General features: G+C 34.8%; 7 protein-coding genes across 24 annotated transcripts; 3 read left to right on the top strand and 4 right to left on the bottom strand.

The window, feature by feature from the left end:
* Positions 1-3,013: 3,013 nt before the first annotated feature.
* siz (Brefeldin-resistant Arf-GEF family protein schizo) lies at positions 3,014-13,695 on the bottom strand. The gene is made up of 12 exons (XM_074138375.1): positions 13,041-13,695; positions 12,164-12,247; positions 11,937-12,071; positions 11,338-11,643; positions 11,036-11,228; positions 9,717-9,938; positions 8,353-8,570; positions 6,144-6,433; positions 5,041-5,180; positions 4,726-4,951; positions 4,432-4,621; positions 3,014-3,712 (listed from the first exon to the last, which is right to left on the bottom strand). The coding sequence occupies exons 1-12, from the start codon at positions 13,274-13,276 to the stop codon at positions 3,475-3,477; spliced, it is 2,478 nt and encodes an 825-aa protein (XP_073994476.1). The 5' UTR covers positions 13,277-13,695; the 3' UTR covers positions 3,014-3,474.
* Positions 13,696-18,383: 4,688 nt separating this feature from the next.
* Positions 18,384-26,456, top strand: Vha44 (V-type proton ATPase subunit Vha44). Its single transcript, XM_074138713.1, has 10 exons — positions 18,384-18,524; positions 18,612-18,767; positions 20,395-20,548; positions 22,544-22,730; positions 22,835-22,933; positions 24,376-24,537; positions 24,669-24,762; positions 25,133-25,230; positions 25,311-25,458; positions 25,582-26,456. The coding sequence occupies exons 2-10, from the start codon at positions 18,636-18,638 to the stop codon at positions 25,675-25,677; spliced, it is 1,170 nt and encodes a 389-aa protein (XP_073994814.1). The 5' UTR covers positions 18,384-18,524; positions 18,612-18,635; the 3' UTR covers positions 25,678-26,456.
* Positions 26,457-39,203: 12,747 nt separating this feature from the next.
* zye lies at positions 39,204-73,307 on the top strand. Its single transcript, XM_074138581.1, has 9 exons — positions 39,204-39,250; positions 45,436-45,494; positions 58,168-58,409; positions 58,524-58,671; positions 58,829-58,996; positions 59,069-59,247; positions 66,022-66,157; positions 66,226-72,943; positions 73,113-73,307. Exons 2-9 carry the CDS (start codon positions 45,438-45,440, stop codon positions 73,304-73,306), a joined length of 7,842 nt encoding a protein of 2,613 aa, XP_073994682.1. The 5' UTR covers positions 39,204-39,250; positions 45,436-45,437; the 3' UTR covers position 73,307.
* Positions 73,308-73,834: 527 nt separating this feature from the next.
* LOC141459562 (dihydrolipoyllysine-residue succinyltransferase component of 2-oxoglutarate dehydrogenase complex, mitochondrial) lies at positions 73,835-87,992 on the bottom strand. 3 transcript variants are annotated; one of them, XM_074138782.1, is made up of 13 exons: positions 87,850-87,992; positions 87,641-87,755; positions 84,832-84,859; positions 84,690-84,747; positions 82,067-82,125; positions 81,919-81,990; positions 81,012-81,067; positions 80,747-80,852; positions 79,439-79,859; positions 78,842-79,040; positions 76,288-76,539; positions 74,147-74,306; positions 73,835-73,991 (listed from the first exon to the last, which is right to left on the bottom strand). In XM_074138782.1, the coding sequence occupies exons 2-12, from the start codon at positions 87,725-87,727 to the stop codon at positions 74,172-74,174; spliced, it is 1,473 nt and encodes a 490-aa protein (XP_073994883.1). In that variant the 5' UTR covers positions 87,728-87,755; positions 87,850-87,992; the 3' UTR covers positions 73,835-73,991; positions 74,147-74,171. The 3 variants fall into 3 exon arrangements, with proteins under 3 accessions (XP_073994883.1, XP_073994884.1, XP_073994882.1); XM_074138783.1 differs by having other exon boundaries at positions 74,157-74,306; XM_074138781.1 differs by having other exon boundaries at positions 73,979-74,306.
* A 458-nt stretch (positions 87,993-88,450) lies between these two features.
* LOC141459536 (uncharacterized) lies at positions 88,451-96,550 on the top strand. Its single transcript, XM_074138730.1, has 11 exons — positions 88,451-88,575; positions 89,678-89,740; positions 90,789-90,960; positions 91,072-91,231; positions 91,303-91,458; positions 93,070-93,474; positions 93,543-93,728; positions 93,973-94,090; positions 95,101-95,328; positions 96,089-96,197; positions 96,353-96,550. Exons 2-11 carry the CDS (start codon positions 89,686-89,688, stop codon positions 96,543-96,545), a joined length of 1,782 nt encoding a protein of 593 aa, XP_073994831.1. The 5' UTR covers positions 88,451-88,575; positions 89,678-89,685; the 3' UTR covers positions 96,546-96,550.
* Positions 96,551-97,496: 946 nt separating this feature from the next.
* Positions 97,497-115,310, bottom strand: LOC141459535 (uncharacterized). Of its 15 annotated transcripts, XM_074138714.1 has the most exons (18): positions 115,158-115,309; positions 106,468-106,634; positions 105,988-106,058; positions 105,646-105,822; positions 105,430-105,534; positions 105,248-105,352; positions 105,065-105,169; positions 104,886-104,990; positions 104,704-104,808; positions 104,523-104,627; positions 104,338-104,442; positions 104,159-104,263; positions 103,978-104,082; positions 103,794-103,898; positions 103,610-103,714; positions 103,429-103,533; positions 99,322-99,578; positions 97,497-97,817 (listed from the first exon to the last, which is right to left on the bottom strand). In XM_074138714.1, the coding sequence occupies exons 2-18, from the start codon at positions 106,632-106,634 to the stop codon at positions 97,737-97,739; spliced, it is 2,013 nt and encodes a 670-aa protein (XP_073994815.1). In that variant the 5' UTR covers positions 115,158-115,309; the 3' UTR covers positions 97,497-97,736. The 15 variants fall into 15 exon arrangements, with proteins under 15 accessions (XP_073994815.1, XP_073994822.1, XP_073994821.1 ...); XM_074138721.1 differs by lacking the exon at positions 103,429-103,533 and having other exon boundaries at positions 115,158-115,310; XM_074138720.1 differs by lacking the exon at positions 103,794-103,898.
* A 7,861-nt stretch (positions 115,311-123,171) lies between these two features.
* Positions 123,172-135,258, bottom strand: SREBP (Sterol regulatory element binding protein). Of its 2 annotated transcripts, XM_074138580.1 has the most exons (16): positions 135,027-135,258; positions 132,091-132,365; positions 130,604-130,894; positions 130,350-130,500; positions 129,769-130,205; positions 128,696-128,897; positions 128,433-128,605; positions 127,934-128,115; positions 127,573-127,818; positions 125,782-125,965; positions 125,057-125,216; positions 124,818-124,990; positions 124,539-124,652; positions 124,302-124,445; positions 124,075-124,210; positions 123,172-123,935 (listed from the first exon to the last, which is right to left on the bottom strand). In XM_074138580.1, exons 1-16 carry the CDS (start codon positions 135,091-135,093, stop codon positions 123,715-123,717), a joined length of 3,156 nt encoding a protein of 1,051 aa, XP_073994681.1. In that variant the 5' UTR covers positions 135,094-135,258; the 3' UTR covers positions 123,172-123,714. The 2 variants fall into 2 exon arrangements, 1 of the variants encoding a protein (XP_073994681.1); XR_012461484.1 differs by lacking the exon at positions 123,172-123,935 and having other exon boundaries at positions 124,070-124,210; positions 124,539-124,735.
* Between the last annotated feature and the right edge of the window lie 871 nt (positions 135,259-136,129).

The following is a 136,129-nucleotide window of genomic DNA, read 5'->3' as shown; positions in this document are numbered from 1 at the left end:
AAACACCACTTACTGGTGATATACTGGCAACTAAAAGAATCTTTTATTCAGTTATTTATTTATTTATATATATATTAATATATATATTAACATATATATATATGTTGTGACTAGACATACTTTCAAAAAAATAAAATTACAATTTCTTGTAGAATTAGTTAAATATGCTAATAGCAGGTACATTTAGAAATTAAATACTTCAAATATATATGTACAAGAGATTTAATACATACTGGTAGAAGTTTTGGTTAGCCAATTCATCAAATTAAATAAAAAATGTGACATACATTCAAATTAATTATATTAATTTTTTCAATTAAATTTCTTAATTTTAATTAATTAAATAAAGACAAAGACAAGAATTAATGATTAGAAAATAGTCTTTTTTATGTTTAATTCTTAAGAACGTGAAACTAAAATTTAAGAACTATCAAAAGTTATGAACACTATTAAAGTGTTACCAACTTTTTTTAACTTTACATTGGAGATATTTAACTTTTTTTTTTTTTTACTATATTGAAAAAATGTTCACTAGGGTTCCTCTTTAAATTTTAAATATTTGTAATGAGTGGCATAAGAAGAAGATTGGAATTAACGTTTTCAGATTTGTTTTTTTATTTTTTCTTCATTTTAATACAGGTAGTAATCCTAAAATAAATAGGCTGTAAGAAACGCCTGTGCGGAAAGAAAGTTGCCAACTACTCTTTATTACCTGATTAAGAATAATAAAAACCTAGCGATTGTGATATGAATGTGCAAAGCTTAGAGCAAGGCACCTTCTATTCTTAAAGAGGGATGACACTGCATAGGGACTAATGTAAACCCGTCTTTTGATTCAGCACTTCTGATGCCAAGTTCTGAATGAGACACTCCACCACCAGAAAACTTTCAGATGAATGATGCAGGTCCATTCAACGAAAGGTGGGCAAAGTGGCTCCCTTAAAAATAACCAAAAAAAGCACTGATGGAAGAGGGTTTGGCAGTAAGGAGCGGTTATCTCTAAACACCTGTCCCTCTCAAGAACTTCTCTGGCATGATGCAGCAATAAAATTTCATCAAGAACTTTTTCCGAAGTATAGCAGGAAATCCGTTTTTTCCGGCAATTAAATACATTCGATTTTAAGGTTCACGGATGGGCCTAAAGCTCTCGAAGGAACTGGGTTAAGAGAGTTTGGGGCAACTCGGACTCCATGTCAAGATTTTCCAACATCTTCCTGGCGATAGCAGAAAGAAGCGTTTAGTTTAACTTCTACAGGAAGTATCGGAATCAGAAATGTTTATCCTCTTCGATAGTTAGGCTGCCAGTGAAGGCTGAGCTCTAACCTCATCAGTTAGAGCTCAAGAAACACCTGACAATACCTCGGCAAATTCAATGACTTGGACCAATAAAACGAAGTCACCTCATAATGAGTGCTTGGCATGTTGGTATAGAAGGAAATAAAATGGCTGGCTCCCTTGCAGGCTTTGCTTTAGACCAACTTCCCGGGGCTGAGGCAAGCGAAGATGGCAAGTTTAAGGATTTCTTCACGGGCCTTCTGAAGCGTGAGGACACTTGGTGATTCACTTCTGCACTTTTGTGAAAAGATGCAAAGAAACTGACTAACTGATTGCGATGTCATCATTCAAGAAAGATTTGGATGCCTTGGTGTTACCAGGTGTTGGAGAACAAACCCTTCAGATACTGAGACTTCTCAGGAATCTTGAAATGGAGGAGGTGTTTGCGGGGTCTTTAATATAGTACAAGTACTGCAGATCTTTGTAGGTCATAGTGCGTTGCATTTACGCAAAATTGTTTACCAACGTCCAGAATGAACTGCACATAAAGAAGAAGGTGAAAACGCACAGACTTTTCTTACTCCTCAGTGATATCACCCAGCTCTGCCAGGCCGCAGTGTGTTTTGAGTGTCCCACAGGTGTTAGATGTGGGTTAGTAGTAGTAAGTGGTCATAACGCTAGCTCCTGAAAATTATTAATTGTGGATTTTCTTTTAAAGGTTTAAAACTAACGCTAAAAAAAATAGCGACAAGTTAAACACAGAAAGATCCCTTTTAAGTGAAATACTTGTAACCATCATTACACTTCTTCGATTTGAGTGCAATAATTTATTCAGGACATTGTTTCTCTTTCACGCCTACAAAAACAAAACAAAAATAATAATGATAATAATTAAAAAGTGGTAGCAAAGCTCAATAATTTGATTTAGTTCTTTCCGAAAATTGGTAACACTAAAAAAAAAAAAAAAAACAATATTGCTGAGTGGGGGACTAAGGGAAACATAGTTTTAATACACTTGAATATCATTTAAATAGACTGAATCACTCAAAATTATCTTTAAAATAGAGACTTTATTTTACGGAAAAATCTTCAATTTTTTTTAATTGGAATTTTTATTGTCAAGCAAACAAATTTATTTATTAATAATCCCAGAAAAAGTTTTTCTATTTTTGGAATAAAATTTATTTGAAGAATATATGTGGGTTGTAAGTATACATTTAAAATTGTTCAATAAATTTCTGTTCATCTACGAGTAAATACATTTTCTGTATGCATTCTATCTGAAGGCTTTTGAAATTTGGAACCAAAAATTTTACAAGACAGCTTATGTTTAGAGAAAAGTTTAAACTCAGTTAAAAAAAAAAAAAAACTAACAAAAAACTCCGTACTAAGACCAAGATTTTGTAAAAGTGTTTTTTAATATACACAAAAGCTCAGAACTTTAACCAAGCTTAAATTCAGCTTGGGCTAAAGACCTCTTTTTACACACAACGCGCAAGAAAGCTTAATGGCCAAAAATTTTAAGCTAAGCTAGGATAATAATTCATAAGATAGCGTGTCAAGCCAAGATTTCAACACATCAGGAACAAAGGACCTCTATTACATACAAATCACCAATTAAGCTCTGTTTAAACCATAGAACGTTCAAACTTAATACGGGGCTTTATATTTGAATTCAATATGACAATTTAATGGCTGCATTACAATACAGCGCTAAATGCAAAATTTTGGACGGATGTTTGGATCTGAATCTCGGCTTTGTTTAGGACGTTTGACTAAATGTTAAAACAAATAAAAAGTGATTTAGCAAAAGAATGGATGCATTTAGAATATTTAGTTTTTCTCATGAAAACAACAAAAATTTGAAGCAGTGGGAAAGTGTCCTAAAGTAAAAAAAAAAATTAAAAATTTTTGGTTCCAAACAATTTGAGAGGCCATCTTATTCTTGAAATCTGCAAACATGTTAGAATCTGACTGCAGAGTTCATCTAAACAGGAGATTAAGATAAGATTGACTAATTTAAAGATGCGGGATTTGGAGCGAGGAAGTACATCTGAGAGAGTCAATCAGCCTGATTTAGTGCCGTCACATGCTCTACCAGAATCCACCATCTTTAATTTTGTACATGTTCAATCATAACCACCTGCTCTTTTAAACCACCTGATTTATTTTTTTTAATTTTTACTCATCAACCCTTGATCATAAAGAGTCTGTATGATCAAGAGACGTTGAGTAAATCTGTTGACTGGGCGGTTGTTGACATTTTGACTGGTCATGAATGTCCAACAGTGAATTGGACAGTGCAGAACGTTTGAGATTTAGTCCACTAGTTTCGGAGACATCGAAACTCTGTGACGTTTCAGTCGGTAAACATGGACACACTTCGACATCAGCTACGCCACTGTCACGATTTTCATTTGTACTACTATTCACAGACCTGGAACATCAATTAACATTAGATTAAAACTGCACTAACGTGATAGAGGTTGAAGCTGTGCGCTATTCTGAGTCCGACTTAGTGTTACGAATAGATCAGCGTGTACACACTACAGTGTCTGTAATTTTTCTATTACTAATAATTCGTATTTGACTCTGTGTTACTTTGGTGCAGTCTGTGCCCTAGACTAATTTTTAATAGTCAGATGGCATTATTTTGTCTGTGTTGTTGTCAACTGCGTGGCTCAGTGTTGCTATAAGAAAACCACTGTGTAGGCTATTGGCCTCAACAACTGCTAAAATGAGTCTATTGAGTCAGGTTGCAATTCCATTGTACCACAGACTAACCTATTGTGTAGAGAGTAATTTGAATATTGTGTTACCATATTTCATTCTCCTTAACTTTATTAAGTTTAAATACTCCATTTTAGGGAGGGGATTAGCTGAGTGGTTCGTGAATACTGGATTCCAACGCGGAGATCCCGGGTTCGAATCCAGCTGCTGGCCCCTAGGATTTTTCTTCCTAGGAGCTTCTTACAGCTCACTGTCCACGGGTGAACAGTGTTGTAAGCAACGAGAGAACACTATCCGGGGGTCGACAGTGCATTAAAAGAAGCTTCGAACGCCAATAATTTCAGACGTTGATGCGCCTTAAATTAGGGGGGGACTCCGTTTGTTAAACTGAGTCCCTACTACTGTACTGATTCTAATTTGCCTCACCTGCCATTTCTATTTGATTTCTGTTTCTCCAGTTCGGCTTCAATCCTAAGATTCTCCATTTCATCCATCTCAGATATGGATTCCCGCATATCTTCAACGAATTTACACCGATCATGATCATTTCTTGCATTGAATGTTATCAAGACTTGTGAATCTACACGCTGACTTAGACGTATACCATACGGATAATCTGGAATGGGAAGAACATATCGAAAAAATTTCACAGAATTTAGGATATTCACGAGCAGTCGAGAATGACATTGAAAAAAAAACTGTAGGAAGTTTTGAACTCACATGGAACTTCAAACAATGATACAGCCAATCCGGACAAAGAGTAACTTTGGCGAAACGTGTACGTAACTGAGGATTTCTTCTTTGATAGTATCTTTGTGATGACTAGGAGGTCGTTAAATAGGAATACCTCACGTTGATGCACTCCAGGACGTTCTTTTTTGTGCATATCATGGACTTCATAAAGACGGCAATAGCATACTAAACGTCTATGTGGTAGTGCTAGGTTCTGTAATTAAATGCATAATGTGGGCTAAAGCAAGTTGGCTTGGGTATCACAGAGGCCATTTTCTTACAAGACTACTTTACAATACTCACCGGTTTCTTGCCCACAATAGTCGACTGAACCTTGAACACTTGGGTTACATGGTCTGAACCAGTTTTGAACTCATTCGCTTTGACTCGCTCGTAGATGCCTATTAGCATATTCCGGTCGATATCGCAGCAGTCGTCCACTCCTAGACACCAACAGAGCAAGCAACATTAGAAACCCTGAAGGTGCATTCAAACTATCACATGACTTTCTCTTACTGTTACTTAAAATGGCTTCAAAATTACAGATCAGTTATGTCATCTGTCGCAGCATAGAATGCCTTCCATTATAATTTTGACTGGTTTCCAACTTTCATTCATCTTCAGAGATTGTAATATCGCGTTATATGTAGAGGAATTTAACTCCAACTTATAAATATTCTGAGTCAGATAGAGTGGGAACAACGGATATGTTGTCTGAACACTTTTTAGAAGTCAGCAGTGTACTGGAAAAGGATCTGGGCGCAAATATCCTAAGATGACGCGCCTAAAATGAATAATTCAGAAAAAAAAGTCATGCTTTGCATAATATCAGTGATTTCATCCAGCCTTGCAGACCCAAACATATATACAACTAGTACAAGAAGTAAATCTGAACAAGACATTTTATAAGACTGGGACAGTTTCGAAGCATGTTTTAGTTCCCCTAAACATAATGATCGTAAATGTAACATAATGGATCTGTAAATTACCATTGTTAGGAGGCTTAGAACCATGATGTAACTTTCTCACACACTCAATTAATGTAGTGGCCAGTCATTCTGCCCTCAATGCCCTTCAGTGTACTGAAGGAAAGAAATACAGTTTTTTCAGGTGGGCTTTAAATTCAACTATCGATTAGGTGTCGGTGGTATGAGGCGGATAACTAACATAAATTTTGCATATTATCACATTAAATGAAATCAGAAAAGACCAAGACCGAAACATCACCTAGCACTGGTGAGGTAAGTGGAACTTATCACATCTTGTTGTTTGCATTAACGGAAAACGGGTTTTGTATTAAACCAGCTTACACTGAATTCAGTTTTTAGAATCACAATAAACCTATAAATGTAAGCAAAATGAACTGCCAGAACTTAAAAATATTAAGTTAGGAGAAATCGGCGTACCTCTTAAATTTTTAATAAAATCCTCCTGAGTCATACGACGATCTGCTTTTAAATTTGGCGTGTGTAGATCTGTGTTCAACATGATAATAGCAAAGGCCAGTACAAAGACTGTGTCTAAATTTCTCAGCCTCGCTACCATATCACGATTACACTGACAATACCTTTGAGAGAATACTTCGATAATACGCTCGACTTTTTGTGCTTCGCCGGGCATCCTAAAATAAGTTTGAAATTTGCGCAAAGCTACATCCACTTGCATACCAGACAGATCCATTTCTTGCGCAAAAAGCCTGCAAAAAAAAAAAGGTACGTGTTTAAAAACTAAAGTGAGGTCCCCTATCGTAATAGAAGACCTCACAGTTCCCAGCTACGAACTTTAAGCGACTTACTAACTTAAAAGTCTTTCAATACTAATAGAACTTTAGTGGCTCACTTGAGGTTATCTCAATAAAATTAAAATTAAATTTCAGAAGTACTTTGTGTGAAATATTTTGAAGCAGAAAATTTCTGGAACCTTTTTAGCTAAATTCTTAATTAAGAGAAAAATCCAATCAATTCAGAGGTTCTTCTTTTTGAGGGATTTTTTAAAATAAATCCTCCTTAATAATTTATAAAAGTTAGAAATTTCATTCCACTGAAACCACTCTTCCTAGAAATGCTCTCATTTGAATTTGCCTCTGAAAATGTTTCCAATAAAAGTTACAGGCCTGAATTTTTACAATACCTATGGTAGAAATGGTTGGCGCTATGTTCGAAAAAACTAAATGATAATTTAGAAAATCTATTTGGTAAAGTACTACTTCCAATTAAAATTTTTTAGTCGGAAATAGTAGATATGAAACAAAATATGAAATTAAGCAACATGGAATTATTCGTATTTGAGATATATTGTTCATTCACACTTATACCGTGTACTGAAAACTACTTTTTCTGCTTCTCGGGCCCTTAAAACGAATATTTCTAGTGAAAACTCAATTAAAAATTTGGCTTAATTGAAATACTTAAAAGCAATAAATAATAAAATGTAAATAACATAAGATTTCTTGGGGATCTGGAAACGAAATATTAATGTTGAGCTTACTGCGATTGTGGTAATGCTCACATTCATGCATAGTCCATTATCTAAAAAACAGAAGAACTTAATACAGAAGTGAAACTCAAAACCTAAAATTCGACTCGAGATACTTCCTGTTCTAAAACGAACTGAAAAAAATAGTTATACATGCGTTCATGGTATCACTTTCGATCAAAACCTATCCTGGAAAAACCATGTTTCCCAAATCTCTCGCCGTTCCATCCATATCCTTAAGCAGTTTAATAGTTCCCGTCACCTTTTTCCAATTAAGACCCGGCAACTCCTAGTTTCCTCTCTTATATTCCCCCATTTCGACTATGGTTGTTTAGTGTATGGCGGTCTATCTGGTGATATTGAAGCTAAGCTTAAGCGCCTCATGAACTGCTTCATAAGATTTATTTTCAGCATTTCCAGAGACTCTCGCATTTCGCACTGCTACGATGAGTTGAAGTGGCTTTTTCCTGTCTATCGCCGCCAATATTTTTTGGCTTCTTTCCTTTTTCAAGTCATCCAGTCTCAAAGGCCTTCCTATATTTTTCAACTCCTTAAGTTTAAATCCTCCATCCATTCCCGTAACACTAGATCTCGCTCATCTGATCTTTATATTCCCTCTCACCGTACCTCATCCTTTGACAAGTCCTTCCTCATACGTGCTACCTCTCTATGGAACTCCTTGCCTTCATCTGTCCGCCATGCTCCTACCCTATCCATCTTTAAATCCCGTCTATTCAGTTATCTCCTTTCTATTCAGCTTCCTCCGAAATTCTAATTGTTTTAATTCATTTCCTTAATTTCTGCTGTTTTATTATTTTATTTTTACTTTCATTTTCACTTTTGTAAATATTTATTTATTTATTTAATTTCTGTATAATCACAGGCCAAACTATTAAGGCCTCTATTTGTACCTGTATTTATTCTTAGGGGACAATTGTCCCAGAATAATAAATTTCTTTTCTATTCTTTCTATTCTATTCTTTCATACCGGAATAAGCATTGCCAGGCGTAAATCACATATTTAGCAGCCGATGAGGATTAATACTCATTAATATAAGAAATTGTATAGAAGATAAAATCATTAATGAAGCTAATATTATCCAATACTAATGTTAAGTTTTGTTGTTTAATTCTACTTACTCGAGTGTAGCTCCATTAAATGGATCTTGTAAATTGCCAAGATATTCGCCAATCATTTGCTTTGACAATCCTTTTCGAGTTATTAAGAAATGTGCAATACTAGCCGGTGAATTGTCGAGAAAACCTCGTTTCACAAGATATGATACACCTCGTTCCGGTTTCTTATTAAACAGATTTAAGCCGACTCGATATTGTCTTTTGCGTACAGTTTCAGAAACCTGTTTACAGAACACAGATTATTTATTTAAATAAAAAGGTTTAAAAAACTGGAGGGTAGATGGATTTAATTGGGGTGGGATATTTTAGTCATAATTGTTTTAATAATTATTTGTTTTACCGCCAAGATTTCGATCTAGGGACTAGGACATTTTCAGAGCTGTGGAACGAACATATTTTACAGAAACATATTACAATATACATTGATTTGAAGTACACATTTTTTTTTTCAAATTATTTACCTTATCTAATAAACAATTGCAATATGTTTTTACATTGTGGGTGTTCCCTTTAAAGGTACTAACCAAGGTCTTCTGTCCTGACTGTTTAAGTATTGAGTGTGGTCAGGTTTAAAATGTTCTTGTGTGTCAGTGTAGTCAATCGTCAAAAATATTTTTTTTTTAAAGTGTTTTGTAGTACTTGGCTCAATAAATCTCAAAATACGTTGTCCCCGATTGTTCGTATCTGTCTATGTTATGTAAATCATTTTTAGATTTCGCTGAACCTTTAATATATGTTAATTGTGGACAAAGAAATTAGAATTGAAGAGTTGAATGAAATAACAACGGAAACTAGATTAAACAAAGCTTCCGAGAGAGACAGAATTACATTTGAATTCTACCTGTACGCTCCGAACAATTTTCTATAAAAGCATTGAATGTTTTTAATTCTACATACGAGAGAGGAGTAGTCCTAAATAGTTTTACAAAAGCCGTAAATTCCTTATATATAAATAAGGCGATTTTCATTCACTGCAAAATTATACAGGAATTTCCTTTATGGATAGAATAGCTAAATTCTGGCATACTCTAAAACAGAATTGTAGATTGGATTAATTCTACAAATATATTACATGAGTTCCTAGCAAAATTTTCGATTCGGGTACTCGGCAGATCAGATTTTCTCGAACAATATAACGTGTATGAGATTACAAGTCCTACCAGGCTTCTTTAACTGGCAAAACGGTCATTACTTTGTAAAGTTGTGAGAAGGAGCGCCTCGTTAGATGAGCGATTGGCGAGCTAAGAGTTTCGAAGTGCTGGGTTCATTAAATTCCTGGGAGTTGAACGATAGTTAGACATAAAGTTTATCTGAAAAAATAGGCATTAGTTGACTTACGTTTTACTTTCGAGTAAAATCGCTCTTACCTGTGCATTCTTGATAGAACTCTGTGAAGGAATGACTGAAGAATCACTACCAGACGATTGCACGGAAGATATGCTGCCGCTATCAGAATTCTTGTTAAGACCACTGATCGCTCCAGTAATCGGTGGATGTTCCATCGTTTTGGTCGTTATTGATGATGTCCTCTTTGGTACTTCTGGTGGTACCCGCCCCACACGGCTACGATTAATTCCATTTAAATCGTCCTGCAAAAATGTGGTACTGTAGTTAACAGCATTCTCTTTTTAATTCACGCACTAGAACTCACTAGCAATTTGTAGGTTAGAATCTACTCAAATTAGAGCAAAATACTCGAAAATTCCCATTTCAGAGAATCTGAGTTTCTTCAAACTTGGAATTGTAAACACGTGTTACATCAGAGCATTACATGATAGGACTTCATCTTGAAATATCTCTTAACGTAGGTGGCAAAATTATACACTGTACCGACCGTATCAGTTTAGAATCATACTTTCAGTCCCCTCAATTTTCGAAAAGCAAAAATACCGGACTTTGAAGAAGCAAGCATATTAAGAACCATGAATTTCCCTTTGTTCCGTAAATATAATAAAATTTAAAAGAAATTTTAAAAAGGAGTGGGAGAGAGCACGCGCAAAAAAAGGGTGAACGGAGATAAGGAAACCTAAAAATAGTATGAGGTTTTTTGATAGTTAAGTTTGTTCAAACTTTACAATGAAATAATTAAATTTGGTTCATGTATTTAAGCTGTAGTTGTTTAGTTTGTACATATCGACTTTTATAGTTAATAGTTTGAATATATATTTTTGTATAAAATTAAATACAAAATTGAAGAGGTAATTTTAGTTTACTATATCCTAAAGGAACTAATAAAATAAATTTGTTACACCTTAATATTAGATAGATTGTAATAACAGTGCACTATACAGACTTGGGGCACCTAGTAGGCACGAACTGTTATTTACATGAATAGAAGTTATACACATATATTGTACTGCGGAACACATGAGAAGTGAGGTTTCAATCTTAATTTTAAACAAGTATAAGACCGTAAACTTCTTACACATAAACGAGTATATAGTCTCTTTCTGCCCCGAAAGTGTAGTCTGCAACATGGTTTAAAGAAACACATCGAACAATGCATTATACCAAAATTGACTTTAGAGAAGTGACCTAACTTCAACACTGCTTCCCCTTCCGAGTTCAATCAATCTAAAATCAATGTTTTCTGAACAAAAAATCAGACAACAGTGATAGATCTATATGTGAATAGTTGGAGAAGTGAATGAAGGGCATAAGAAAAATCCTCATAAAAAATTTGTACCTCGTAGCAATATGATTGGGCTTGTTGGGCATTATCAACGCCCGGCTTGACGTCACCCTGACTCTCTTTCAAAGCAAAGTAAGTTTGAGCTTGGTTGCTATCCGTGTAACACGCCAGTTCGCATCTTCCTGAGTAACTGCGAGGCAACGAAGGCGCCAATGAAGCGCTACGCTTTTCTCGCATTGAGAGCGACCTAAAACAGCAATCAAAGCTTTAGGGCTAGTAGTGCTTAGTAGCAACAGACTCCCCTTAAAGCAGCAATTGAGCCTGTTGTGTGAAAACTAAAAATGCCCAGATTTTACCTTAATGGAATTCCTGGTTGCATAAGAGGAGATGGAGCTGGCGACTGAGTCGTTAAATCCACAACCTGACGATTGCTTGTGGCAGCACTCCCATTGCTGGTACCCTCTTCGGACAATCCTACCAATCGACGACTTGAACGTTTCTCAGCTTTCGCCATTGCAGTGATAGTGGCGAATTTTTTAACAAGAGTATAATGTCTGAACGCACGTTGGATGGTCAATGCTGCACTTCTAGCACGATCTCCGCCATATTTACGCTCAAGCATTTCAATCTGCTTATCCAAAAGATCTTGCGATAGTTCGTACCTGTAATGGGGAGAGGATTGAGAAAAAAAATTTCTGTTAGAATTTAGGGTGGGTTAGAAGCTTAAATTCCTAGACTTAAGAGGCAATTGGTCCTAGGAAGTAGATTCCCTCATCGCAACCCCTGGAATCTTTTCCTAGGAGTTACAGATTAAAACCCCAGGAGAAACAATCAGGCTGTAAAGGCCTAAATGAGTTCTAAAACAAAGCTTAGGATATTCGAAAATTCGAAAAATGCAAATAGCCGATGTAAGATGGAAATACGTTTTAAAAAAATCTATTTCTAAGCAACTCACACATGCTGCACTCTGGATCTCTGTAAAGTATCACTGTTGTTGCGAAACGATCCTTTTTTGATGATGCCCTGGGACCAAGTATGATTCGAATAGCCAGCTGAGGTTGTCTGATTTTCATTTTTGAAATTATCCGAACTGCAACCCCCCCCCCAAAAAAAACATAAAAATTTATCTGAAAACACTATGACCACAAAATGCTGATCCGAAAAGTAGTCTATTACACTTACCTGTCGTTCTCACCATTTAAAGACCCGTTTAGAGCATGCGCATGTGAACTTCCGGCGACTGAATCTGTTTTAGTTGTCTCAGGCCTGTAATCAAAGAGGCAACCAACAAGCATAAACTGCAGTTTAGAGCAGTACCAGCTCATTAACTTAATCTTCACACTTTTTTATTGTTAATATATTTTTAAAGTTCGTCAATATCTGATATTTCTGGCATTTGGAGTCTTACTCAGTATACGGCCAGTCTCAATAGTGCCCTCTATTTGCAGAAAACACTGACCAATGACCTGTCAACGTCTCCTAACAAAAACAAAAACTATCGGCGGACAGCTGGCTCGAACCCAGTGATCACTGAGCTAATATCTACACTAACTACTAAACTACTGTCTAATGCTGTTTTAAGGGTGTCACTAATTGAGTAAATGCAGTTTCCATTCTCTCATAAAACAACTGACCACTCACCAGAGTGTGAGCAGTAACTAATAAAATCATCTAGTTTGAGGAACATTGCCTCAGATGACCTTAACACTTAATAGCAGTTACAGAAATCAAAACAATACTCACTAAGTTAATTTTTACTTACTTAAAACTACGCCAGTTATAATCTGAACTAATTGATCTTATGTAGGCTGTTCAAAGAATGTGGTCTAATTCTCGCATAAAACATAAACTCAATCTATAGTCCAAAAACCTTGAACCAATCAAGAAGTGATTTTGGTTCAGTTTGTCAAATTCAATTAGAAGCAAAACGCTCGCCATATTTTGAAACAAACGCACTCCACGTTAATGAAAGGAGTTAAGAAATTGGGTAATGACTAAATTTGAAGCTGGTAAAAAAAAAAAAATGAAAAATTGCAGGCAAACTTAAACAGTATCTTACCTTTCATCATTAATCCTTTTCAGATCAGCAATTTCCAATTCGAATTTCAACCGGCTGACTTCACACAGCAATAAGTCCCTTTCGGCCATCATAGAGCTCAACTGTTGTCTCAAATCTTCAATATATCGAGCTTGTTGATCCAATAGATAAATATGTTCACATTCTGTATTAAACGGGCATTTCAATTCTTCGACATTCCTTTGTGTTAAAGGATTTGTTAGATTTTCATCTGTCATTGCTTTGAGTAGATTCCTTCCGAAACAAATTTTGTTCTCTTTGATTAAAGCAGATATACAAATTCTTCCATTTCATTAAAAACTAATCGAAAAAGCAAACTCTGAGAGAAACTCAATTTTTTTTTCTAAATTCCATGTTTAAAGCAACAGACTCAAAATCTGAACTATAGAAACAAAAATCTAAATCTTTTAACTTCACCCATATTTTATTTGGTATCTCCTTTTTAAAATAATGATTTCAATAAATATTTTCATATTTCATCTCTCAAAACAATTTTTTTAAAATTTGACTCTATGCACTAAATTATTTTAAATAATTGTTTAGAAAAAACAAAATTGAATAACATTTTTAACACAAAAGTCAAATCAAATCATTTCCAAAATTTATAGAAACTAAAAATGTTTAAGACATCGATCTACTACTATTATTTTTGCAACCCAATATGATCTGAGTTAAAATCAGGTTCACCAATACTTTAACTTTCTATCAAAATATTAATCTATTTTACATATAATTTTAGATTAAAAAATAAAAATTGTTAATTTTTTGTAATATAGAATTCAATAATAAAAAATTTCAAATAGATCTATCGAAAGCAGTTTTAGGCAGAGTGGCGGTCTATCCTTGGTTCAAATTTTATGGGGAGGAGAACAGTGCATTGCTGGTGAAGCTATACGGTGGTCTAGTGAAATAAAAAAGTAAGATATTTAATATCTGGGCGCTGCTGGTATTAGTTCTTAAAATAATTAATTCTCATAGAACATCAGCTGGGCAACTGCAGACTAAAAAATGTATAAAGAAGATGTGGTTAGCTGCCATGAACTTACACCTCAACAGCCCACTAGTACAGTGCATACTTGCTGGCTTCTTTAGGCAAAACTGGTATTATCTCGAAACACGGTTAACTGCCCAACTTCGTGAAAAGAAGGTATAGGATATAAACTTAATGAATTTGTTCACAAAAGTTTTTATAGAAATCATGTTTAACGGAAGGAAGGAATTTTAGCAGGTCCATCATGTCTCTCCTTTTTCCCTTGCCACAGTTCTACCTTTAGGATATACCTAATAAGTGGTCTACCTGCTACAGATATGCTTACATATGTTAATGACATTAAATTCTGAATCTTCATTATAGCCACATTTGAATTGTATGAGGTGGGGTTTGGAACTTTTTAACTTTATCCAGTGCATTTTAAGCCAATTTACTGAAAACCTTTTAACGGTTACTTTTCTGTTAACAACTAATTTTCTAAAGGTTTGGTTCAACAAAAATCGTATGGATTACTTTATATGGCGCATTCTTTTTACATGTTTTGATATATTACCAGTAATCTAGTGAAAAAATGTTATGAATTTTTTTTTCATGTGACTCAATAACGGTAAAATCTGAATTATTGTGCAAATAGCTGTGTCCTCTTTTCAAAAATTTCATTTGAATTGACTCAGCTCTTATTTCCGTACTTTGAACAAGTTTCAGTAAACTTAAGGCAGTTTTGAATTTATATTTTGTCCGGTACAAGAATCTGAATATATTATTTTATCAAAATTTTTAGCATGTCTTTATGTCCTTTATTAGGCATGATGAAATTTCTTGAGTCCCAGAGATCCGTCAATTTCTTGCCAAACAAACATGTAGTTTGTATTTTGATTGCAATCATGACAACTGACAATATAAACATATAAAGGCTGACTTTCAGTTTAATTATTGCAACAAATTACAGTAAAGCATGGAGTTAATCAAAATGGCTTCTGAAATCAATTATTTGATATTCAATGGACAAAAAATTTAGGTCGTTTAATGGTGTTAATCTTAATTATTTGGAAAGTTTATTATAAACATAAATAGTTATGACTAACCAAGTGCTTTGAAACTAAATTTTAGGATATTTCAAAAAAAGGAGTTAATCGATTTGTGTGGTGAACGGCTCATACAGCTTAGTTTCAATTTATACATATAATCTCCTTAACAAAAACTTACAGTTAAGTATAAGGGTTGATTAAACGCCAAAAGGTACACAAATCAGCAAGTAACATGTCGTTAATACTTCATTCATATTATTTAAGTAATTTTACTGCATTAAATTTCATTAATATTTTTTTGAATTTATTAGAGGTCACAGACCCTTATGCTGGCCATTTTAATCTACAAAATATTTGTTCAAATAGAACACCATTTCTTAGATTGACAGTAATATCTAATCAACCAACTATTAATCACAGGTTAAAAAAAAAAACTTTATAAAAAAAAATATGAGGCTAAAAACACTTTTTTCAAAAATGCTTGCACCAACATTCATCAATGATTTTGTTTATTTTATTTATTTATTTTTATTTTTAAATAAAAATCTTCGGTTTAAGTTCTCAATTCGATTAAAGCAATTGTTACTTTATTTAGTAGTCAAGCGTTTTTAATAATAGGTAATAATTAATCTGGCTTTATAGTAAATAATAGTTTTCTTCAATTCTCAATCTAGGTATTCTCACCACAGTGTTATATATTTGGAATATAAGATATGCATATTTTTATGACAGCTAATTATTCCAGTATTTTACCTACTATAAGTAAAATTAGAGGGACTACATTAAATTACAATTGAGAAATGAATAATTATCGTTGAATAATTTACTGGATATTACCTATGCGTGTGTTATGTGAGTACAAATAACGCATAGGTAAGAAGAATTCTATACTGAAATATTGTTTTAAATCCGTGATTCAAATTTAAACAGTAGCCGACTCTAACTTTGTCTTTTTCTATTTTAACATGCATGTATATGTGACTATTCAGAATAAAGGGCCTAATAAAGATAAATCAGAAGAATAATTTGGAATAAAGCTATAATAAAGTACCTATTTAATTACGAAGATATAATATACATTTTATCATAATTATAACAAAAAATAAAATATGAATGAACTAAGGGAAGGGATTAGCTATGCGGTTAGCGTATTGGATTCTCACGTGGAGGTTCCGGGTTCGAATCCAGCTGCTGACCCTTAGAGCTTCTTCCTAAGAGCTTCTTACAGCTCACTGGCCGGTGATGGACAGTGTTGTCTGTAACGAGAGAACACTGTCCGGAGGCCGGCAGTGCACTGAAAAAAGCTCCGGGCGCCAATAACCTCAGATGTTGACGCGATTTAAATCAATAAAAAAAAAATTATGAATGAACTGGCCAGGATAAGGGTCTGTGACCTCTAATAAATTCAAAAAAATAATAAAATTTAATGCAGTAAAATTACTTAAATAATATGAATGAAGTATTAACGACATGTTACTTGCTGATTTGTGTACCTTTTGGCGTTTAATCAACCCTTATACTTAACATTTTAAACTGTAAGTTTTTGTTAAGGAGATTTTTGAACCTTTTGGATAGATTTTCCTTTTTGTCTGTTTTGCAAAGTTACATATCTGCTTTACAGATTTTATTAAAATTTGGAATAATAAATTCTATCATTATAACCTAAAAAGGTGTTAAGTCGGAACCGTAACTACCACTGGAGAGATCTTTTTAAAGAATGATTGTAGTTGCGGTCCCCCAAACCATCCTCAATAACAATTTTTTAGAGAAAGCGTTTTGAATAAAATAGGAAGGTATTTATTTGTACGTAAATAGCAAAATTAAAAAGCGATTTCAGTTCTTCCTTTTAAGAGGAGTAAGAAAAATAAACTGCGATTACAGTACTTCTTCCTAAAAGGCAAATATTTTGAATCGAATTCATTGATGTAAATAGGTTCACTAATTGATAATTTTAACGATTGCAGTACTTCCTCTTAGTAGGTGTAAGAGCATGATGGCACTTCACAGCCACGTAGAGGAGCTTTAACCACTTCTTCGTGGTAAATTTTATCCAAATCAAACTAAGCGTAATAGAAATATTGGTAATAATAGTTTTAGAAAAGGCTTTACTTGGGTGGGGCAAACTCCTCTCCTTATGAGTCATAGCGACGAGACTTTTAAAGTGCAAATCTGTACAAAATTTCGATTCGAATGACACTTCATTCATAAAAATCGGTTCACGTTTCGATAATTTGAAACGATTGCTGTACTTCCCCTTAACAAGTGTAAGAGCAGATCATCGCTTTAATGTTACGTAGGGGAGCCCTAACCCTATCATCCTACCAAATTTTATCTAAATCGGGCTAAGATTTATAGAGTAATTAGCGATAATAATTTTGGAGGGGGCCTTACATAAAGGGGGCTAACTCCTCTCCCATTCGATGTACAGCGTCGAGACCCCCAAAAGGCACATCTACATAAAATTCCGAATCGAATGACACCTCATTCATGAAAATCGGTTTGCGCGTTTAGGCGCTACGCAGTTTACAAAAAAGGTAACAACAACAACAAGAAGAAGAACAACAAGAACAAGAACATTTTTTGAAAAAGCCGTTTTTGATCATTTTCAGCATTTTTTTTCTCAAAATCTATCAGATCTAGGTTGGTGTAAAAAAATTGAAGTTATAAAGGAGGGTTTGCCCTATATTATAAAGAAAATTTGAGAATTTTATCTTTTATAGAAAAAGAGAAAAAAATTGTCAAAGTTGGATGTTTTTCAACGTTACGCTTTTTCGTACAGTTTTTGACGATCAACCCTTATACAACTGTCCTACCGGACAGTTTTAATGAGTAGTGATGGTGCAAGTTCATAAATGTAGTAATTAGATCTTTGTTAAACTATTTATTAGGATGAGTGTGTTTATTAGCAAGATTTTGGTCAAAGTACGACTTTTCAGTTTCGGACTCTTTCGAGTTCCGAAAGTATGATATGGTACTTTCATGGTACTTTTAGTGGGTGTATTTGTGTAACTTTGTATGCATGCATGTTACTGCTGCAAGCAAAGTTCTCTGATTTGAGTACATAGTTATGTGACTTTCCCGGATCAGATCGCAGCAATAGTAAAATTCGCAGCATAGTAGAATTGCAGTTCTCCCACCAATAATGAAATCCAATAACGAAAATTGTTTCAAATAAAAGTGAAAAACACTTAAAATAAAAATATAGAAATCGATTTTACAATAATGTATCGATAAAATTGCCTGTATTAGAGACTGGATTTTCGATTAATTAACATTTGAAGCATTTTTAGTGGCACGCCCATTTCTGTTGGAAAGACTTCAGCTGTGCCAGGAAATTATCGTTGTGAATATAGGAATATTTTGAAGTTTTAAGCAGTTGATTTTTGGATTTTTTTTAAGGGATCTGTTTTATACTTCTTTATAAGCTTAGTACTTTTAATATAGAAGGTTGACAACTTTTGTTTTTAGATTAACATACATCGGTGTTTAGTGATTTCATTACTGCTTTAAATTGTCTGTCCCCATTATTTTTAGAGAAGGTGATTGTACTGACAGAAGATGAGCGAATATTGGTTGATATCAGCCCCAGGTGATAAAACTTGCCAACAGACTTGGGAAGCGATGAACAATTTGACTAACAAACAACAGAATCTGTCCGAGAACTATAAATTTCATATACCCGATTTAAAGGTAAATTTGTTTTTATTAATTTTTGTAGTTTTTTTTTTAGGTTTTCTGCAAGTTTCATAAATACTGGTTATATCTATTTCTATTAGGCACTTTTATTGAATGCCCATTTTCTCCCCTATGGAGAAAAACATTTAACATCTAGATCAGCTGAATAGCATTAGGGAAATACTTGAGTGTAAGAAAGTTTGTGCTCAAATCAAGAAATTAGAGAGGGAGAGAGATAGTGGGCTTTGAAATTAAGCTTCCAGAGTGTCGTTCATCTCTAGTTTTAGCACTTCTGATGCTAAGAAGTCTATCCGCACAACAGAAAGAATAAAGCGTTTCACATCAATTTACTAGTGGATTTATTTTGACAGACCGAAAAAACATCACTGAAATAGGTCTCTCACACAGAGTTCTCAAATTCTAATTCAAGTGCCTACTCTTAGACCCTTTGTTGACATATAGTTATAGAGAGATGTGCTGTTATATGTATAGAGAAGAATATAATATTATAGGTGAGGACGATGCTCGTTAATGGATCTAATTTCAAAAACCAAGAGAAGTAAATATTAACAAATTATATTGTCTATTATTTTAAATAAATTTTCTTTTGATAAAGGAGTTGTTAATTTTTATAGCTGATGGGTGAGTGATTGTATCGAAAAAGGAGTCTCAGTGGCACTACGCATATTTTCGTAGTAGCAGACTTTCCTGACTAGCGCGGGCTTGGAAGAGTTGTGATCTTCTCCAAAAAACCTGAGTAGTAACCAGGAGAATATATAGTTGTGTCATTTGGGATGAAAATGATCATAGGCATCAAAAAGTGATTACCCAATCTGCTGGCTCCTCTCTCTTCCTGAGGCTTCCACCAGAGCCCGGGTAGCTACCAGATGTTAAAACGGGATATATTCCTCATGAGGAAAGGGTTGTTGGCACCTGCCAGAGTGTGTTATTCCTTGTTTCCGGCTACCTCTTCCGTATGAAAACCCTGAAAAGTAAGGGAGATTACCAGTGTTAGATGGATGTATGCCCTCGTTAGAATATTTCCAATTTTTAAATTTCAGGCGACATCTTTGGAATATCTGGGGTTGGCGTCGGGAGGGGGCATTGGACATTAGGGACGGGTCATCCTTAACTATACTTTTCCTCTACCTGGAGCTTTTCTGGAGATCCTGGGTAGTTAACAGGTGTCTGCTAGGATTATTTCATTTCTAGAACCCTCATGGAGGAACCTACTTCAGAATATCTATGGAGAGCTTTACAATATTGGTGGGGAGGGGTGAATTGTCACCATGGGAAGTTATCCGTAACTTTCGGCCTCCATTGCTCTTCCGAGAACTGTCTACCTGGATTTTGGGGACCTGGCATATTGGGGCCTCTCTAGGTACCTCGAAAATAATCTATACGTTTGATTAACTGTTTCTTATGAATGTCTTAGGGATGCTTACATCGCCCAGTCATATTTGGAGTTTAGTTGGCTTTTTCCTGGATTTCGTTGCCACTATTTCCTTAGTCTTCCTATTCCACAGTTTTAGAACTTAGAATAAAGCAATGTTTTTTGAGTAAGGAAATCATTTTTGGATGAAAAAAAAACCGCCGGAAAAACTGGGTTCTTTCCATTGTCTGACTTTTTTTTCTGTTTTAGGTTGGTACACTTGATCAGTTGGTAGGACTGTCTGATGATTTAGGCAAGCTAGACAATTTTGTGGATCAAGTAACCCATAAAGTAGCGCAATATTTGGGTGAAGTACTGGAAGATCACAAGGATAAATTACATGAAAATTTAATGGCTAACAACAGTAAGTATACTTAGGAGCCTGCCTTATATGTGGTTATTCTTCTTGATTGCAAGAGAGGCATGCCTTAATGTCTTGTCGGCAATGGTGTGTGTAAAACAATTGTCTGTTATCAATTTTTATGTTTAAAAATAAACAATTTTTATTGCTTTGTACAGTGATAGAAAGTTAATGGTAATGGAAATGTAACTCTCAGTTCTGTAGTAGTTTATTTACATCAACAAACAGCTACAAAGCTAAAATTGTGAAAGTCATGCTAGAGATTAATCGAGTCAATAATAAGTACACAAAAAAGAGAATTATATAGTCACAAGTAAAGAATTGTTCAGCAACATACAAGAAGATTTTTGCCTGTGTTATAAAAATACTAATCTTTTTATCTGATGCAAATACGTCAAGCTCTTCGGGCCCTGTATTGTTCCAGCTCATATAGCACATGTCTATCACTTTTCTATTCGCGGAATGTGCGCTGGAGAAATGAAGAATTAAGGAACGGGTGCGACTGAGTCTGACAAACGGAATTCGGAATCATGATCTGGATAAGATTTCAGGACATCAACCTTGTCATTTAGAATCTTGTAAAAAAAAAAAAACAGTAACGCAGATCTTAACTTAGTCATTCATCATCAAGAGAAAAGAAATTTACAAGAGGAAGCGGAAAAATTTCTTTTGTAGCTTTTCTAACCACTTTATTTCGCCTGCCGTGTTGGGACTTCAAATTGTAAGGATTACTCATGTTTAGACCTTATAAGCAATAATATATGGATTTTAGGGTTATGGAATCCTGGGTATCCCTACAATGCTTAAACATAAATTCCCAACTTAGTTCCTTAGTGATTCCCGACGAAACACCTATCCCAGCTGAATAAATAGCTCCATTCCAATTAACGAATTGTTCCCCCCTTGAATTGTGATGAAACCTTAGAGAGTGGCAGATAAAGAATCCTCAACAGTGCTAGTTTCTTAAGCAGCAAGCCATGGGAGATTACATCAATTGCCTTGTGAAATCAAGGTATATGATGTCAACCTGCGACCCCTATTTATAATGTAGTTTGTGAAGCAAACCAAGTTAGTCTCAGTTGAATGAAAAGATGAACCCGTTTTACTTTTCAGTATCGTGAGAGGTATTGTCGAAGGGACTCCTGTCTAGAAAGACACAAATGGCTGTTTTCTTGAATCTAGTATCCTTTGGATTAAGTCCTTCAACTGATTTAGAGCAATATCTGTTGATATTTTGTTTAGGCGTCGGTACAGAGGTACCTTCCCAAGTATCACCATTTCAATGTAGTTGTGTACATGATCTCCTTATTGCTCTAAGTTAAATGATTTAAGGCAGATATATTTTGAACGACGTCGGTAGAGTGACTTTTCTCTTCCACTCTTTCGGGATAAAGGCCCCTCTAGACCTTCTCCATGGGCTCTGCATGTATCCCAAAGCCTAGCTACAATTTAAATGTTGTTTTAGAACGATTTATAAAGATCTGATGAGTACATTCAGCGTTGTTTCAGTTTCAGTTCAGGTGTATAAAAAAAAATACAGCACCTTTTTCACCCATTTTGTTAGAATGTATTCACTTTGCTGACCCAATTAAGATACTTCGCAATATTCAACATTGCTAAATTTTCTTGGCTATCACTTTTGGTTGCTGAAGTTTTCTGGAATTCTAAGTTTTATAAACTCTGTAGTTCTAATTTGACTTCGTCCGACTACTGGTGGATTTCGGTCAATGTTACCATTTCTTTCCGCGTAAAAATGTTATAACTTCATTGAAGTTGAAATAAGAGTGCAGTTTTTTAATTAATTTTTTGTTGGAAAGCTAAGGAATGGCATAAGTGAGGGATCCAACAACTGGGTGGCTTCCACATTATAAGTGTTTGAATGTTACTGTGACACCCAAGAAGCCAAGAAGATAGTTCTATATTATAAATTATTAGGCTCTTGTGTGTAGTTTTATTAGCTACTGTTAACTCTACACCTGCCGACTTAATTTTTTTTAGCCGATCTGTCCACATATATCACGAAATTCGTGTGGGATGTGGCCAAATATCCAATCAAGCAATCACTGCGGAATATTGCAGATATTATCAGCAAGCAAGTCAGTCAAATTGATGTCGACCTGAAGACGAAGTCAACTTCATACAATAATTTGAAAAGTAGCTTACAGAATATGGAGAAGAAACAAAGGTAAGTCTAAATGATTTACCTATATCAAGCATACCCCTTAGAAAAAAGAAATGCGGATGAGGGCCCATACCGATTGTAACCCACACAATTTTTTGTTTTTTCAGTGGAAGCTTACTGACTAGAAATTTGGCCGATCTTGTGAGAAAAGAACATTTCGTTTTGGATTCAGAATATTTGACCACTTTATTAGTGGTGGTACCTAAGTAAGTCATCGTCAGTTTAGTTTACTTTAATACAATATTAAGGAGAACTACAAGCCCTGCTCCAATTAACAATTATTGCAAGTTATTTACATGGACAGATCTATCACTTATGTTAAAGGTAACCTATTTATAGGGTGTTGTGCGAAACATTGAATGTCAAATCGTTCAGATAGTTGTTCGCTGTTTCTTCTGACAGACTCGCAAAACTGGTTGTACGAACCATTGGATGTCCAATCGTTTAGATAAGCGCTCGCTGTTTTTTTCTACGTTTCGAAAAGAAGTAGATTAATATGTATCTGAAAATCTGAACGTAAATATTTCTATTCTTGTTCAAATCTCATGCGCATATTGAAGTTCGAACCCGGTCAGGGATACAATAAGCATGCTTGCTAAGACGGATAAAAGCAGTGATATTATCCAGCACTGTTGACTCATTCACATTTTCAATAATTAAATTAATAAAGCAGTTAAAGGAAGGAATTAGCTGAGTTTTAGCGTCCTGGATTCCCTTGCGGAGTTCATGTGTTCGAATCTAGCTGCTGGCTCTAAAAGTTTCAACTTGCAATTGTTACTAACTGATAATTAGCTTCAATTTAAACAGGTTCTCTGTAATAAAATTCAACTTATGAGAGAAACGAGGCCCCTCTATAATTTATTTGTTTTATTTGTACAGGCTTACAAATAATATTAATTTTGGCCAGGATTTCGGCTTAAAATTATTGAGCCAAGATACGTTTGATAAACATATTAAAAAAAAAAAACTTTAAAAGATTGTAAAAGAAGGCGGTCGTCAAGTTCTTCTAAGTTATCTGATAAGAAGCTTAGCGAGTGGCTTACATTGTTAAACAAATACAAGTATTTGGATTGAGGTGACGAACCATAGGCGATGCCACCACTTTATTAAAAACTGTTATTGATAATGAGAATAGTAGACCGCTAGAAATGGCTAAAAATAGTTCCTCCATGGGAATATACCCTTCCATAAAATTTTCGTTGACCGATCATTATTTGTTTTCACAGAAATTTCATATCTGCAAACTAATTATAAAAGTAAGATCTGATATGCTAAATTGATAAATAAATATATGATAATATAAACTAGCTGAAGGTGGGCTCTACTTCCCGCTCACTGGAACTTACAACAAACTTGCCTCCAAACTCTATGTTCCGACGTATAACTGGTCATACGACAGATTTGATAGCAGTTTCGTTTGGCAGGACGACTCTATTGCAGACATAAAACTCATTTAGCTGTACAACTGTGCTACTCACTTTGTGATTATCGCTGTGACGTCACACTGACCGAAGTTGTGCAATACTTCGTACGGTAAATTGTAACAAGAAGTGCGTGCCTTGAATGGGATACTTCAAGTATGTCACTGTAGCCCCATAAATCAATAATAATGTTCAGAACTCCCTGAACCTTCGAATTTGTGTTGCAGATCTAATTTTAATGATTGGAATGGTAATTACGAGAAATTGACGGACATGATTGTGCCAAGGTCCTCTCAGATGGTCTATCAAGACCAGGATTATGGTCTGTTCACGGTGACGCTGTTTAAGAAGGTGGCTGACTCATTTAAGACAACCGCCAGGAATAAGAAGTAAGTACTAAACACTTTTAAAGGCTAATAAGAGTTATGTGTGTGTGAAGCCGCAAATCATTTGACCATTTTACTGTAGTCTAAAACAGTGTTAGCTAATTAAATCTCTAGGCTCTATTGTTGTTTTTCAGATTTGTTGTGCGAGAGTTCACCTACAATGAGGAAGAATTAGCTGCTGGAAAGAATGAGATTACAAAATTAGTCACGGATAAGAAAAAGCAGTTTGTAAGTTAATATTTTGTGAACTAGGTAAGCTATTTGGTTGAATGGACCTACTAGGGTTTAGCCAGTCTATTTTTTGTGTGGCGTAGAACTCTCAGCACACTGAGCCTTTTTTATAGGCCACAATACTGTATTACTGTATGCTCTGGCATGCTAGGCACAAAACTAGAGCTGACCAGATTTTTGCTAAGTTTGCAGTGCGAATTAGTAAGTGTGTTACGCTGAAGAGAGGCTTAGAATTCTCAGAAACACTGAGCCTTTGCAATGACTACAGTGCTTTGTAGGTCAACTTAAGTTTGCCGGCCCTTACTAAGGGGCCCTATAAGGCAGTAAGCTACAGACCTGTAACGCCAAACTTCTTTTAATGTTTCAGGGACCCCTAGTACGCTGGCTTAAGGTCAACTTTAGTGAATGTTTTTGTGCGTGGATCCATGTGAAAGCTTTACGTGTATTTGTCGAATCAGTGCTTAGGTAAATTTGTGATGTGTTAAATGCAATTTCAGTTTAATCTACCGTGATTAGAAGCTTATTTGTTCTAAATTCTATTCTAGGTATGGACTGCCTGTAAATTTTCAAGCAATATTGATCCATCCACATAAGAAATCTGTAAAAAGATTGCGAGACGTGTTGAACCAACTTTATGGACACTTGGACAGCAGTGCACAGCAACATGGGGGTCACTCTAATACAAACAATGACGTGAGTATTTTTAACACCCACAGGAATACAAGTGAAGGCTCCCCTCTTTATTTCATTCATTAGACTTTGATTTAAATGAATACCTCATTGAAGCTTTCTATTAATAAATTGTCGCATTTTCAGAGCGTGGACATTCCTGGTCTTGGATTTGGCCAAGCAGACTACTATCCTTACGTTTATTATAAAATCAATATTGATATGTTAGACATTAAGATGTAACCTGGATAATTGAAGTTTTTGTTATCGTTAGGTCGTTAGTAATCATTTCGGGTTACATTAAAAGGTTTTAAGATCCTATTGTTCTGGATAAGTTTAGTCTTATCGGTAGCCATATTGTTTTTCATTATTTCAGATTCAGTTTTTTGTGGATTTGGTATGGAGTAACCGGGGTAATTTTTGGTAATTAATTTTTAAATATTTTAATTCATTCCAAGCTAAGGATTTAAAATACCTAAAGCTTGGCACTGTGGCCCCTTTGGGGATAATTTCTCACTCTCAAGTTCTGTTACCTTGTAAGGCGACTGTGAATTTACTTCCTGGTAACCTACTAAGACATATTCTAGGGCAGTGGTCGGCAACGTTTCTTACAAGAGGTTAATTTTTCATTTTTTTTTTTTTTTTTACAAAAATTGTTGCTGGTGGGTCACATCACTTCTGTTTTAGATTACATATTATCTCTGAGTATAGAAAATTTTTAAAAAAATTACGGATGGGATAATCCAATATATCTTAAATAGTTAAATACAAATTGTTGTTATTATTAATTTGGCAAATTATTAATTTTTATTAATACAAATTTATTATCATCAAATCCTTACTTAAAGCTTGAAAGAAATCATAAAATGTTAACTGAAAAGTTCATGTTTTAAACATGTACTCTCTGCATAATAATAGAATTTCATCACATTTTGCAATACATCTCAATACAACCATACGTTGGCAAGGATACCTTCCGATCGTCGTAATTAAGAATTGTTTACTGGATCACTAAAATTTTCCCAGTAAGTCACTAGGTGATCCGCGGGTCATAGATTGCCGTCCACTGTTCTAGGGTCTATGCATTTTTAATTAAAATTTTAAAAAAATTTGTATATTTTTACTCAATTATAAACCAACTGCTCCAAATAAAACCATCATTTTCTGTAACTTAAATGTGAACCAACAATCCACGCCCTTCCCAAAAAAAGTAAAACGGGGAAGTGGAGCGGAAGAGTCGGTAATTTGAGGGTGCCACATCTAATCTATAAGCTTATATAAGCATAGAGCAGCTTAAAGTAAAATTGTTTCATTACTAAGCGTGATAGATGTGATGTTTACGGCCTTGAATTGTCTTGAAACTTTTTTATTTTTTGTTAACTACAGCATATTTATCAGTAAAAACGGAATGCGTTCTAGCTCAGTATAGTTCGGTCGAAATCTCACAATCTTGAAGCACACCTCGTGATGGATGACACTGTCATGGTTTTACCCCAACTCGTACAGAATCACTTTTTTATTTTGTAAATATTTCTCTTGTGAGGAAAGTAAAACTGGTTGGTATAATATAATCTAAATTTATTGATTGTTCAGATTGTCGTTATTCTCCCAGAGGTAGAGGTTTACAATTGAGTGATTCCCTATTTCTAGAGATTTTTTTTAGTGCTGATTGTACATGACTGCTTCTACATTTGGACCAAAATATTATATATAGTGGTACAGGACGCCCTGTATCAGCTTACTTATCACTCACTTCTGAATCGTTTGTACCTGACCTAAGCATCCTGTCTAGAAATAGAGCATTATTTTTTATTTGGGAAGCGGTGTCAATTAACACTCTGACAAGCTAGAATTACTTTACCTTCTCTCCAATATGTGGGAGTACAGCAGAAAGGAACAATTGTTCTATCAGTTATATCAAGCTTAAGCTTAAATTTTCAAATCTCAAAATTTGATGTTACAATCTTCTAAAAACAAGAACACGTACCCTGATTACTCCATGTCAGAGGCCGGTTATTTTATTTTGGGAATGGTTGCATTTACTGTTCTTTTACGCGTATTTTTTTTTATAGCATCATTCCACCATTTTGTTTTTTGAAGGGAGAGAGTCTATAACAAATTAGCGTTTGTTTTTGCGTGAGGAAGTAGGAAAAATGAGTTGTGGTTAAAAAACACTCAAGTGAGTAAAAAAACCCCTAACTAATCGGTTGATTAGTTTTAAAAAAAATCTAGTTTTGTGTGTGTTTGTGTGTATATATATATATATGATTATGATGGCTGTTTGGGTGACACCTCATCTTTGACATACTATTGTGAGGTGAGGCACTGAATAGCCACATATTGGTGGATTTGCTGATAAATTTTCCTACCTTCGTAAGTGTCAATGGGCATATTTTCCCATATATGTGGCATGGTACATGGGGGCAATTGGGTAGCGCCTTAACTTTGAGGTATTTCGTACTGTACGATCTTTTTTTGACTCAGAACCTTCTAATCATACAATTAAGTTTTAGATAATTGTTTAACAATAATTTTGTAGCTAATAAATACGGTGTTGGGTTGACTAGTCGGCAATCAACTTCAATTCCTACTACGGTTCTGGATTTTCTGTGAAGTTACTGAAAAATGCCTCATAGAAAATTGTGGCCGTTATGTAAAGGAAACAAATATTCGCGAGACCAAGTGATTCTGATTTCTTGTCCTTTTGATGTACTAGTGTAAGTATTGCTTATCGCAAGTATCTCTGATTTGTCATTTTTCCTGGTATAGAACTGTGCAAGATTGTGACAGTCTGTAACATGATCAATTGTGAGCTTCTCTGTTTTGGCTCACAGAGCCTTTAGGCGTACTTTCATCCAAACTTTTTTTTTGAAGTGTTAAATCTTATTATTTCAAACTTGTTAACCTTTTTTTTCTATTTGCTAAGCAGTTTCCTTCAAACTTTTTGAACATGGTTAGGTTTAATCGGTTTTATTTCAACCAATTTCAACCTTTTTCACCTAGTTAATCACGGCAATTCTTTTTTCTGTTATGAAGTGTTTCTTTAACCAATTGAACCCTTTTCCGGCATAATTAAACGGTTTTATTTCGATGAATTAAACCTTCTTTCAACAAATGACACCTTTTTTACCAAGTTTAACCCGTTAAAACAATTGATTTTCAGTTAATTAAGAGGTTTCAATTAATTTGAACCATTGTCTGTCTAATTAAACCGTTTTACTTTCAACTAAACTTAGTTTCTTTTCAGTCTTATTAAACCTTTTTAAAAGTTTATCTTTGTAAATCTTTTTTCGTTCATCCAAATGTAAGTTACTGTTTTGAAAGGTAAACAACTTTTTTCGTACCATATTAAACCATTTTAAACACAAGTTTTTGCTTTTTTTTTTTTTAATAAAAATTATATTTCACTACAAAATACTGTTTATAAATTTATTTCTGTTTTTCAAGGCAAGAAATTGTAAACTTTTAATGTTATTATTATTAATGCTATTTTTTTGCTATTATTTCTAAATTTTAGTTGGTTAAATTCTGGAGGCCATTTTTGTCTGCTTCTGACTAAATTTTTTTTTTTAAATATTTAATTGTGCAGAATATATTTTTAAAAAAGAATTTAAATTTTGTCTGTAGATATTGTTAAAATTTATTGTATAATTTGTTGTAAATTTAAATATTTAAATATATATTGATAGGGGTTGTTTCGAGATTAAGAAATTTTTGAACCTCGAGAAAAACTTCAGTTGTTACCCATTTTGAAAAAGATATATATATACATCATGTTTCGTTTTCAGAATTTCAGAATAATTTAATGTGTATATATGCTTAAAGAATGTTTAGAGAACATTACATTCCAGTAAATTTGTTAATAAAATGAGTATTGTTTAAACTAAAAGTCGTTCTTAATTTTTACCAAGTTTACAGTCAATATTACTTGAGAAAGGTGCTGTAATTGTACTAGTATAGGTATGTGTAAACAAATATGGGATGAACTTACGTTACTTTCTCGTGCTTAATTTCTCAAAGTAAATTTGAAAGTAAATTTTCTTAAAAATAAATGTAAGTAGGCTGTAATGCACAATACAGTACTTTTACAATAAATTTCAGCCATTAAAAAAGTTTTTACAAATTAATTTCATGAAAAGAACTTTAAACAAAGAAAACATACAAAGAACAAAGAAAGTAGAATGGACTTCAGGGTAGTATCTCCATGATTGTTAGATTACTGTGCATGACTTTAAATAATTTTGTATTTTATTTATTTTGACGAAAGCTATTGGCTGGAACAAATTAAAACTGTCCGGTAGGACGGTTGTACGTATGAAGGTTGAGCAACAAAAAGTGCACGGGAAACACCCAATTTGACCATCTTTTTCTCTTTTTATATAAAAGATAAAATTCCCAAATTTTCTTCAAAATAAAGGCAAATCCTCGTTTAGAATAGTATTTTTTTTTTTTCAAACTAAGTAGAAGATTAAATAGATTTCGAGAAAAAGTTGCCCAAAAATGTGCAAAAACGGCATTTTCATAAATTCTTGTTATCTGTTTTGTTAACGACTTCGCGCCTAATCCCGCGAACTAAATTTTACGAATGACGTACCATTCGATTTGGAATTTCAAGTAGATGTGCCTTTTGGTGATGTCAAAGCTGTGCATTCAACGGTAGGGGAGTTAGCCCCTTATATGTAAATCTTCCTCTAAACTTATTACTAATAACTAATAACTCTGTTAGTCCGATTTTGGTTAAATTTGGCAGGATGAAGGGGTTAGTGCTTCCCTACATAACATTATGTGCTGTCTTGCTCTTACATCTACTAAGGGAAAGTATTGCAATCGTTTCAAAGTGTCGAAACATCAACCGATTTTCACGAATTGTCATTCGAATTGAAATTTTGTGTAGATATAAAAAATAACAATTTAGATATGGCTTTTGGGGCTCTCGACGATGATTATTTTATGAGATGAGTATGCCTTATGCAAGTGTGGCCCCCCCTATAATTATTACCTATAATAACTCTGTAAATCTTCCTTGAATTTGATCAAGTTTTGGAGGAATAAATGGTTACAGCTAAACCTATGTGACAATAATGTGACATCCTTCTCCAACATCTAGAAAGGGGAAGAATGTAATCGTTCAAATTATTGAAGCGTGAACCGATTTTCATGAATGAATTGTCGATCGATTCAAAATTTGATATAGATAAGGCTTTTGAGAGTCTCGATGCATACATACTTTTGGAGGAAAGTTTGCCCTCACTTAAGAAGGTTTCCTCTTAAACCTAATAACTCTATCAATCTTCAACCGATTTTAATAAAATTTGGCAGAAAGAAGTAGCAGTGAAAGTATTGTAATCGTACCGTATTTGCAGTCTGATTTCTCTTTATCCTTTTAGGTAGAAGTGGTGTAAACGCAGTTTAATTTGTATTACTTTTCTTAAGAGGAAGTAAGGTATTCGCGGTTTAATTTCTCATGCGGAATTGCGATTTACCTACAAATAAATAAATAAATACTTTCCACTTACAATCGAAACGTTTCCCCAAGTTTTTTTTTTTTTTTTTGGTGGAGCTCTTTGGAGACCGCAACATTAAGAATCCTTTTAAAACATCTCTCAAAATGGTAGAAAAAGTTCTGCCACTGCCCAATATCAAGTTAAATTTAAAATTGCTTATTCCAAATGTTAAGAAAATCTATAACCCAGTTAAACAACTTTACAGAATAGACTTTCAACCTCATAATTTTCCGAAAAACGGAAATTTCGATTATTTTAAAAGTTAGAATGATAATTAAATAAATACTTATCAATTAATTTTATTCAGAAGTATAAAAAAAATGAATTGATGTTGCTGGGAAATCTATGACAATGTCAAATGCGGGAGCATCTAAGCATTAATAAAAACTTTTTATCCCCTATACCCGGCGTGAATCAGCCTCATTTTTCTTGATGTAAGAATTTTTATTTATCATTAGATGTATATATATAAATTTGTTCAAATCAAGGAACAAAAAATCTAGCCAAAAGATATAAACTTCTTCTTCTTAACCAAAACTTACAGTTTAAAGAGTATTAAGGTTGATTAAATGATATAAGGTACACAAATCAGCATTACCCAACATTTCATTGCTTAGTGCGTGTTTATGCGTTAAAAATTATAGGTAATTTGTCTCATTACTCTTTTAACGTCTTTTCTGCTATAGTTTGGTTAGCACTTCTTATTTTTTTACCTTGTCAACTTGATTTTTTTTGTTCTAACGTTTCTTCTGGCTTGGCCAAAAAACCTCTCTTGTTTCTGAAAACTTCAATTTTTTTACATCTACATAAATAACTTTTTGTCCAAATTTTCGCCCCCTAATACACCTCTAATAGCAAACCCTAAAAACTAACTTTATTCATACTACAATCAAGTTAATAAATTCACTGATTCTCATTCACACTTCATTATCAGTTCATTAAAATTCTATTGTGTCAGTAAACGCAGTTTAAACTGTAAAATATAATTTAGAATTGAGCTTCTAAATGCTATTAATTCAGTAAAAATGGTGCCTATTTACCAAACCAAAAATAGCATTTTTAGGTAACGCATTTAATTAAAATTTAATCTTTTTAAATATTCGAAAGTTTTGATTTGCTGTTATAATAATATATATATTATTATTATTATTATTATACATAATATTATTAGTAAACAAAAAAAGAGTTCTGGACAATATTTGTTTTCGTGTCTTGTGATGATCTTATGGAAAATGTTTTTTGCGCTTAGTGGTGTGTGTGTCGGTGGACAGAAATCTCAAAAACAAAAAGCCGCGAAAAGCTCCATTTTGGAATATCATATTGGTACTCCAGCTTTCCGAGATTTCAATAATAATTTCTTCTACGGTTTTCTTCAAAATGCTTATACCACTATCCTGCCTAAATGACTATTACTTTGATTTGGAGTATTTTCTCAGGAAAATTGATTTTTGTAGAGGTTTTCAGGGAACTGTGAATTTCCACACCTCTGAAGTGCCACTTCAGAATAATTTATTGACTTTACTACATATGAAAGGCCGTTAAAAACATTAGTAGCATTTCAAATTCAAATACAAGTTTGGTCGGAGTAGAGGTACTGAACAAAAAAAAAAGACAAACTATTTTTATAATTACCTACGCACTTTTATTTGATGAGTATATTTATTTAAGTGGTTAGAATGCTACATTTCAAGAAGTCAACTCGAGCGGTTTTTTTGTTGAAATAATGTTTGCTAATTATGCTATTTTCAAGTCAATTTCTTCAATTCCAAAACGAAAATGTTTAACAACAAATTAGATCTTCGTTAATATTACAAGATAATAGCGTTGTAGACAACAAATAAGCCGATTGAAACACCGCTGTCATCCGGTTTGTGGAACACTCACCGGAATCCGGGAGTTCGCCTCAGTTCACGCTGTGCTTTAATTATTAAATTGTTCATGTCGTACTTAGTGCCCCTACGGCTAGAAACCTCGCTGCTGTTCCATACCAACGGCGGCAAGATGGCAATTGTGGATTGTGGTGGCGGTGTTTAGATGTAAGTTCTTGTACCAATATTTGTCTAAACAGACTGTAGTTGGACATTGTCTATAGACAAACTATAGACTGACAAGAAATGATCGAGCCCCAGAGTAATAGGTATCTTGGTTCATATTAGTTTAACAAGCCGACAATTGATATTTCGCTAAGACCGTTTCCAGCTGAAAGTCGTGTCCAATCCAACCTTGACATAGCTGTAACTAACTTCTCAATTAAGTTCCGTTTGGAGATACTGATATATTCTTATTAACTTCAGTAATTTTAATAGTTTACCATGTTTCAGTCATGCACAAACTTGTTAAATATTGGTCAAAAACAGATCCAACCGGAAGTGTCAACTTCTTTGAAACAATGGTCCAAGTTCATTAAGAAAATAATTATGTACTGATTATAAACAACTTGTTAATAAAATAATACTCGAAAATTATGATAATATTATGAAATATTCCTGGTTTTCAATCATCAGAGAAATCTGTCTTACCAAAAAGAAACGAAAAGATTAGATTTTAACGTTAGATATAAAAGTAAGTATACGTATATACTAACTTTACAAAATAAATACAGATTAGTTAATAATTTTACCTAAAAAGATAATTGTGGTAGATAAGTTAGTGCAAACCGTAGTGGCATTTTAGATTATGTGAAAATAAGTTAATGCATTAAAAATTATATGCACCACCAAGCTGACCAACAGTAATTTATTAAGTTCAAAATCTGAACCGATCAAACATTTAATAAAACGAAGAATATCTTCAGTAGTAAAAAGTGAACAAAGAGCAGTAGAGTTAGCTGTTTCTAATAAAAGGATATATTAATCTCCTTGTTTTTATTAACTAGCTTATATCATTTATTGAGCGCTAATCATTAATGTAGCTTACTTTAAATTTTAAGTATTTGTAGATTTCAAACACACTTCAGATTTCTGACAGATAGCAGCATGTTCATAAAATTTCATAATTTGTTTTTTAATATTGTCAAACTATTTCCCTGAAGTAGGGAATATTTTATTGCAATTTGCAATAAACTGAATTACATAAGATTGAAACATTTCCTGACATCCTGATATTTTGTACATAGATCAACAGAACTCGTAAAAGCTATTATTGTACGGATTGTCAGTTGTTTAAAGAAAGAAAAATGCTTACCTAAATTTTTATTTTAACGTTCTAATGATGATCTTCGTGATAATAATGTCTCATTAACTTCTCTTACCCAGTGAGAGTGAGGAAATCTTACATTGGTGCAGATTTTCGATTTTGAAATTTCACCAAATATCAGTTTTGAGGTATTCTGAATTGTGAAAAATGTTTTTCACAAATTGGTCAATATGTGTGTGCTTTCAATACACATACATATCTATTTGTCTGCCTAGTTAATGCGTCGTGATCCGCATAATTCAAAAAAATATTATTTTAGGAGATTTATTTTGGGGAGGGTGGTGGATTCACTTCCTTTGAAGCAGCTAATATCTATCTTTTTAGAATTGCAGAACACATTCATCAATATTTTTCTTTCAGAATACTAATTTATCGTAGCTACTTCCACTGTTCTACCATTCAACACAGTTATCTATAAAATTGACTACAATTATCAGAAGTTTCTAAAAACGTTTTATCATTATTGTATACGATGAAATCTTTTGAATTCCAATGTACATTCACATTATATCTATCTTCCATGCACTCAGCTGGTATAGACTATCGATTACCTATTCTCACATTTAACGCTCCCATTACAATAAATTTAAAGATGAATTTTGCAATAAATTATTTACGACATTAAATTCATTTATCCAATTACTGCAATTTATATAGGCCGGCAGGATATAAAAATATTCTTGATTAATTTTACCATGAACTTAAGTAATCACATATGTATATGTCAACAAATTTGAATATATTTGTTATTAATTTACGTGATTTTATTGCTACAAATAACCCGCCTTCGCCCTACCAAACACACTTTCCCTTGTAGCTCCTATCCAATGCAAATTAAATCCACTGAAATACTTTTCCCACAAAACAAAATCTTATCCTTTCACAAATATCTCAAAAATGGAAAAAATATCAAAATTTTTAGCAATATTAAAAAAAAGGTAAATTTTAAAGTTAAATTAATATATATTCAACTAACTTATTTGTTACTTATTCAAGCCACATTGTTACTTCAAATAGAGCAACTATTTTCATAATTTACGCATTCATTATTCCCATTGACACTCACCTCACTTCGTAATTGTACTTTTTGAACCCATAGTCTCTTTTCTCTTTTCCAAAAAATGTTTTAGAACTTTAAGATCCTCTTCCTCGGCTGCAAGGCCCTCCTCATTACCCCAAAAGCACTTCCTGTTGTTATAAAGCAAATAATTTCTCCTTAGTGATACACTAGCTTCCTTATCCTTATTTAATATTTTTTATTGAACTACCTCGCAACTTTCTTCTTTTTTATTTGTCCTGAATTGACATGTCTCTGTCAAACCAGATTTCAATACCCTTAAGTTTCCATGGATTACTTAAGACCATCTGTACTTCTGCCAATTTCAGAAATTCCACTAGCAGCATTTGACCCTGTCCAATAGAGAATACTCTATCTATCAACAATTCAACGATACCACGTACTTTCTCAAAAACTTCTTTAACTACAAATACCAAAATATCACCTTCTTTGTACCCAGACAGGCCTCCAATCATTAAATTCTTACCTTTCGACTTTCTATGACTCCGTTCTATGCTTTCTTAAGGAGGTATAAAACTTCAAATTTTCATTTTCAGTTATAATATGGTCTAATTTGTTTTCAAGTGCTATAAATTGTTTTTTCGTCGGAAATATTGCTACCTTAGCATCTAGCATATCATTTATTATTAAAACTGTCAGGTAGGACAGTTGTAAAGGGTTGATCGTCAAAAAGTGCACGAAAAAGCGTAACGTTGAAAAGCATCCAACTTTAACCATTTTATTCTCTGTTTACTCAGTAAGATATCATCTCTATCACTTCATTCTCCTTGACCCTTTTTACCATTAATTTTCTCAGTGAAGAAGAATCTATCTGAACTAAGAATATCTGTTCTCAATTCCGTAATTTTTATTACTTATCGCATGAAGAAACGATTGCAGTACTTCTTCTATAAGAGTAGGATGGCGCAGGGAAGCTCTAGTGCCTTCATCCTTCCAAATTTTAACATAATCGGGCTATTTTTAATAATAGTTTAAAAGGGGGCCTTACATACATGGGGCTAATTCTTCTCCAACAGGATGTACAGTATCGAGGCTCCAGACGAGGCACATCTGTATAAAATGCCGAATCGAATAACACCTCATTCATAAAAATCGGTTCACGCGTTCTGGCGCTATATTGTTTAAGAAAAAGGCAACAAGAATAATTCATGAAAATACTGTTGTATTCCACATTTAGCAAAGTTTTCATGGAATTCATTTGAAAGTGTTACTACAAAAAATAACACGTATAAAAGAGGATATGCCTTATAATTAAAAAACAAAAAACAAAATGTGGTCTCATCTTTTAAAGAAAAAAAGAAAAAACACACTTGCCTTACCAGACAAAGTCAATAATTGTGCTAAAATACATGGGATTCCATACAAATATTAGGAGATAAAATTTTGTTAATGTAAAAGATTAGTGAAATTCATCTTCCAATATCTCCTTTAGTATTGCTTCTATAATGTTCATATTTCTCTCAACTGTGGAGATATTTCTATCCTATAATTGTGGCAAAATACATTTTATCTTTGATTTTATCTGTCGTAGCGCGCAAGTATCCTTGACTGGTTTCGGACTTCCATACATCAGCAGATGTACATTAGTTGGTTGGTGTAAAGATTTCGACTTCACTTAGATTACCGTCTAGCACTACACTTATGTTAGACACCATTGTAAATTTTACATTCATTTTATTTGTCTGCACCTTCTTCCTATCGATTTGATACCACACTCCTATAACTTGTTTTAAAGTGTCTGTGACCTTTAATTAATTGATAAATGATATCAATTGCTATAAAATTTCCAAAAGAACCTTGATTTTTATGTGTTTTTTAATAATTATTCTACAAGTATTTTTGAAAAGATGGTTCAAAAACGAAGTTTATATAGTTAGAAAGCCCCCAATAATAGTAATATTTGATAGTAATATTAATAGTCAATTTGAAATAATGGGTAAAAAATTAAAAAAATTAAATAAAATACATAAGCTTTTTCGAATATTTCTAACTGAAATTACGAACTGGGTACTGGGAAAACTTGATACTTGCTGGTTTGCGCATCTTTTTGGTTTAATCAATTCTTATACTTAACTAGATGAGTGTAAGTTTTTGTTAAGAAGTGCAATTGTTGTCCATAGTGAATAGGGTTCCAAGGTACTTAAAATTCTTCACGACCAAAAATTTGTAACCCAATATTTGTTTCCTGATTTCTTAACTCTGTTTCGTTGTTCTTATCACGTTGGTTATCTTGCCTTTGTTAGCATTGAGGTCACTTGTTCGTTTGGTACATCTTCTATAGCTCCTAGAAATGCGGTTGGTGTCTTTCTGAGAGGTTGCAGAAAGCTTGATATTCCGTTTTGGTTCTATTGTCACTTCCAGTGCTAAAATTTTAGCTGAAATCCATTAAATGGAAGTGGGACTTTAAAAGAACTGAAAGGATTTTGCGTTTACATGATTTTCTTTAAAATATTGATTGATTTCTCAATTGTATTTGTAGCATTTATCTAGAATAAATGATTTTTTGTGAGGTTCGCAATTTTAGCTCCCGTTTATATTTGCGATTTTCGTACTGTTTTACTAACTTTACAGCATAGATGTTTGAGTTTTTTTATATTTTCTTGAATTCAACAATTTTCACTTGCTCACTTCAGAGTGATGACTGCATGTATAAGCAATCACATTTATACGAATTTTTTTTATGAAAAAATATTTTTTTGGTTTTGAGAGCGATTGACATAAATTAAAAACCAAGTTCTGAATTTGAAGATGGCACTTATTTGTTCAAGTCAAAATCTTGTCCAGTAAAATTCAGTGATTGCAGACAATTTTTCAATTTGAATTCTGATTACGGAACAGAGAAAAGAGTGTGCACGCCAGGTTTTAATACCATTAAGAGCAATTATTGGGATCGCTTCAAATTTTCTTAAATCAAGTTTCTCAGGAAATATCTGTTGTGAGGTGTCCCCCGTATATGTAAATGATTTTTGGAAACTGGTCTGGGTAACTATGGTTGTGTGGATCTGAACACCCTAATTAAAAATAATAATTTAAAAAAATTGGTTTGCTTGGGTTGCGCCGATTGGGCTCTCCCATGGGATATGCCAGTAAGTTGGCGATCAAAGTCATTCAACCGGATAATTTCTCCATCATATTTTTTGTAATTTTCTCGATAACAGTTCCAACTCTTTTTTCAATGACATACTCATAGCACTCAGTAGATCTAAAACTTTTATTTGAAGCATTTTCCAGGCCAACTCGATTAAGGGTATTTTGGAAGAGAGGAGTATATAGGTTTCCCTTATAGGACATATATATCATTTCAGTATTAAAATATAATGTTAGTAAGATTTAAATATTATTCAAATATTCAAAGTTTGAAGAATATGTCTGAACTCCTAACTACGAGGTTAATAGCTGTGGTAAAAATGGTGAGGGTGATCAAAATGGATATTTTGGTAAAGGTGCCGACTCCAACGAGTTTCTTCAAAGTTCATGTGCGCATTAAATACATGTATGTCTGAAATTTTATTTAAGCTATCCCCAAAAGAGTATTCTGAAGTAGTTGACCATGTCACTCGCCTCGCTTAAGCATGATTCATGAAGTCATAAGAGTGTCACTCCAGATTTTCGCTTTCTCATACTCCTCCTAATAAGTATCGTTATTTTTGCTGACAATTTTTGAAATTTTGTTTCCATCGGAAATTTTTGTTGAGATGTTCTAAATTAGCAATAATCATGTTTAAAGCACATAATCAATTCTGAAACAGAGTTTCAGATCGTCTGAGCTGGTTTTTTGCAAAGATATGGACAATCTTCTGATGACAACGTCACGTCCTGTTCTAATCTAGGTCCGGAATAATGATCCTACAGAAGATCCGACTCGCTTGGTTGAATTAAAATACTTCCCTATAACAATTTATTAGAAATAAAGATATTCGGCTGTGTAAAGGTTGAGGAGTTGCTTGGAGGGGTCAGGGTAAAGTATATAAGTACTTTCACAAGTGACATCCATGTATTTAACACTCGAACAAGGCACGTAAACCACACCTTCTCCCAGGTAAGTCTCTTTTTGGATATTCAAATCTATATTAAAAATTCACTTGCAAGCCCTCTGAATTCGAAAAAAAACAAACAAAAACATAACGAAAATCAAGAACAGGCGAAAAGTGGCAAATTTACTGGATCAGTTTTTCCTATGTTTCACGAACCTTTTTTTCTGGATAAAGACAACCAAACGGGTTATCTATCCAACTCTGTGCAACTAAATGCCATAGGCTTATTATTTTCTTCTTGGAAATAGAAAGCTGTGAAATCACCGTGCCTCAGTGTAGTGTTCGTTTAGTTTATAGTCAACCGGAGCCATATTCTGGCCCTAAATAAAACATTGTAGAAAGAAAAAGATAGAGACAACAGTCGCTATTTTACATTCTTCACCTGTTTTGGATTTTCATCAACAGAGGTTCATTAATCAATTTGGTCTAGGGAAGTGGACTTCAACTAAGTTTTCATCGGATATTAAGACATTCTGACTGATTTTACAGCATGCGGACCTAAGTACTTTTTTAACAACAAAAGTGATAGGACTATTTTTGTGTGTATTTGCTGTTGCTTGTGGATTTTAACAATGGTAAGATAAAAAAAAAAATCTGAATGAGCTTGCTCAATTTTTTTTTTGAAGTGCTAATTTCTAAGCTGAACTGAAGTATTGAACAAGATTTTACATATAGACACCAGTGAATTGATTTACTTATAGGCTTTCTGTTTTTAAAAATTGCCATTAGATCTGAAAAGTCTTATTATTACTCTGTCAATTCTTATCAATTCACAATTCGCCCGACCGGCTTCAGCACTGCTTAGTGCAATTGTCTCGTTTTTTTTTGTTTTTTTTATTCTATTGAAAAATTCAGCATCTAATTTTCCTTCTAAATTCATTTTTTATTAGTTTCATATTTCAGAAAAAAAATTGAAGTCTGCATTTTGTTCTCTCCTTTTGGCCATGGAGAAAATAACGTTCTCCATAACCCATGCTTCAGCATTAATAATCACAATACTTTATTGGCGCTAATAAGCCAATGGCCCTCCCGAAAAAAATTCTTCAGTTCTAAATATGTTTGATCATTTTCAATTTTTATTTTAAAATTATTTTGCAGTGAAAATCAGTCTTTTAAGGTTGGAGCGATCGCACAGTCCTTCCGCGGTGTAATTTCTTGAATCTAATTTTATTTGCAAACTCAATCCTTTCAAATCCGCAGGCTAATAGATAGAATTTCACTTACATTTATTTTACCTCACTATTTCAATTATTTACATACCAAAGAAGTTACTTGTATAAGTACATTAACGTTACTACGCCAACAATAGGATGAGGTTACATCCGCAATAAAAACGTAGAATCATTAAAAGTTGACTACATAAAATAAAAAAAATACAAAGAAATTAATATGTTAAAAAGTATATATATAAACATTATTTTTTTAATTCCATGGCATCGACTATTTATAGATAAATATAAATAATGTCATTTTATATTATTAGTCAAATTTTACAAATCCCTAATTAATTTTGCTTTAATTAAATCTAGTATGACACTCACATTACTTTCTCTTACTAATATTCTCGAGTTGTTGACTTATAGAAACCTTTAAACTCATCTCAAAATGCCTAATACGAATTTTCACAGAAAATTTATTCAAATAAAAACTTTTAATATAAATAGGAAGTTTAGAGTAAAGTTAGAAGAAATTATCTTAGAAACGTGAAAATCCATTCAACAATGGGGTACTTCTCCGGCAGTTTTGAATTTTTTAACAAACTCGAAGTTTTGAAGAAAATATACTAGTTGTATTAATTTAAATTCGTGTGAGTGTTTACACCAAAACAAACAAAACAATGATTTTATTAATGGTCCATGTCTGCTGCGATTTCGCAATCCTATTGAAGAAAGTTTAGTTTTATTAATTTTTTTTTTTTCATACGGGAAATACAAACGCATTGCACTGCATATAGTCAAAAATTATTTGCATAGAGAATGTAAACAGAATAAAATTAAAATCTGTGCAATGATGAAAGCAACTAAACTTTTCTAGATTTAAGCGAATTTCTAGATTCAAGAATTTGTAATAGAAGAAAGTGGTGAAAAACACTAAAGAGTAATTTAGCGATGTCTGAGTAGCGTAGATATGTATTTGTGATAGGACACTTACCTGTCTATATTTATTTGCCAATGAATCAGTAGATAGTTATCACAAATATGTAATCCTAGATCTTCAACATTCTTCTGTAACTGTTCTGGGTCAATGCCACATCATAGAATTTAGTAACAAAATTTAAAAAATACATGCTGTGAACAAGAAAACACTGACCGGAGGCCGGCAGTATGCTAGAAAAAGCTCCGGGTGCCAGCAACTTCAGATGTTGACGCCCATTTAAATTAACAAAGAAATTCAATACATGTTGAATATAAACATAAATAATATGCAAAACACAGTAGATAAAGATAGATAACATGTAATTTTAACAAAAGTAACTGTTTAACAATAATTTCTTCTTAAAATTACTAATATTTCAGAGAAACAAAACATACTCAGGATTCATTTTTTATGATTGTTCTTAAACCGTGACAGAGTACGAAAATTGGCATATTTTGTGTCTGTTAAGATTTTTAAAAATACATTTTGACGAGTATTTTTAAAGATACTTGAATATTAAATTAACTGAGTAAATCACGGCAGTTAAAATCATTTTAGAGCTTAAAAACATATTTTTTTTTATATTATACTATACAATCATTTGTTAAATCTCCTAGTTTCTGGAGGTTGCAGAGCCTTCTTTCCACAATGATATCAACTTTTCTGTTGTCAAACAAGACAAAAAAAAAAAAAAATCTGGTTTTGGACAATAGGCACAATGTGCTTTCTTACATGGTGTGCAAATTTTTCTGAAAGAATATTGATTTTACTAGGATTTGGGGGACTTGTTAGGTCATGCTTCCTTCAGTACAACAATTTTATTACATTGAAGCAAGTGAACATGAATAGCTCTAATTTTGAAGTTAAATATCTATTTAGTACAAATACTAAATTTACAAAACATTCGATTACATATATTGCTTTAAGAGAGAATCGTGTAAGTTTTGAGATCAGATTTATTTTGTGTTCAGGGTTACTAAAAATTCGGAGGACTGATCGATTGTGATTGGTAAGAAGAGGTAGAAATATATGTCATATCTATTTATGTATTGTAACTCTGTCCGATGTATTCAAATGTACTTGTCCTTGAAAGTGGAATACAGTCAGGGCTTAATTAATGTTATTGGAATTAATGTTGTTTATCTCTGTTGATTTATTAAGTGGTTGGACCGCCTGGCTGCAGGCTGAGAGACCTGCGTTGATGGTATTTTTGGCGTAAACGCAAAGACAGAAAATATCGAAAAGTTCAAAGTTGATATTTGGTGTAAACAGGACAACTATTTTACTTTTAGCTATTTTCCCGAAAACGAATCTAAATATTTACTTTAAGCTCCTTACAATTACTACAATCCTCCGCCTCATATTAAGAAAGTTCGTCTAAAGCTAAAAGCCCCCCCCATTAACTGAGCTTCATCTCTCAAAATGAGGTTTTCAGTGCCAACATACAGCTTTTCTGCCTTGCCTCAGGGAAAAAGTTCGCTTAATTATTCTTTGCATAATTTCTTGGTTTCCTTTACTAATTCGTATCGATTTGTTTGACGATATTTCTTTTTATCTCTGAATCTAACAAAACTCACCCATTTGACCTGCAGTCCGATCATTTTTAATTTAACTAGGTAACGAATATGGCTTTTAAAATATTCATGTTTTTTGTCACACTAGTAAATTGAAATACATCAGTAGAGTCAATCTTTGATTATTGATTACTATCTAAAGAAGTAAAAGACAATTTATTTAAAATGGACAGTTAGTCAGAAATAAAATGTTTACTTATCGAAAGAGAAACAGCTGTACAATTTTTATAATTACTTCAATTTTTGATAGAAAATTTAGACTCATAACAAGTTACCGGTTGCTAGAGGAGGATAGAAAGGAGAAAACGAGGGTTAAAAAAAGTTAAATTGAAGAGTACTTTATCAAAGTGCAGCTTATTTCAAAGCAGCAACAGAGAATAGAAGATACGAAGATCTATCACTTCATCGTATTAAGGACCACTGCAAACATGGCTGTAAGGTGCCTTCAGGCAAAACAATGCCTGGATACAACCTCTACATTATTTAGGGGAATTTAAGTATCCCTATAAGTGCCCCTATTAGTACAACGTACAGGTAGATATATGCCAGCTTTCGTCGTTAATTGATTCCGGAAGAAGTAAGGAAGTAGATTTTCTTCGACATATTCGACGCAGCCTCTTTACAAACCGCAAATATCCACTTTATTATAATGTTACGAAAGTTAAGTATTAAATGACTTGCTGGAGACCTTTATTTGGGAAAGAAACTTCAGAATTCCTAGAGGTTGCCTCCAGCAATCTTTAATAAATAGTTGTATCGTAAATTAGTTTTAAGACTCTCTGCCTCCTCATCAGTATGTAAATTGTACACAATTTAAGGGAAACTGTAAGCATATCTACGGCCCCAAGACGGCATAAAGTACTGATACACATTTATTATAAAACTAACCCTTTCAAGTAGTGGGCAGCCATATCACCTTTCTTTTAACAGACAGTTTTTTCAAGCTTTCATAATACAGCTACCAGATTTATCTAAGTGAGGTGTACAGGTTTCACACACGAACTTAGTCAGCACAGTTATTAAATAGAGATTCATTAAAAGGAGTGTCTGGTAGAAATTTTAAGAACAAATACATATATTGTTACCCAGTATGGTTATATGGTTGCACACTGTGTATTCTTATGATGTACATTCAACCTGCCTCTTTGTGTGTGTTTAATTACATAAGATGGCCGTATGACCTCTGAATACATCCTTCGCCACTGGCAAAATATTTAACTTTATCGCATTCTATACTTTTAGGAAAGGCCTAGAGATTTTTAAATAATATTACGCGACTAACAACTACAGAGTGCGGATTTCTGATCTGTAGACTTTTAATCTAAGCTTAGATAAATGCTTTATTAAATAAAGGTGCACAAATCAGCAAGTACCCAACATTTCATTTATAGATCAGCTCCTAATTTCAGCTATTTAGAAATAGTCGAAAAAGCTTATGTATTTTATTCAAATTTTCATAGCAATTGATATCATTTAAATAATTTTTCGGAATTGAATTTTCATTAATATTGGTTAGAATTTATTAGATGTCACAGACCCTTATGCTGTCAATTTTCATTTGCAAAATATTCGTTCAGTAAAGAGTATCATTCCATTGAACTTTGATTGTAGTAATGCTGTATTGTACGGGCAGTAGTACCGTATATTGTACTGCAATTATGAGTTTAGTGGTTTGCTAAAGATTATACTTTTCCTGACTTAGCGCCCTTCAAAGATATACTTGCAGTTTTGTCAATATTCTCTAAGTGGTAGATTTTTATATTGTAAGACCTAGTGCACATTAGAGCAAGCTTTAGTTCCTCTTAAAATTACGCAGGAGGTAGAATTGTACTTTGTGATGACATGGGGGAGTTCTAGAGACCAGATTTAATTCCTCTTAATATTATGTAGGTGGTAGATTTCTGTCATTAAACCAATGAGTCACATTATAGGAATGCTTTATTTATCCTCATTAATATTTTAGAAGCTGGAGACCTGTACTATGCACTGATTCGATTTCTATGTAGGCAAGCTTCCGATTCCCTTTACCATGATGTAGGAGTTAGATCTGCTCATTGTACTGCCCATAGCGCGTTAGCGGTACAATGATTATAGGCTTATTAGTGTGCTTAGTTCAATTTAATGTTGTATACGATGTACTGATGGATTGGAGGAATGCTCAGGAATGCATTCAGTCTCCTAAGAACTTAGTGAGAGTAAGTGTAACACGTTCAAGTTCAAGTTCGCTGGAAGTTAAGTTTGATATTTGGTAGGGTACCGCTTAGAAGGCCTGATAAATAAGGACGCCCTAAAGAAGTAATAAGGGATCAGCAAAAAAATGAGTGCCCAATCTTTTTGGAAATCTGGGTCAATTTCCTTGATAAAGATACCAAGACTGTTTTCTCTGTAAGTTGTGCAGTAACTGATGTGCCTGACGTCTATCACTTTTTTTCAATGATTTTTCGCTTAATTAATTCTTTCGTCTTTTTTTTTTGTTTCAGGTATGAGAAGAAATGCTGTTCGCTTGGAGTCCATTTTTTGGATCATTATTATGTGTCAGGTAAGCTATTTCACTGGCATTGCAGTTAAAAGTGACAGAAACATGTGCATGTAGTAAATATACTACGTTCAATAAGAACGTATTTTCTAAACATAAAACCTGAAAAATCGTTGAATAAAAGTGGCAGGAATTCTTGTGCTTTCTTTTCTTCTTTTGCTAACGGGGTATTCTGCATTGCGACCAAACATTGCTACCAATTGTGACCCTACTATGCCAGGTGCCTTCAGATGATGATACACTTTTCTTTAGGGAATTTTTGGAAAGAAAAGTGGTAGTAGATGGTTAGAGGTAACTCCTTTCTTATTCCTAACTAACCCTCTCCAATGTCCTCCTATATATATATATATTGAAGAAGACACCCCTAAGGAATTCTGGTAAGTGCTCAGGCTCTCCAAGTCCAGATAGAGAGAGTAGACATCAATTAGCAATAGCCTCTCCCTAGTCAACTCACGTCATCTCCTAAGCTCTTCAAATACCCAAATATTCTGAAGTTGGCTGCCTTAAATTAAATTCTTCAAGCAAGGGTAGCCAGTAGTCGGAGATAACCAACCCTCCTTGGCGTCCAATGCACTCATCTTATATTAAAATACTCCAAATTAAGAAGTTGGAAGGATATACGAGTATAAATTTCCTCTAACCCTGGTAGCCAACCGCAATCCGAGGAATCTCAGAATGGGCAGATTCGAATAACTATTATTATTGTTATTCTAGACCTACCATTCTCACACTTAAATCCTTCAGAACAAGTTTATAAACTTGTCCCTCTAAGTTACATCCATTCCAAAGATCTTGTGTCTGAATCGCACAAAGCGCGGGCATTAACCAAGGAAGTGCGCCACTGACTTTGCCATTCCATACTGTTGGCCCTACGCGTGTCGTATTACCTTCAAGTTGAACAAGAGATTCATGTCCAATGTTCAGCGAGTGGTGCATTTCCAATAATCAGCTCTCTAAGTTTCTTAAGTTCTTCATAAATTGAATAATTTTGGAGGACTCCATAGGCTCTCTTAGCTCTGTTCGACAGAGCAAAAATTACGTTTGTGCCAGCTCATTGCCACATCTTCGAATACCTAATAGTTGCCAGTGACCGGGACAATGTTGGTTCTAGGCCTACGAAACACTGTTCGTGCCTTTGCCAACCCATCAGCTTTTTCGTTATCCTGGATTTTTTTTTATATACCGGAACCCAGAGAAGCTTCATTGTTTTCTTTCTTCCTAATTCATAAAGTATTCTTCACATTCGCGCACCAACTTTTCTAAGGCTTTCAAAACAGCCTGATTATCTGAGAAGATTCTAACTGAAGTAACCTGACGTTTTTTGGTTATTCCCAGCCAACTACACACTAAGGTCGCTATGACTTCAAGTTGAGAAACAGTCATCTGATGCCTACCTTTATCAGATGGCCACCTTCCGCATCCTTTTCCTTTTATCCACAGGTCAGTTGCTTTCAGTCCCGTACATTCTTGTTTAGATCCGTGTATAAAAAGAAATCACGTCTGCTGATCTGCACCTGTTAAATATACAATCTCCTATCTGTTGACACAGTCTCGTAAGTCAATCTCCTGATAATTCTTTATGAAATTCCCCTTTCTATTCTCTAGGTCTGTTCTTGTTAAGATACAGTGATTACCTTCGTAATTTCCTGATGCTAGCTTCTAAAACGTTTTGATATTTCTACTCGTATGGTTTTCGTAACTTCTTGAATGACAACATCTAAATGTGCCAAGTTTAGCAGAATCTCTTAGAACTGTAGCTGTGGTTTTTATAGTTTCTTAAACTATCTGTATCTATCTAAATATATAAATATATGTATCTACCTCGAAATTTCTTGTTTCTCTTCACTAAAACTTCAGACCCCAAAATAGTAGCTTCATAGATGTTCCTTGGCCTCATTACTCGGACTGAATAACCATTGATGTCTAAACTTTAATCTGAAACATATTGCTAGAAAAGTAGATTTCAGTAGAGATACCTGTTCTCAGAAGCTTGCCAGTCTTGCAGCTTCAGACTAAAACTCAACGTACAACGTACATTGCAGTAAGAGAAAATTGCACGCGAGGGTGAATGTGCGCGTGTGTCTATTTAAGTAAGGTTACTTATACTTATATTATTAAATAACAGCGCGCGGGGCTTCGATAAAAAGTGATGAGCACAGTCAGTGGGCCGGGTTCAAGGTAAAAGCAAAAAATTACACAATAGCTCAGTCTAACTGTAAAATATATTTGCTGCAATATAAGAATATTATATTATACTATATGAATTCCAGAATAGGTGAGATAATTTGACGGGGACATTACACGCATTAGCGGACTAAGGGGATAAGTCCCAAACATAGCATGCTTAGTTTTATTTTTTATTAAGACATCATTGTTTTTCTCACATAAATAAGCTCATTAGTCGATAAATAAAAGCAGAGAACAATTAAAACAAATTAAACGCTTCATTTTTGTATTCATACTTGGAAATAAAAATCAAACGTTGCATGAGGTAAAAATTATTACACATATCACTGACATTACCATGTTTAATTAGTATAAAATTCAAATGTTTATTCTTCTTTCGGTTAGTTTATCCTTTTAAGTCCTTTCCGTAGTTCATTCGCAACGTATCTCGGATACTGACCTCTTAAAAACAGTAAAACTTAAATTCGACTAGGTAGTTTCCACTCCCTGATCTCTTCCCCTTTACTTTCTTCAGTTAGTAAATCCTCTTCCACAGATATTGTTTTATTTTGATTAACTTCTCCTCTGACGTGATACCTAATCTAAATTACATATACAGAATTTATACATTTATTTTTCTCAATAATCTTCCTTTGACTCTGTCAATATCGTCTACAGATTCTTTTCCAATAAAATCAACATCTCAAGATTTGATTACTAAGCGGGCAACTAATTTATTTAAGCAATGAGAGAGAAGAAAAAAGCGCAGAGCGGGTTTTTGAGCCATAAAACAGCGAATTCGCGGGTCTTACAGTCAGCCACACAATAAATACTATTAAATTTGGAAAGTTATTGTCTAGAAAGATATTTATTTGATATAATACTATTTTAATAATATATTATGACAGCAACAAATCTTTATTTGCTTTTATCTCGATACTTGTTATCATAATATTATTATATGTGAATAACCTTTTCTCTGTTAGTAATTTAAGTTTTTGGTATTCATCCAATTCGTTAATGGACGTCAAAGTACAATATATTTGAGTAGAAAACAGTACAGTGTTATTAGCTTATTAGTAAGCTTCAATTTGTCAGTGGATTTCATAAAAAGTTCAACGTTCAACTACCATATAAGGGGTCGCAGACGTAGGTGATTAGCAAACATATTTTGTCATAATTTTCTTTTATTAACCATTAAATAAAAACCGAACTCTAGACCGAGAATAGTATAATTCGATTGTCTGATCGTTCCTTCATTTTGTCTTAAAAAATAATATAATAATAATCAATAAAACAATAATGTAATATAATATTTTGAAATAATATTATTTGTGGTTAAAAAAAAAATTATATTATATAATACAAAATGTTATAAAACAGCTAAAACAGTGATTTAAAACTATCTGGTTGAACAGTTGTATAAGTGCTAATCGTCAAAAAGTGCAAGAAAAAGCGTAAAACGTTTTTTACGAAAAAAAAACCAACTCTTTCCCCTCTTTTTCTTTAAAAAATAAAATTCCCAAATTTCTTTTTAATATAGGACACATTTTTCTTTTACTCCCAAGGTTTCAACACAAAATTTCTTTAAACAACAAATAAACATTGAATCCTTGATAATATGAAAGTTTGTAAAATATTATAATGAAACAATATTGAGAACCTACCCAAAGTGCAACTTAAAAGTAAGTTCACGTGTATGTTTTCTATGTGTACGCAAGATTCGCAGAAAATTATGGGAGCCATTTTCGAGAAAATCTCGAAAAAAAAAATCCACTGAGTATGCTCTTCCAAATGAGGGATTTCCTTCAAACTCAGAATTTTTACAACAAATATAATCCTAATTATCAGTGCACTACATTTAAGACCTAAATTACCCAAAAATCTATTTATCCCCCCTGCTGGAAATGACCAAGTCAAATTTTTCGGGAAAACGTTTCAAATAAAAGTTAAAGAGATGTATACGTGCTACTAGTTTACGAGTTTACTATTACTACGAGTTTGAAGAATAATGCTGAACAGTTGATTCAGTAAATTAGTACTTTCGGTAAACTGCTTTTAATCAAAACCTTATTTTGGAGTTTATAAAGGCACCTAGCAGAAATATCAAATTTGTATTTTCTGCGATTTTTCGTTTTTGAGTTACCATTTACACACACCACACACACACACATTTATATCTTTATATATGTATATATTGTATAAACAAACTTATAAGCAATAATTTCTTTCCTTTTTTCAAGAAATTTAATTTAAATGCTTTTCAAGTTATGGATAATTCATTACTTTTCTATAACGAAATCTAAATCTGGTTCTATTGTATTCCTATGTACAGTCTTAAATGTAATATTCAGTTTTCAGTAATTATTTTTATATTGCAATTATTATTTAATTCTTACATTAATATTATTGAATATTTAATATTAATAATAAAATTAGTTGTATAACTAACTTCACTATTAGTTTTCTCTACCAAATTGTATAAAGCAGTAAAATTTTATGTACCCGTTAATATTTAAGGTGATTTAACAACATGATTTAGCAACATGTAATAATACTATTTATGGAACATGTTGAAAATAATTAGTTCCTCTAATTAGAGTTATTATGGTGAGAAAAAACAAAAACAAACAAAAACCAACTCAAAGTGACCTCAGTGACAAAAACTATTGTAGATTCACTAAGTTTGATGAGAAAAGAATGATGCTTGATACGCAACCTGTAAGGATTAGTTTCAAAAAGCAGTCCTCACTACAAATGTTTTTTTTATGTTTCGTAAAAACCTCAAATGTCCAACTCAAGGTGCTTTATGACATATGAGATAAATAACGAAGCATGCCCAGTATTCATTTGTATATTTTCGTAACTATCGTCCATTTAAAGACGTATTGAAGCACATAACAGTATTGATACAATACAACTGTACAAAACGCACTTTTGCCACAACTGGAATTCTGCAAGTCTGTGCAATGAGTGTCTGAACTTCATTATGTAGTACAGCTTAATTCTGATTAGGTAATACATATTATATGGGTGGTAGAACCGTATATTGTGCTGCAATCATCACTGTAGTGGTTTGCTAAAGACTTTTACTGACTTTGCGCCCTTTAAAGTTATATTACTTGCAGTTTCCACAATATTGTATATTGTATAAGTGGAGATCTTTACACTGTAAGACTTAGGGCACATTAGAGCAAGCTTTAGTTCCTTTTAACATTACGCTTTAAGACATTATTAAGAATGTACTTTGTGAGGACATGGCGAGTTTTAGAAACCAGTTTTAACAGGAAGTAGATAGAGATGTACATTGAACTACCTTTAGGACGTTAGTGGCATTCTTAAATTCTCAAGTTTATTAAAACTGTCCGGTAGGACAGTTGTATAAGGGTTGATCGTCAAAAACTGCACGAAAAAGCGTAACGTTGAAAAACACCCAACTTTGACAATTTGTTTCTCTTTTTCTATAAAAGATAAAATTCCCAAATTTTCTTTAAAATAAAGGGCAAACCCTCCTTTATAGATGTAATTTTTTTGCAACAACCCAGATCTAATAGGTTTTGAGAAAAAAGTTGCCGAAAATGAGCAAAAACGGCTTTTTCAAAAAATGTTGTTCTTTTTCTTCTTCTTCTTGTTGTTGTTGTTACCTTTTTTGTAAACAACGTAGCGCCTAAACCTAATGAGGTGTCATTCGATTCGGAATTTTATGTAGATGTGCCTATTGGGGGTCTCCACGCTGTACATCGAATGGGACAGGAGTAAGCCCCCTTTATGTAAGGCCCCCTCCAAAATTATTATTACTAATTACTCTGTAAATCTTGGCCCGATTTTGATAAAATTTGGTAGGATGATAGGGATAAGGCTCCCCTACGTAACAATAAAGCGGCGACCAGCTCTTACACTAGTATAGCAATCGTTTCAAATTATCGAGACGTGAACCGATTTTCATGAATGAAGTGTCATTCGAATCGAAATTTTGTGCAGATTTGTACTTTAAAAGTCTCGACGCCATGCCTCATAAGGAGGGGAGTTGGCCCTACCTAAATAAGGCCCTTTCTAAAACTATTATTACCAATATTTCTATAAAGCTTAGTCCGATTTTGATAAAATTTAGCACGAAGTGATTAAAGCTCCTCTACGTGGCTGTGAAGTGCCATCATGCTCTTACGCCTACTAAGAGGAAGTACTGCACTCGTTAAAATTATCAATGAGTGAACCGATTTTCATCAATGAATTGTCGTTCGATTCAAAATCTTTGCCTTTTAGGGAGAAGTACTGCAATCGCAGTTTATTTTTCTTGCTCCTCTTAAAAGGAAGTACTGAAATCGCAGTTTAATTTTGCTATTTACGCACAAATACCTTCCTATTTTATTAAAAACGCTTTCTCAAAAAAATTGTTATTGAAGATGGGACCGCAATTATAATCATTCTTTAAAAAGATCTCCAGTAGTTACGGTTCCGACTTAACGGCTTATCAGGTTATAATGATAGAATGGCCTATTCCAAATTTAAAAAAAATCTGTAAAGCAGATATGTAACTTTGCAAAATACACAAAAAGAAAAATCTATCCAAAAGGTACAAAAATCTCCTTAACAAAAACTTACAGTTTAAAATGTTAAGTATAAGGGTTGATTAAATGCCAAAAGGTACACAAATCAGCAAGTACCCATCATTTCATTTACACTTCATTGATATTATTTAAGTAATTTTACTGCATTAACTTTTCCTTCACATTTTTAGAATTTATTAGATGTCACAGACCCTTATGCTGGCCACTTCATTTATAACATTTTTTTGTTATAATTATGATAAATCACTTTTATAACATATGTACATGCATGTTAAAGTAGAAAAAGACAAAGTTAGAGTCGGCTACTGTCTTGAATTCGTCTTACCGAAATATTCGTGAGCACAAATAACACACAGTTATAACAAGTAGATTATTCAACAACAATTATTGATTTTTCAATTGTAATTTAATTTAGTCCCCCTAATTTTACTTGTAGTAAAATACTGGAATAATTAGCTGTCCTAAAAATATGCATATCTTATTTATTTTATATTACACATATTACAACATTTAAGGATGAATACCTAGATTGAGAATGTAATTGAAACTATATTATTTGCGATAAAGCCAGATAATTATTACCTATTATTATAAACGTTTGACTACTACATAAAATAACAATTACTTTGATCGAAGAATGAACTTAAACCGACGATTTTTATTTAAAAATAAAAATAAATAAATAAAATAAACAAAATCATTGATGTATGTTGGTGTAAGCATTTTTTAAAAAAGGTTTTGAATTTTTTAGCCTCATAATTTTTTTTTATTTTTTATAACGTTTTTCTTTTTAACCTGTATTTAACAGTTTGATTATTATAAATAACTAGATATTACAGTCAATCTACAGTGCTACTTGAACATATATTTTGTAGACGAAAATGGCCAGCATGAGGGTCTGTGACATCTAATAAATTCTAAAAATGTGAAGGAAAAGTTAATGCAGTAAAATTACTTAAATAATATCAATGAAGTATAAATGAAATGATGGGTACTTGCTGATTTGTGTACCTTTTGGCGTTTAATCAACCCGTATACTTAACATTTTAAACTGTAAGTGTTTGTTAAGGAGATATTATATATGAGTTAAATCAAATTGACCAATTATGCTGGACACCCGACTTTAGCAGTAGCGTCACAAATGAAGAGATGTAGCAATTTTATCAGAATCGAGGAAGTGACAACTAAGACTAGAAGAAGCAAAATATAACAATTATATTTATTGTGTTTTCACACATTTCAAATAGCCTTATACAGTTTGTAAGAACCAGGTTGAACTGTTCTACTTAAGGTGGCGATTTTGCACAAATCCATTCACCACAAAAAAACATAAAAAAAGGTGTCAAACACTTATATTCACGGGCAATTTAGCAATGCTAGTAGCTCATGGGCTGCAAAGAACTTTAATTTAATATAAAGTTTTTTTTTAGAAATATTAATTTGTTTATTGTGGAGTTAGAAGTAGTATTGGCCGTAGGTTTTAGTGATCACTCTCTAGCGAAAAAAATCATATCTCTAAAGTACCCTAATTCCAATGTTCCTTTTGATCAAAACTATGAATGTATTAATTGAAGATTTGTGATAAAACAGATTTGGAATAGCGTAGTAGCAGTTATTCAGTCGCCAATGTTATTAATATTACATAGTTGGAGATTGAATAATTAGCATTTAAGAAGAAGCTGTGTTATGCAATCAGAGCCAGCCTTGGATCTTTGCCCTTTAAACCTCATTCTGATAGAATGCTATGAAAGACTTTTTCAATTATACGTTTTTATTTTGTTTTTTAAAAACGATTTTAGTATTTTCAACCTCTTGCCTATTTACCTATGAATACTAAAGGTGTAATAACCGTAAAGTATATTGAAATGTGACATCTTAGAGGTGTGGTCTAACTTTAACTCACCTAAAATGAACGTTTTCTCCCAATTAAAAATAAATAAATAAAAGTGATAGACCTACTAAGCATTTTCCTCTGAATTCTCAAGTGTACTTTGTAATAGTTTCTTTTTGGCTACTCATTTTCTATTCCAGTTCACCTCTGGCCTAGCTTATGAAAAGAACTTCGCAAGTGTTTTGATGATTCAGTAACAAAAAAGAAAAAGTAATATTATAAATAAATAAAATATCATTTAATATTAATAATAATATTCAAAGACGGTAGCCGAGAGGTTAGAAGCTAGAAGTATTTTGTGAGAGCGGGTTCGATTCCTTGGCCTAGGCCTCGGCTTTAATTTAATTGGTTAATAAACGAATTTATATTAAAGTAAGTTTGCCAGTCGCCTCCGTCCGCCACATTTGGTAGTTAGACTAAAGCCAGCCTGGAAAAATTGGCATTACTAACAATTTTCAAAGGAAAAATTGTAAATTATCAAACAATGAAACAAAAATTTATTAAATTAAAAAAAAAAAAATGCCTACTTTTCAGGCGGGCTTTACGCCCAACTACCAATTAGGTGTCGTGGACGGAGGCGACTAGCAAACATACTTTACTAATAAATAGAGTATTTTCCATTTACTCTTGTAGTCTTAGATAAACACAAACTGAAAAAGTTGACGTCAAGAAGATGAGCTTTGCGTATCACTGTATAAACATATATGTTCAGGATACAGATGGATCTCGAATTGGGCGAGTGTAAAAGAGAGACATTTCTAATGTTAGAAGGGACACTGAAAGAAATAAACACTATCGATCGATGGGAGTTTAGGAGTCTGACGAGAAAAAATACGATCTAGATCTAGAATTAGTGGGGATCAGTTTTAGTTATCACCTAACTTGGAAGCAGTGGCGACAATACTCAATATTATTTTTTATCTTCACTTATCCGTTATTATAGGAAGTATTTCAATGTACAGATTTTCGATTTTGACTTATTTAATTAAAGAAAAATTCAGATAATTTGGAGGCAGTAGGCCTGAGTGGTTGAAGATGGATGGAAAACGACCATCATTGCCATTGTAGTGGTATAGGCGTCGTCAGTAGATGCAGGTTGGGGCAACTGCCCTAAAAGTACAAGGAAAATATAGAGAAAAGAAATTGTTAATGCCTGAATATGGAAATATAATACTTCTGGACAAGGCCCAAATAATAACCCACACTCCAATCTCAATCTCATACCAACTCTAATGCAATCCCTCTTGAACATTCATCTCTTCTCCCCACATCCTTTCACCAAATCTCTTTTGCAGGAACCAATTCGGCTGAAGATAAAGGACATTAAGATTTCGGACACTACCACAACGACTAAACAGTTCGCATCCACAATGGAACAGTTTGCGCCACTCTTTGCTTTGCGGAAGATAGTCAGGGGCAACAAAAGTTCAATAAAGAATAACAGATTATTCTTCGATTTGTAAGAAGATAATTGGGCAAGTTTTTTTTGTGATCAGAAAGAAGGAGAATAACTTCATCACCATCTGCTCCTTTAAGCTTAGTAAATGCATCAGAAATATCATGGGTAAAACTAGAAGTATTTAAAAAATGGTATATGGATCGATTTGCGAACAGGTAGAAACACGCTTTCGGGCGGAGATAATAAAAAGTTTAAAAACACTTGATGGGAAAGAAATAGAAGTTACACTACATAAATGTCTTAATAGCTCCTAAGATGTAATAACATGCAAAGACTTCTTAAATAGCATTTTAGAGGATATTAAGGAAGGACTGGCCGAACAAGGAGTCATAGAAATAAGTAGAATTAAAAGACGGCAGGGAGAGACCGAGACCTCCATCATACCTAGAAGCAGCTTTCTACAACTTGAAAGTCCCTACATCCCATCACCGATGCGATATTTCAACTGCCAAAGATATGGACCCACTTCTCAGAATGTAAGTTAATAAAACCAGTCTGAGCCCGCGGTCAAAAGTCTCTCGAAGGAGAGGTATGCCACCGATCAGATGTCCAAGCTGTGGTGGGGAACACAATGCAAAAGCAGTCGAATGTCCTACCCTTTTATAGAGACATATATAAAAGAAATTCAACAACTAAAAACATTACAACAGCTGCCTTACATAGTAGCCAGAAAGATCGTAGTGTCTAAAGCTTCGGTCATGTCATGTCATCATGCAGAAGAAGCGAAAGCCCATACTTTTACTTTTAAAGCTGAAAAAGATAAACAGACCCTAGAAAAAGCCATCCAACCTCAAGGCCAAGGTTTAAAAAAAACAAATTACGAAGGTGGCGGAAATCCTATCTCCTAAAACAAGCGCTCACCTTAGAGCGCAGGTTGCTTCACGACTGCCAAAATCCACGACCTCCATACAAGTGCAGGGAGTGACACAGATGAAACCTTAATAGTTTAAGAATTTGAATTTTGCTCTTTTTTCTGAATCTCCAACTAAAACTGGCCAACCTAGTGTGTATAAATATAGGCTTGGCATAAAAATACAATGTTAGAAACAGAAAATATGGAAATTCCAACAAAACTAAGAAAGATTTTGTATTTTTCCCTTTTTTCTAAATTTCTACATCCAAAACCAGCCGACCTAATGTGTGTAATATACGCTCGTCATAAAAATACAATGTTCGAATCCGAAATTGAGGAAATTGCATCAAAATTAATGATGATTTTATATTTTCCTTTTTTTTTTTTAAACCTCTACTTGCGAGACTAGCCAGCCTATTGTGTATAAATTGTATACATTGACCTAGGGCCTGTTTCCAACGTAGTATTATTTTTTCATAATACAAGCTTGCCCAAACTCTCACTTGCTGGAAGAGTTGGGCCAGGCTTATTTAAGGATGCACGGTGTACAGTCTGACTAATCTTAGTTTCTTTAAATATGCCAGTTTGTCCTTCGAAATTCGCTCTCTTCGTTTGTGTCGTTCAAATGATTTTCTACTCGCGTTCCATGTGTAATACGTAGGCACTTCCGAATACAGCAGTGTTTTCGTAAAAGCGTCATTTTGGACATAACGTGAAAAAAGCAGTTAACATTGTAGACGGCGGATTCAGAGCACTTTGAAATCTGTGAGCATTCAATTTAACAATGCAATCGGAAACATTGAAATGGAATCGTAAAATATTTAGTATAGCGTATGATGTTTGTACGTCCAACGCTGTTTATAAAAAAAACATGCTTTTACCTGTAACTGGTGCAACATTTATATAATAGGTATATAAAAACACGCTCGTATTCCAATGCAGCGTGTGTCCAAATTTCAATGCAATGGCTGAAGAACTTTCGAAGATTTAAGATTTTGAACAAACAAATATTTACATTTTTCTTTATATATGTAGATACATTAATTAGTTAATAACTAAGGTTTCTTAATAATAGTATTTTGTAACTTTATAAAGCTACTGTGTACTGAATTACACAGTTGACCTATTACTATACATACGGCTAAGCGCCTCCCGCTCTTCGCGCTCTGTCTCAAGAACGGTTGATGGTATGAAAAATTGAGTTCAACCAAATTGTAGAGATTTTATAGATTTATATAAGTTTAAAGCTTATTATCTTCCATTCCGAGATTAAATCCTAATTTGATAGGGCTAATAGATTAGTGTAGTAAATATAAATGTTATTTTTTATTTGTTAATTACTTACCCTTGTGTATAAATAAATAAATAGTAATGTATTTATCGGCAATGGCAGGAACGTAATTCCTATTCTAAAAGAACGATCCAACGACTTCCTGCCTGAGTAAAGCCCTCGAATCCATTGTAAACTACCGGACAGTTTTAATACAAAATTTGAGTAAAATCTTAGTCATTAAGAAAAACCCTTCGTTAGGGAATAATTAAATCTTTAAAAAAAATTATCATTTTGCTGCAGCTTGCGATTTTAATCTGCCACGCTGTACTTGATGTAAAGGTAAAACACATGGGCTTCAGAGGATTGAAGAGAGATTCTTGGAATTAATGTGTGACGTTAGGCGGTTCTTTCAAATTGCCCCATTTCAGTACATCATCCGCTTTTAGCACATTAATCTTGTTTGTAGATTGCACACTGCAGTGAGCTTATCCAGCTGGAAGGTAGTGGTGAGGCTCGCGATCTAGTGGCCATGCCAAGAAGAGGTCCACGCCAAATCTCCGCCAATCACTTAGCTGAGGATTTGAAACTTGTAGTGGACGTTACTGGAGTGTCATGCGATGCCAAAGGAATTTCCGTGAATATCAAATTCCACAGACCGTTCTATGGATTAGTCTACAGTAAAGGTCACTTCCATAAACCAAATTGTAGGTAAGTTGGTTTGGATTTAAGATCTTTAAGAGGTAAAAATCGTTCCTTGCACCTCCCAAAATAGGGCACTACTGAGAACAAGCCTAAAACAAGTAATTTGGATTAAAATTCCAGATTCATCAAATCCGGCAGTGGTAAGACGGAGTTTAGTTTCCTGATTCCAACTAAGGAATGTGGAAACAAAATGGCACCCTGCACCAAAGGTGTCTGCGTATCACCCTCAGAGAATATCATAATTATTCAGGCAGATGAACAGATACAGGTGAACCACTCATGTGATAATATTCAACTAGTTTGTGTAACAATGCCTAAGCTGGTCTAAACACTAATTTAATGACTGTAAATGTAGTCTTAATCCTTTCTATTAAATGAATACACACTGTACTAATACAAAAAAGTATTTAAGGATCTATTTGCAGGGTGAATGGGATATTGCGCGCAAGATCAGTTGTGGTGGTGTGGAGTTGACTCAGAAGAGTGTTCACTTCAAGCCCATTCTTATTGACATGTTGGATGTTGTCTCTGTCAATGCAGATGGCACATCCATTGAGTGCTGGATGGACATTCAGCGAGGCAGTTATCCGACAGTAAGTTGCCCGCTCTGTTTTCTGTTTGAGATAATCCGGTCTCAATCTGCTGATCTCAGGGTTTGTTTTCAGACTTCACCAATAAGTGGCATGATCAAGGTGGGCGAAAAGCTGTCCGTAGTTATCTACATTAAGGAGCAAGAGCGTCGCTATGATTTGCAAGTGCAGGACTGCTATGCCTACGACAATGAGGACTACGAGGCTCCGGACACCACCAAGCTTCAGCTGTCCGACCAAAACGGATGTCCCAAGTAAGCAGTCACATGTAGATTCGGAATATCACACAGAAGTCAGTAATACTTTCAGCAAATCGCCAAAACGGCTTGAAGGATTTTGGCCGAATCATTAGTACGAGAAACGGCACGTAAATAAATACGTACTTAATGTGAACAAACTAACGACACACATTTGCAAAAATAAACATGAGAACACATATTAACATTCACTGGACCCAGAAACAACACAACATCTAGCGTTTTTTACAACCAAACAAGTAAAAAACAGAAATATAAGTTCACAAACAAACACTACAACACTCATTTGCATAAACACCCACTTAATGAAACAAATATCCATCCAATCAAACTGAAACACAAATAAAAGAAAACAATTAAGCGCTCTTAAGTGAATATTTTTAAAGTAATCACTTTTCGCTGCTAATAATGTTTTTTTATATTTCCCTATAGATAGATATAATTTTTTAAAACTTGAAAAATAGTAAAAAGGTATCCCAGTTTGTTCAATCACTGACGTCTATTTTTTGTGGCAGCAAGTATTTCGGTAACTTTCTAAATAAATACAAAGATTTTTCACGACTGGATTTCCATTGATAGAATGCATCGTCAACGCGGAAACCTTTCTTATGACATGAGTTAACGTTTTGAGGCTTTTAACAAATATCTATAAAAAAACTAATTATTAAAACTGTCCGGTAGGACAGTTGTATTAGTTATAAGGGTTGATCGTCAAAAACTACGAAAAAGCGTAACGTTGAAAAAAACCCAACTTTGACAATTTTTTCTTGTTTTCTATTGAAGATAAAATTCCCACATTTTCTTTATAATGTAGGGCAAATCCTCCTTTGTAACTGTAATTTTATTGCAACAACGTAGTTTAAATAGATTTTGTTAAAAAAGTTGCTCAAAATGAGCAAAAACGGCATTTTCAGAAAATGTTCTTCTTGTTGTTGTTACCTTTTTTGTAAACAACGTAGCGCCTAAACGCGTGAACCGATTTTCATGAATGAGGTGTCATTCGATTCGGAATTTTATGTAGATGTGCCTTTTGGGGGTCTCGACTCAGTACATTGAATTGGGGAGGGGTTAGCCCCATTTATGTGAGGTTCCTTCCATAATTATTGTAACTAATAACTCTGTAAATCTTGACTCGATTTTGATGAAATTTGGAAGGATGAAAGGGTTAGGCCTACGTACCATTAAAGCGACGTTCTGCTCTTACACCTATTAAGGGGAAGTATGGCAAATGTTTCAAATTATCACCGCAGGAACCTATTTTCATGAATGAAAATATTGAATAAATATAAAATATAAGTCATTTATTTCGAAATTTTAGATAGATTTGCATTTCAGAAATCCCGATGCTGTGCATCATAAGGAGAGGAGTTTGTCCCACACAGGTCCGGCCCTCTCTAAAACTATTATTATTAATCTTTTACGTTGTAGAAATCGGACCATCCGATGTTGCTAAAATTTAGCACGAAGAAGCGGTTAAAGCTTCCCTACGTGACTCTAAAGTGCCATCATGCACTCACTCGTACTAAGAGTAAGTTCTGAATCGTTCAAATTATCGACATACGAACTGATTTAAATGAATGAATTGTCTTTCAATTTGAAATTTTAGTTACAATAGATTCGGCTTTTGGGGTCTCAATGGTATATACTTAGGAGGGGAGTTTGTCCCCACGTAAATAAAGCCCCCTTTTAAACGGTCATTAATAATAATTCTGTAAATCTTCGCCCGTCTTTCCCATATCCGTAACCCATTTCCCCATACCTTGGGTCAGTTTTTATCATCCTACATCTTCCAACTAATTATTCCCGATACTCATACATTTAAAAAATCATTGGATGTATAAATATGTTGCAACTAAGGAACAAAAATCTCCTTAACAAAAACTTAAAGTTTTAAAAGTTAAGTATAAGGGTTAATTAAACGCCAAAAGGTTCACAAATCAGCTAGTACCCAACATTTCATTCATACTTTTTCTATCATATTTTTTAGAATATACGAGATATAGAGACAACTTTTCTCTATAATTCTATAAAATTTCGTAAAAATCTGGCGAGAAGGAAACGAGATATTTAGACTTAAATATCTCATAAACTACTCAATGGATTTCGCTTATATTTTACCTGTATGTGGAGACAACTTTTGTCTATAATTGTATAAAATTTCGTAAACATCTGTTAAGAAGGAAACGAGATATTTAGACTTAAATTTTGATTTCGCTTAAAACAGTGAAATCTTTAACTTCAAATATCTGGAAAACTACTCGATAGATTTTCTTTATATTTTTCTCTATATAGAGACAACTTTTGTCTATAATTGTAAAAAGTTTCGTAAAAATCGTTCGAGTGGGAAAGGAGATATTTAGGGTTAAATTTTGATTTCGTTTAAAACAGTGAAATCTTTAACTTCAAATATTTCAAAAACGAATCGATTGATTTCGTTTGTATTTCACCTGTATATGGACACAACTTTTGTCTATAATTGTATAAAATTTCGTAAAAATCTATCAGGTAGTTAACGACATATTAAGAGTTAAATTTTGGATTCGTTTAAAATAGTGGAATATTTAACCTACAAATATGATGAAAACTACTCAATAGATTTTGTTCATATTTCACTTTTATATAGAGACAACTTTTCTTTATAATTGTATAACATTTCGTAAAAATCTGCTAAGAAGGAAACGAGATATTTAGACTTAAATTTTGATTACGTTTAAAACAGTGAAATCTTTAACTTCAAACTCCTTAACAAAAACTTACAGTTTAAAATGTTAAGTATAAGGGTTGATTAAACGCCAAAAGGTACACAAATCAGCGAGTACCCAACATTTCATTAATACTTCATTAATAGTTAAGTAATTCTACTGCATTAATTTTCATTAATAAGTTATTTTTTAGAATTTATTAGATGTCACAGACCCTTATGCTGGCCATTTTCGTCTACAAAATATATGTTCAAGTAGCACTGTAGATTGACTGAAATATCTAGTTATCTATAATAATGAAACTATTAATTACAGGTGGAAAAGAAAAAGTTATAAAAAATAAAAAAAAATTATGAGGCTAAAAAATTCAAAACTTTTTTTTATAAAAAACTTACATCAATGATTTTGTTTATTTTATTTATTGATTTTTATTTAAAAATAAAAATCGTCGGTTTAAGTTCATTCTTCGATTAAAGTAATTGTTACTTTATGTAGTAGTCAAACGTTTATAATAATAGGTAATAATTATCTGGCTTTATCGCAAATAATATAGTTTTCTTCAATTACATTCTCAATCTAGGTATTCATCCCACAATGTTGTATATATGTAATATAAAGTAAATAAGATATGCATATTTTTAGGGCAGCTAATTATTCCAGTATTTTACTATAAGTAAAATTAGGGGGACTAAATTAAATTACAATTGAGAAATGAATAATTGTTGTTGAATAATCTACTTGTTATTAACTGTGTGTTATTTGTGCTCACGAATATTTCGGTAAGACGAATTCAAGACAGTAGCCTACTCTAACTTTGTCTTTTTCTACTTTAACATGCATGTACATATTTATGTGATTTATCATAATTATAACAAAAAAATATTATAAATGAAGTGGCCAGCATAAGGGTCTGTGACATCTAATAAATTCTAAAAAATAACTTATTAATGAAAATTAATGCAGTAGAATTACTTAACTATTAATGAAGTATTAATGAAATGTTGGGTACTCGCTGATTTGTGTACCTTTTGGCGTTTAATCAACCCTTATACTTAACATTTTAAACTGTAAGTTTTTGTTAAGGAGATTTTTGTACCTTTTGGATAGATTTTCCTTTTTGTTTATTTTACAAAGTTACATATCTTCTTTACAGATTTTTTTAAAATTTGGAATAAACAATTCTATCATTATAATCTGATAAGATGTTAAGTCGGAACCGTAACTACCACTGGAGAGATCTTTTTAAAGAATGATTATAGTTGCGTTCCCTCAAACCATCCTCAATAACAATTTTTTTGAAAAAGCGTTTTGAATAACATAGGAAGGTATTTGTACGTAAATAGCAAAATTAAACTGCGATTTCAGTACTTCCTTTTAAGAGGAGTAAGAAAAATAAACTACGATTGCAGTACTTCTTCCTAAAAGGCAAATAGGCAAAGATCTTTTAATCGAACGACAATTCATTGATTTAAATCGGTTCACTCATTGATAATTTAAATGATTGCAGTACTTCCTCTTAGTAGGTGCAAGAGCATCAGCAACGTAGAACAGCTTTAACCACTTATTCGAGCTGAATTTTATCAAAATCGGACTAAGCGTTATAGAAATATTGGTAATAATAGTTTTAGAAAGGGCCTTATTTGGGTGGGGCAGACTCCCCTCCTTATGAGGCACGGCGTCGAGACTTTTAAAGTGCAAATCTGTACAAAATTTCGATTCGAATGACCCTTCATTCATGCAAATCGGTTCACGTGTCGATAATTTGCAACGATTGCTATACTTCCCCTTAACAAGTGTAAGAGCAGATCGTCGCTTTAATGTTACGTAGGGGAGCCCTAACCCTATCATCCTACCAAATTTTATCAAAATCGGACCAAGATTTACAGAGTAATTAGTAATAATAATTTTGGAGGGGGCCTTACATAAATGGGGCTAACCCCTCCCCAATTCAATGTACTGAGTCGAGACCCCCAAAAGGCACATCTACATAAAATTCCGAATCGAATGACACCTCATTCATGAAAATCGGTTCACGCGTTTAGGCGCTACGTTGTTTACAAAAAAGGTAACAAGAAGAAGAAGAAGAAGAAGAAGAACAAGAACAAGAACATTTTTTGAAAAAGCCGTTTTTGCTCATTTTTGGCAACTTTTTTCTCGAAACCTATTAGATCTGGGTGGTTGCAAAAAAATTGCAGTTATAAAGGAGGGTTTGCCCTATAATTTAAAGAAAATTTGGGAATTTTATCTTTTATAGAAAAAGAGAAAAAAATTGTCAAAGTTGGGTGTTTTTCAACGTTACGCTTTTTCGTGCAGTTTTTGATGATCAACCCTTATACAACTGTCCTACCGGACAGTTTTAATATCTCAAAAACTAATCGATGGATTTCGTTTATATTTCACCTGTATATGGAGACAACTATTGTCTATAATTGTATAAATGTTTGTAAAAATCTATGTTGTAGTTAACGAGATATTTAGAGCTGAATTTTGGTTTTGTGTGAAACAGAGAAATCCTAAGCGTCAAATATCTGGAAAACTACTCGATACATTTTGTTTATATTTTATCTGTATATAGAGACAACGTTTGCCTATAATTGTATACAATTTCGTAAAAATCTGTCGAGTGGGAAACGAGATATTTAGGGTTAAATTTTGGATTTGTGTGAAACAGTGAAATCTTAAACTTCAAATATCTGGAAAACTACTCGATACATTTTGTTTATATTTTATCTGTATATAGAGACTTTTGCCTATAATTGTATACAATTTCGTAAAAATCTGTTGAGTAGGAAACGAGATATTTAGGGTTAAATTTTGATTTCATTTGAAACAGTGAAATCTTAAACTTCAAATATCTGGAAAACTACTCGATAGATTTTGTTTATATTTTCTCTCTATATAGAGACAACTTTTGTCTATAATTGTATAAGGTTTCGTAAAAATCGTTCGAGTGGGAAATGAGATATTTAGAGTTAAAATTTCGTTGTGTTTGGAACAGTGAAGTCTTAACCTAGAAATATCTTGAAAACTGCTTGATAGATTTTGTTTATATTTCACCCAAATATGGAAACAACTATTGTCTATAATTGTATAAAATTTCGTAAAAATCTGACGAGTAGGACACGAGATATTTAATATTTGTTTTTTGTTTATTTAATGACAAACGGGTGCACAAACAAATATGATAATTTTGTAGCAAAAAAGAAAAATGCCAATTTCAGTCGACCTTTGTCGACCTAGGGGCAAGGTCATCTTCAGGGTTTATTGACAGTGTAATATTTTTTTTTTTTTTTTTACCTTGTTATTCAGAGTCACATTTAAACGAGTAACTTAAACGAAAGATGATATTAAAAATGTGAACATTAAGTTTATTGAAATAGTTTCTCTCTAGTTTGTGATGGTGTTAATGTTTTTTGATTTCATTGCTGCCTTACACCTTAAACCGGTGGCAGAAAGTGGTGATATCCTTAATTCAATGTTTGGAACCGTTGTCGAGATACACATTCAAAAATATTACATTTTTGCCGTGTTTTTCCTACTTCTCTGCTTTACAAACGAACATTAAAAATAAAAAAAATAAACCATTATCTTGGAGAATGAAAAAAATTTGGTGACATTTCAATAAAAGTACGTGAATTTTACGTGTTTACCCAATTTATGGTCGCATTCAAAGAGGAATCCAAAAGTATATAAAAATATATAAAAAAAAATATAAGTTTTCCAACTGTATACTGACAAATATGTGAATGTAACGTATACTATATACATATTTACGACATTCCACATGTCAAATATTTGGTGGCGGTTTTCCAATTTTCCTCCTAGCAGCTGTAGTAATTAAACGGCTGATACATTTATGCATAAATATAATTCAGCTTCAGGATCATAAACACAATTCTTTAATCATAAACACAATTCTTTAATCAAAAAATTGAACGTAAATTAAGATTAGATTCCAAACCTACGCCACTACGACTCACGGGATCCCATGCGACACCTTCTACTAAAAGCACTTATATAGTTACTTCAGTTATATACACGATTGTAACATCAGACCATTAATATTCAGAAAGCCAAAGATTATCCAGTCCTGGACAGTTACAACAGAAACAGGAAACAGTGGAGCTACAGTGCTTGCCTACAACAGTTTAACAGCTTTCAAGTTTCCCGGCCGACAACAAGTCTACTTAACATGCAATATTCAGGTAACTAAAACGATTTGCCTTGCAAGTTACTATAAAGCAATGCCAAGTAACAAATTGAATGATTGCAGTTGTGTGACGGCAAATGTAAAGAAGGATGTCCGCGACCGACTTCAGCCACCACCGCAACATCTCGACCACAATGTTACCCTGGATCGCAAGACCCACGCTGCGCTCGACCTACACCACCACCACCAGCAACTTCTCCACGACTACAGTGTTACCCAGGATCACAAGACCCACGCTGCGCTCGACCTACTACAGCACCACCGGCAACTTCTCCTCCACCACAGTGTTACCCTGGATCACAAGACCCACGCTGCGCTCTACCTACTCCAGCACCACCTGCAACTTCTCCTCGACCACAGTGTTACCCAGGGTCACAAGACTATCGCTGCCCTCGACCTATTTCACCCCCTACCACAACGTCTCCTCGACCACAGTGTTATCCAGGATCACAAGATCCACGCTGCGCTCGACCTACTCCAGCACCAACTGCAACTTCTCCTCAACCACAGTGTTATCCTGGATCACAAGACCAACGCTGCGCTCGACCAACACTTCCACAACCAGCAATTTCTCCTCGACCACAGTGTTACCCTGGGTCACAAGATCCACACTGCGCTCGACCCACTCCAGCACTACCAGCAACGTCTCCCCAACCACAGTGTTACCCAGGATCACAAGACCCCCGCTGCCCTCGGCCTATTTCACCCCCTACCACTACGTCTCCTCAACCACAGTGTTACCCAGGGTCACAAGACTATCGCTGCCCACGGCCTATTTCAACCCCTACCACAACGTCCCCTCGACCACAGTGTTATCCAGGATCACAAGATCCAAGCTGCGCTCGACCTACTCCAGCACTACCACCAACGTCTCCTCAACCACAGTGTTATACAGGATCACAAGACCCACGCTGCGCTCGACCTACTCCAGCACCACCTACAACTTCTCGTAGACCACAATGTTACCCTGGATCACAAGACGCACGCTGCGCTCGACCTACTCCAGCACCACCTGCAACTCCTCCACAACCACAGTGTTACCCTGGATCACAAGACGCTCGCTGCGCTCGACCAACACTTCCACAACCAGCAACTTCTTCTCGACCACAGTGTTACCCTGGGTCAAAAGATCCACGCTGCGCTCGACCCACTCCAGCACCACCGGCAACTTCTCCTCGACCACAGTGTTATCCAGGATCACAAGATCCACGCTGCGCTCGACCTACTCCAGCACCACCTGCAACTTCTCCTCAACCACAATGTTACCCAGGATCACAAGACCCCCGCTGCCCTCGGCCTATTTCACCCCCTACCACAACGTCCCCTCGACCACAGTGTTATCCTGGATCACAAGACCCACGCTGCGCTCGACCAACACTTCCACAACCAGCAACTTCTCCTCGACCACAGTGTTACCCTGGGTCAAAAGATCCACGCTGCGCTCGACCCACTCCAGCACTACCACCAACGTCTCCTCAACCACAGTGTTATCCAGGATCACAAGACCCACGCTGCGCTCGACCTACCCCAGCACCACCTGCAACTTCTTCTAGACCACAATGTTACGCTGGATCACAAGACCCACGCTGCGCTCGACCAACACTTCCACAACCAGCAACTTCTCCTCGACCACAGTGTTACCCTGGGTCAAAAGATCCACACTGCGCTCGACCCACTCCAGCACTACCACCAACGTCTCCTCAACCACAGTGTTATCCAGGATCACAAGACCCACGCTGCGCTCGACCTACTCCAGCACCACCTACAACTTCTCGTAGACCACAATGTTACCCTGGATCACAAGACGCACGCTGCGCTCGACCTACTCCAGCACCACCTGCAACTCCTCCACAACCACAATGTTACCCTGGATCACAAGACCCACGCTGCGCTCTACCTACTCCAGCACAATCTGCAACTTCTCCTCGACCACAGTGTTACCCAGGATCACAAGACCCCCGCTGCCCTCGACCTACTCCTGCACCACCTGCAACTTCTCCTCGACCACAGTGTTATCCAGGATCACAAGACCCACGCTGCGCTCGACCTACTCCAGCACCACCTACAACTTCTCGTAGACCACAATGTTACCCTGGATCACAAGACGCACGCTGCGCTCGACCTACTCCAGCACCACCTGCAACTCCTCCACAACCACAATGTTACCCTGGATCACAAGACCCACGCTGCGCTCTACCTACTCCAGCACAACATGCAACTTCTCCTCGACCACAGTGTTACCCAGGATCACAAGACCCCCGCTGCCCTCGACCTACTCCTGCACCACCTGCAACTTCTCCTCGACCACAGTGTTATCCAGGATCACAAGATCCACGCTGCGCTCGACCTACCCCAGCACCACCTGCAACTTCTCCTCAACCACAATGTTATCCTGGATCACAAGACCCACGCTGCGCTCGACCAACACTTCCACAACCAGCAATTTCTCCTCGACCACAGTGTTACCCTGGGTCACAAGATCCACGCTGCGCTCGACCCACTCCAGCACTACCAGCAACGTCTGCCCAACCACAGTGTTACCGAGGATCTCAAGACCCCCGTTGCCCTCGGCCTATTTCACCCCATACCCCTACGTCTCCTCAACCACAGTGTTACCCAGGGTCACAAGACTATCGCTGCCCTCGACCTATTTCAACCCCTACCACAACATCTCCTCGACCACAGTGTTATCCTGGATCACATGATCCACGCTGCACACGACCAACACTTACACCAACCGCAACTTCTCCTAGACCACAATGTTACCCTGGATCACAAGACGCTCGCTGCGCTCGACCAACACTTCCACAACCAGCAACCTCTCCTCGACCACAGTGTTACCCTGGGTCAAATGATCCACGCTGCGCTCGACCCACTCCAGCACCACCGGCAACTCCTCCACAACCACAGTGTTACCCTGGATCACAAGACCCACGCTGCGCTCGACCAAAACTTCCACATCCAGCAATTTCTCCTCGACCACAGTGTTACCCTGGGTCACAAGATCCACGATGCGCTCAACCCACTCCAGCACTACCAGCAACGTCTCCCCAACCACAGTGTTACCCAGGATCACAAAACCCCCGCTGCCCTCGGCCTATTTCACCCCCTACCACTACGTCTCCTCAACCACAGTGTTACCCAGGGACACAAGACTCTCGCTGCCCTCGACCTATTTCAACCCCTACCACAACATCTCCTCGACCACAGTGTTATTCAGGATCACAAGATCCACGCTGCGCTCGACCTACTCCAGCACCACCTGCAAGTTCTCCTCAACCACAGTGTTACCCTGGATCAAAAGACCCACGCTGCGTTCGACCTACTCTAGCATCACCTGCAACTTCTCCTCAACCACAGTGTTATCCTGGATCACATGATCCACGCTGCACACGACCAACGCTTACACCACCCGCCACTTCTCCTAGACCACAATGTTACCCTGGTTCAAAAGATCCACGCTGCGCTAGACTCACTCCAGCACTACCAGCAACATCTCCTCAACCACAGTGTTATCCAGGATCACAAGACCCACGCTGTGCTCGACCTACTCCAGCACCACCTACAACTTCTGGTAGACCACAATGTTACCCTGGATCACAAGACCCACGCTGCGCTCTACCTACTCTAGCACCACCTGCAACTTCTCCTCAACAGTGTTACCCAGGGTCACAAGACTATAGCTGCCCCCGACCTATTTCACCCCCTACCACAACGTCTTCCCGACCACAGTGTTACCCAGGATCACAAAACCCCCGCTGCCCTCGGCCTATTTCACCCCCTACCACTACGTCTCCTCAACCACAGTGTTACCCAGGGTCACAAGACTATCGCTGCCCTGGACCTATTTCAACCCCTACCACAACGTCTCCTCAACCACAGTGTTATCCAGGATCACAAGACCCACGCTGCGCTCGACCTACTCCAGCACCACCTACAACTTCTCGTAGACCACAATGTTACCCTGGATCACAAGACGCACACTGCGCTCGACCTACTCCAGCACCACCTGCAACTCCTCCACAACCACAATGTTACCCTGGATCACAAGACCCACGCTGCGCTCTACCTACTCCAGCACATCCAGCAACTTCTCCTCGACCACAGTGTTACCCAGGATCACAAGACCCCCGCTGTCCACGACCTACTTTACCCCCTAAAGCAACATCCCCACGTCCACATTGTTATCCAGGATCACAAGATCCACGCTGCGTTCGCCCTACTCCAGCACCACCTGCAACATTTCCACAGCCACAATGTTACCCCGGATCACAAGACCCACTCTGCGTTCGTCCTACTCCAGCACCACCTGCAACACCTCCTCAACCACAGTGTTACCCAGGATCACAAGACTCTCGCTGTCCTCGACCTAGTTTACTCCCTAAAGCAACATCTCCTCGACCACATTGCTATCCTGGTTCACAAGATTCACGCTGCGTTCGACCTACTGCAGCACCTCCTACAAGTGCTCCTCAACCACAGTGTTACCCAGGATCACAAGACTTTCGCTGCCCTCGACCTGTTTCACCCCAAACCGGATCGTCTCCTCGACCACAGTGTTATCCAGGATCACAAGATCCACGCTGCGCTCGACCTACTCCAGCACCACCTGCACCTTCTCCTAGACCGCAATGCTACCCTGGATCACAAGACCCACGCTGCGCTCGACCTACTCCAGCACCACCTGCAACTTCTCCTCATCCGCAGTGTTACCCAGGATCACAAGACCCGCGCTGCGTTCGACCTACTCCAGCACCACCTGCAACATCTCCTCAACCACAGTGTTACCCAGGATCACAAGCCCCCCGCTGCCCTCGACCTACTCCAGCACCACCTGCAACATCTCTACAACCACAGTGTTACCCAGGATCACAAGACCCACGCTGTGCTCGACCTACTCAAGGACCATCTGCAACGCCGCTCCCGCCACAGTGCTATCCTGGCTCACATGATCCCCGATGTATTACACCAACTATAGCACAACCAATTGGCGGCACATCACCTAAAACTCCTGCAACATATCTACCACCAATCACAACATCCAGGCTATGTGGTTTCGCATCAACTGATCCCAATTGCCAGCAATGTTACCCTGGATCACTAGACCCACGCTGCTCTCGACCTTCATCACCACCAACATCTCCTCGTCCACAATGTTATGTTGGATCACAAGACCCACGCTGCGCTCGACCTACCGCAGAACCACCTACAACCTCTCCTCGACCACAGTGTTATCCTGGTACACAAGACGCACGCTGTGCTCGTCCTACTCTAGCACCACCTTTAACTTCTAGACGACAATGTTACCCAGGATCTCAAGACCCCCGCTGCCCTCGACCTGCTCCAGCACCACCAGCAACTTCTCCACAACCACAGTGTTACCCAGGATCAATAGGCCCACGCTGTGCTCGTCCTACTCTAGCAACACCTACAACTTCTCCTGGACTACAATGTTACCCTGGATCACAAGATCCACGGTGCGCTCGACCTACCTCAGCACCACCTGCAACTTCTTATAGACCACAGTGTTACCCAGGGTCACTAGATCCGCTCTGCTTTAGACCTACTCCTGCACAACCTGCAACTTCTCCTCAATTACAGTGTTACCCTGGATCACATGACCCACGCTGTGCTCGACCTACCGCAGCACCATCTACAACTTCTCCTCGACCACAGTGTTATCCTGGCGCACAAGACCCACGCTGTGCTCGTCCTACTCTAGCACCACCTACAACTTCTCCTCGACCACAGTGTTACCCAGGATCACATGACCCCCGCTGCCCTCGACCTACTCCAGCACCACCTGCAACTTCTCCACAACCACAGTGTTACCAAGGATCAATAGACCCACGCTGTGCTCGTCCTACTCTAGCAGCACCTTCAACTTCTCCTCGAGTACAATGTTTCCCTGGATCACAAGATCCACGTTGCGCTCGACCTACCTCAGCACCACCTACAACTTCGGGTCGACCACAGTGTTATCCAGGGTCACAAGATCCGCTCTGCTTTAGACCTACTCCTGCACAACCTGCCACTTCCCCTCAATTACAGTGTTACCCTGGATCACATGACCCACGCTGCGCTCGACCTACCGCAGCACCACCTACTTCTCCTCGACTACAGTGTTATCCTGGCACACAAGACCCACGCTGTGCTCGTCCTACTCTAGCACCACCTACAACTTCTCCTCGACCACAATGTTACCCAGGATCACAAGACCCCCGCTGCCCTCGACCTACTCCTGCACCACCTGCAACTTCTCCACAACCACAGTGTTACCCAGGATCAATAGACCCACGCTGCGTTCGACCTACTCTAGCACTACCTGTAACTACTCCTAGACCACAATGTTATCCTGGATCACAAGACCTACGCTGTGCTCGTCCTACTCTAGCACCACCTACAACTTCTCCTCGACCAAAATGTTACCCTGGATCAACGGATACGTCATGTCTTACGCCGAGTCCTACACAATTCCCTTCACAGTGTTACTCTGGTTCATCAGATCCTCGATGTGTCTCGCAAACCACTCCTTATACGAGTACAGTCTTGTCTTCTTGCTATCCTGGATCCCCAGATCCTAAGTGTCCCCAGCCTCCTCGTAAAACATCTACATTATATCCTCCTACTTATTTACCACCTATACTTTCTGAAAAGCCTCATGTAGGTTACCGATCTGTATCTAAAATTGATTTATTGACCCTAGCTGATGCGGTAAACAAACTTATTGAGAAAGGATTCAGTGAAGTGGAAGATGGGGCTTCGGAATCTTTTTTTTCTGGTGAGTAAAAGTTTTATTGTGACAATCTTTTAATGGCTCTTGACTAAGAAGATTGTCTTAATTTTCTCTTAGTGCAATTTGAACTCACTAATTTCATACTAACTTAGAAATAAACTCAAATAATGTTTTTCTAGTTCTATCTGCTATGTTGTTTGTTGACTGTTTACAGGTGAAGACTCCGCACCAAAGCGTATTAAACGAGATACAAAACAAGATTTTTCTGGGGCTAAAGCGACGTCTGTGTCATACCATAAATACGCTCAACATATAACCGTCGGTGTGTCGATATCTGGGTTTTTGCTGTGGGTATTTGTATATATTTTGTACAAAAGCAAGGTAATCAGTATGGCTCAAAGCAGTTAATTTCTTAACTAAGATAGGTATAATAAAATTTCAAATTTTTTGTAATAAATTTGGTTTTAAATTGTTTTTATATTACCTTCATACATGGATAGACAAAACTTGTATTTTTACTTCGTTTGCCACCGCTTCATGTGGTGTTGTTGGAGTCAAAAATCCAACGGTCATGAACAGTGCAGTCGCAGAACTGGCAGGGTCTAAAGTCAGGTATAGTTAGAGTAGTCCAGTTTATAGGGAAGAAAAAGCAAGATGTAAAATATGGGCGCAAAAAGTAATAACTCATTCTCAAATAGCGAAATCCATCTGATAAGTGTTTCTACATGTGCCCAGGAGTTGGTACTTGGGCTCTAAATTACTAAGACTTGTCCAATAGTTGGATGGTCTTGAAATTTCTACAGACTAATTTCAATGTAAATTTTTGCCCTCAAAACCTAAATTTCCGATGATAACTTAAAATATGAATATCTATTCGAATATAATACTTGTTTACACGAAGGAACTGAGTAAATAAAAATTCCAAACGAAAACAAATTTTAAACAAAAACCATTATAATTCGAAACATAGCTACATTTCATTTTTAAAGAGATACAAATTGTGCTGATTTTGTTTTGAGTAAAATCCTTCACAATACACTGATAGGTTTCGAAACAATTGATTCTTTTTTGAAGAGAAGAGTGCTTGAGAATGCTGCAACAAATTCAAATAAATTAGTCACAGAAACTAGTCATTTCGAAACTGAAGGCAATTAAAAACAGAAAACAAAAAAATTGAGAACTTTTCGAATCTTCGTCAAACCACAATATAATTAATATGACTTAAGATTTTAAAAATAATTAAATTACATATAAGTACAATTAACGGTCCAAACTAAATTCCTGCAACAATAATTCTAGGATCTTCCACGGCGGCCTTGATTTTCCTCAAGAAGAGAACTGCCTCACGGCCATCGATCAGTCGGTGGTCATAGGTTAAAGCGACGTACATCATTGGCCGAATCACCACCTGGAAAATATATTTAAAAACATCAATGGATAGACTATGAGGGTTCTGGAACAGTACTAGAGCTCAACATAATGCCCCTCTACAAAAACCAAGCGTAGTCCCGAAGAAGTATTTTGTCTAGATTGATAAGTCCTAATTTTTTGTTTAAAATTTGTACTGTAAGATAAGAGCTCAGAAAACTATAGTCCACTTCAGAACCTCACACAGGCTCAACTTAAGCAGCACTCCAAGATAAATACAACACTGACAGACTGACCTAATCTAAGTAAGGCTCAGAAAGACTTGCATTACAAGAGAGGAGTTTACGGTAATATTTTCCAGTGAGGTGATTTACCTCTTCGAAAATACGTAAGAAACGGAAAAAATAAATCACGACGCTGGAAGGCGGAAGACAAACATAACTCCTTTAATATATGTGAAACGTTGAGACTACTAAACGGCCAATATATATATAGAATAATAAAGAGGTGGTAGCACGTTGAATCTGGGTAGAAAAACCTATCCTCTTTATTCCTCTTTATGAGGGAGTCTCACGTATGTGGGGTTAACTCTTCTCCTAATGTATGTACAGATCCTGACCACCAAAAAACACATCTGCGAAAAATTTCGAATCAAATGTCACTTAATTTGTGTAAATCGTTTCAAGCGTTTAGGTTTTTATTTTTGTTAAATAATAACAAGTAGAGGAACAATAAAAATGAACAATGAATCAATTTTGCCCATTTTCGGTAAATTTTTTCACCAGATCAACTCTTTTTACGTTGTTGCGATAAACTAATCTCATCCAGGATAAAACTTTTGATTAAAATAAAATTTGGACAATTTTTTTTTTTTTAATAACAAAGAATAAATAGTACGAACTGCTTCTTTTTTTTAGCAGTAAACTTTTTGTTGCAGTTTTTGACGATTAACTCTTCTAATTTGCAAAACTAGACATCAGACGAAAATAACACTTTAGAGGGTTTCCTTTCCCCACCACACTTTCAAAACTGTTCCAAAAGTATTTTGCTTATAAAATTAATTTTAATAAATGTTATAAAAAATTATGTCTGTAACGTATACAGGAACATCAGAGAAAATCAAAAGAGCCATTTGAAAAAAGTGAAAAAATCAATTCTGTAAAATGGTACTTGAAGGTAATTTTCTTACAACTCAGAATTTCAGCATACATGTAATGCTCCTTAATATGAAATAAGTAACAGTACTATACTGTAACAGTACTGAAATGGCATTTTGGGAAGTCTGCCTACCGCGCTTTTCCAGAATTGTCCTTGATCGAATTTTCATTAAAAAGTATTTTTAAAAAAGTTTTAGACTTACATGGTGCAATAAGTATGCCAAATTTAAAGACAATTGTGAGTCGTTTACGAAAAATCTTAAGAAAATGAAATAAACTTCTGTGTAGGTGGAGTACCACTTGCGGTTAAAAAAATTTCTTAGCTAAGTCACTACAGGGTCCCAAGAGGACACTAAAACAAAATATTAAGTTTAACTTACCGCCAATTTTTGTTTTGAGCTGTTACAAATGCACATACCCACACAGACCTAGGCGCCATGGTAGAAGGCGGTTAGGGGCAAGGTCCGTATTAGCTAAGTATGGTAATATGGTACTAGATTCGATTACCAGGCTTGGCCTTGGTGTTTTTTTGTGTATTTTTTTTTTTATGATTTAAGGCGAGTCAACATCTGAGATTACTGGCGCCCGGAGCATTTTTCGGTGCACTGTCGGCCTCCGGACAGTGTTCTCTCGTTACAGACAAACTGTCCATCGGCGCTAATGACCATAGACGTTGATGTGCCGGAAGAAAAAACCCAGTCCATCACTCTTTTTTTTTAAATTCGAAGGACCTCAACGGAAAGTAGTCACGATTACAACACTCCATCACAAAAAAAGGAAATGAAAAAAATGAAAAGCATTCAGACCAGACAGAAAGATCCCAAATTAAGTTTAGAAGGTATAAATCTGTGATACCATAAGTACCTGTCCTTTAACAGCTACTGGCCTCTCAAAAGTGGCGTGCATGCCAAGTATAGCTGATTGTGGGGGGTTAATTATTGGCGTGCCCATCAGCGAGCCAAACACACCGCCATTTGAAATGGTGAACGTTCCACCATCCATGTCTTCAACGGCCAGCTTCCCAGTTCTGGCTTTTTCTCCGAGTGATGCGATAGCTCGCTCAATGTCAGCGTAGTTCATTGATTCCACATTTCGTACTACTGGCACCACAAGTCCCTAAAAAAAAAAATTATATAAAATATATATATTTATGAAAAAATCTGTTTAAGAAATAAAAGAACTTTCTCTTGATCGTGTAAGAGTTCAACCAACCCATGCACTTCCCATAATAATAATCCTTTATTTTTATAATAAAGCAAATAATACAAAATACAAAATTTATAATAGTAGGAATTGCATGGCTTATAGCCGTCTGCAGGGCTTAGCTTTTAGATAAAGAAAGAAAAAGAAAGAAAGAGGGAAAAAATAAAGTAAAAATAAAAAAAGGTCATGAGTCAGAAAAAAATGAGGATTGAAGTACAATGGAGTGTTCTTGAAAATAAAGAAAATAGAAAGATATTTAAATTTTAGGTTCTCCATTTATAATTTTATATCTTATATTCCAGGCATTCCTGGCAAAAGTAATCAGTGGAAGATAATCCGAGGTGGGCAGCAACAATATAAAGGCCCTTCCCATAACTAGTGGAATAAAGTGCAAGTTCATCACAAGTTCACAAACTAAGTCAGTGAAAAGCTCAAAATGCCAGTTTTCCTTGGTACAGCAAGTTTGACGGGATAAGTACGGCCTTGTAATACTCGTATCTTCTTTAAGGAGCACTCTTTTCTCCATAAACGAAAAAAGAATATTTTTCAACGAAAACCAAAAGCGTACATTCTAGTTAAGAACTGTTCGTACATAATCAGGCGACTGTCACGGGATCAGCTCAAAATAAGTAAAAGCGCCCGAATTTCTTGTTCAACTCGACTTTTTTAATTTCATAAAATTTTTCATAAGCAATTGTAGGCATACACTGGTAGAAGAAAAAGCTTCATTTAAATATTATTGTATATGCGCAAAATGAAACTTTTTCTAGTATTTTAACAGAAATAATAAAATTCAAAATAAACGAAGATTTATACCACATGGCCTTAATGACTGGTCCATGGTGTCTGTTATAATAGTTTTCACAATAATTCCTCTTTATTAATAACAAAATATGATGTTAGAATGAAAATCAAAGAAACTAATACATCTGCAAATATTGAAATATTTTATTAATAATGAATATTCGATTTGGCTGCCACACAATGTTTTACATGCGTGTTTTTGTTTTCCTTCAACTACGCAATACTCCTACTCGGTCTGGCCAAGACCAGGTACGTCTTTCCATGATTGCATCATTCAAAATGGTAATCAATACCAAGCCACTGCAATGTTTCTTTTCTTTTAGGTACCAATTTACGGAGTCATTTATATCGGAACAGTATTTTCTATGCAAATTTTCGTCAAAATCTGCTCTTGCTCCTTCTTTTAATTTCCTAGATTTAGCCAAGCTTTTTTACACAAACTAGTTCATAATTTCTAAACATTCGTAACTATGAGTTTTCTTTTGAATGCCTTTTTGGGCTTCACTAATGCCCATTAGTAACTTCTAGAACACCCACACGCTCTTTTTATGCCATAACATTGAAGCATACGATTTTACTTTCTCAAATTGCTTTCTCCCAGCCTTTTTACAATTTCTCGAAACACTTCGTAGAGGCCATCTTATAAGTCAATTTAAGAATATTTCTTCCATCATACAAGTCACTCCACTTTTTCGCAATTACAACATGCTAATTAAGTAGCTTACATTCCTATAAGGACAACATTCATTTTGTTAAATATTCAAACAACCTAAACGAATTATTACGCCAGATTTACTATCACATAAAATAATATTTTCACTCACATCCACTTTAAAGCAATTAAACATTGGAAACCGTCACACTGACTTGACGCTAACTTGTTCATAACCGGGGTGGATGGAGCTACACAGAATTAAGACTGAACTTATCCTCGGACACGGTGGATGTGAAGAGTTAAGAAGCTGAGAAGGGAGCAAGGTTATTCCGATTCCAAATCGGATTATTCTTCCAAAAAGCCTAAAATTGACTTTTTCTCTAATTGTTCTCTTTCATTTAACATAGTAGCTTAGGTTTCCTAGAACTCGAAGGAGCAGATTCAATATGAAGACTCACTATCCCTGTGTGAAATTCAAGGACTAACACGGTTAGCAGGCTATCTCTTGATTACGGGAAAGGTAAAATGGAGATGTAAGATGGTGACACATGAACCTCACGGCCACCTTCTTCGTATTTGCCAATTTCTTTTTGACGCACAGAGTTCCTTTTACACCCATCCAACATAGATAAAAGTAGCTCCATAAAATAAAAGTTTTTTAAAGAGGATTAAAATTTTCAGAATACTAATTTTGTTAAAGGATTTAGAATTACAATTCATAATACAGTAAATGAAAACCGCATTATCATTAGTTACCTTTGGCGTGGCCACGGCCACTGAGATATCAATATAGTCTCTGTATACAATCTCATTGTCCATGATGACTGCATTCACCACGGGTTGATCTTGAAGCGCGTAGGCAGCCGCTTTTACAAATGGTGACATGAAACCCAACTTGATGCCATGCTTCTTACTAAAAGCATCCTGCTGAGCTTTGCGAAATTCTATGATGGCACTGCAAATACAATAAGGAGTTTATGTATCAGTAAAACTGTAAAATCCAGAATTTCTTTTAGGGCAAGAGGTCAGTTCTAGACGCCCTAGACTACGCATCCTGCTGAGGTTTACGGAATTCTATGAAGACCGTAACAGCAAAAATGTGGAGTCAAGGATCATTTTAGGACCTAGGGAGGCCGGTCTAGATGCCCTAGGATAACTTTCTAGAGCACCAGATATCCTGCCTACAAACTTGGTACCAATCCAAGCATACCTTACACTAAGCCCTGCACTCTCAGCTGAGGCAGCAGAGAAATTATGGGCTCCTAGAAAGCACAAGAGAAGAAACACATCTCATCTGGACTTCCATCAAAACTTACAATTCTGCCCAGGACCTACCCTACTAAATATATTTACCTCATATCAATTTCATTGAAGGTTGTCAGCATTGCGTTAACGTTTTGTGCTTCCTTCAAACGCTGAGCGATTTTCTGTCTCATACGATTCATTTTGACTTTGTACTCAGTGCGGGTGCCTGTGATCTCACTGACTGGATCAGCTGGCGGTAGTTTCACAGAGGCTGCCTCAATCGCCTGGGCGTGCTTGATAGCGGCCACCGGCATCGTCTTTTTGGGAGGAGGCGGTGTCTTCGGCGGCGCTGTGGGTAGTGGTACGGGCGCAGCGGATGGCGATACGGGCGCAACATCCGGTAATACCGGCGCAACGGGTGGTGGGGGTGGTGCGACCGCTGGAGGAGGAGTTCCGGCCACTGGAGGCGGTGCCTTGGCCTCGGCTGCAGCTGGTTTTGGCGCAGCGGGCGCCGCAGCCCCTGCCGGACCTACAACAGAAACACACTGCTCACAAAACAAGTCAGTTTCTGAAAGCCTGAACGTTTGCCTGCGGAAATTCAAGCGCAATAGTACCTTCTATTTTACCAAGTTCCTTATTAAACAGGTTTTTTTGACGTCCAGTTCAAGTGTGAAGGCTTCAATCATCTCAGTTTGATCTATAAGATTTATTTATGTAATCATCGGGATTAATCAAGAACATCAAGGGGAAAACTCTTGTTTCTTAATGAACTGTTCAGGTATGGATGGAGAAATTTAATGAGGGTTATAAGGATTATTGGAAGTAAGTTAGCCTTCATACTTGGATTGAGTACTTCTGAAGGCTTCTAAATTTATTTTGGATAGTCCTAACAAACAAAATAAAAAAAAAATGTGACGGCTGTTCGGAGGGACACTTCTCTCTTAAGACTCTAAACAATCTTGGATGGTAATGGCAAATAGAACACTGACCAACTGTCTGAACCTGGACAAGGCCGAAACTCCTACCGACCTAACATGGTCTTATGCAATATATATATATATATATATATATATTATATTTCCAGCCTTTATACAGTGATCTCTGTTACAGAGAACACTGTTCATATCGCATAGGGAGCTTAAGAAGATCCTAAGAAAAGATAAAGGGGAAGTAAGGGCCGGCAGCTGGATTCGAACCCGGGATTATTATTTTAGTATTCTGTCAGTTACATCACCTTTCCTTTAAGGATTTATTTGTTCAAGTCTTCCGAACCATATTCAAGACTTTTACAAAAAGGTCACATTTTAATCTCTATCACTGTGTCGCCCGATCTAGAACCTAGTCTTGGATTAACCCATTCAAGATAGTCACCTCCATTAAGATAATCTTCTAAAACATGTAACTAATTTAACTCACCCAGTGTTAATCGAAATAATTGCTGGCCAGCTTTCACGGTAGCTCCATCTGCGACGAAGCGTTCGGCGATAACCCCAGCAGCCGGGGCAGGCACAGGAATAGATGTCTAAAACCACAAGAACATAATATAAAAATATGTAATTACTCTAATCAGTCAGGTCTCGTTGGCACAGTTAGGTCATTCTTATTACTATAGAGAATGACATGCAACCGTCTTAAATAACTATTACTTAACTATACTTCTACCAAGTGAATATTTACTTACTTTATCCGTTTCTATTTCGCAGACCACCTCGTCTACATTCACACTATCACCAACTCCTGCAACATTTAAGTTTCATCATCTTATCTAATAAATGCTAGGATATAACAATCTGGTGTGCGTATTTTTGGATTTAAGAAATAACAGAATTGAACCTAGAAATACAGGCGATTTTACTCAATACTGTAAAAAAAAAAAACCTGTAAATTCAGGCCTTTTCCTAAAATTAATGAACTAGAGGGAATAAAGCTCTAGTTTATAATTGGACAGTCAGTCTGTTTCAAAACGTTTAGAAAGGGCGACTTAGATATAGAAAGTCCCAGGCGTCCTCTCTTAGCACTCCTGATGCCAGCTGCAGAAGCGGAACCTTGACATCAGCACCAGAAAACTGTCAAGTGGATTCACTGCTTTCGTAAACATTGTACATCAATTTATGTCCTAGCGAGCCGTATCAATTAAAGTACTAAGTAAAAGCCTTCTATCAAAACCCATATGATTTTGTTCCATCAAAAAGCTGCCAAAAAAAAATACATTTCTTACGACAAAATAAATAAAAAATTTTTTTGGCCTCTCGTGCCGAACGAATCAGCGAGATACAGATATCATCATACAAAGGTAGATCTCATTCTTTCCCATCCTACAAATTGCTAACTATAATCAGATCTCAATGGTAGAAAAAAACGGCACGAATTTATGTATCAGTTCTATCTACTATCAGCACCTCCGGACTCCAGTGTATTTTTATTGGTGCCACAGATGGTAGATGTGAGCAAATAGGTCAACAAAGTCACTCACTGATCTTCATTGATCAAGTCCAAGAGGCCTGACGTTGCACTAGGTTATTTTAGGCTCAGCTAAATCTAGTGCTCCAGATACATTATCTTCCTTATCAACATGCTAAAAGACATACCCTTTTCCCACCTAATGTCTCCTTCAGCTACTGATTCTGGAAAAGGTGGGGTGACTACGATTTTATCCTCACCTGAAAACATAAATAAAGAAGGCAACATAAGTAAATACTTCATAACAACAAAAATATAACTCATGGGTTTACTCACAGAGTACAAGCGAAGTTCTGAAATATCTCTTCTGCAAAATTTCTACTTTTTTGGGTACACTAAAAAAAAAAAAGGAATAACATCCTTAAGAATATTCCATCACAAAAGTAAGATGTGCAGAAGAACGGGGAGGTTAATAAACTAGTTAGTCTGGCAAAGCCTTTTGTGGTGTGCGTGTATAAGATCCCGAGTGAGAACCGAGTGGAGAAGTGGAGAATAAGGTTTATACATGGTTTTATGCCCGATCAGGTATTAAGAGGAAATTGTATTTTGTTTGTAAAAGAATAAGAAATTCTTTTGTAATTGCCATAATAATATTTGTAATAACTAGGGAACGGATTCGTATGTATTTACATATTTTTTTCTAGGCAATTTACAGACGTTTTTCAACTAGAAGTATTCATACTGACACTTTTTAAGCCGTTTGAGTCTACTTTTATTTCACATATTTCCACATATTTGGATGTTATCGCATATTTATACATATTTGATTAAAATAAATAAATATTTCTACATATTTAATCAAAATATGTACATATTTTTCATTTTGGGCATATTTTCATAATTGGGAGGTGGTTGACAGGAACTATGAACCACAGACTGTAGGGCTGTGAATCACAGTGGCTACAATGGTTATTGTAATTTACACAGAATGCTGCTAAACAGTGACGGGCACTTGTTAGTTCTTTGAAGTTGTCTGACGTTGTCTGTTCTTTCAGCTCGTTCGTTGAAGTGTCCAATTCATTTCGTTCGGTCACTTAGTGTATTCTTTTTTGGGTGAAATGCCACGAACATCGGCCTCAAACAAACAACTGGTTGCTAAATATCTTCGCGAGTTTCCAGCAGAACTTTTTCGAAGTGATGGAGACATTTTGTACTGCACAGCTTGTGACAAGCGCGTTTCTTGCTCTCAACGTTCCCAAGTCACCCAACATATTGCCACCGGATCGCACATAGAGAATAAAAACAGAAAGAAAGAGAGGACGTCCTATCAAGCCTTCCTTACATCTCCATCATCAAGTAAGTCTACTCTTACTGCACAGAGTACAGATTTGTGTGGGGCTTTGGTTAGAGCAGATATCCCTTTCCACAAATTTAAAAATCGTCATTTCAAAGGATTCTTAGAGACCTATATTGGGAAAAAAATGCCTGACGAGAGCTCTCTGCGGAAAAACTACCTGGAAGATACTCGTATCTATAAAGCTACACTAACCAAAATTCGAGAACATATCAAAGATGGACCGATTTGGGTGTCAATTGATGAAACCACTGACGTTGAGGGCAGGTATATTGCCAATGCAGTTATTGGAAAACTTGACAGTGATGCTGACGTGGATTCAAAGCCATTCCTTTTGAACTGTGAGGTTCTCGAAAAATGCAATCATTCCACCATTTCACGATTCTTCGATGCCTCAATGCATATCCTATGGCCCAGTGGAGTTTTGAACGAAAAAGTTCTTTTGTTTCTCTCTGATGCTGCCCCCAACATGGTCAAGGCTGGGCAATCTATTCAGGTATTTTATCCTAAGATAATTCATGTGATGTGTATTGCTCATGCCTTGCATCGAATAGCAGAAACTGTCCGATCTTTGTTCAGTGACGTAGATTCCTTAATCTCCTCGGTTAAAAATGTGTTCTTAAAAGCACCAAGTCGCATTAAAATGCTAAAAGATCTCTATCCAGACTTGTGCCTTCCACCAGAACCAATATTGACAAGATGGGGTACTTGGCTGGAAGCAGCTCAGTATTACTATGAAAACTACAATAAAATCAAGAATGTCCTTTCAGATCTCGAAGACGAAGCAGTAGCGATAAATACAGCCAAGTCTTTATTCGAGAAACCTAATTTAAGGAACGACCTTGCATTCATTTCTGACAATTGCGTATTTCTTGCACAAGCCATTACCCAACTTGAGTCCCAAAATGTTCGACTGACAGTCGTTACAAGTCCATCTTACGCCCAGATCGTCGTCACTTTACGTTCCAACATTTGAAATTTCATGTGGTTGCAAACAATTTCGAAGAGTGAAGTTTTCCAAATTGAAAATTTAACACATCTTTTTATAAATAGTAAAAATGTTCTTTGTTGTATAAATCATTATAACTTGTAAAAACAAATTATTTTGTTCCTAATAAATTATTATAAATTGTAAAAATGTTCTTTTCTTGTATAAATAATTATAACTTGCCCCCCCCCCCCAAAAAAAATCCATTTTCATAAAAAAAAATGTCCATTTTACTTAAATATTCCAGAAAATATTTTAAGAAAATCACATATTTTCCACATAATTGACGAAAATAAATGCATATTTTAATTAAATATTTGGCATTTTTAAATACATAAAAATCCGTTCCTTAGATAACATATTTTCATTTCATGTCAATTTGTTTTATATCTGTAGAAAACCTGCAGTTTCCTAGTTCTTGAATACCTAATGTAATAGAAAGTGCCATAAAATGTAGATGACATACAGGTTAACCTTATCTTATATTATACAGGTGGCGGAACTACAAAATAGTAAATGAATGTAGCAGAAAAGAGGCCGCTTTAGTTTACATCAAAAATCTTCAGCAAGGTGTAAAAAAATTTGGTCCTTAGGGTAAAAGAAATAGTTTTACTTACAGATCACTCCTGGCAGTAGTTTCTAATAATCTCGACTCTCCACTAGTTGAGAATTGCCCTTAATTTAAAATCGTTAAAAATTACTCAATTGAATTTAAACTCTTTATTTAGTTTGTTTTAAAAATAAATTTAAATTACTTACGTTCGTGACAAACTGCACTAAGTGGTGCCTGCAAAAAGGAAAAGTAAACTAATAAATTTCAGCTTCAGGAAATTAAAGAATTAGACAAAACTTGACTTGGCTAGCAGTGCACCTCAAAATTACTTGAGCTCATTGGTTAAGTTAGCACAGCTTCAACAATGTTCGACCAACTACTTAGGCTTATTAACCATGTACAGCAAACAATACAAAAATGTGAGGGAACAGGGCCAAACGTTACTTAAATTACTTACTAACTTACTTAAAGTTGCAAGATAAGGATGTATTTTCTCATCATTCCTAATTGAAATTCGCATTACTATTATATGATTCTAACAATTTTCAGTATCGGAAAGTTTGTCTGTTTGGTGGTCACTTAGTATGCAGTGGATATAATTTGGTTCAACTACACCACAAGTTCTACCTCTTCCTCTGCATGAATTCAACTTTTGAATATTGCTCGGCTGCAGTAACCACTCAACAGATGTTTGCTTTACAAGGAGAGGATGTTCTTGTCCCGAGGGCAGCCGGAAAGTGGTTTGATAGGTTCCGAAGGGGCAATTTAGACATGAATGGTTCTCTTAGCACTGTTTAATACACTTTTATTAAAGTCGTTTGAACAATTTGATTAATAAGCATCCTCGTCTAAACACTCCTCTGGTAAGTGACCAAAGCATAGTTAAACGACACTCGCAACTAATGGGAAAAGATAATAAACGTATGGTAAGTGCAGCACAAAATGTTTCTCACACAAAATGTTAAGGAGATGAAAGGGGTGTCATTAGACACATTCCAGATAGAGAAGAATGATTAACCCCAAAAACGAAGTCCACGCCAACTCCAGAGTAAGACCTTCCTTCATATTCCGATCATCCTGCATGACGGGTAGAGCTTAGAAGGCATAATTTATTGGGGAATGCTGCAGAAAAATCAGACCTTTAATGCTGCCCTGTACCTTAACTCCGTCGTGTAGATGAGACTATTTAACAGAACCGCCAAAAACCAAGAAATGGGTTCATCATCCAACATGATAACACCCGGAAATGTGCAAACAAGATTGATTAACCTTCAGAACAGCATTATTTCCTTCAATCCAAAACCTATAAGGGACGTAGTTCGAGAAATTTCTTTAGAACAGCCGCCAGGTCTTCGCTTCTCTGCTCGAAATTTATTTTTCTCCCCATTCTGTTTGTCTAACGAGCGCCTAAAACACCTACCTCATTGGTCTAAATTTAGGTAGAGAGCATACCAGACTAGAAACATTTCTATAAATAGTAGTCCCTGCACCTCTTCGCGAAAAAGGAAAGTATAGGGAGGGAAGCTACTTAACAGCTTCTTTACGAAAGGCATTCAATAACACTAAAGTGTTCGATAATCGAAAACCAAAGAAAATTTAATCGCAAGTGGATAATTCTGTGTCCACTTTTGAATAACAAATTAATGTATTAAGATGAAAAAATAGACACAACAAATCTAAGCATTAACTCGCAATATTTTTCTAATGTATTTATTTTTAAATACAAAATAAAATAGCAAGCCATTGTTTTTTAATTACTCTATCCAGTTATATTTCCTTCGATCTTAACACTACAACTCGCACATCAATAAAAACAAAAATGGCATTATAATGTTGGTTTAAGAATTCCTAAAAACTAGTTTTTTCGATTATGCCACAAGAGAACATAAATATTATTAATATAAAATGCTTTTTTTTCTTTTTTGGTTTCCAAAATATACATATGCGTTTATACTGTTACCATTCTAAATGACTGGTGCAAGTTAAGCTTTAAAGGAGGACAAAAGAGTAACAAAAGAACTTAAAGCATATTAGAAGAAATGATTGACTTAGTTGTAGAATTATCAGATATTCGAAGATAGTCAATGACAAGCAGTGACGAACTTTTTGATAATCAAAGTAGTGAACAGCAACTTTCTGATAGAGAAAATATCCAAGAACAATCAGAAACTGATTAATAAAATATTTACAAAATACATGCGTTCGCCACATAGTCTGAATCGGAAGGTGGTAGGGTAATAAAATATGGTGAAAAAGACGTTTGATGGAAATCAAGGGGAAAAGAATAAGCACGGGCCATTTCTAAATCACTGCATTTTCAAAGATGTTTCCGGGCCAATATGATAGAGGAAAAGGCTAATCCATCTTTTCAAGCAAATTCTAATAAGTAATAAGTTTCACTTTACATAGGAATCAAAATTTTAAGAGTACTAAAATATAATAAACTATCTTCCCCCAAGACGTTTCTTTCACAATAAAAGAATTCATTAGTCGCAAATATTTTTGAATATACTCTTCCTAAATAGTCACCCTTCATTCCAATCATACCATTATACTTCTCCGTGGCTCTCAAATTTGTAACTTGTAGTTTGTATAAAATACCCAAAATGAATTTTTAAATAAAAATGATAAAGTTAATTATCTAATAGTCTAATTATGTAAGAAGACATCTCATTTTGAATGTTAAGTATAAATGAACGACCCCATAGTAAACAAAAGTTCTGACTAACTCAAAATGCAAATTTTGAAAGGGATGGACAAATTAGTAAAATTCATTAAATATACACGATGTAATGAAACTCCAAAAAATAATTCCCGAAAGGACAAAATGTTTTTGTTTCACTGAAATAAATTATTTCCAATTTGCACAGTTTTAACGTGTTTAATAAAGCAAACCCAGAATATTTCGATAACACGAGATTCTATGTCTCACAACTACCGTATAAAATTTAGCGAAAAAATATATTTAAAGCCAACTTAAAAATTAAAGGTTTATTATAAAGAAAATGGAAATACCTTACTATAATTTGAAATGTCTCTAAATACAACTTTATTCCATCTTATAGGCAAAGTTCTTGAGTTGAATTTCAATAAGCCAGCCATCGCCAATCTTAAGTCTTAAGGCCTTTTTCTTCAATTTGTGTACAAACCAAAAAACAAAAATGAATTAACACAAATCGATACAAATTTAATAAAACACAGTTACAAAAAATTGAAACACCCACTTTCGAATAATATTTCTATTAAAACTAACAAGGACTCCTATATATCCTGTCCTTGGGTATTTCCAAAGAGGCCCGATCCCCCAAGGAACTGATGTGTGCAGAAAAGTTTTCAGTAGTAGAAATATCAGCTGATAATGGAATTCAGGTCAGTAGAATTTAAATAAAAAAAATAATTCTCTGCAGAGAGGGAGGTTTTAATCAAGGTTTTATAAGAATTAATGAAAAGGTTATTTTATTTATGCCTACAAGCAAAAATTCAAAATAATTATTACTCATAAGATTCATAGAATTATAATCAAATAAAAAAGAAAGCTTTTTCAATTATGCCAAACGAAAATTAATTGAAATTTCCCATTTAAATATTTTTTAGAGGGGGGCCTTTCGCCCATATTAAATATACATATATAGACTATAGTTCTTTCTTATATTGGTAAAATTATTTAAACAGAATATAAAAGAAATGATACTCTTAAAATACATTTTTAATTATAATTAATGAAATACAAACATAGGTTACTAATTTAATTAAGTCCCTTTTTATAAAATCTAATTCTGTTGAAATAATGGTTCTACCGTAAAATTTTCTGTCCACTTCACTGGCCAGAACTCATGAGATAATTAACTCATTCTATAAGCGAGTTAAGCTCCTACCACTACATTACAAAGGCGGCTTGCTTTGTAACATTATATCTACACCTTCAGACGTTCGGTCTTCGAGATGTAGAAGTAAGTACGATTATTAGCTTAAACTCATCGGACCTGTTTTCGGCAATGCTCTGCAGGCTTGTTTTGAACTTGATATTTGAAATATATATTTTACTTGGAATAGTGTTGGGAAGAAATAGGTGTCAAGTAGAATTAAATTTCTAGGATAGGATTGTAGATACTCGTAGAAAGTAGATAGTTGAAAATTTTCTAAATATTCTCCACATGGTGACCTAAAGTAATTGCGAAGCATATCCAGAAATAGTACTGCTATTTTATCGCTCATGTATTAGAGCAATAATAGATTATGGCTGTGAGTACTATGGACAAGCTAGCAGAAGCATTTTGCGTTTGCTTGATGTGCTTCAAAATAAATCTATAAGACTTAGTTTAGGTTATCTAAATTCTACGCCTGTAGACGTAATATTGAATGAAAGCCTCCCTCACATATAGGAGACATGCTCACAAACAGGTTAATGGTCAGATTAATGACACACAGTCTCAGTTTAGAAAGCTTCAAAAGATGACAATTTTGAGCCAAACTTATCATTTAAGTTCTGTCAGATGAAAATTCTATTAAATTTTCTTTTTCGGGTTTTGGAAGATACTTCATGAAAGACAATTTTAATCCTGTTAAATGTGCTATTATATTTTATTGCATATCTTGAGACAGACTTACTTTATTACTGTACATATTAACAACTTAACTGTATAATATTATTAATAAAAATATTTTTCATGAATTTTAGGAAAAAACGTTTCTATGATATTTTTATGATTTATTTTTTATTTTAATTTTTTATTTCCACCATTATTATTTTTCGTGTACCACCAACCAGCACTCGCGTTCCACAGGTTGGGAAACGCTGCATTAAGATAAAAATTTGTAAGAACAAACGTTTTGTAACAAGGGAAAATTAAAAGTTTTATTTCTTTAGAGTTAAATTTACTAATGTAGTTATTATTGACAGTAAAGTGTACTTCCACTGAAAACACAAAGATATTATTATTGATTTGTCATTTACCAAACCTCAGGACATTCGTGGGATTTCGGCCAATAAATCTACTTTTTATTTTTTTATTTATATCAATATTTATTGTTATTTTGATTTTTTTGTAAAAGCTGGTCAGATGGAATTCTTAAAGAAATTGGACAGACTTCAATACGGAGTCGGTTTGATGAAGGGTAAGTTATTCTACAGCTTCTTTTGTTGTCCTTTTTCATAGCATGAAGAGCTGGCTTTAGACATTGCCGCGGAGAACAGACTTTATGCTTCGGTTGTTCAAGAAAAGTAGATAATTATGCATTGTGATGGTTGCCTGATGAACAGTAAAGTCGTGCGCCTCCATCCAACATTCCTTTTTCATTTTCCTATTGTCTTGAGATGACTAGCTAACCCTGTATTTAACACTATCACTTAGCTGTATTTTAGATTTGCATACTACTGCAAGAAAAAGCCTTGTGCTGGAAAGTAAGTTGAAAAGAACATCTTGTCTTTCAGAAATAGAACACAGTATAGTACCATTCTTTTCTATCTTAAATTATACAAACATAGCACATTAACTATTTCCGAAGATATATACATGGAGGTGCCCCTCATTTATGACTTGTATATTTTGTTTTATGAACGTAAATTTTAGAATAGTTAATGTATTTGAATTACCCTAATTTGGAATTTTAATAACTAAATTTAAAATAATTAGAATTTCTTTTAAAAGATATAAAAGTTAAAGGTTGGCATAATTTTAGAATTTTCTGAATGAATTTCTTGGAGCAGCACTGTGGCATGTGGCTTGCGTTGAGAGACGGTAAATTTGAATTGTAGAATCCCCAGCAATGCAGACGGTTTGTGAGATTTTATCGGGTGATTGTTTTTTTTTTTAGTTTCTAATCAGGTTAAGTTACCATGTTCAGATACTTTATTCACTCAAGCAGAATTGTAAGCCGAATGCAATCAGAGAATGTATCAAAGTTTTCAGTCGCTCGTAACGTATTGATGTACAAGTATGTGGATAAGGATAGTTTTGGTAAGAAATAATATATTTAATTTCATTGATTAAGACTAGTCCGAGGCATATCATTAATGAATCAAAACGTTTAAGGAATCCTGCTAAAATTGCTCATTTGGGCATATACAGAATAAGAATAAAGTAATGTTTTAATTCTTTTAGAAAACTTGTATTCCAGTGCAATCCCTTTGGCGTTCCAATTCCTTTCCTTTTTCGTTTTACAGGAACAGAGCAACAATCTACGCTGACAAGTCCAGATATCTTGTTAAAGAATATAAAATCAGCTAGTGATACTTCGGACATTTTAATGTCTGTAAAGATGCATCATGAAATTATGAATGATAGACATATCATGCAAGCATTTAGATCTATATTCAATTTGCAGAAACATGAACAGTAAGTATTTCTGGTAAATTATTAGCTAAAATTACATTCAGCTACCGATGAGGTGTCTTGCACGGAGGCGTAATCTTGCCCTAACTGTTTTTCTTTAATTTTGTAAAACAGCACCAGTTTATCTAATGGTGAAGTTGCAAGAAGCGCAGACTTCAAGTCTTTATGCCATGAACTTAAGAAACAGATTCGTAACCTAGACGTGTCTGACAGAATAGATGCACTTAAGACATTGTCTTTTTTGGGCGTGTCAGCTACTACAAAAATAGTACAGGTATATGGAATCTAGATATGGAAATGATGATTACATTTATATATTACAAACCATTTTTGTTTGTTTCCTAGATCCTGTTGCACACCATTACTAGAGATATCGGAGATCTATCATTGCAGCAAATAACTTTCTTTGACTTCTTAATCAAAGATTTCGAAAACTGTCCACTAGTCGAAGCTTTACAGATTGCCCTGCCAATTGTATTCGACACCTCTTTACAGACGAAGGTGAGTGTTTTGACTAATGTATAACTTATAAAGGGCTGCCTCAGTTGCCTCCTCAGCCCAGTAATGAAGTAGCTTATAGCCTTAATAAGGTGCATCTTTATGAAAAAACCAAAGCTGAATAACACTGTTTTGTGCTTTGGAAATTAAGAAAATTGTATATTTACATTATGGACTAACGTCTATTGAGGATTTGAGAAATTGGTGTTTCCATTCTTTTCTTAATAAATTATTTGATTGTTAGATAATTAAATAAAAATTGGTGTTCTCAATAATGAAATTACGAAATAGCTTAAATAACCAACAAATTAGTGAATTTAGGTCCTGACCAGCGATACCTATAACAGACCAAACTATAAACGTTTTGGGTCGCAGTGAATTTGGCTTTATTTAAACACTCTCTTTTCAATTTACCTTTTCTAAAATCTTGAGATACCTAGGTAATACCCGCAGAATCTAGTTAGCCAGTTCGTCAGCAACAGCACCGGTGTCGTAGCAGGATTTTGAATTCTAAGTTCTTGTACTAAAGTACAAAGCTAAAGCTCACTACTCATTTTACTTCTCCATAGCCTGGAGATAACTAGCTAACCGTGGTTATCAGCACTGCCAGTTCTGCAGTAAGTGCCTAATCCTCGTCCTGAATTCGACTGGAATCCAGTATATTCCTAGTTTTATCTAAGGTTGCATGTACTTCATCCTGATCCTTACTTATAATAGTCGTATCATATGAAATGTTTTTATACCAACCGCAGACAAAAGGGCTTTACAATTTCAATTTTTTATTGTTATTATTTTTGTTTGTAGTGATATAAAATTATTAATATATCGTAAGTCATGTTTTTTCTTTTAAGTGCTCACGCTTGAACTGACATTAAGGGGTGTTAATGTTGATAATATGAATTATAAGTTTATGACAAGTCGATCAGACATAAAAATAATGTAGAGTATTGTGGGTGAAAAAATGTTATCAAAGAACTTCACCCCTATTACTAGTATATTAAATAGATAGGTACTAAAGTTTTAGAGAGGGTGACTGAAATTAATCTCAGAAATACGATGGGTTACTTCTTAATTGGAGTATATTCATCCAACAACAGTGACCGTGAATACTCTGTATGTAAGTGCGGTTACAAGTAGAAATTGGAAATAGAGAAACGATGCCATTTTGAAGTGGAGATAGGTTAGTGATAAAGATGTTATCCAAGAGTGCACCCGAAGCACAGGGAAAAGAACTGATGGTGCCCATACGTCAGTAACTCTTTCTTCCTCCATCGATTGTATTCGATGCTTCAAGGGCAGAAAAGGATCAGGTTTGTTCCAATATCCCCCAACAACATACTAATTTTCAGTGGAAGCCGTGACGTAGTGAGGTGAAGAGGAAGTGCTATCCCAACACGAGTGGTTTTAGATGGTAAGACGGCGCTAAAGACCCACTTGTCGATTCTCAAAAATAAAATAAAACAAAAATAAATGAATAAAAATAAGTCTTTACACCCTCTAAAGTGAAATGGTGTTTGAATGCAACTGAATATGTTTGTATTAATTTAGGTCCATGAAACGTTTTAGTTAAAAAAACTTTTACACTGCCTTATTCACTACGTTTTCAATTCGCAGATGGAAAGCGATTCACTGCAATATCTCACAGACTTATTGCACTATGCTACGAGAAAAAATCTATCCGCAGCATCATTATTTCTAATCGAGAGCCTAATGAAAAAACGCAGTGAAATGGATTTTAAGTCGGCTAGAAGTATAATTCGATCGATATGCGCCCTTAAAGTGGATGATGTTCGGCACAGATCACTTTTACACCATGCCTTAGACTTGATGGTTGAAAGCCAATCGAATTGCACTTATCAAGATTATGACATTTTGATCTCTAAAATGATCCCCAAATATCTAGCAAGAAATTACTATTTCTACCATGAGGAATTTATGAATGCCGCCATCAATTTTGTAATCAAGAATAATTGCGGGTTCAACGAATCCGTTTGGATGTTGCGCAAAGCGACTAAATTTGTAAGTACACCTTACTATTGGTAACTTAAGGTAGCGTCCAGCATTACTGTAACATAGAACTCTTTCAGGGTCATGTCTCGTACGAACTATTGGATTATTTGATAGGGAAAATCGAAGTAAATCGTAAGCTAATCGAAGATTGTGGAGGTCTAGTCTTATTTACATTAATCAGAGGTTTGTCACAGGCTGATTACCAACCGCCAAATTGGCGTAATATCGAGCCTCTTGTCCTAAAAAACGCGCTGTCCCAGAAGGTAAGAACCATTGTTTTAGTATCCGATACTTCTCTGAGTGATGGTCTTCATTAGTTTACCTAACAAGTATTCATTAAACTCTCAGTTAACTTATATGTTTCACAATAGATAGCTGCAAAGTAACGTAATGCCAGCTGCGTTAGTTCTACTGAGAATAAAGGGCCTAAAATACTAATTTAGCTAAAAAACGCTTCACTCTAGATTCACGTATAAAATTATCTGTAGTTTTGATTATCTATTCCAGAATAAATTGCATCCGCCCTGGATCAAATTTGTGCGAGATCTGTGCATACTAGGCACATGGTCTACGGAACTGATTGAGTTAATATTTTCTCCTGAGTTTCAAGCGAAGTGTTTACATGGTAAGTATGTGTATGTAAGTACATGTCTGTCACTGCCATAAGAGCATAAAGCTTAAGTGTGATTAAGTGCTGGATGCGAGTATTTGAGCCCCAGCCTGTGTGTACGACGAGTTTGTCTGTCCACATAATGGACACCTTCACCTATCCTTATTTAGTTTAGGGTCTTTGCCAGTGTGGCCTGAATAGTTCTCAGCACTGTAATTCGTTGTCTGTGGCATTTTTACTGTGTGAGCATTAAGCATATGTAACATTCAGGGATGGGCCCGAGTATTGATCGGATCCAATCACCTCAGCACTCTCTTCTTCGTAGACGACAAGGTTGTATTAGCTCAGGACTGGGTGGATACGGACTTCAGTTGAGCAAGTTGAATGAGGATTATCAGAAATAGGGTGTGAGAATACAATTAATATTGAATTCTTGGCAGTTGGCGGACCTGGACATTAATGGACAAACTTGTAAGAGAGATAATAGTTTCAAGTACCTCAACTTAGTGCTGATATGGGAAGGGCTTTCATTAACAGGCGCAAAATAGATGCGAAAAAGCAATACGGATGATTTTTTACGTACTGTGGAGCAACAACCCATTAAAGGAAAATAAAATGAGAATCTTCCATTCCATTGCCAAGAAAAATTTAGCCCTGCGGTACGGAAACTTGAACTACTTGAACGAATGCTCGAGGGTAAGCGTGGGTGATGTGCATTTCTGGAGGGATTCAGACGCAAGAGATTTATCGAAAAATTAAGGAATCTGGATATAAGAACCCTTGCAGAGAGAACTGTAAAAAAAAAGTTATTCGGTATGGACCTATGTGTCGTATACAGTTAGGTTTCTCTCTCCTAAAACGAAGAAAAGGCAAGTTATCATGAGTCAGGGAGGCAGAAGTAGAGGAGGGGAGGTTAGATGAAGAATCCGTCCAGGAGATGAGAAGATAGAGAATAGTCGAGGGAAATGGCTTGACGTGAACACTTGAAGTAGGGGAATATATTTATGTAAGTATGTCTGTTGCAGACTACAATCTCTACGACCATCTAATGCTGATATCCATCTATCAAGCTGTCAAGACGCTATACCCAATGTATACGGGTCCTTGGCCAAATCCTCAGACAATTGAACTAGCAGCCAAGACTAACGGAATACACGCAATGGAATCGCCTTTGCGCGATAGTCTGGTTCAAGGATTAGGCGATAAACGCTGTGTACTGAATGGAGTCTCTACTAAACTGGGCCATTTTATAGGTAAGTTGCCATAGTCAATTGTAATGTACAAGTTTTCATTAGCTATGATGAATATTTTCAACCAAAAAATGTTTTGACGTAAAAAAAATTAGAGAACGTTCGAAACGGAAACAAAAGAAGTCAGATGGCGCTGATTCTGACTTGAATCAGTAGGGTGGGTATAGAAAAACTTCAGTGCTATCAAGTTCTTCCTTTTGAAATCGGAAAGGTTGAATTTAACTTATTTGAATAAATTAGGTTTATTTTGCATAAACATGAATAAAGCTAGGATTGTTTTCTAAAATCAATGTCAAACAAATTTTTGATGAATAATTTCTTTGATTACCTTCTTGCACTAACCAGAAATGATGTGTGAATGCCACACAAGAACTATGAACTTAACCACTGATCATACATTTCGGTAATTTCGGCCAGTAAAACCCATCACATCTTCGACGGATGGTTTTGAAAGAAGTTGGCCAGTATGCATTTGGTGGGAGGCGGCTTTTTAAGCTTATTTTAATGCTCTATCCTACATTTTTTTATTTTTACTTTTCCAATAGTCTGAAGATGGCTAGCAAATTGCCTTGCAACTTCTAATCTGCAGTAAGTGCATCAGACTTGAAATTTTTACTCGGCAGATTTCTTTTTAATGAAACACTACACAGACCTAAGGTTAATGCTAGAGTTTAAGAAACGAATGTGCATTTTTCACCTTATAATTTCTGCAGTTGTATACGTCAAAGTAAGGGGCTGTCACGCTCTTTGGAATTTGTTTCAGATCACGTGATTGCAGTGCGCCAGGGTGGCTATCCTGTGCCCTTTACCAATGTCGATACTACTACACAGCTTTTTTTGGAAGATTTGCCAAGAATGGAAGATTGTACTGTGTAAGTTCTTACTGTGTATGACACCAAATAGAGGACAGACTCAGTATGGATATTTGCTAGGAGATTCAGTGTGTGTGTTTGTGTAAGATATAAACACTAATAAGTCACCCACATCTAACGTTTTACGTTTAACTGTGTTTACTGGTACGTTCCAGGGTCGCCATATTCCATTTACCAGCAACAGCTTTTGCCACCAATACAGGTAAATTGAGAGGCGCTACAAGAATGATGATCCATACTTTAGAATGTTATGAAGTTTCTGTGGCTTATGTAAATGCTCATACATGGGAGCAACTGTTAGATACAGAGAGAGTTCCTTTTGTAATGAGTTTAATAAAGACTGTTTAATAGGACCGAATTTTATTGTTCATATATATATAGTTTCTGTGATTACATATATACAGGGTGACCAGAGTTATATGCTCTACCCAATTTTTTTTTTAAACGGCGGGAAATTTCGAAAAAATAAAAAACACGTATTTAATCATTTTTAGTCTAGTTTATTTTTAGTGATTGACCCATTTTTACAGATCGGCCTTAATTTTCTATTCTTGAACTTTACCCTATCTGTGAGCCAACAATTCCATATTCTTCCTTTAGGTAAAATAAATCGAATACTCTCATTTGTGTAGGATGTTATTATTTTTAAACTTATAAGATAAAAATTGGGCCATGGAGGGATGAGGTAGTCCAAAGAAAGAGTGTCAAGTATTCGTACGAGCTTGGCAGAGGGAAAACTCAAAAAAGTTTAAATTATTGAGGGCGTTTTGTTATAAGGTGGGCAGCCTTGAGTTTTCCTTTACATAAAAGAAGAGAGATATAAATCAGCACAAATTGCGTTCAAGATCAGTAGAAGAGATTTCGCATGCAAACGTAGTCCGTTAAGCTACTAGCTCGAAAAATATGAATCCTTCGTGATTTCATTTACTTGCACAACATCACAATTTTTTTAATCTTTCTGTTCTGTAGACAGGTAGAGTTGGTTCATTAACCTGATGGCTGTAGGTAGTTCCCAGGAAGAGAAAATTTAAGGGCAAACAGCTGGATTCGAACCCGGGATCTCCTCGTTGGAATCCAGTATATGTTAATCTAATCACTGAGCAAGTAATAACTTTGATTAAACGGAAATCTCTCTGGTTCAGGAGAAGAATATTCTTTAGGAAGAAGGTTTTTACAGACTTGAAGTCGGGAGGTCGGTTCGTTAAGGCCGCAATTAGATGTGACATCTTTTTGGAAGCATCCAGTTTGCTGTTAAGGCCGGGTTGTAGTTGAGTGGACACACAAAAACAAGGAGAAAAATTTTACAATCAAAAATTGTGGATTATTTATTCGTTGTATTCAAATCAAAGAAAAAAATATAATGAATTTGTTAGAATTTACCTACTTCTTATGACAGGAATTGTTATATTCTTCAAACTCCAAAAAATTAATTACTTTTTTTTTACTAAAAAAAATGGCACTTTAGTTAGTAGCTGGTTTCTCAAAAACAAAACAAACATTTTTGTTAGTCCAATGTGTCCAAAAAAATAGAATCTGCAATCAGAGAGCGGTCTTCAGACAACCCAGGTAGGCTGAGTGCTTGATGCCGAAAGTGTGAGCTGGCGGGACATCAATTCGTATCTGAAAATCAAAACATTGCTGTAACTTTAAACAATAGCACTGAAAATTAGCTGAAGTCTAGCCAGTTCATAATAACTAAATGGTAGATTTTTCAAGCGAAAATTCGAAGTAGGTAATAGAAAACTAGATTGATTAAACTAAATAAATTTGGTAGGAAAAGATATCTGATTTAGATTAATTTAACTTAATAGAACATAATTTGATTATAAAAGATTTAAAAAAATGGAAGATGGTTTAATTTGAATTAAAAATGTAATATAATATGACTTGTAAAATGCAATAAATTGTTAAAACGTGGTGCAATTTGTTAGAAAAAGAAAAGTTTGATTGGAAATCAGTTTAGGTTTGAAGGGAAAAGTAACTTGTTGAATGACAGTTTCACTTTATTTAAAATAGCTTGTTTTAAGAATTAATAAATTTGTAAAGTTATGTTGAATATGATTGAAAAATTTTTTATTTTCAAGGAAAAGATACAATATGCTAGAGTTTTTTTTTTAAAAAAAAAGTTTGGTTGACAGAAACATTAGTTTGTAGTAACAGGTAAATTAGAATAATGAAGATTTGATTTGCTAGCAAGATGTTTAAATTTATAGGATCGTGGATTAGAAAATTAATGATGGTTTGAATTTCCATTTCCATTTTGATGAAAATGGTTTGGTGGTTTAGAAAAAGTACAATTGTCTGGAAAATTATTCAGTTTCTAGAAAAAGATAAATTGCTATAATGAAGGATTAATTTGTTTAGAAAATACATAAACTGCTGGAGGGATGGTTAAATTGGGTGGTTAAAAAACATAATTAATTTGATACATGATAAACTTGTAGGAAAAAGTAATTTGCTAGAATGAATATTTCATTCCGTCGAAAAAGCTGAAAGTAGCCAAAAAGTTGCTGAAAGCTGAGCTCTGTTTAATTGTCCCAAATAAACAAATAAGTGCAAGAATCTAAACGGTGCAAATCTGTTTTTCGTGTCTCGCACGTGCGAATCCCTGTTGTGTGACCAAACTGAATGCTTGAAACTGAACAAAATTCTAAGTGCGAACAAGGTCGAGGAAATTCTACGTCTACTATCAAATATCCTACGTCTAAAACTTGACGTACTGTAGAAATGGAAAATGTTTCTTCTTTTATCGTATGGCTCTTCCAAACGCAGTGCCCCAGTGTAATTGGAATGCTTGATACCAAAGGTATAGCTCGGGGCATAATCTTTGGTGACGTACACCTGTAGCAATGAAAATGAGGCATTAAGTTTTCCCAGGATTTTTTTTGCAGGATGCAGCAGATTATCAAAGAAGAATTATGGGCTGCACAAGCCGATCTATAGGGTACATAATGCTAGAATAGTTCTTCCTTCACTCTTTCCAGCTTTCAGCATGACAACCTTGAAGGGACCAACAAAGAGTTGTTTAAAGCAGTTCGTTATTTATATTTATATTAGTAGAAATATATGTATCTATTTACTTTATATTGAACACAGTGAGACACTAATCTAAAGTATGCCTTACCTTCTCCGGCGAGTAAGTACCAGGTCCTGGTTTAGTGTTGATATCTGATGGTGGTTGTAGTCGGGCCGCCACTGAATATGCCGGCGATTTTGGCAATAGCACCTCAGTTGTGGAATTGTAAGTACCTGGCCCAGGTGTCAGAAGGCGATCATCTGTCTGCTCCTTGGAACGTCCAGAAAGGCTGAAAGCTGGGGCTGAGCATTTACTGCCTTCCTTGGTGCTACCAAGCACGCTTGGAATCTTGTACACATTGGGCGCTTGCGACAAAGAAAAAATGGTTAGAAGTGAGTAAGTGTATAATTATATTGGGAGATTACTTGGGAGGCCAATAAAAAGATCATTTAGAAACAGTACTTAGTACTTTCTGATGAAAGACAGCATTGGTATCTAACCGTTCCTTAAGAAAATACTGGAACCAAAATCCATTCTGTTGGTACACGATTGAATGTTTTCACAGAAATTATCCGTTTTGAAGTCACACGAGTATTATTTTTTTTTTTTAACAAATTAACTAAAAAAAAAGTCATAGATGCCACTAGGGAAAACGAAAATTCTGTAGGCTGTAGTACCGCTTTACTGAATAATTTTTGAGTTTTTTAATATTTTCTCTTAGCCATAAGGAGAGAGCTGGTCGGGCCAATTCGAGAGATTTTCCAAGCAACCATCGAAGAACCAGAATAAGTTCGACACAGGGTGAGCCAGTGTTTGAACCAATGAGCTCTCTCCTTAATCAATTCGAGCGCAACCTTCCTAGGTATCCTGTATTCCGGAAGAGAAAGAATCTTCAGGCAGTACTTAAGTTGTAGATGAAGATAGAACACTGTAGGGGCTCCACAGCTGTTTCTATTGTAAGCATAAATTAGGAGAGGGTGGTGGTAGGGAGAATAATTTCCTGATTAAAAATCTCTGAAACGATTGCGGCATGTCCCCCTCCTCACACCTGCTCCTTAACGCACGATTGCACTATTAAAGATCCGTTGTTTAAAACTTAAAGGAACATTTCTGTTCTGAGGAAGTTGCAAATTTGTCCTCAGAAGTGGAATGCCCCCCAACTCGGTTTCGCTTAGATCTACATATGTCTAAGCTAGCCGAGGAGAGCAACAGTTTTTCCTGTTTATTTCTTTTCAGTAATGCTAGTTATCATAAACAATCAATTAGTATTCAAAGTTTAATAAAGAAAAAAGAAAAGAAACATTTTAGAATTAATAAAAATAAATTGTATATATACATATGTACATAATGTCCAAATTAGAATAATGAGTGACCGGGTACTACATGCACTGCGCACTTTGTACTTACATAACTACAAATGTTCAAAGTAATACAATTGATAAGTTTACCTTGTTTTCACCAATTAAGTGGGCTGTTCTCTCTCTCTTCTACAAAACTAGTAAATTAAAATATTCAACCTTCGTTTTATAAATAAAAATATAACGATAAAATAAATGAACCAAAAGCACTTCTGAAATTGTTTGTAATAAAAAATAAAGTTTTTTGAAGGTAATTAAAAAAAGAAAACTAATGAAATGTTAAACAACTGAAACATTTATTCGCATGAAGTTGATGTTGACTTTATGAATGCACATAGCAAACTCAAAGTTGTTTAATTACTTATATTCCACTCTTAGTTTTGGGTGTAACTTGGTGGTAAATATGGCAGACAGTAGTTGATCAATCCAAAGAAGCAAGCGTTTAGGGAATGATAATTGCTTATATTATGCATGTTCATTTACTTATTTATAGTTGTTAGCTTCTCTTGTTTTCTTAAGTTTTGCTAGCCTAACTTTTAGAGAGTTTACAGCGAAACTAAATGTGGCTAATGAGCTGTATTTATAATAGCATAAAAAATTATTTAAAAAAAGTTAAGTCAGACACTTGGACAACGAAAGTTCGGTAATTCCTCGGTTTGATTAAAAGTGACTTGTTTGTTCGGCTGAAGTTAGGGCAAGTAAGTGTAGTAAAATACCAGAAAGAAGCTGGTATTTATAAAATGCATGTTAGCTGCATCTAATCATCTAACTAATGTAGTTTCAGTTTCCGCCCATTAGGACATATTATTTAGATTACATAATTCATGAAAATAGGTTCTCGAGTTTAGGCGCTACGTTGTTTACAAAAAAAGGTAAGAAAGAACAAGAACATTTTCTGAAAATGCCGTTTTTGCCCATTTTCAGCAACTTATTTCTCGAAATGTATTCAATCTATGTTGTTGCAACAAAATTACAGTTATAAAGGAGGATTTGCCCTATATTTTAGATAAAATTTGGGAATTTTATCTTTTATAGAAAAAGAGAAAAAAATTGTCAAAGTTGGGTGTTTTTCAACGTTACGGTTTTTCGTGCAGTTTTTGACGATAAACCCTAATACAACTGTCCCACAGTTTTAATCATATCATACAAAAAATTATTTAGATTAACTCAATGTGTTCCATCTATTTTTATTTATAATGAAATGAATTATTTGCCAATATACATTCATATCCTAAAAATGCATCTTGACTACCTAATTAAAATTTTTAATATGTCTTTAGACAGACTACCTAAAAGAGTTGCAACCCAAATTGTTCAAAAAAAAGATGTTTGGTTTCTGGATATAGTTAATCTTTGTGACAAATATAAAATAAATTATGAAATAAGTTTAAATGATATAATGGTTGGAACTCAATTTTTAAAGAAAACTGCGATTGTAACAGGTTATATTTTGAAAAGAAAGAATTAGACTATATCCATTATATACAAATTCAACTTTCGATTTGGGTAAGCGACATTATTTGCAGAGCGATATCTCTCTCTGAAGTGCGTTGCATTATAAAGGCAAGGGCTTCAACATTAATTTTAGGTAAACCCTCTTATTTGCAAAATGGTGACGAAAATAATTATTGCCAACTATGTAATGAAGAAGTGCTAGAAGGTAGTTACCATTTCATTGCTATATGTTCTAAACTTGCAGAAATTAGAATGAAATATTTTAATAAGCAGTAACTTTCTGGTGCGGAGATGATCGCTGTGTTAAATGGTAAAGCTTGGAGGTTCTTGCAGAACTATTGAAAAGATGCCTATAACAGTATTAGCCCGTAATAAATTGATATGATTTTACCCATTATTATTATATAATTATTATTTATATTTATTGTTGTAATTATTAATAATTTTATATCATCTAATTTAATGGAAACTTTTTTTTGAGTTTATTCTGATTTTATTTGCCTTATTGTTCAGCGATTTATTAATTTTGTACCAGAATTAATTATTTTTGTTTTTCATTATTATTCGAAATTGATTACTGCATTTAACGACTCCATTAACGGTAATTACCATGGTGTTGTCTTGAATAATTACTAAAAATACTAAAAAATGAAACAAAACTAATGAAGGTTTCAGCCCTAGGCAGAGATAAATTTATAGAAAATTATCTCTTTAATTACTTACCAGGTGTTTCTATTGGTTTCTCAATTCGTATTTTCAATCAAAAACTATATTTTGGTGTATTACCTAAGATTTGGTCGGATTTCTCAAGATCATAGGCGCCTGGTGCTGTAGAAAACAAACGGCAATAAATTTAGAAATTTTAAAGTTAGATTGTTAGGTCACACTTCTTTTTAAAGTTAATTTTAAAGTTAGTTGGATTATTAGGTGACACTACTTTTTTTTTGTACAAAATACATCTTTTCTTTTAGATTCACTTACCAGGTGAGTCAATAGATTTATCAGTTTGGGTTTTTAATCCAAAACTATATTTCAGCGTACTATCCCATAGTACTTTGTTACTTATTTCTAGATAATACGTATAAGGTGCAGAAAAGTCTAATCATTCAATACATACTTGGTAAGATGATTGCTATGATATTTACGACCTTCTTACTAATAAACAAAGCAAAGGACACGCTTTATGTGCGCAATAAGCTGGAACAATCATTAAATTGCAAGCAAACACCAGAAATGTTCCCAATAAGATTAGCCCAAAATGAGTCCCTTTTGTTACAAAAAAAAAGTCCAGAAATGCATTAATTTATAATATTAGTCCACTATGTTTAGTTTTCCAAACTATTAGAAAAACAAAAGTTATTAAAAACATCAGAATGATGGATAAAATAATTAAAAACATTACCCGGAGTATCGATAGGTTTTTCGACTTGGGTTTTCAATCCGAAACTAAATTTAGGTGCATTGTCCAGGAGTTTGTCACATTTCTCTGGTTGATATGCACCAGGAGCTTTAAAAAATAATGCAGCTATTATTAGACTTGTTCTTAAAATTGAAGAAAATGGACTTAGGATAACAAAAATTACCAGGAGTATCGATAGGTTTTTCGACTTGGGTTTTCAATCCGAAACTAAATTTAGGTGCATTGTCCAGAAGTTTGTCACATTTCTCTGGTTGATATGCACCTGGAGCTTTAAAATACAATGCAGCTATTATTATTCTTGTTGTACTTAAAACAGAAAAAAAAAATTACATAAAATAATACATTACCAGGAGTATCGATAAGTTTTTCGACTTGGGTTTTCAATCCGAAACTAAATTTAGGTGCATTGTCCAAGAGTTTGTCACATTTCTCTGGTTGATATGCACCAGGAGCTTTAAAATATAATGCAGCTATTGTTAGACTTGTTCATAAAATTGAAGAAAATGAACTTTGGATAAAAAAAAAAATTACCAGGAGTATCGATAGGTTTTTCGACTTGGGTTTTCAATCCGAAACTAAATTTAGGTGCATTGTCCAGAAGTTTGTCACATTTCTCTGGTTGATATGCACCTGGAGCTTTAAAATATAATGAAGCTATTATTATTCTTGTTGTACTTAAAGCAGAAGAACATAACATAAAATAATACATTACCAGGAGTATCGATAGGTTTTTCGACTTGGGTTTTCAACCCGAAACTAAATTTAGGTGCATTGTCCAAGAGTTTGTCACATTTCTCTGGTTGATACGCATCTGGAGCTTTAAAATATAATGCAGCAATATTAGACCCGTTATTCTTAAAACTGAAAAAATTACTTTAGATAATAAGTTACCAGGAGTATCGATAGGTTTTTCGACTTGGGTTTTCAATCCGAAACTAAATTTAGGAGCATTATCCAGAAGTTTGTTGCACTTCTCTGGTTGATATGCACCAGGAGCTTTAAAATATAGTGCAGCTATTATTAGACTTGTTGTTTTTAAAACTGAAGAAAATGGACTTTGGATAAAAAAAAATTACCAGGAGTATCGATAGGTTTTTCGACTTGTGTTTTCAATCCGAAACTAAATTTAGGTGCATTGTCTAGAAGTTTGTCACATTTCTCTGGTTGATAGGCACCTGGAGCTTTAAAATATAATGCAGCTATTATTAGACTTGTTCTTAAAATTGAAGAAAATGGACTTTGGATAAAAAAAATTACCAGGAGTATCGATAGGTTTTTCGACTTGGGTTTTCAATCCGAAACTAAATTTAGGTGCATTGTCCAGAAGTTTGTCACATTTCTCTGGTTGATATGCACCTGGAGCTTTAAAATATAATGCAGCTATTATTATTCTTGTTGTACTTAAAACAGAAAGAAAATTACATAAAATAATACATTACCAGGAGTATCGATAAGTTTTTCGACTTGGGTTTTCAATCCGAAACTAAATTTAGGTGCATTGCCCAGGAGTTTGTCACATTTCTCTGGTTGATATGCACCTGGAGCTTAATAATTAATGCATCTATTATTAGACTTGTTCATAAAATTGAAAAAAATCAACTTTGGATAAAAAAATTACCAGGAGTATCGATAGGTTTTTCGCCTTGGGTTTTCATTCCAAAACTAAATTTAGGTGTATTGTCTAGGAGTTTGTCACATTTTTCTGGTTGATATGTGCCAGGAGCTTTAAAATATAATGCAGCGATTATCGAACATATAGATTTCTACTTAAGTCAAAGTAAATTTCGAACAATTACATTACCAGGCGTTTCGATTGGTTTTTGGACCTGTGTTTTTATTCCGAAACTAAATTTTGGGGCATTGTCTAGAAGTTTGTCACATTTCTCTGGTTGATATGTGCCAGGTGCTATAAAATATGATTGTTTGATTATTGGACGGGTACTTTTTTACTATAAGTCTATATTGATTTCGAAATAATATTACCAGGTGTATCGATTGGCTTTTCGATTTGTGTTTTCATTCCGAAACTAAATTTAGGTGCATTGTCTAGGACTTTGTCAGATTTCTCTGGTGCATAACTTCCTGGTGCTGGAAGGAAAAAATAGGAAATATTGTGCATTTTGAGCCTTAATTTGAACGGTAATATTTTACAGAATAAAGAATAGAAAAATCTTTTTCTTTTCAATCAGCTAAAATTACCTGGCGTACTGTTAGGCTTGTCGACTTGTGTCTTTAAACCGAACGTGAATTTTGGTGATGTATCGTGTATCACCTTGTCCGATCGCTCGGGATTGTAGTCACCTGGGGCTGGTGTGGATTCTGACTTGCCTTCTTTACCCCTTGAATGCAATGAGGCAGCTGGAGGACAATCCTTTCCTTTTTTGTGTGGGTTGTTTCGAAACAAAGAATTTCGAGTTAGTGGGCTCACAGAATTCTGAATCGCATTAAATAGTCAAGTTTTATGGGAATTAAGAAGACATTCACACCAGTTGCGACTAAAACGATAGAAAATAAAGGTTAAAAAAAAGAAGTTTCTCTTACCTTTGGCACTGAGCCCGGTAATGTTGTACTGCCCGGGGCCAGGACCCACGCTGTCATTCTTACCACCATGCCTGTAATTACAGTAAGATTTTAATTTGAGTTGTTTACAGTCTGACCTGGGTAATTCTTTTACTTGAGGAGTCATGTATGTCGCCATAGTCTACGAACGTGAAATGAAGTATATGTGAACTTCAGAGCTGGACCCGAGCCCCGCCCTCAATGTGTGTTAGTTTGTCCGTCCATACACTGTGCATCTAAACACTAATTTGGAGCCTTTCTCAGACGGCCTTAGAACTTTAACTCAGACACAATCTGTCACAGTGACATTGTAAGTTCTGCAGCACAATCTGTGTGAGAATGAGATGTTCCTTTGACTAGGCCCAAATCTTTAAGCCTTGCTGTAGCATTTTTCTGCCCTATTTTCTAAGCGAAAGCCATGAGATTTTACACCAAATTGCCACTTTCATTTGAAAGACTCACCTCGAGCCGAAGCTAAATGCTGGAGCTCTACCCTTCTTGGAATCGGTAGTGGAGGTGCCCAGCAGATTTGGCAACGTGACACAAGCTGGGCCAGGACTGGTGTATTCCGCTGCTATTGGTCCCCGTCTCTTGGTTGGTGTCCAAGGCCTTTGCTGAAATCCACCCATCTTCAAAAAAATAAAAGGAAATAAATGGATAAAATTAAAATAAATAAATAGATGAAGCAAAAACAACTTAACATTGTACTCGACGGTGGCAGTTTGCTTGCTTGTAGTTACACTTAATGACGTTATTTTATCAAAAAAACTTTCAAGGACTTCAAACCCACAAAATACTGTGATTTACATGCACACTACCACAGCGAAAATAAAGTCCGCGCGTTGTTTTGTCTGAGTTCTCAAATCTGCATTATTCTATATTATCAACCAAGCTTAGCAATAGTAGAAACTATTTATTTAATTTATTTATTTATTTATTTACAAGACGGGCAATCACCCAGTTACAAAGAAATATAATTTAAAATAACATTTAATAATAACTCAATATGTAATAATTATAGAATATACATATATCATACATTTATACATATATATATCGTAGAATAGAAATAAAAATAAAATAGAAATAATATATACACATAATTTACTTAATAGATAAAAAATACTTCAAAATATGTACTATAAAATATACTTTAAAAATAGAAACTTTACTCAATTAATAAATCTTAATAATATCACAAATAACCGGTAAGTTTTCCCTAGTACCAATCACCGCAAAATTAGCTATTTAACAAATGTTTCAACTCGATCATGTTGGTGTTGAATATATCAAAATCAGCGGGTAGATGATTAACTTGATCCGCAACTCTTGGAAAATAACTGAACTTACGATAATTAGTACTATGGCACACTTTAGAAAACACTTGTTTTTGTCTAGTACCGTTTGTTGGCGCGTGAAAATTTAACAATGATAAAAGTTCAGGGCAGTTAATATTATTGTTTAGAATTTTGAAAATTCAATTTAAGTCAGTGGCTTGTCTACGAAAGTGTAAAGTACTCAAACCAGTAAATTCCATTACGTCATCGTACGGTACCTCCGTCATGGCTTTTGTCTCTCGATACCAGAGCAATCTTAGGAATCTTCTTTGAGGTGATTCAAGTTTGTTGACGTACGTTTTCTGATAAGGAGACCATAAAGCAGAGCAGTACTCAAGAATAGGTCGCACCATTACTTTGTAAAGGATAATTATGGTTCTGACATCTTTAAAGTTTCGAGTAGATCTAGATATAAAGCCAAGCATTTTATTTGCCTTTGTGACTATGGAGTTCATGTGGAGGTTGAATGAAAGGTTAGCACAGAACGTAACACCAAGGTCCTTCACTACATTAGATCTACTTAGAGTTGAAGCATGAAGAGAATAATCGAAGTTTGTACACGTCCGACTACGATGATAGGATACTACCTTACATTTAGAGATGTTTAGGCTCATATCATTTTCATCACACCAAACACTGAGTCTATGAAGAGAGTTTTGGAGGAGGAGAAAGTCATCCGCAGAGTTAATGGCAGTATAAATCTTTAAATCGTCAGCAAAAAACAGAAAGTTTACTGAATTGAGTCAGGTAGATATATCATTGATAAAAATTTTGAATAAAAAAGGGCCAAGAATAGAACCTTGAGGTACACCAGATGATACAAGAAATTCTTCTGACATTAGTGATTTGTATTTAACAGATTGATGTCTTGCGGTGAGGTAGGAGTAAAACCAGGCCAGTAGTGATCCATGAATTCCACAATGGGATAGTTTCTGAATTAGTTTGGAATGATTGACACGATCAAAAGCTTTGGCGAAATCGAGATATACAGCATCGACCTGCTTGGCAGTAACTAAGGCTCTCCGCAGATAGTCCTCAAATAGTAACAAATTAGTGAGCGTCGATCTACCAGAATGGAAGCCATGCTGTTCACTGAGGATGAGGTTGTCGAGTAAAGGCCGAAGAATGTCCATTACAGACTTTTCAAAAATTTTCGCAATTGCTGATTGAATGCAAATTGGTCTATAATTTGTAACATCCCTCTTATCTCCAGATTTGTAAATCGGAACTACAAAACTTGTTTTTAGCATGTCCGGATAAATCCCATGTTTTATGGATTTGGTAAATAATGAAGCCAGAATCGGGGCCAGAGCAAGTTGACAATTTTTTAATACTGCAGATGGTATTCCATCAGGTCCTGTACCTTTCCTGATGTTGACATTAGACAGTTGTCTTAGTACATCTTCAGTGCTGAATTCTATCATTGAGATGTTCACTGAATTCAAAGATATCTCATCTTTATTGGTCGCGGTATCTAGAACAGACTTATTATATACACTTGAGAAATACTCAGCAAACAGGTTTACCGTATCTTGGTTACTCGAAGAATAAGTGTTATTGAAGTGGACAGCATCTGGAATGGCATTATTGTTTTTTTGCCTGTTGATATAGTTCCAGAAATCCTTTATATCACAACTTTCATTTATTGCTGATTCTACATCATGTATATAGAATGCATAATCCCGTTTAGTTAATTTTTTACATTGGGCACGTACCTTAGAGAAGTGTTCATAGTCCTCACGAAGTAGAGAGATTCTATATTGTTGTTGTGCTGCTTTCTTTTTCTTAGTTAAAGTTATTAACTCCTTTGAAAACCAATTCGGGTAGTCTGACTCGAAAATTTTCTTGCGCGGAGTAAATTCAGAGATTAATTCCGTCACATCACGTCCAAACAAATCAAAGGCAGTATTTACATCAGCTGTACCTAGCACGTAATCCCAGTCGTAGTTGACTAGATAACTCGAAATTGTCTTGAAGTCGCAATTTCTATAATCAAAGACTAGATAAGGTTCTTTAAACACATTTTTCTCACAGCCTAGATTAAAGCTAAACTGAAGTGGCGGGTGATACCCTTCCTTTTTAAAGATGCTGTCATGAGCCAAATTAACTAGCTATTGCAAGAATGCTACCCTTTTACTTTATTTTGGAATAGTTTATAAAAAGCGCTTTTGTCTACAAAAAATGAATAAAAAAAGAAGCTATTGTTTACACCATGGTAGGATAAAAAAATCTATTTAAATAATGTGTTGAAACTCTGCTCATAGATTAAAAATTCTATGGGGTTTATTTTAGCAAAATTTGCTTTCTCCAGAAAATAAGGTTCTAACCATCTATAAAACACATTGGTCACATCCGCCTAAAATTGGAGCGGTAGAAAATCAATTTTAGGCTATTGGAGATTGCAATTATACTGTGTACACTGATGGGAGCAAAAAAAAAAAGCTACATTTGAAAGGGCATCGACACTCTATACCAGTGAAGTTTTGCAGGAGTCCAGATCTTTCAGACTTGCCTCAAGCAGCATAAACAACAAGTAGAAATAAACATAAAAAATCCTAGGGACTACAAATAAGAAAGGATTTGGGCCAACTGTATAAGAACTTATTACATCTTTAGACTTTTCGATTTTGAGAAGTGCTCTAAATTTTCTCTAAATTATTAGTCGTCATCACTTAAATTTAGATGATTTTGTAAATAGGAGCAGTAGTAGTTTTTATTTGAAAATATATTACAGAATAATCAAAAGGAAATATATTTATTAAATAATGGTGACATAAATCTTCCATGATCGTTAGATCGTTGGAGGAGTCTACATCGCCGACAATGCTGGTAACAAATAAAGAGTAAAAATAGTAAAATATAAGTAAATATTAAGCATGGTATATAAGAAATTAATTGACTAATTAATTCGGAGTGATAAAACAAAAATTAATTACTGCAATAACCAAATCATAGGCTACCGTTATGTATATTTTCTGTAATGAAAATGTATCTTAGGAGGCGAAAACCCTAATACGTAATTCCCTGTCAAATGAAATATTGTGAAATATTCGTAGATAAAGAAAAGAAGGTAAAATGTATAATTCTAGCATAAAAAATTAATGATAAAATAAATAAATATATAAAAGAGTACAAAAATACGTATTATATACACATATACATATTCGAAAAAATATTAGAGAAATTTCCAAAATCTTTTTCTTGTACGTGCATTTCGAATAACATAAAAATATCAAATTTATTTACGTATAATATAGAATTCCTTATAGAAGTTTTTTCCAAACTAGTCAAATTATTAGCCAAAATGTCCAGTTGTTTGTAATTTTCATACGGTAATTGCTATTTAACAGAGGGAAGAATGTGCTGTTTTCGATCCTGATCTTCATGCTGACTTGAAGAAGAGTTTCTATCTCTATCGTTCTACGATATTTGAACGCGAATCATTCTAAATTGGCCTTAACACTCTTAACATCAGTTTCAGTTCTGTATTTCTTGCTTAGCGCTACTTTCTCTCTTTTCAGTTCCTCTCGTGGAGCAGTGGGTGGTTTTTCTTTGTTCAAGCCAGCCGAGAATCAAGCTCCTTTATTATTAATTGATCATATTTTATGAATGCAAATTTACCATCATCCCCAGGCATCTCTAAACTATGGCATCAATTTCCTACGTATTTCAAGCACCTCCTTTAGAAAATCATCTGCTATGAACGTGTCAGTTTCTTTTAACTTGAAGGCATTTTCCATGACCAACGATTTCATACGAAATGTAGTGAAACCTAAAATTATCGGCCTATCTTTTATTGCTTATCTTTCGTAGCCGTCTGACAAAATCTGAGTCAGTAACATCTATACTAGGCTCCAAATTTTCTTTAATGAAATTAAAACAAAATTTTTCTAACTCCCAATAAGTAGAATATTCTAGCGAGACTCCAACTAAGACCTCATTCCGTTCCAGTATCTCACCATCAATTTGCTTTACTTTGGTCTCCACAGCTTTAACTTTACTGTCAATAACATTAATGTGTTCTTTAATTTCCACGTCTTAAGACGGGAGTCTTTCAGATCCTATTTTAATGCCAAGCGCAATGTTCACTACAGTACACTAAATCACCACTCATTTTATGTAAACATACGCTTAGTGAGTAAGATAGTAAGTGAATAAGGCAGAGAAATTTTTCATTCTTGATAATTCATGTACTTATACTTTATATTCATGTACTTTATGGATGTATCATGCAATGAAATGAAATATACTCTTCTTTTTGCAAGTTACTCAAGAATGGGAGATACCACTCACACAGCCAATTTATGATAACCATTTTTTGGTTTCCAGTATTTCCAGAGAAACTCGACACATTTTAGAACCGCATGAGGCAATAATTCCTCTTACGAGAGATTTATCCGCCAATGAATTTTGCGGAATAACTATGAAAATAATAGTCCAAATATTTTTTAAAAAATAAACATAATTTAGTAAAATATAGGTACATATAATAAACCAGAATTTAGTCCATATCGTTAATCAGAAACCGTAAATTTGATTGTACAGTATTCCAAGAATGCCAATAATAATTCTGGCTCTACTGGAACTATGAGGATGTATAAGGAATTCGTCCTTGATGGGCTTTAATGGTGAATTTTGATTCTGTAAATTAAGCTGAACGTCCAAATGAAGCTTTAAAAGGCAAAATAAGATTAGATAGGAGCTCAAAATATCAGACAATGAGCTGTATTCATTGTCGACAGCGCTATATGTTGACACTATGCGCATAAAGGACATTATTTTAGTGTCAGACTCGGCCTATTTACAGAAGCACTTAATTACACATTAAATTAATTATACTTCTTGATTAAGTATCTTAATCTCGAAAATACATTTACTTTACAGTGTTACCTTCAATGCAAGTCGTCAAAACTTGACAATTAAGTCTCTTTTAATAATAATAATAATTTAAAAAATCAAATTGATGTGATAGAGCTTCGTATAATGTGATTTTAACATAAAGTAAAAAAAAAACTTTAGATCCAGTTTATCTAATTAAACTGAAATTACAAAACCAATGATTTAAGCAGCTATGTGACTAAACCATTACGTTCTTATAGAGGAGGTTCAATAATGGTCTAAAGAGGGATTTCGAGTAATCGAAAAACTCATCTGGTATTGTTGAGGAAACTTGACCGCACAAACGTTCCTGGACAATGTCATCAGGACTGTTATTGTCCTTTTATCACAAGAAATTAGGGAAAGCTTCATTCTTGTGCAAGATAGTGCTCGATCTCATAGATCCAGGATGGTTGAACGTTATTTATAAGAACGAGTAATCAAGCGCATGGACTGGCCCGTTTGTTCATTTGACATGAATCTGATTGAACATGTTTGGAATAAACTACAATGCCAGTTGCTCATGCGTTCTCCTAAGTCCAGATAACTTGGATGCACTTGCAGATGCATTAATTGAGGAATGGGATCCTTTACCCCAATATTATTATTGAGTCTAATAAGAAATATGAAATACCGATATTATCTTTAATTCGAAGCAGAGCAGGCTCAACATCCTACCAAAGAACTTTGACATCAAATAAAAAACATTGTCTTTAAAAATCAATGTAAAAGAAATTATTACTATCATTTTTTTAATTTCAAGAATATATTTTTTTAACACTCGTTCAGGCGTCTTTATTTTAAAACAAGTAACGATAAGGCTACTGAATAATTGAAAGTTTTATAGACAAACAAATAATGGCCATTAAAATGTGAGTGAAATCTGAATTTTCGTAAATGGTCCACTTCAATTTATGAGCAGTTTATTTTCTTGAATAGCACCTAGCAGGATATTTTTGCTCTTGGAGCATTCAATTACAAACTAAACACATATACGTAGGCCCATTACTTTGACCCAGCGAGAACTAAGTACCCTGAAAACAGTGTCAGTTAACAATGAATCTTTGTGGTATAGCAGACAGAGAAAAAAAGTATGCGTATTTCACATTATAAACAGACCTCATATTTTTAGGGCTGTATAAGCAATAAAACATATGTACCTACTAACTGACCTACTACCGTATGATGTACCAGATTGTACCAATCTCTACTACTACAAACCAGAATTAGACCTCACTGGTAATTGCTCTGGTATATTCTAAGAGAATCGATATCAAGGGCACGCAAAGCTAGTTCAATGGAACTATTATACCATCTGATAAACATACAGATATATGGTCTACATAATATTAGTAATTTGTATTTGCTTCTAAAAATATACATTGTTGCCAAGTGGTGAAGAAAATTCATACAAGTGAAATATAACATTAACTAATTTCGCACGATAAAAGAACAGTAAATCTAAATACTAAATTTAATAATTATTTTAAAAAAAATGGATAAATACTCAGAATAGTGTCAGAACTAATGACAGAACTGAAGTAAGTCTAGTGTATAAGAACTAATTCTGTATGGAGCTGTTCATTTGTCGCTGATCGGGCTGAAAATTGGACAAACATAAAATGAATTAGATTATCAGGTTCTAATAAAAAATGCAATTTTCAGTTAGATTTTCAAAAACTAATGGATTAAAATCCTAAACGGTCAGAAACATAAAAATCATGCTTGATTCGACAGATATAATCAACGACATTTTCCTGCAATGCTAACCCAACTACAACTTCAATAGAAAAGTCGTATTAGACAACTAAAATTACTTATTTGAACAATGGCTGAAAATTGGTCGTGTACCTAAGAAATTTATTCTTTACTTTTTCAGTAATTATTATCAATTATTTCCTTATCAATAAAAATGCTTTTTCTTTAAATTGGGCTTGCTAACGGTATATATTGTAAGAAATCACTTAACGGTTGAATTTTTCCAAAATTATTTTTAATGGGTTTTGCGAAACTTCATTTGTCGGTGGCCTGTAATTGGGATGAAGGGTTATTATACATTTGGTATCCTGAAGGGAGACCAGACTAGCTACCTAATAAGTACCAGTAAAATTTGAATTAATTGAATAAGTGTGAGCATTCTGATTATTCAAGCTATCCGTTTTGAGGTTCCTTCAATGGTTTTTATAAAATTGTCTGTATCTGCGGTCTAAACAACTTAAAAACAGAAAATTACAGAGTTTAAATTTGATAGTAGGCTTAAATGTTATCGTAGGCCTGAAAAATAATATTTTAGCTAAAGCCATCTAACCGGAAATGCCAAGTTATTGAGTGGAATTTTAGTATTTTGGGTTTTCCTCTTATTCGGTTTCAACATATCATAAACATGGCATATTAATAGCAAGCTTGAGATCTGTAACATTTATTTGAAACATTTCTTCAAAAAAATTAGTAGCGGGAGACTTTCTCTAAAGTTCCACTATCAGTTAAAGATGCAGCCTCATCACCTATACTAAGTGCAACATTAATTTTTTTCAGTGTTGGTACCGATGTATTTCTTTGTACTTTTACACAGTCTGTTGCTTCCTACATTAATTCAACTTAGATTTCATTAGAGCTTGGATGTTATGTACCTTGGGGCCACTACTTTGGTATGAATCGTTTTATTAGGGAATACTAATGTTAGTGGGGGTTCTTGGGAGAGCTGTGACCTCATGTTCCCTTCAACAGCATTTTATTTTAGAGAAGCAAGAGGACATCTATAATATTAATGTAACCGATCGTTTTAGCAAAATTCTACACTTTATATAACTTCATTAGCGTAAATTGCGGTAAGAAAATGTCAAGTGGGTATTCAAACCAGATTTTGTCTCTTCAGATTTACATTAGAGTATTCGACGCATTCACACACGGACAAGCTAAGCGATGATTTCAACTTACTTAAGTTTTGTGGAAACTTTGAATTTAGTACTCAGAGAAGTCTTGGAAAGATTTAAGACACACAAATTTACCCCGATCTGCTCTTCAACCTGTTCACTGATGAACCTATAACGATTGACTGAATTTAAAAAACTGCTGTACACTTTGAATTAAACGATTGTAGCGCATTCTATGAAGCCGTGGATGTAGCTACAACTTTTTCTGGATAATAAGCTATTTGTCGGAGTAAACATTCCTTACTTGGTCTGTTACACCTACTTTCGGTTCTTTAGTGACTCATATCTACCTACAGATAATAAACTTCCCTAGAACCCACTCACAAACTAACAAAAAAGTGATAGGCCTATATTATGTATTGTTAGGTGAATCGTTTTTTGATTAAAAATGGAGTAGATCAAAGAAATCTGGTGTGTACACGCACCATCTTGGTGAGTACTGAACACAGTATTCGTAATTAATTAACAGGGTAATTTTTATTAAAAAGATAGTCCAAATTTCTATATTATCATGCACACTGTAATTAGATGTTTTTGTCGAAGGAAGCGTGACGTTCAGTAAAATTATTGATCTCTAAATGTTTCAAGTTCTAATGAATCCTTCTGGCAACAGCAGGATTCTGGCAAGAAAAAATTATATGTTGGCTTAAGCTATAACAACTAAATTTCAAAATTTTCTGTGGTCACCAGAATTTCGCTACGGCCTCAAGGGTGTAGAAAGCTCAGATAAGAACCACTGTTCCAGACAACCACTAATAAAAAAAAATCTGGTGCAATGCAAAACACAAAATTCATAAAAATTATAAATACTATATTCATAAAAAATTATGAATACTATAACATTGTTCAATAATGGTTTTTCTCAAGTGAATTTGGCAATAAAGAAATCATTTCTAGCTATTGTGTTTTTATTATCATTTACTGAAAGAGTTGAAACCTTTGACTTATAAAATAAAGTTTAATGGGTGACTTTTACTAGTAATAAAAATCATAATGTTTTAATTGAAGCGTATATCCCAGATACATTGCCATGCAGCTAAGTAGGAAGATAAATCGAGAGTACTGGAGAATTAAGGAATGACAGAGCTAAAATACTAAGATTGAATTTTTTTAATGTTCTCTATTCTTGTGACTTCTTTTCCTGTTTATTTTTTCTAGCGTATTTATTTAATGTGATTTTACTACTTGAAACATCCACATGACTTGCTTTTAAGCCACAATTCTTATACATGTGAAAAACTTTTTCTTTTTTTTGTTTCTAATTTTCTGCAATCTCGGAATGTAGGCATAAGTTTGCAGAATATACAAAAATGACTCTTTGATGGAAAACCCCTCCTCTGAGAATTAATCTAAAATTAATATTCCTAGAAAAAGTTACAAACAAAACTGATAAATACTTACAATAGTTAGTTTAGAAAAAAAAAAAAAAATGGTGAATGAGTTCAGCATTAACCTTGGTTGATATGTAGACGTCAGGGTTATTCAGTCCACTTAGTAACCTTTATAGAAAGTTTCAGAACATGTGTGGCCATGTCCAAGATTGTTGGAGTCATTTAAGAGTAAATCTGGAAAAAAAAAATTCATCCTGCAAAGCAATATTACCCTTGAAGGAATTCCACCACTTTGTTGTCATTGGAGGTACGCAAATGAATTAAAGATTTAGCTTCCTATGATTTTTTTCAGTTTTAAGTTTAAGTGTTCGTAGATACAAATAATTGTATATCTTTTTTTTTTTTTTTTTTTGACTCAGAGGACCCCAGAACGGAATTTCCGTTGTAAACTAGATATCGTAAACCTCACATGATAGCTGTCTAGGATAAGAGAAAGATAAAAAGTCTGGAGGGAAAACTGACAAACTTTCTCTATCTATTCTCAAAGAATTAACTCATAAATATTCTTCAAACTCATATTGGAGCCATATTTAATTCTCATCAACATTATAGTTACTAAAACCATAAGAAGAAGCGTACCCCTTAGCGGTAGTTGCCTTTAAACAATTTTTTCTGAAGAAATGACAAAGGAAAAGTCTTAAATTTATATTTAAGTAATGTTTTTACAGAAAACGCTAAAAATCACTTTTTAGAAAATATATGTAATGTAAAAAAAAGAAAATCGAAGGAACCGTTCTCAAGAAAAACTCAAAATGGTAAAAATAATAATAATAATTAGTAAATGGCACTGTTGGTTATCCGATTTTCTGTAAATTTGGAAATTCTGTCACAAGTTTGATTCTCAGATAATAGGCTGCGCTGAAGGCAATAAATTCTTGGATCTTCAGCTGGAAGTTGTTGCTTGATTGTTCCAGAAGACTGGAGAGATTATTTAAGGATGTATCTTCTATCTTAGATACCAGGTCGTCTGGGTATATCGGAAAATGAAAAAAAAAAAAAGAAAGTGGGCCGGAAAATGAGGGTGGCCAAATTAGTGGCGAACTAGCCGGGCGCTTGTCTATCTTCACTGGCTTGGCTGACAACCAACCAGGAATTCATCTTCACACCATTCACCATCTATAAGTTTCATCCATCTTCACCATTTATAAGTGAACTGATTCTTTGAAGCTAGCGAATTGCTTCAAATTCCTAACCAAAAAGCTGATAGGGGTCCGAAGGGAACTGATATCAACATAATTCAGTGTTTTTCATTGAAATCTCTCAGAATCTAAGTTCTATTCCCTAACTGGGCATTGTTTAAGAAGATATATTTACATAACGAGATCTACTTTATACTGTTTGTGAGAGAGAGAAATAAATACTAATTCCACTCCTGACAGATTGTTTTGGTTATGAGGTTAGGTTCAGGATCTTTGATCACAACAGATTGACCGCTATGAGAACATGGTCAACTTCTTCTTGCATTCAGTTCCATTTCTTAGGTTTGTTGAGACCTTTGGTAGCTCAAGTTCTGGTCTGGATTTTTTAAAGTGGGGCATTGGAGGGTGTACCTCTTTGTTTCTTCCTAGAGATAAATGACACATAAATCTTGAGCCGCATTGTAACTACAATCCCCAATCATGTTTTTTCATTGAGGCCTTCAAGTCTGGTTTGTATTATTTTTGTTTTCTGGGTCAATTAAAATTAAAAAAGTGCAGAAATAAAACATGTGATGTTAAGAATGACACGATTTGCTATTATGATTTTAAATGTTCTTCAAACTTCGGAAATCAAAAACATGGTTATTTCTCACTAACATTATACAGTTTTTAAACCCCTAAATAACACATTTTTTTTAGGGATTTACACGCTTAAATTACAAACCTCACTTAAGTTTGCATACAAAATAAATACTATTTTTAGTACTATCGCTTATATATGTAGGTGTATATAAAATATATGTATGTGTGTGTGTATTGGGAAATTCAATTTCTTAAGGTTTTTTTGAGTAATTGGTATGCCATTGTATTAGTTACTTTGTAACTGCCAATTTGCAATATTAAATATTCATAATATTACACGCAGTTACATAGATCTTTCGACTGGCTTAGCTAATAATAATAATAATAATAAAATCCAGTTTAGAATGTGAATCCAGTTATTAAATTCTCTCAGTAGAACAGAGCAAAGTCTGGAATAGGTCATTGGTTGCAAAAGTCCAAGTATAAGAAAAAAATCCATGGATAACGAAAATTTGATGAACGACTTCTTTATAGAAACAGAAAATAACGTCCCATCAGATTTCTCTAAAAAATTGCCATCCTGTACAAACTGGAAATGCCGCTTCACCACTATCAAAGAAGTTGACCACCACTATCAGTAATTTCTACTAGAAAATCCACTATTAATATTTTGTTTAATTGAAGTTGGTAAGTATGCATTGTGGAAACCTGTGAAGACCTTATGAAGTATTTGTCCAAATTAGAATTGAAATTAATGTACTATACAACAGATTTTCTTTTAGATTTATAGTCTGAAAGGGAAACAACTTAAAAAAAAATTCTATGACATGAGGCTACCTTAAGGTTAGTTAAACCTAATCAATTTAATTTGTAGCCAACGCTACTGAAACTTGCATACGACCTTCAAAACTTTTAAATCAGTCTCAATAATAAACTCAACCAGTTTGAGGGAAGTCCTGGAACTGGATTAACAATTCTTTCAACAACATTCACAGATTGAATGTAATCACAGTTCATTCTCACATAACAAGTGACCATGTATTGTAGGTTCAGAGCAACTCGCTATCATTAACTTACCCAGTTTTGAGGAAACTATGGAAGACCCCTCGTTTATAAGATATGAGAGTTTAGTGACTTATAAAAGTAGAGGAAAACTCTATGAAAGAAAAAAATAATTTACAGTTGTTTTTTTTTTTTTTTATTTCTTTCTTATTTGTTTTCTTTTGATTATAGTATCCATCTTATGTTTAGACGTAAAATTTAAGACGCTACCGAATTTATTAACGCATTCCGTATTAAAAATTACATTTTTATAAAACAAGTCTAATGTGAACGCTCAAAGGACTTTCTTCTACCACATAATTAAATTTTATTAAAACTTAAAGTAGGCAACAAAAAGATAGTTGTCTTCAATATTATAAAGGTTCTCTTGCTTCACAATAATATAATAGTTATAGGAAATGTGTCATCAAAGCTCCATGAGACGCCTAAAATTTAAATCAATATCCCTGATAAGTTTTAAAGTAAAGTGGTAGGTTTAACATACGTTTTGTCCAGAAACCTTTCGGCGACTGCCTAGAAAATTGCAGGAAATCGAATAAGCCGTTACGTACAATGCCGTGCACTTCCAGAGGATTGATATTTTTCACACTTAAAAATTTGGTTCTACACTTCAAATTTTGAATATTAAATTGCTGATTTTAACTAATAATAAAGATTATTATGGTGTTTGACCTAAACTATAGGTCAAAATAACGGAAACAACCCTCCCGAAGGACTACGTTTAAATTAGGTTTATAGGAAAAGACAAAAAAAAGTTTAAAAAAATCATTGGAACCATTTTCGAAAAAAATTGCTAAAAACAGAAAAATATATTTGGCAGAGTGACCGGTCGGTCTATAATTTTCTTTTTCTAGGCTTAAATTAATATAGACCTCAAAACAACCTAATATAGTACAAATAAGTGTTTTTAGAGCAAGTATGAGTTATAGTTCCTAACAATGGAATTCTTTCTAGCGTGGTTGAACTGACAAACTGTTTTGACCATATAAGAAAGTACTGTCCAGCATAATGTGCGGTTGCTCGCATAGTGGGGCGTCAACTTGAGGTTACAACCTACACTCAAGACTGCAGAACCTACCTACACACTATGACATACTTAGAACAGAAATAGCTACAATTCAAACGATCAGCCAAACTAAATTACATACTTCGTTCAAGCACAGCCCACAAGTTCTCTTCAAAAAATTAGATTTTGTATCTGAAATTTCCCTTAATATGAGAGTAAGATATAAGTTACGAGACTAGTAAAAAGGTTGCAAAACTACACCCAGTTATAGAGTTGTGCATTTACATACCTACACAGTTAAAGCTGAACTACTAGTTCTCTTGAAATGATGAAATTGTTTCTAAAAATCGTCTTTAACGTGAAATCTGAAATAAACTATATCATTAAAGTTTCACCATGGGGGACATACGAGATGTGCTCCAGAATGTAAAGAATATATAAGAGGAGAATAACCAGTCAACCAACGTTGTCCGATGGCTCAGAGCACATATGCAAGCCCAATGTTATCAAGCCTAAAACTGTCTCCAGATAGCTCGATGCCAAGGGCGTTTCAGCACCCAATGGGTTCCATAAGACTATACAGTTAGTTCACCTTCACATTACCCATGTAATCTGCGTGCCCTGACACTCATGATAATTGAGTTACCTACCTCCGTGTAGGGTTGTATTAGTGTGGAGTTGACTGGGTAGGCACCGATGGCCTAGTGAGTTTGTTTTGTTTTATCGGAGTATAGTGATGCCCTGCAACTCATAAGATCTATGTTGCCTCCTGTACTAGTGCTAGACGTAACCCTGCTACAACCCCCTTTCCAAGATATGTAAGAAATTTTATAAGATATGTAAGAATGTGATAATGATCTAGAACAGTTATAAGCTCCTTCAGCAATCGGTAACTTCCCAGGGTTATTCATTCCTAAGATAATAGCATTGTAATTAGATAAGAGGTGGATTAGAGATTCCTCCAACTACTTACCAAACTACGATTCTGCGTGCTCTGGAAGTGATGGTCACGTTCTAAGCCCAGCTACTGCAAGTGCCTTCTGAGTCGACAATGCCCCGTGAGGGCTACCTTGCTACTCTTTTACCTGCAAGAATCCTATAATAGAACAGTATAAATTCGAACCTCCATATTAAGAAACTGCGCACTTACAAACAAACCTAAAGCGACTTTATTTAAAGTGATTGATAGATGGTTTCTGAAAATCTTAACTTTTATGTTCTCAAAATCTAGAAGTTGAAATACTGTCATCACACACTTGCAACCATAATGCTATTTAACGCCAAATGTTGTAACATTTAACTACAAGTCAGGGTGAGACTACCCTAAAATTGACCATTCTTAAGGAAAAGTTAAGGATATCGTAATATCATAATGTAATGTAATGAAAATTACTGTCACACTAAAACTTAGTGGCTTTTTACAAAAATGTATGAAACTTTGGTGTAATAAATGAACAAAATAAATCATTTACAGCCAATATTCATTGTATTAACAACATTAAATTACATATACAAGAAAACATTTTGAAAACTTCAAATGGAAGACCGAACAAACAATTTTTGATTAATTTGCCAATAACACGTTCATAACTTTGTTTTAAATTTTTTTTCCATTAAAGGAATTTCTGTTTGGGATATATACTCTTTATGTTACTTTTACTATCAATCACCTCAAATTTGGTAACACATCATCGTTGACCGCTCTACATATATCAGCGCCAGGATGATCAGCTGATCAAGATTCTATGTACTTCGTGGAGTTATGTGGCCATTATGTGACTTTAGTTTTTGGTGTAAGGGCAAGTAATAATTGCTTTTAATAACGCTAATTAATTGTATTAACTTTTATGCCTACATAATATATTTTTTTACCAGATTTGGTTTAGATCCTTTTAGTATTCAAACTTATTATTATTGCGTATAAATGAATGTTATAAGCCAATATTATTTATTATGTTATGATGTTTTGGCGAGAAGTATTATCTCCAACTCCGTGACCTTAATGGTGTAAAGAAGCGGCAAGGACCAATTTTAAATGTTATATAATTTATGGAACAATATAAATAAACTCCTTAGAGTTAATCTCCTTGGGGGATAAAACATGAAGTCCATTTTTTAAAGAACGCTTTTTCGTACTTAAGGGACATTCGTTCGATAGGGTTAGAAGTAAATAAAAACTTTTCTTCTCGTATAATGAAATTTTATGTGAATCTTCTTAACAAAAACTTACAAGTTTAAAAACCTAAGCATAAGAGTTGATTAAACTAGTAAAGGTTAACGAATCACCAAGTATACATTTCATTCATACTTCAGCTCGTAATTTCAGCCATTTAGAAACGTACAGACAAGCTTAAGTGTTTTATTCAAATTTTTTAACAATTTAACATTTAATTAAATTGACATTTCATTCATTACAATTTTTTTGTTAGAATAAGCGAATCTTTATCTATTTATTTTACATATATATAACACTGTAAGAGAGAAGATCTAAATCAAAAATTTAATAATAAAAAAGCATATAATTAATATTAAAAATATATCTAACACTTTTAACGTTTAAGTACTAGATTAAATAAAGGACCTATCAATGCAATGAAGAATGAACTTAAACTGACGATGTTTACTTCCTACTGCTGTATTAAACTAGCACTTAAAGCAGATTAAAAAAAAAAAAAAAAAATGGTAATGTACGTTGGTATATGGATTTGTAAAAAAAAAAATATTTCAAATAAAATTCGATTTGAATTACACTTCATTCATTCAAAACGCTTTACGTTTCGATTATTAGAAGCGATTGCAATGCTTCTCTTAAGTAGGTGTAAGAGCAAGATATCGCTCAAACGTTATGTAAGGGAGCCCTAACTACTTCATTGTGCCAAATTACATAAAAGCCAAGTTTTACAGTTACTGGTCAATAGTTGCGTTACATCTATGGGGCTAACTCTTCTATAGGATGTACAGCATCAAGACCTCCTGATGTAGACACATCTACTGAAATTCCAAATCGAATGACACCTCATTCTTGAAAATCCGTTCACGCGTTTAGGCGCTACGTTGCTTACAAAAAACATAACAACAAAAACAATTTTGTAAAATGCCGTTTTTGCTATACTTCATCACCTTTTTTTTTGCTTGAAAACTATGAGATCTTGGTTGCTGCAAAAAAATTAGTTATAAAGGAGAATTTTCCCTAGATTATGAAGAAAATTTGGTAATTTGATCTTTTATAGAAAAAGAAAACAAACTGTCAAAGTTGGGTTTTTCAACATTATGCTTATTCGTGCAGTTTTTGACGATCAAACCTTGTACCGGACAGTTTTAATTACACAAATTTTATTTTTAAAAAAAGATAATATATACAACTATACAAAAGCTTTTTAATCAGCTTGTAGCTGGAGAAGCTCCAAACGATTTTATAAGTAGATTACAAACGCGTAAACGCCGTTCATCACCAATCGTTTCCAAAGATTTAGCTGCTTCAAGCAGCATGCCAGCGCGTTCTCCAGGAGATGACAAAAGTGGCGTTGGTAGATGTTTGCATGCCAAATATAACGCTGTAGCGTGTTCCTTTTCGCTCCATAATTTTTCATCGCGTTTATCACCTGAAACGAGATTTCTTCAACAATAAACCAGGAATTCTTTCTTGCAATAGTACTGTACCAATTACCACGACTGAGACATCAACTTGCATAAACTTAAATACATAACTAGAAATTGACACGACAGAACCTAAAAGATTACCTTTGCCACATATAACTGAAGCTCTTGTGATTCTAAGGCGCAGACTTCTATCCAATAACTGTTGGGTTCGAGCTGGTGAAGCGCCTGCTATTAACTGTGCCGAAGCCTCATAAACAAATACTCGTCTCATTGCGCACTGAAAATAAACGGTAAGTTATGGAGTAGAATCATACTTTTCAGTGCTGTTTGCAGCAAATCTAATACTGCTCATGCTCATGTGGGCTTACTGGAAGATAATGAGTGATCTTCTTCAATGAATCCATATCTACATTGAAATTGTACAAGAATGATGGAGAAACTTGAATAAGCCCAGATTCCCAGAGCGCAACTCTTGTTTCTAGCAACCAGTCCACAACTAATAACTCTGCCAACTGTAATAACGAACAAACTACATCATAACCAAATTTGAAACCAAATGAAGTTCCCTGAAAATTCTAAGCACAATTATTTTACAAGATACTTACAAGTGTAGCATTATCCGGCGATCGAGGATCAGCCAGCGAATCTGCCAATAATTCTGAGGATATATTGGCCAGCTTTAGGGTCCTTTGAACGTTAGCTTGGCGATAAAGCGATATCTATTTAAGAAAGCAAAATCACCGGCTTAATGGTGCTCACTATGATTGTGCAAAAGTTTCTGACTTTTCCAGATATTACAGTGCTGAGAAGTCCGCACACCACAAATTAAATTAAAAAAATTCCCAGAAGAATTGGTACACTACGTCTAGGACTTGAATATTTACCTTTGTCGCCAATCCAGCACGAACAGCTTTCGCAAGTACTTCGGCTTCCAAGCACTTGGGAAGGTTTCCAGCATCCTGATAAAGCTTGTCGGCTTTCACATCATCGCCAATCGTCCAGTATGCAGCCACAGTCAATAAATGACCCCACCAATTCGCCTTAGCATCCACAGTTCCTGCAAGAACTAAAATGCTAAAATCAAGATTGGAACCTTCAAATAAGTTAGAAGTCTTCCACTAACCTTCTTCTGGGGTTACACGAAGCAGTATGTTCAGATAGGATAACGCTTCAAAGGTCTGCGATAATGGCACTTTCTTCCGATCAGCTTTGGTTACTTCTAGACATTCTCCGGGTGCAACCAGAAACTGTAGAGCGCATTCTATCAGGTGTTCTCTGAAAGCCTAAGATAGAACAAACACTAATTAATTATCCCCAGTGATCGAATCGGAAATAAATTACTGCCGGTGTGCTATAGTGCTCAAGATTTACGACAGAAATTTAAACTTGTAGCATCTGAATTCAAGATGACTTTCGTATTCGTGTTCTCAGAAATCATTAATATTAGATTAGATTCTAAAGAAATTGGCCAATAAGCCTATACGCCAAACCTTAAAAGTCTAAAATGCTATCCTCAGGATTAAAAAGCCCCCTCCAATCCTAATTGTTTACTGAGACTGGGAGTCTGATCCCCTGTTCAACTTTGACGTATGAGTTTCTCTACTTCAAAGAGGCGAAATCTAAGAAGTACAGGCACTTCACATGGTCATAGTACATGCAGTATCGTTTACTATTTTTCAGACTGGAACTTCCAGTCTGGAGTCCATCCGGGTGCCAAAAAAAGCCTGAGAGAGACGGCCTACGCTTTCTAGTCTCTCTCCACGCAAGCAAAGCTTTTCTGGCGTTGCCAGCTTAATTCGAGCATTGTTTTATCTTTACCAAAGTAACCTACTACACTAGCTCTTTTACCTTACTAGCAAATGCTAATGGATCAGTGACATCAGTTAGACTTGTGAATATGCTCTGTTCATCGCAAGTGTAACTCCAGTCGTTATTCATTATGAAGTTCTGTCCAATTTCTGTCAAAATCCACTGGAGTTTCAGATTTGTCCCAGACTGATGACATTGTTTCTTTGCTATCCAGAAATAGTATCTAAAACAAGTAATAATGGCGTGTTTTTTTTTTTTTTTTTTTTTTTTTAAATTAATGAATATCAGTTTTTAATTTTGTTTATACCAGGGTGCAACAAAAGTTATTGTTTTTTTTTATTTTTTATAAATACCTACAGTTCCTTAATAGCTCTCCTCTGTTATTGCCAATTTACCCCTGTATGAGCTTGTGAAAACATATACGCTACTTAAAAACAGAGCGGTTAAATTCATGCATCTTTGCTTCAATACTTTCTCTTCCAACGTGTTTTAACTTTTATTTTTGACTCCTCACGATCTAGTCAGGTATGGTTTAAAACATTCAGAGAGGTAATAAGAGCGTGGATCAATCCTCAGTTTCAGCACTTCAGATTGCCAGGTGATGAAACGGATTCTTGCAACAGCACCAGAAAACTTTTGGGTGAATTAGACCTGTTCAATTTAACTAAAAACCGCCACCTACGAGCTGCCAGAGTACTTCCCAGAATCATTCCAAATTAAGCTGCGCCCCAGTAAGCCGCAGGCAATCTTGTCTCTAAAACCGTTCTTGAAATTCCGACTGATTTTACGTTTCATTAAAAAAATTATAATTTACAAATTTATTTCACAAATAAAAGAAAGGGGTTAGATAAGGGGTTTAAAAGCAGTGCGTATCCCTCCTGAGGATGATTTCAGAAAAAAAAAAAAATCTGGTTTGAACACTCACACTACTTTCCCTCACTCTTATTATTAATCTGCTAATTTTACATTCCATTTTCTAATCATAATCTAATTTTACAATGCAATTTTTTATAACATTGAACTTTATTGAACGCACTTGGTATTTCATTAGTTCTCTAATTCCATTAGAACACTATCCAGAAGATGACAGTACATTAAAAGGTCTTCCGGGCGTCAATGGCCTCAGCTGTTGACGCGCTTTAAATTACAAAAAAACTAAGTTCAATTTAAAAACCAGCGTCATGTGAACGCTGCTCCGGACTATTATGGCAACTCAAATAATATTCTTTAGATGTTAATATTTTATCCAAATGTTCGGTTATGGTCTGATCAAAGTGTTATAAAGTACCCGCAGTAGCAGAGTAGCTGACTAGTTGACTGAACTTTATTGTCCAAATTTGGTTCATTCTACATTTCTTTAAAGTATTATTATTAACAAATATTTTATCCCCCATGATGTTTTTGATCTCGAATATTCTGAATTTAAGATGACTTTCGTATTCGTGTTCTCATTAATATTAGATTAGATTCTAAAGAAGTTGGCCAATAAGCCTATACGCCAAACCTTAAAAGTCTAAAATGCTGACTGGTTTCGAATTTTCATCCGTTGTCAGAGACAGAGTTTCAGTTTTGTGTACAGAACTTTGACTTCCAGTCCACAAAGTAACTGCCTCTTCATTGATGGAAATTACATTTAGGCTATGTATGTAATCAATTTTTGAAGGACGGTGAGTGAGGTTAAAATACTGGAATAGTGCATAACAAAGTGCAGTTCGTGTGTAACTGAGGAGCCATATTATTTAGTTATATTTTAGCAGGGGGGGGGCGATAAAAATTCACAGCAACATGTTGATTTAATATAAAATACATTAAAGCTATGTGAGTCCATACCTTGACACAAAATGGAACATTGATGGCAAGATGGTCTTCAAATGTAAGGCAACTGTAAGGTAAATTTGTGCCAAATATTTGGGCTGCAAAATGTTTGCAGCGGCTTCAGCGTGGTTTAAGGCAGCTAAAGCAAGTACAGTGCGACTCAAGGAGGTTCCCCCACCATCTACTGTGTACAGACGTCCGGACATGTCATACACCTGGCTCACTTCTTTTGATGTCTTCAGACTATCTTTACGAACTTTACTAGATAAGAAAAAGGTCTAATTAGGTTTTGCATGGCTTTTTAGAAACTGCACTAAATCAACTTCTGTGGGACCACACCACTAGACAATTATAAACGTAATCTTATCAGACTTACGAATTAACAAAAAATCCTCCAATGTGAAAAGAAAGCCATCGACCTACCCACAATCTGTGCAAGATCTGCCTCAATGTTTGCCAGACACAAGAGGTGAAAAGGCCGAATTTGGTATCTGGTACAGGCAGATTCAATACTTTTAGGCTTTTTAACAGCTGTAAACGAGCACCTTCTTTGTTGCCCTGAAAGAATGAACAATTTATTTCAGTATAATTTTTTTAATTTCGTTTATTAAATTTGCGAAAATCTTTCTCAGAAAACTGACGTTTCTCTAAGCTAATTTAAGTACAGTGGCTCACAGTCAAAATAATACACCAGGATATTTGGTAGAAATTGACGTTCGTGATAATTTTCTTGAAGTTCCGAGTTTCTTTTCTTCCTTCGGAAAATTGACTTAGCCAACCTCCTATATTTGTATTCTAGTACATATCACATAGTCATAAGCCTATACTACATAAGTATAAGAGAAAATATAACAAGTTTGAGAGAAAGAACAAACCACAGTCATGAAGAATTCAGCTTGTTTGCGGTGACGCCAAAAATCACAGTAAATTTTGGAATTGCTTGAGATTATGGCATCGCTATAGACCAGTAGCTTGACCAAGCAACAAGCACAGACGGTAAAGTTTAATAACCAAACCAAAGCCGTACTGCGTAAATCCCAAAACGAACCTACAGAAATTAAGTTACAATACTTTTTATGCATCTCAAAAGATCACAATATTAATATACATGAATAAAATCACAATAGGTTAGCCTTACCAGGACTAGTGTAATCCAATAGATTTCTACTTTCGATCACTGAACCTCCACTGTTGTACGCCACTTCCTCAGGCATCAATTTGCTGACAAACAATCTGAACGGATTAAATATGAGTATGGTGAACATAAAGGCGCATAATGCCATTCGCCTATGGTCCATCATGGCCTGCATCTGGCTAGTCCCATAGTCATCCTCTTTAGGCTGTAAAGAAAGAAAAAATTGTGAGTGAAAATAATAAGGCTCTAAGCAAGACTCAAAAGAACTCTAATGGGAACACCAAATTTACTCAAACAGATCTTTAAGACAAAGCCACATTTGAGGCAGCTTCGAATGCTTGTAGTATTTTCACTTTGTATGTTTTTTCAAATTAAACCCTTACTAAATTATGTTGAATCTTTGTCCCTCCAATGACATTAAACCTGTCTTCAATAAAGTTATTAATCCTTATTCTATCAGGAATAAAATCCTAATTAAACAATTTTAAATTTTTAGATCTACCAAAGAAATTTAACCTTAATCAAATCAAATTAAACCCTTTTTCATCCAATGAAATTGATATTTAATTATATTGAATCATTTGTTCCTTCAATGAAATTAAAGCTCGGTAGAACTAACCAATCACAGTTCCAATATAATATATAAAATAATTCATTTATAATAATTAAGCCTTATTCGATCATGTTGAACAATTAGTATCTCTATTCAAATTTAAGTTTCTATTAAAATCAACACACGGTCCCAAATAAATTAAACTCAGTTTCAATAACAGGTTTTCCAAAAAAATTAAACTTTTTTCAATTAATTAATTCCTTACGCATACACATTGCACCTTATTGTTATAAATAAATTAAAACCTGTTTTAGTCTTGTTTCACAATAAAAATAACCCTTTAACAGCAATGCAGCAATAAAGTGCCAGTTCCAACCTCATTATCTCACGCCTCTCCAAATCCTTTAGGAGAGATGGCTATTTCTGTACTAAAAACTACCCTTAAACCAGGAAGATGAATCTGCAATAAACTCTCGGCCTAAAATTGAAGCAAAAATCACATAAGCCACCATGCACTCACTACCTTTCCAATGTAGAGCGGATCTTGCGGTGTTGGTGGCGTTGAAAGATCTGAACGCGGTGAGGTCGAGACATCTGATCTGGGTGGTGTGATACCACCAACTGGTGCGGCATCATCCTTCAATAAACCCATCTGGTGACCACGCAAAGTAGCATTCTCTTGTTTAAGCTTGTTGTTAGTTTCTTGCAAGTAGCGGATGTACTCAATAGTTTTCCGCAATATCAAGGATTTGTTCATTTTAGCCGAGGGGCCAGCGATAATATCTTTCAATTCGACAATTCTATCGTTTATCGAGGTACGATAACGTCGCTCGATGGCGTTGTGCATGTTGCGTTTGACCTCCCGAAATTTCGGCATCTTTTCCTTGTCCTTGTCGTGGGTTTTCAGACGAGTCAAAGACACTTTTTCTGTGGTGGAATCTACAACCACTGCTGGCATGCCTGTGGAAAAATAAAAAACGGTGTTCAAGCTAAATGTTTTGTTAGTTACTTGCTTACTAAACTAAATTATATCCTTCCTTAAATCACCACGCTGGATCTGCATAGTACAACATACAAACATCTGAACAATCAGAATCAACTAACTTGTTAGAATGGTGCTATTGTTGGTTGCAGGATTACAGCTAACTAAGTTAACTACAGGTTTGGCAATAACCTGTTTTTCTTGGCCGTTCGCTGTTGCATACAGTACGGTCGGCTGTTGATTTGATGTCATCAGCTGTGCTTGGAATATCATCTGCAAAAAAGGCAATTTCTGACACACGCATCAGTTACCTGAGAGGAAAGTCTCATTACACACGCAATACAAGCTCTGTCCTCAAGATCTAAGATACTCTAACCTGTTTCATATTATCAGAAGGTACATGTATTGGCCCCAAGGTTTGAAAAGCTAGATATCTTGGTGGTGCAATATGAGGCTGTTGCAAAGCCTGTTGCTGTACGGCTTGTTGTATGCTCTGTTGCGTGATCAATGGACGTGATTTTTTCTTGATAATTGATGGATCATGTCCGCTGCGCACTGTACTGATTGGAGGTAGTACTTGATCTTTACTCCATTCGTACAGGGGTAAATTTGTGCCAAGTTTGATTCCATCTAGCGTAGAAAGCGGAGCGCACCTGTTTGTGATTACCTGCAAGTTAAAATAGAAAGCGAAGAATGCATTAAAAAAAAAAAAAAAAAAAGTAAAGCAGATAGCTACATGAGCTATATGCATAATTAAAAAGCAAGAATCCTTGATTCAAGCACTAGCTGCTCGCGGGTCGAGATGGTTAGCTCACCATCTCCAGACTTTGGGTAAGGCGGAAAGGAGTTTTAAAATAGTGGCAAATGAACGTGAACCTCCGCAAGCAGACACAACAATGTACACTTGCCAACTTTAATTTCAAAACAAAATCATCATCATATATAGGCTTCTACAAAAGAAGAGTGGTGAGTATATAGAAGTGGATTTACTGCTAAATTACTAGGTACGTAATCAATCACCAAACGGCATTACCGGCAGGAGCTGGGTAATATGAGAAAAATTAAATATTGTACTTTTTTGGAAATATGAAGGAGCACTTATGTGGAATTCATAGCCGATGTAGTACTTTATTAAATTCCGGACCTATCAGAACTCTAACCGACCAACGTTTTAAAAACTTCCAAGAATGGAAAACTCTTAAATACTGGTAGGATTATAGTTACAAATTTCTGTGACTAAAAAAAAAAGGAAAGTTAGGTCATTTTTTCGTGCTGCTTAACGTCCAACTACCACATAGTTTACTATAAACGATTTTCTAATACAACTCTCAAACCGCTACATTTAACCGTCCATAACATTTATGATTGGTTCTATCTTATAGCGAGCTCTTACTTCTTCTTCCATTGACCTGGAATAAATACACTCTTCCTAATCAAGTTATTGCTAACAAACAGATCCCCCAAATCCCTCAAAACGAAGAATGAAGAATCATAATTTTTTTTAAATTAAAAACTACAGGTTTATTTGTGCAGCTAATCTCTGAAGTGTAAAGGATTTTTTTTTAATAATCTGAAATATTTTTTATAAAACCGCCTTTGAGGATAACCGATTTTCATCAAACTTGGTTATCAATTATTTAATTCTAGTTCAGGCCCAAAACCCACTAACCACTAAGAATATTTGTTAAAAACCCGTACTGTGCAATATTTCCTCTTGCTATGGGTAATAACTTCACAGAATTTGGAAAATGGAGACAAAACAGAATATTCTGAATGAAAAGGCAAGGAATCCAACCCTGAAGGTGAATTAACCAAACAAAGAAAATTGTATTTTCGTCCCCATTGCACATGTTCTCTACTCACATGTGATGCCCCAGATTGATTTGAGTTTTGTGAAAAAGAAATTGCTAGCTCCCTTGGATCATTGCTGGCTAAATTCCCTTCGGTCTGGCTGACAGTGTTGTAGAGCGATCCTGGTTGCAGAAGGTCATTCTTCGGAGACAATAATGTACTGGTGTCGTCCTTCATCTGGTCCAAATGGAACAGTAAATCGTTCTCATCAGTTTCATCATCAGCGGCTGCGAATAGTCCAGAGTCTCTTTTGCAGAACAGTTCTTTCTCACAATTGTCAAGAAGATCTAGAATTGAAAAAAAAAGTATAATTCATAATCAATTTTAGTACCTTGAGCTAAGCTAGGAAAGCTTTAAATGTGGTAGAGTGTATACAGAATATATTCATTTCATCACGCAGTGTGTTACAAGTTCGGTTATTTAACCAGAGACGGTATCGTGAGTTACCGGCTATTAGAAATTTATAAAAGGAACAGTAAAAATAAGCCTTATTCATTAAAAATCCTAATGACTCTCAGCACATATCTGCTACCCAATTGATAAAAAAGAATGATGTACTTTTGTATTATTCCAAAATTTTTCGAAAGCTCTTGATGTTTGCCAAGTACTGGTGTACATACTCAATCCTTTTCAATTGTCATTCACGTAGCAAAGGCTAGTCAAGACTTGTAATACGATTTACTAGTCATATAGTCATATGAAACATTCACGATCTGCCATTGTCATCATTTTAATAAATTAAAAAATTGTGATAAAAATCTTAATATCTTAAAGTTCATAATAATGAAATAAATTATGTTAAGTGCATAGTCTTTAATTCCTGATTAATCAGTAACGTTAGGGTTGTGGAATAACACAAGTTAACTCGTGATCGGTCATCAATGTATTAATAAAAAATCAAAGCTTTTATGTTTGACCTGACTCACTCATTAATTAATGGTGAGAGTATTAATCTGTAGGTTTCTTATATAGAACAGAAACGTCAACTTGAACAAAATATTGTGTGAGAGTACTAAATAACCAGAAATGTCCATGCAAAATGACGGAAATCAAAAGACAATGAAATCTGAAGATAGGGTCAAAGAGCACCAATCAATGACCAACTTCAAATGAATCTATCTATTGAAAGATACTCTTGATTTTAGAGAGAAAACTAAGAGAAGGAAAATCAGCTAAAGAAGCAACTTAGTTATCGTACAGATAGAGGGACCCAGGATCACCCCGTCACCTTAAGCTAGTTCAGCTAACTACCTTTTCTGAAGATAGAATTAAAGACGCAGAATTAAAGGTAAGAGTACTGTTATAGGAACGTATATTGGAGCTTTCGGAAAATAGTTTAGCACAGGCAAAATGAAATGTCGTCTGATAACATAAAGAACTGTTAAAATAATAATTTTGGCATTAAATAGGGACAGGGCGAAGGAGGTCGCATAATACTAAGTGCTGCGTGATATTTAAAAAGCAGACAAAAAAAATTAAATAAGAAAAAATTAATAGAGAACTCTATATTCAGCCGTTAATAAAAGGGGTATTAGTAAAAGATAAAGGGGTTAGATTATGGTGGAAGTGTCCTTTCCCTATTATATCCGTCCATTTTCAAGTCAGAGAATCATTAGACCAGATCCCATAGAGATTAGTCGGGAAGATAGAGATTAGTCGCCATTACGACCAAGAGTCTATTGCAGCAGCCGTTGGTTTAAGCACATCCTCATGAGCGGGTTCGTGGAATAAGTATGAAGGCATGATTTTTTTTCATCTTTAGAGAGTCAAATTCTGGGCTACCATTATAATCAAGCACTCACTGAGAGTATAAGTCAATGAATTCGTACTACTGTGTCACAGAACTTAAGCTTCATTTTGTATTACAATAATTATCAACAATCAACACGACTTCGTCAATAAAAAAATACAACTAAACTACTTCTATTTCAGAATCGTGTATTAGCTTTTTTTTTTTAAGAATGGTAGATAAGTGTGCTGTCTACATAGATTTATCCGAAACATTGCTAGTTAAAATTACTTATTTCATACATAATCTCTCGCTCACCGGCTACCAGGAATCGTTCCTGAATTGGATAGGGAACATTTGATAGATAGATTTTACTGCATAATACATTAATTCTTCTTTGTCACCTTATTCTGAATAAAACTCTAGAGATCCAAAAGGCTAGTAATTAGACTCCAGCCTCTTTGTAAATTAGCGGCATTCATGGTATGAATTTCTCCAATACGCAGATGATCTTAAATTTTTATAAGTTACTAAAAATCACAGTGACCCTGTTGGACGTATAAAATTCATGACATAATGTTGCAGCAAATAATACATTAAAGATCTTATCAGTAGTTTGGCATTCACTAGCCAAATGGATAACCACCATAATCTCTAAAGACTTTCGACTTTTTCAGCAGATATTCCAAACACTTTTTCTCTAATATTCAATAATTCAGTCTCTAATATTCCCTGGATTTCAATTAGAATAGGCCTCAACCTAACCTGGTAACCTTATTACAAATCACTCCACTCTACTTTCGTTGAAAAACTTCAAAAAAAGTTTTTGGAATGGCTGCTAATAAAAACAGACTGGAATAAAAGCAAACATATTATGAGAATTTGTTCACTCTCATGTCTGAAGCAAAATGTGACCTTATCAAGCAATCGCTGCGGGTATCAGTGTTCGTTCTACATATGTACCACTACCAGAATTAGATATTAATATAGGTAATAGAACTCTATTACCAGATATGATTTAATTACCTTAATTAAGCTAACACTGCGGAAATAACCGAATCTGTTATCACTATGTGCCACTACCAGATTACAGGCAGATACTTCATGAAAATAGCGAGATCTGATCAAATCACCTTAAATAGGTGTACAATTCTCGCTCAGAACAATTGAGATTAGATTTAAAACTAGATTTATTTGCGAATTGAAACAGACTACTTACCAGCAAATTCACCAATTTCATTAATATTAAACGAATCTGACACGTCAAAATTTGTATCACATTCCATTGTTTACACTTTGTGCCATTTAAATTAACAGAACCTGAGTGTTCAAAAGGTTTATTAAACGTTTAGTAGACTATTGTTTTCTCTAGTTTTAACGAACTTCTCAGTGGTCTTCCTTAACCAATGAAATACCTTCTATTCGTAATCACGCCACCACATACGTATCAAGCAAAGTGGGGATGGTAATTAATTTCGTGGTAGCCTCTGACAAAATTTGATGTAACCATCCAACTAAATATAAAACCTATTGGTTATGATTACAGCAAAAATGTGTTAGAAATTAAATTTTTTAATGCAATTAGTTTCAGCAGATATGTAACTATTTTTGCAACAACCAATTTTATACATAAGAAAATAGCTGTGGGGGGGTTTGGCCCCCACTTCCAAGAAAATGCTAATTTTGTGAGAGCGCAATATTCAAACTGTTCGAACTCGGGCCAGCAATATATGATATTGGCAAACTAATTATTTAATTGCACTTACCAAAAATTTTCAATAAATTGAAAGTCTATTTATTGATCTAGAATGATAATTTAACTTTAGAACCTAAACAGCTAATTTGTAAATCAGTAAATGTAAATGTCATACAAATTGAAATAAATCAAGTATTGTTTATTGTTTTTGGATTCGTTAATTCAGAGGGAAAAAAGAATAATGTTAATTTCAGTCATTATATTTTCTTAATGTTGAGTCCAAAAGTGTTCCTTTTCAGTGAAAATGTTTGGCTTTCGTCTTAAAACTATTTAACTGAAATTGGCATTATTCTTTCTTCCTTCTGAAATAAATAATTTTTAATGATTATCTTACAGGGAGATGCGAAACTACCATTTTCACCAGAAAGCTCCTACAATGAATTATTATAGTTTCAAAAAGTTATGGACCTTCAGTGAAAAATTGTATATCCGACCAAACTAATTATTGATTCAGTACGAAATCAGATTGTAAATACTAAAGAGAAATTGTTAAGGAAAATAAATTAGTATTTATTTTATAGTAATTAGCGAAGTAATTGTAGAACTTTTCATGGTTACAAAAATAT

This window comes from Rhodnius prolixus, unplaced genomic scaffold (assembly GCF_049639745.1).
Source record: "Rhodnius prolixus isolate KJV_2025 unplaced genomic scaffold, Rpr scaffold_11, whole genome shotgun sequence".
NCBI lineage: Eukaryota > Metazoa > Arthropoda > Insecta > Hemiptera > Reduviidae > Rhodnius > Rhodnius prolixus.
This window is presented reverse-complemented; position numbering and strand designations above follow the sequence as displayed.

What these genes read in the sequence shown, in the direction of transcription:
- siz (XM_074138375.1), bottom strand. Translation starts at nt 13,276, where the DNA reads ATGACAGATGAAAATCTAACAAATCCTTTAACACAAAGGAATGTCGAA. An exon ending in CCCAATCATATTGCTACGAG is followed by an intron (nt 9,939 to 11,035) that starts GTACAAATTTTT and finishes ACATTTTTGCAG; the next exon opens with GACGATTTAAATGGAATTAA. An exon ending in CTATTGTGGGCAAGAAACCG is followed by an intron (nt 4,952 to 5,040) that starts GTGAGTATTGTA and finishes ATTTAATTACAG; the next exon opens with AACCTAGCACTACCACATAG.
- Vha44 (XM_074138713.1), top strand. Translation starts at nt 18,636, where the DNA reads ATGAGCGAATATTGGTTGATATCAGCCCCAGGTGATAAAACTTGCCAA. An exon ending in AATATGGAGAAGAAACAAAG is followed by an intron (nt 22,731 to 22,834) that starts GTAAGTCTAAAT and finishes TTGTTTTTTCAG; the next exon opens with TGGAAGCTTACTGACTAGAA. An exon ending in TTATTAGTGGTGGTACCTAA is followed by an intron (nt 22,934 to 24,375) that starts GTAAGTCATCGT and finishes TTTGTGTTGCAG; the next exon opens with ATCTAATTTTAATGATTGGA.
- zye (XM_074138581.1), top strand. Translation starts at nt 45,438, where the DNA reads ATGAGAAGAAATGCTGTTCGCTTGGAGTCCATTTTTTGGATCATTATT. An exon ending in AGGCAGATGAACAGATACAG is followed by an intron (nt 58,672 to 58,828) that starts GTGAACCACTCA and finishes ATCTATTTGCAG; the next exon opens with GGTGAATGGGATATTGCGCG. An exon ending in AGCGAGGCAGTTATCCGACA is followed by an intron (nt 58,997 to 59,068) that starts GTAAGTTGCCCG and finishes GTTTGTTTTCAG; the next exon opens with ACTTCACCAATAAGTGGCAT.
- LOC141459562 (XM_074138782.1), bottom strand. Translation starts at nt 87,727, where the DNA reads ATGGCTGGCTTATTGAAATTCAACTCAAGAACTTTGCCTATAAGATGG. An exon ending in ACATTTCAAATTATAGTAAG is followed by an intron (nt 84,860 to 87,640) that starts GTATTTCCATTT and finishes TCCTTTTTGCAG; the next exon opens with GCACCACTTAGTGCAGTTTG. An exon ending in TTCAATGAAATTGATATGAG is followed by an intron (nt 79,041 to 79,438) that starts GTAAATATATTT and finishes TTGTATTTGCAG; the next exon opens with TGCCATCATAGAATTTCGCA.
- LOC141459536 (XM_074138730.1), top strand. Translation starts at nt 89,686, where the DNA reads ATGGAATTCTTAAAGAAATTGGACAGACTTCAATACGGAGTCGGTTTG. An exon ending in AATTTGCAGAAACATGAACA is followed by an intron (nt 90,961 to 91,071) that starts GTAAGTATTTCT and finishes TTTGTAAAACAG; the next exon opens with CACCAGTTTATCTAATGGTG. An exon ending in ACACCTCTTTACAGACGAAG is followed by an intron (nt 91,459 to 93,069) that starts GTGAGTGTTTTG and finishes TTCAATTCGCAG; the next exon opens with ATGGAAAGCGATTCACTGCA.
- LOC141459535 (XM_074138714.1), bottom strand. Translation starts at nt 106,634, where the DNA reads ATGGGTGGATTTCAGCAAAGGCCTTGGACACCAACCAAGAGACGGGGA. An exon ending in AAAACCAATCGAAACGCCTG is followed by an intron (nt 105,170 to 105,247) that starts GTAATGTAATTG and finishes TATATTTTAAAG; the next exon opens with CTCCTGGCACATATCAACCA. An exon ending in GTACTTACTCGCCGGAGAAG is followed by an intron (nt 97,818 to 99,321) that starts GTAAGGCATACT and finishes TTTGATTTTCAG; the next exon opens with ATACGAATTGATGTCCCGCC.
- SREBP (XM_074138580.1), bottom strand. Translation starts at nt 135,093, where the DNA reads ATGGAATGTGATACAAATTTTGACGTGTCAGATTCGTTTAATATTAAT. An exon ending in ATGTTCCATTTTGTGTCAAG is followed by an intron (nt 125,966 to 127,572) that starts GTATGGACTCAC and finishes TACTTGTTTTAG; the next exon opens with ATACTATTTCTGGATAGCAA. An exon ending in TCGTGTAACCCCAGAAGAAG is followed by an intron (nt 124,991 to 125,056) that starts GTTAGTGGAAGA and finishes TAGTTCTTGCAG; the next exon opens with GAACTGTGGATGCTAAGGCG.